This window comes from Halichoeres trimaculatus, unplaced genomic scaffold (assembly GCF_033239565.1).
Source record: "Halichoeres trimaculatus isolate MK-OKI-2021-1 unplaced genomic scaffold, fHalTri1.1 fHalTri1_scaffold_4, whole genome shotgun sequence".
NCBI lineage: Eukaryota > Metazoa > Chordata > Actinopteri > Labriformes > Labridae > Halichoeres > Halichoeres trimaculatus.
In genome coordinates, this window is record NW_027437182.1 from 28987636 (window position 1) to 29116406 (window position 128771).

A 128771-nucleotide genomic window follows, 5' to 3' on the forward strand; every position below is an offset into this window, starting at 1 on the left:
GCTGCAGATCAATCTGTTGGGACGATGTACGGAGGCTTGAGGCCGTTGTAACAAATGTAATCACTTACTGCAGATGGAATCCATAAAAATCAGGAGGAAATACACTTATGCTGCAGAAACAGCAGAGGGATTATTCAAATCTCTGGTGTTGGACTTCTTTATGCGGTGTCTGAGGATTCTGCCTCAGTCAGGTTCATATTATTGGCCGGGTTAGATGTTAATAATGTTAGCCTGGAATGTGCAGCATGTGCTGATACATGCTGGCTCGTACATCATGTAAATGCAGTTTTAAAAAATGTGCCTCTCAGCCTGCACAAGTCACAGCTACGAGAAGCCCAATAAAGTCAGAGTCTGTAGTAACATGGAACTGAACGGCAGCTCGTCTGCTGAATTATTCACCGTGTTTCTGCTTTGTTATTACTGTTGATCCATACTGTAGAAGAAAAACAGCAGTCACTCTCTGCTGCGTGCACCATCCACTTATCAAAGGATTTAGCTGACTGCTTCTTGAATGAATAATGCTGACAGAAGTTCAATGTGCAGAGGCCCAAATAAATCAAAGTAATTAACTCAATAATTGATCTGATGAATTTCTCTGCAAAATGGAGACATTTTTGCTAAATGTGCAGAAATGTGCAGCTGGTGGGGCTCAGGGAAATCACAGATGGAGAAAGATCTTGCATAAACAACGGGCACATTTAGCTGCAGGGTGAAGCCTTTTTAATTAAAAAACACAGGAATCTGCAGCCATGATATTAGCCTTTAATCCGTGATTGAGAGGTGGATACGTGCCAGTCAGGTGTGAAAATGAAAAGTGAAGATAGAGAAACACTTCTTGTCAAGCAGATAATAATCATTCTCAGATGTAAGCTTTCTGAAACGTCTCTTATCCTCTAATTATTCCTGTTAGATGCACAAACAGCTCTGAGTTAATGATCATCAACTTCCCTTTAAGGAGAAAGTATGAAAACAACAGAGGCCGTTTGGAGGAAGGAGTTATTGTCCAATATTTATACCTAATGCAGGTTTTATGACTTATACTGTTCTTGTTTTTCATACTTCAAAAAAAAAAAAAAAAAAAAGTTTGCCTTTGACTCATTACTCCTCAATTTGAAATATTTTACAGTCATATTTGGCGTCATAGCTTTTCTTTTATTTGCCTCCTTTCTTGCTCTCTGGACCACATTTTGTTGTGTTGACAGCTCTTCTTTAGCTGTACAGCTAAAGATGGTACTTTGCAAACTGCTCCACATGTTACGCTGATTAATACTGCGTGAGGTTATTCTCCTTAAAAACACCAGCTTTCTCTTTGTATATGAATCAAGTGTAATTTTCCTTTAAATCCACAGAACTAATCACTCTTCTACTTTCATTAAACACACCCTGTGCCTGTCATCAACCTTTCATTTGGCTTTTGAAAATGACATCTTACTTGTTCTGAGTGACAAATGTTTTTTTTTCCTGCTTGGTTTCATACTAGGGACTGCCCCAGTCTAAATATATGAGACAATGAGGAAGTGCTAAAATCTGCATTTTTTTGAGTGTCCACTAGTGGCTGGCTCCAAAAGTACTGCAAACCAAACACACACCACGCCCCCCCAAAAAACTGTTTTCACAGCAGAAACAAACATATTTACAAAATTGGATATTTCTACCATAGTCCCTACAGCAGAACAGGCAATGAATGTGGCCAGATTTCACATTAGATTGATACCAAGTAGCACATCATATGAAAGGGTATAGGCTGCTCTTTTAGGCTCTAAATCCTCATGTGAGGACGAAGTTCATGCTGCCAGGCTACTTTCGCTCTCCGTCATTATTGTACACAGCAGGGAGCGTCAGACGTCACTGCGTCTCTGAACTGTAAATATCGCGAAATGACAAATTTATATCATCAAAAAAATTAAACCAGTATTGTCGTAGGCACACCCCTAATATGGACACTTTGTGTCTCACTGTTAGGAGCCATGACCTAAATCGAGGCTAAATATCATTGAATGGGTGTGTGTGTATCATTGTACATGTCCAGTTTGGAGTTGGGTGCTTCCTGCTTTTTTACCTGATGTCAGTGTCATGCCTGAGTCACACCTCCCAGCCACGCTCTCAGCTCTGAGCTCAGTACAAAAAGTTTCTATTGTGTTCACTTTCTTTGCTTTGTTTCCTGTCAGGGCGACATTTACAGAGGCCCTTAAGTACAACAACTAAGAAGAAAAAACGCATTCTTTTATTGTTTTGTTTTTAATTTTTTTGTCGTTTTGTCTATTTTGTTGTCTTTCTTTCTTTCTTTCTTTCTTTCTTTCTTTCTTTCTTTCTTTCTTATTTATTTATTTACTCTGCTCTTGTCTTTTGCACCTCAGGGCCACCGTAGACACCCTAAAAGGCCTGCACACAGGACAGCTAATGCTAGGAATATTTGTAGCTCCAAACCAGAGTGATGGAAAAGCACCAAAAATGGATAAGGGAAACTTTAAGAGGATAAAAATTTTGCGATTTTAAGTTGATTTGTAAATTAAAGAGAATTAAGTCATAAGAAAAAGAAGACATGAATTCATGATAATAAAGATATAAAGCAGCAAGTTTTCCACTAATATGAACCTCATAGTGGCACCGCAGGGGACAGTCAGAGCTTCTCTTCACACTTTGAATTCAACAACTGTTTACAAAAAACAAACTCATTAATTCAAATCTGCTCTACATCAAATTCATTCATTCCAAAGATTGGTGAAAAAGCTTTAAAAATCAATAAAAACAAAGCTCACAAACCTGTTCTGCTGCCTGAACAGAAAGAAAATAATTGTTAAATTAAAGAGTTACACTGATGAAAACACCTGTGTCAAATATAAGAGGTGTTTGTTTCATATTCCCACGACACGGCTGAATGTTTTAAATCAATATTTAATTCCAAAATTAACATCAGTTTGTTCTGGGCTGGTATCGATCCCGTAGACTCCAAGAAGAGTTACAGCACACTGATCATTTACATTATTTTGTGTTCTCTGTTCTGCTGACTCACTGAGTCTTTGAATATCTAAGTTTTAATTTTCAACTTGTTTTGTACCAAAGCTGAACAACTAACAACACAACATCGCCCAGCAGAATGAGACAACAGTGTACCTGACAAGGAGGTATCTAAGATTCATTTCAGACCCTACAAAATAATTATTCCTTTGACAAATCCTTTAATTACACAGACTTATAGTCTGTATAACTTTTAGAATCAGATCTTCTTAGAATAAATAAATAAAAATCTTGTAGTTAAATATTAACCATGCCTTTAATCCTCTGGTGCATAGTTGTGACTGCAGTGGGCAGCTTTCTAAAAGTAATTTTCTCCTAAACGCAGTGAGTTCTATGGTGGGACTGCATATCAGCCACTGTAATTTTTCTTGAGCATTTTTATATTTTTTCCCTCAGGGCATGAACAAAGCTTTTTTATTTTTTCATGTTTTTTGTTTCTTTCTTTTTTTTTTAATTGCAGACATAATTTAGAGAGTTGAAAAGCTTGTCAGCTATAAAACATAAAAGTTAAAATGTGTGAAAATATGTCAAAATGCATAAAAAAAACAAAACAAACAAACACACAATTTAATTGATTTCATTTGAATTGAGTTCAATCTATTTTATGTTAAATGCTCATGTGCATATAATCCACAGGAGTGGACATGTTTGTAAGTTGTAAAACTAATCAAATTTTCAATCAATACAAAAAATAAATAAATAAGTTAATAAATAAGAATTTAAATAATGAAAACTTTTTTTTTTCTTAAAAAAAAATCTTTAAAAATTGTTTTATTTTTCATGGCCTAAGAAGAATAAAGAACACATATGGAACAAACCTTGAAACAGGCCATGCATCAGAGGGTTAATGTGATGAGCCTATGCAGGCTGAAAAGTGCCGCCTGATGAATTCATATTTCTTGTCATCCATCTTTTTGGCCTTACTGCCACTCTTACTTAAAGACACTTAAGATGTCATTGTGGTTAATCTGACAGAAAATTGCAGAATCCCTGATTTGTCATGCCGATGATTGAAGCTTTTCATTTTGAATGTCAGTGTAATGGGTTTAAGACCTATACTTCTGCACAGGGCTACTGTATGGGAGGCTGTTCAGGCCATAATTCACCACCCTCATTCAAAGTTCTGCTTTGTTATTGTTGAAATTAAGGCTAAAGGATGTTTCAAATTCGAGTCTAATTTTCTATAAAAAACATTTTATATTACACCACAATGTCAACAAGCAGAGGTAGAAAGTGCTGAACTTCTATGTGTAGACTGATTCAATAAAACCTGTGTAATCAGGGTGTCCTAGCTATGGTTTTTGCTGACTTAAAGGGGCTGTGAGGAGTTTGAAAGTGATCTTGAAAAAATCTCCCTTCTAGATAAAGGCCTGATCCTAATCCACACTTTAAAATGAGATCATCTGCACCAATATGACTGGTCACAGTTTATTTCAAAATGCTACTTCTTAGCTTTAAGGTCGGGTCAAACAGGACTGGATTGATTCACAGCACGTCTAGGTCTATATGACAACACAACCGCTGACTAAAGCCGCGTTTCCACCAAGCAGACCGGTTCCGTTCGTCTCGGTACGGCCCACTTTTCGTGGCGTTTCCACTGACTCATCCCTGGACGGATGAGACGAGCCGACCTACTTTTTTGGGACCCTTTCGTATGGGTGCCAGACTGAACCAATCCACTCTCGGAAGGTGGAGCAACACACTGCAGACTGTTGATTGGTCTTAAAGAATTGTCACTTACCCCGACAGCAGCTGCATTTCTCCTGGCGGCACACAGACTTCTCTGAAACAAAGCTGGATTGCACTTTGTAACAGAGAGCTACATGCCAATCACAGAGAGGACAAAATGCTGCATGTCTTTCATCCGTGCTCTTTGTTTACTGTGTCGCTTTTTTTTTCTTTGTTGGATTTATTGGCGGGTACGCTGCTACGGCGTCACGCTATTGTTTAACAGCCACGGCTTTCGGCATCCGGCTTACACTCCGCCCACCACGAGAGGGCACAGTTTGCTGTGGAAACGCAAACGGGATCAGACTTAACTGTACCAAACCGTCCCAAACCGTACTGAACCGACCCATACTGCTTGGTGGAAACGCAGCTTTAGTTAAGTAGTGAGAAGAGAGATCTGTGTTTTTCTCAGCTGAAATAGGATTTCTGTGATTAATTTTGTAGTGATGGTGGACACAGGAGCCTAACTGTTGGACAGAAAAAGGACAGAAGAGCAGAAGAAAGATAAACAGGCGAGAGATAGAGCACGAGCTAAAGACTAACACTGGGGCTAATCTGTTTGTGCTAATGTTCACTCCAACCCACAGTCAGCAGTTATTCTGCAGTGGTCTGTTCAATCTGAGAGTCTATCAATAAAATGAAGAGTGAGGTTACGTTAGCTCTGCTTGGTAGATGACTGGCAGGTCATAGATATCCAGGATTCGCTACTGTTACATATTAGGGACATGTCTTAGAGCACAGAACTGCCAGTCGTGTTAAATATAAGCGGAAACTAAACTACTTACAAGCTGATAGTGTTTACTTGTTGTCACATTAGCCTACAGATACGTCGGCGCACTGGGCTGCCCACAGGGCTACATATAGTCAGCTGCTTTGTCTGTTTGTTGTCACGTTTCAAACTAAGCACTAAAAAGCACTACATAACTGTACTGATAAATACCTTACCTCGGGTCATTGTATCCAGTAAAAAGTTGTCTAAAAAAAAAAAGTGTTTCGATCCGGTCTTCATTTAATTCCAAAACAAACACACGCCTTTAAAAGAAATTTACCACAGTGTGCTGAGACTCCAGGCCAGAAGGTGGCGACTCACAGTCCAATTAAAACAGATCCTCCTCACAGCATCTTTAATCACTGTTGTTGGGTTTTGACTGTTGGACTCAAGTATTTATCACAGCTGAGTATTACTCGGTAGTTGGACACATAAAGATCTGAACTTAAGTTTAACGAAGTGCTTTACTCAGCGAGTTTTACTTTGTTCCTCCTCAGATCGCTGCAAAGTGAACACTTCAGTCGAATCCCTCTGCAGCAGGAGTGTGTGCTCACAGGCTCAGAGAATCCAGGTGAGCACAGCATACGTACAGTAATCTCATTAATTTAAAGGCTTTCTGGGCATCCTGCCAGCTGTAATGAAGTACGCAGAGGTAGTGGAGCATCACACACAGAGCTAATGTTATTTAGAGATGTAACAATAATCTACAGAACGCTTCATTTCATGCCAGGTTAGAGGTGAGTGTTGTACAGGGACGACTCTGCAGACCCTGCTGACTCTGAGCAGGTTGTTTGGTTTGTTGTGGAGATTTAATAACATCATATTATGTTACATCACATTATACCTTATACTTTTAGGATAAATCAGTGATGCTTCATGTGATGTGTGTGTCTGCATGCTCAAACCACAGGCTGATGTAATGAGGATGCTTCATCTTTAGCATGCTTTGGATTTAAAAACAAAAAAGAAAAATACTGATCAATACATCATCAGATCATAAAAACAGCAGCTGTGGAGCTACTTTTTGAAGTCCACTTGTTAAAAGTCAGAACCAGAGTCTGAGACCAGTTTTAGCTCTGACTGGAATAATGAGCGAATCATTAAGAGGAGAAAAAGATTCTGAGGAGGAGGAGGAAAGGATTCATTGAACAGCTGAGACATGGAGCTCAATGAAGACTGCTGACAGAACAAAGCCAAGTCCAAAAAGGTCCAAGGAAGAGAAATCTGATCAATGACTGGATAAAGCTTTCCAGATATGCTCCACCTCAAAGCAAACAACAGCAGAGCTTTTCCTCCCTCTGTCGTCTCTTCTATCACAAACTCATTTCCATCTGATTAAAGCTCAAGTTTCCTCATCACTGGATCGCTTCTGAAAAACATTATAAACACATGAAATCACGTTCCTCCTCTTGTCTTAGTCAATGACCTTGAACTGATGTTGAGTTTCTGAAGCGCCACGGATGCTTACCGAAGCATTTTACTCAAGTCAACTCATGAAATTCATCAGGACTTCAACAGTACGGGTATTTTAGTTTGTATGTGACATGAACACTAATCCTGCAAACAGGAACTCAGCCCTCTAGTGAAAGAACAAGGAGAAGTTTAGAGTGACAGGTGACTATAATGCTGGTGAGTCGAGGGGATGATATTAAAAAGTTTTTGAGTGGGCTGTGAGGGACCCACTGCGCAAAGAGATGTTCCACCAAGTGGTTCAGTTTGGTGCATCTTGGTACTGGGGTATTTTGTGGCGTTCATTGACTAATCCCATGACAGGTTCCCAAATAACCAAGACAAACAGTCCCACTTTTTGAGACCATTCCACTGGGGTACCAGACAAACCGATCTGACCCCAGAAGGTGGAGCTACACTGCAGTCTGTTGATTGGTCGAAAGAACCGTCACTTCCTCTGCAACAGCAGCTGCTGTATTTCTCCTTGCAGCACACAGGCTTTTCTGAAACAAAGCTTGATTGCACTTTGTATCAAAGAGCAACATGCCCATCAAAAAGAAGGTGAATTGCTGGATGTCTTTCATTGTTGCTCATTGTTTACTGTGGTGTAATTTTCTTCTTTGTTGGATTTATTACCTCCACCAAGGAGGTTATGTTTGTGCGAGAGTTTGTTTGTGACCAACATAACTCAAAAAGTAACAAATGGATCTTGATTAAATTTTCAGGAAACGTTCAAAATGGGATAAGGAAGAAGTGATTACATTTTGGAGGTGATCCAGATCACCGTCTGGATCCAGGATTTTTTTAAAGGATTCTTTATCTTTGTGAGATAGGACCGTTTCCACCATATGTGTATATAACTCCACCATAAATGGTCAGATTAATTTCCAAAACAATACAAGACAAGGTCACCATAATTTCTGACAGATGCAAAAGTACAATCCAGATCCTGACAATACTCTGGATACTAAGATCTGTAATATTAAATATGTACTGGGTCATCATAATTTTCAACACTGTCAGGAAACAAACTATTATACAAACCTGAAACTGATACCAAATTGTTGCAGACAGTCTGCTGAAAGGGAGTATAACATTAAAGTAGGACTGAAGTGTTGGTGACAATCACAATATGCTTGGTGGAAGTCTGCGCGCTCTGAGTGCTTTTCTAGAGTGGTAGGTGTCATGCTGTTATATCGTTACATAACTGACACAGCTATCAGCATCCACCTTACACCCCTCCCACCACAAGGGGGCAGGATTGGCTGTGGAAACACAAACAGGATCAGTCTTTACTGAATCAACCCTAACCAAAGTGTATTGATCCAAACCGCACTTGGTAGAAACAGGGTTCAAGTCTATGAAGTGAGCTACTGTCACTGCTGCTGCCAACATTGTAGCCATTCTTATTATATTTATATTACTTCTGGTTTCTGTGCACAACTGTAGTCCAGCTCCTGGAGTGGCGTACTCCTCTGGTGCATTTTCCTGTAGCTTCATTTGATTTTCTCATCTGCAGATGGTTACTGTGAATGCAAACAAGGGGGTTCTACATTTCCAGAATTGGTCTTGGACCGACAGACAAGATATAGACTTGATTTGCACATCCATCATCATCTGAAGTTTAGTGGGAAAACTAAACTACAAACTGAGTTTATAAAGTTTAATTGTAATCATGTTTGTTGTCAGTGTCCTCTGCCTTCCTCTGTTTGTACGGCCAGTCAAAGAAACTTGATTTAAAAGTTCCTTTAAAATTTTGTGGCAAAATAAAAATCTTCCTTTTGCCTCTCTGACAGTCTGCACCGCCACCATCGTACATCTCTGTGTTCACGCTCTGATAGTGATGGAGAGTTTTTGAGATGCACCTGGAGGTCTGATGTGTTTTTCTGTCCAGCTGCTCTCGAGGGATTACTCACACAGCAGCTGCTGTTGTTGCTCAGCTTTTCATCTCACTTATTCAGATGAATCATCCTGTGGGGATGTACGGATATTTAGACTGTCTGCCTCATCAGAAGCAGAGATATATCATTGTCTTAGTCTGATTATGTTACACGCACACACACACACACACACACACACACACACACACACACACACACCCATATACACATCAGGTTCATCAGGAGAGGATCTGAAGGTTTGGAGGTCAGACTCAAACAACAGCTCAGTTCGTCTTCAGTTTAAAGGTTTAAAAACCCTCATGTGGTTTATTTCAGCTGAATAGATCCACCATGAGGAGCTTCATTTTCTCCAAGCTGTGTTCCATCTGATCCCTGCTTTATCTGCCAACAACTGAGTGACTCTGTCTCACCGCCCATCTGACAGACTGCTCGTAGGAAAACGCCTTCCATACACAGTCAGTCTAATGCTGAAGTCTGTGTTTGACAGGAAGCTGTCAAACACATCCAGCATCCTTCAGAATTTGCTGAACTTTTGTAAAAAAAAAATGACTTTTTGATTCCTCTGCAGGTTTTTCAGACATGCCTTTCAGTGCCTGGGCTCTGGATCTTTCTCTGAATTCATTTAGGTTTTTTTTTTTGTTTTTGTTGGGGGGGGGGGGTTAAAGACAGCAAAGAAAAATCAGCTCCTCATCATTCTACAAGCCTTTTTGCTCCCCCAGCGTTCAGACTGATCACATTCAATGATTCACTGAGTCAGTGTGCAGAGGACCTGTGGGCTGCAGGATTCAGATTTCATAGAAAGTTATAATAATGATAAAAAAATTATTCATGTAGCATTTTTAAAAACATTAGTTTACACAAGGCTTTCCAACCGAGGACGTGGAACAAATAGTAAAAATACATATATATAAAAAACAACAACAACAACAACAACAAAAACATCTATGAGAAAAGTGCAAAGGTTAAACGAAGGAACAACACCCGGTTTGAAAAAAATAAGCCTATGTGGAAGTGCTACAAGTTGTTCATCAAGAATCCGCATGAGGCTGGCTGCAGAAAAACCAGAAGCTACGTACACACCAAGTCAGAAAACTTTTTGACTATGTTTCCAAGTCTGTGACTGTGTTAAAGTAGACTTTTACAGCATTAAAAAACCTATTTACAGTCTGGTTCAAAAAACATCTCAGGTCTGAAATGCTGATTTTGCCATTGGCACACACTGTATGGGAGGAGAATTGTTTTTTAAAAGGCACAGCTGAGCTCAGTATCCAGTATGGCTGCATTATGAAATAAAAAGGCCATTGTGGAAAAGGACATCATGAAATAAAAATTGACTTTGTAAAAAAACATTTTTTTTTTTATAAAAGCTTGGAAAATGAATAAAAAGTCATTATTTTAAAAAGTATGGAATTGTTAAAATAATCATAATGAAATATTCAATTATAAAAATTTGATATTTAAGAATAATAAAACATATTTCTTAATAATTATGCCATAGTACACAATTTAATGGCAATATTACATATTTTTCTGTTTTTTATCAAAATGGTATTTATTGCAAAATCTTTTTTTTTTGGTTTGTTTGATAATGAATTTTTCGGGGTTCCATACGCACAGACTACATCTATGTTTCATACAGTCAGTAGTTAATCCCCATCAAGGGGTAAAACCTCAAAATGTACAGCAAATACATAAAAACCCAATCCAAGAGAACCCAGGCCACACAAAAAGCCAGTCTCATAATCCACTGCTTGTGTGTCATATTACAGAACGTGAAGTGAGCAGCTTGTTAATTATTGATGGTAAAATTTAACTTAATTGATTTGGAAAAAATCCCCCCTCTGATCTGGAAGCTGAAATAGAATGGAGAGAATAACAGCACGTGTTGCTGTCCTCTCCCCGTGTTCCTGCAGGTCCTCCTCAGGTGAGCAGAGGGGTGAAGGACTAACAGGATGACAGAGTGCTCTTCACCTGTTTCTCTGACCTGAACCAATTGCTCCCTGCTCGCTTTCATTCCTTTTCTCCTGTGAATGTGTCCCTCTGACAAATGTTCATACAGTGTTAGTTTTCTTATTTTCATTTCATTTGAAGTTTTTGTCACTAATTTCAGATTAGTCTTAGTTAGTTATAAATGCTAGTTTTTAGTTGACTGTTGAAAACGTTTGTTCGGTTTTAATTTTGTTTATATTAGTTTTAGGTAAAGATGTCAGGAGTAAGCCACAAAGGGACCTGATCAAGACATTGTACAATAATGTAGAATAATCAGTACATCACTCCGACTATCTGCTCTGACAGGGAGAAGTTTTTGTGTGTGGTTGCTTCATAGACCGAATGTAGACTCTGTGATGTCATCCATATGTTTCTGATGCACAGTTTTGAAGCCCATTGTCAACAGATCCATATAAGTAATACCAAATTCAACCTACCTCTTAAGCCACCAAGCAGACAGCTACAAGTCGGCCATGCCCTAATATGGGCAAAACAGTCAGTAAATAACTTTAACAATAATACATGTAATATAGAAATTAAATTATGTACACCTGGTGTTAGAATCTTCAATAAAAATGAAAAAAAAGAAAGAAAGAAAAGGTACATAATTCATACACTCACACACACACACACACACACACACACACACACACACACACACACACACACACACACACACACACACACACACACAACATACCTTATAATTCTACAATCAACCAATCAGAGTCCAGTATTTCACACAGATGTATGATAAATCATCATTATGTGGTACAGGGTAAAATGCACAGCTGATTTTCATTCATCTGAAGTGTGTGGCTATAAATCAGGTTTAATGTTTGAACGTAATTATCATTCATCCATCCGTCCCACAACACAACTATCACAACACAGAGCGGGCTCAGGGAGCAGAATGAGATTAGGGAGAGTAACGTCTGAGTGAATGTAACCCAGCAGGATGAATGAGCCCGCCTGGATAAAAAATGAATAAGGCTTACACTTGGTTTTTTTTTTTTACAGGTTATAAAAAAAATACCAGCATTTCTCATTTGAAGCCCACTGCTCCGTGCTGTTGATAGATTTCTCTGTTGTGGTTGTTTAAATCCTGTTTCTGCTGACGAGGCCCAGCAAGAAAATTACCTCTTTAAACTGTCTTATGATATTCACGGCTGCAGAAGATATAACTCATACTTTTATTATCCTGCAACACTAACCCTGCTGAAAAACCACACTGCATTAAGTTACTGTGAAAAGCTGGTAAAGGTGGGTTTTCCAGTGTACACTGGTGCTGTTCATTCATTCATTCATTCATTCATTTTAGCTGATCAATGTGGTGATGAGCCTTTAGGCACTGTCAGAAAACTGGTTCATTCCTCTGCACAATTAATTTAAAAATAATGTAAAGTCAAAACTGAAGAAAGGGGAATCCTGAAAGAATGAACAAACAAACTTTACGTTAGGAGCAGCTTCAAAAGCCTCTAAAGGTTTCAGCTTATAGTTTTCCATCTTTCAGTGTCAAATTTCTGTAGGACTTTACTGCCAGCGTTTTTCAGTTTGCATTGTCTCTAAATTTTTTTTGCAGATTTTGAGAAATGGAAAGTGTTTGCGTCGGAGAACAGTTGTCAGTTTTGCTGTATTTGAGATGATCTCTTATGTCTAGTTTGCAGAGTGTGGCTAACATTACATATTCAACCCTCAGTTTCAAAAACCTCTCAGTTATCAACATGATACATCATTTTCTTAGAAACCTGCTCTAAAATGTGCTATACCTGAGAATTATCGTTTCACGATTGGCAGCTGAAGTTGTATTTTGGCCCTTTTCAAAAATAGCTGCTCTCATGTAATCATCCACACTCTTTTTTAAAGGCAAATCAATGCAAATTTTTTAAGCAGTTGTGGTAATTATTACATCCAGACTGTTACTCAGTTTTTAAAAATAAGTATTTTCTGCATTTAAAGAACACATATTTACTAAATTTACTAATTTCATTGAAATAGTTGCCAAAACCACACAATTTATCAAATATAATACAAAAAATGTATCATAAGCAAAACGATATACCAATTTTGTGGATTTTGTTAAAAGGGTTAATAAACATCTTAGTTCAAAAAAAAAAAAAAAAAAAAGATAAATAAATTAATTTTTTTGTCAGGCTATTTTTGATGGATCAGGCTTTACAGAGCTAACACTTTCAAAAGTGTAGTTTTAACCATACCAAGTGTCAACGAAAATAGACGCTTTTAAAGTGATAGGTTTGACTCTTCGGGTGTCACTAAGACCACTGATTTTGCTGTGTTATGGTGGAATACGTGTATGCTAGCTGAATTGAACACAGCCTACATACAACTTTATCCCTATATATAAGATCAAAATACTAACAAACCACTCCACACCATGAGAAGACATCTGTCGTCTGTGCTTGATTACATCCAGGTTGTAAAGCATTATAGCATTGTGGCTGTACCAATCAGTAGCCACCAAAGCTACAGCTAAAGCTAATGGTGTGTGACTGTTACAACTTAGACCCAACATATGACCAACATCCTACAGACATAAAAATGTGAATAATCTGTTGATGATTGTGCCTACTGACAAAGGTGATGATGTTTAACGGTTGGTCAAAATATTGTGCCTATTCTTAAGTGAGACACCTTCAAAACCTAAACGAAGCTTTTATCACTTACAGATGGTTTTTAGTACAGGATGCAGAAAATCAAAGAGCATTACCAGTTTGGAGGTGATTAATTGGTTGTGTGTTTTTTGATCTGTTACGGGATGTTGGGCTGTGTCAAGCGGCTGCACACGGGTGTCGCTGTGCTGAGCAGACTCTGACAGGTGGTGTCACTCCTACGCGTTAAGAGCCGCTCCGTCAAGCGCTGCAGATGGTGCGTTCAGAGCCCAGCGTGCCAACAGTTGCTGTTTTGGAGAAGCAACACACCCTCCAAATCCTTCTTCCCCCTGTAGTGTCTCACACGATGTTCTTACTTACTCTTTAAAGAACTGCCATATTCACGAGCTGTGTTAGTGTGTATTATATTTACGACACAAATAGGAAATTATAATGTTGTGCAGAGGCGAACAAAACAGAACAGAGAGGCCAGAAACACAGTTGACAACAAAGCCATGTAATTCATGTGAAGTGAAATAAAATGAGCAGGGTTAAACGGTATGTACATGAAAAGTCAGCGAGAAATATAAATGTAGAGGTTGGTAAATATGACAAAACTACACTCAGTCCACATGCAGTTTGACAGAAAGAAGGCCATGTGATTTATGAGTATGTGTTTCACAAAAGTATTAACATGTGACAGCAGTCCTGAAAGCACAATGACAAAGAGTAAAACAGTGTAAACTTGACATGTTTCCTGTAAAAACAACCTCTTTCTACATTATGTGGCTTTTAACTCTCGTTTTTTCACGAGGGGCATTTCTTTCCTTATATTGAAGTAACAGCAAACGCACATTTAAAGAAATGATTGGACGAAAAGATTGATACCACACACCTGCAAATGGAAGACAGATCAGAGTCTGAAAAGTGAAGCCAATATGAAGGTGTCACACAATTGCATTCTTTCTAATGACCAGCAGAGGGAGACTCTAGGTATATTTAAAATAGTCTTTGTTTTTACTTGTTTTTACTTATTTTATTACCCTTATAAAATGTTTCCAAAACAGCAATGTCCCTCTTTAATCCGACACTGACAGGTTGTAGCATAGACTGTATATAAACATAGACAGGGCAACAGCTCCCATTAAAGGAAACCAAAACTTAAAGAGGGGTGTTTTACTTTTTTAGTCTGTCTGTTCCCTGGTACCCCCTGTCAGAGCTCTACGTGGCTAAAAACAAACTACCAAAAAACAGTAACATAAAAATTTCTCACACTGGTGTTTTAGAAAACTCTTACTTCAGACTCTGTCTGGAACGCTTCAATTTGGCTGCTGTCTCTTTAAGGCTCCCTGCTTCACAAACCCAGTTCCCTCTGATTGGCCAGTCTTGGAGACAGACCTTGGTGTTTGAGGCCTGCCCCGCCAATGTGTCAGTGTGATCCAGTTAGGAGACCCTAATGCAATAACCTCATCAATTTAGCAACTCTTGTGAAGATCTTGTGTTATTCTTTGAAGGGACCGTTTTAATTATTTCATACACAGATTTTGGGACTTCCATGACAAATGTTTCAGTTTGAAACCTGCACACATATAGTTTAAACATCCAACACTGTTACTGTTAAATAAGGAAAAGCAGAATAACCCCCCTTTAAGAGCTCCCCCTGGTGACCGGCTGCAGTGTTTAGGGCCTGCCTTCTCCAGTATACCAGATTAAACATGGGTCAAACTAGAGAGGCTTAATACATATTAAACATCAGTTATTGAACAAGTGTTCACTTTTCAGAGAGGTTAAGTTTTAATCAGTTATTTGACACTTAAAAACGGGATGTGACATCACTAGTGACAGGTAGATACAGGTGTGAAGGAGGTTTGTTGTCTATGTTGTTATACAGTCTATGGTTTCATTTTTCTGACATCTTTTTTGAGATAAGCCCTTTGTATTCAGAGTTTGCATAACAATGCTAACTCTGCCTTGCACTGGATTGAGTATGTTAGCAAAGCTAGTAATGCTGTCAGCTGATAACTGAGCTCTCAGTCTTTGTGTCTTCAGTCACTTCTGACTCCAAAACATTTCAAAATCAAAGAGCCAAGACAAAAAAAAATTAAGGGTTCAATCTGTTTATAGTATATGCTCCTTCGGTTAATTATATAGCTAATGCTAACTGTTGGCTAGCCCAGCTTAAAAAAATGACCGGAAAATTGACCAAACATCAATTGTACAGCTCTTCTTTCTACTTATGCCTTTTTGTTTAAAACAATTACACACAAAGATGTGATGTGTGATGATGAGAGAGCGTTGTTTGTTTTAGTGACCCTACTGGGAGACTAACACTCACCGTTTCCAGTCATTATACTAAGCTAAGCTAAGCTAACTGACTTAGTAGCATTGGTCTTTTCTTTTAAATCCCAGCAAGAAAAAGCATAGCTATCAAACAATCAATGGCAGTGAATAAAAGAAGATGTATATAACCCTGGTATGGACAACATTAGCCCGCTCTACTTCATAAAACATGGGCTGTAAAATCTGAGAAACGTTTTGACATCAGCACACAGTGTTTTATCTCCTGTTAGTAGAGGTAGACCAATATATCTGCCGGCCGATATATCGGGCCGATATTTTGACATTTGTTTCTATCGGCCATCGGCCGTATTTTCTTTTAAAAAGCCGATTTTTGATCCGTTGTATAAAATGATGCAATTTTTGATCAGGCACAAAAAAGATGAGCACCTCAAACTTGTGGAACCACTTGGATACATTACCTACTTTTGTTCAAATTATATTAATAAGTTTAAATTTCTTTTTTGACATTTTAAGAAGAGTGTGAATGTTTACTACTGCTTGTTACATTGAGTGTTTACTCAGACAAAATATGCCATTTTTTTGAAAGCTGAATAAATGTTCAGAGGACTGGACACGACTTGTTGTAATAGATTTCTTTTAGTTGCTCAGAAATTGCTGCGTTTCACAAAAATGTGATAAATATATATTTATTTAACAATCGGCCTGAATATCAAATTGGAAAAATCGGCTATGCATATCTGCATCGGCTGCCCAAATTTGGAAAGCATCGGCATCGGCATCGGCCCCCAAAAAACCCATATCGGTCGACCTCTACCTGTTAGGTCACGGTGTCTACCTCAAAACAACCAGAGAACAGTCAGTGGCATTAACCAAGGCAAATTAAAGGAGTACTTCAAACTTTTAGGAAACACACTGAGCTCATTCCTTAAATCTCCAGTTTTATGCTACGCTTAGCTAACTGGCCCAAGCTAAATGGAATGCAATTAATAAAGCACGCATGTATTTCCTGAAATTTTGAACTAGCCCTTTAGGTCTGATTTCTAACTGAGTTCTTTCCGTGTTGTGCTATTCTACATCTGTTCAGAGGATTATTTAAACATTAGAGCTTGACCGATATATTCCTTGGCTGACATCATTGGGCTGTCCATATTTCTCCAGGTGGACATGTTTTATGGATGACATCATCAAAACATGCTTGAGTATTTTGGCAAATAAAGTGTTTTGCACTGTTGATCCAGAAGAGTTAGCAAGCTTTAAAAACTGAACCTATCTGTTTGTTCTGTGGTCAGTTATCAGAGTCACTATTCTGGACCCAAGTTCAACAAGATTCAGACAGAATCGTCATGGTTTCAGAGCAACTGGTGTTTTGGTGGCTGTCCCTGTCACTCCCTACTCTCCACATTTCCTGTCTCACTTCATCTGTCCTATCAAAGAAAACACCTTGTCCTTGAATGTATCCAAACTGTGAAAATAAACTCAGTGTAGGTTATAAGGCTAGCCCTCGAGCAGGTAGCCCGGGATTGACTCCAACATGTGGCCTCTTTCCCTGATGTCACTTCCCTCTGTCACCCTATTTTTTGCTCTACCCACTGACGTGTCCTCTCTGATTAAAGTTACAAACCTGTAAAAAATAACTAAAATAAATTATTAACTAGACACACAGTCCTTCAATGAAAAGGCATTTTGAAGAGACAGATTCTGCTGAAAGGTCACAGGTTGACAGGGTTGCACTTTACACCAAAACACCAGCAAATGCAACCAAGTGCTAAACCAGTGGAATCGAATTTGCTGCCAAATTTTGAACCTAGCTGCCGCCGAGTGTAGTAAACTAAAAGTCGGTTTCCCTCCTTGGTAGTATGTATTGTTGTGACTTAAAGTGAAACCAGGTATAAGTTAAAGCTGGAACTGCAGCCGTATCATCAGACAAAGAACTAAAATGCTAGCTGGGAAGCCACAACACAAAATGCTAACTACCCTGATATGAAGATGCAGTTTTCTGGCTTGTTTACCATAACCCAGGCTTGAGCTTGACTTTGGCCCATGATGATTTCTTATTCAAAGACACTTAACTCAGAGTCTTGACATTTAATGACCACAGATAACGTCACAGAAGCATCCTGGGACTTGTGTGCTTAATTTATCAAACAACTTATCAATTAATAGCTTTCCATTTGCTTCTTCCACTCATTCATAGACGCTTGGATCAGATGTTGTTTATGATTTTGTGCATGTTTATGAAGCAGTCAAGGTTTTTGGGGGTTCATCCCACCATGTGGCATGACAGAGTTTTGTGCTCCCTCCTTTGCCAGACTGTACACTCGTGTTTAGCTCCTGCAACAAACCGTGCTCAGGGTAATTTGTGAATCGTGCCATTAAGAATTAGTCCAGCAGGGGGCAATCTGCATTGATTTCAACACTTTCAGCATTGTTTGCAGTCACGTTTGGCGAGCAGCTTAGCTACGAGAACTAGTTTAGAATGCCTACAGGTGCTACATACGATATAATAATATTATTCATGTCATCTGTTTGAGGAAGAAGACGTTTGCATAGGCATACTGGTGCTGAAATGTTGCATAATCTATGAGGAAAGAGACTACTTTTATTCCAGCTCCAAAGTTCGCTTCATCAGCCACCCTGTGGGTAAAGAGTACACTTTTCCACTCTCAAAGTTGGTTTGTGTATCAATCCTGAAGAGCATATACCGGTCTTGCTCTAATGCCTACAAGATTCAATGCTAGAGGTGTAAAAATGCTATGATTGACATGAGCAGTGAGCAGAGAAATTGTGGTTCCAGTTAAAGTGAGTAAAACAGAGTCTGTGCCTCAGTATCTCAGGTCTTTGTAGCTGTCAGAATCATTAAAGTTCATCAAAGTCTTTGTAAAATAAGTCTGAGTAGATAGTTCCTTGTAACTGTGCATGTGCAGATGCACACAGGCTGAGTGACTCGTCTGTGATCAGTCTTCACTCACTACGATAAAAAAATGTTCATAAGGATGATCCTTAAAGAAAAAAGAAGTGTCCTGTCATTCAAAAACAAGAATGGGACAGAAATGGGTTTCACAAACATCATCGTGTGTGCATTAGTTGACGTAGTAAAGCCAGTAGATTACGTTGAAGAGGGAGAAGGAGAAAGGGAATATAATCCGTGACCACCTGTCGATGGCGTTCACATCAGTGAGGTCTGGGATTTTGATTTTGAGCTGTGAGGATCGTCTCCGCAGGCGTGGTTTCTTTGGAAATGTGTTCCTGTCCACGCTGGAGCGGCATGAGTCGCTCGCCTTGCTGGACCTCCTGTACTGGACCCCTGAGTTGTCGTGCACCAAGGAGGAGGAGTTGTGGGTCTCACTCAGGGTGGTGGTGATCTCGTTCTCCCCCACTTCGTTGTGGATCTCCAAGGTTGTCAGCAAAATGTTCCCTGGTGTGTCGACCTGGACGCAACAGACAGGAGCAGCGTTAAAAATGGGCTGAGGGCCGAGGCTGGAGTGACTGATGACACATGTACAGCACACATCAGGCCGCGGGGCCGCCGTCTTCCTACAGGCTGACGGATTACAGCTAGGGAAACAGAAGACGGCCTTCACAACCACGTTTCCTGTCCCAAAGTTAAATCACTGCTCACAAATCAGCTCAAGGTCGAACTGGGCGGCTCTTATTCTCATGACAGCTTTTCCTTCCCTCGTAAAAACAAATAAATCACTCAGACCTATTCAGCCGTAAAGCCACAGTATGGAATACAACACTGAGGTTACCAGGTAGAAGAGAAAGTGCATTAAGAATTTTTTCTCATTTAAAATGGAGAATAAAATCAACCATAGTAAATGAAAGAGTTAAAATATCATGCCAGTGTTTTTACTTACTGGAGAGAGTCCCTGAAGTCCTTGTTCTGTGTGCTTTTGTTTGGAAGAGGTCAGAAAGAAGGTGAAGTCAGTAAGTTTTCTGGTAACTACTAGTTTGGTGAAGATGAAACAAATAAAAACACAGATTGGCTTGTTTGCAGCTGCAGTACATGACGTGTCAGGGCCACATGCACTTTAGAACAACAGCACAGACAGAGGAAACATAAAGTGAAATATGACATGATGGTCACAACAGAAATGTCTGGGGTTAATCAGGCTCAGCGGCTACATGAGGAGGTCAAACTTTGCCTCACAGGAGCAAAGTTTACGCTGAGGTTTCACAGCAGTGACTCAGCAGGTGGTGACAGACTCACCCGGCGTGAGTGACGGCGCCCTTGTACCTGATTGGACATTTTAAGGGACGAAGTCTTGCAATTTCCTCCTTCCTGGACGGACTGGCCGGAAAGAACATAAACAGAAACCCCTCAGCTCTAAGCTTTGGTCATGAGCTAGCTTTCAGATTGTCTAAATATGCTGCATATGATTGACTACATGGTCTGAATCATGGACTTTGAATGAAGGGGACGTGGATTTAAATGTTAAAAAACAAACTGTATCCCGTCTGATGGCCAGTCAGTCAGTCATCATGTGCTGACCCAAGGCAACCTCCAGTATCAAAAAATGAAGCAGATCCAGATACTGCAATTCTTCAAAAAGCCACTAGAGGCTGGTTCAAGAAGCCAACAATGACAAATTCAAGCCCTTAGTTTAAACAGTGATTTTAAGGTGATAGTAAAAAATTAAGGAGACATCAGGCTAAAGGTGTTTGAATAATAGACATCTGATCCTGGCTGAATTTTCTGTTTTATATATTCCATGACATCACGTACTGGAACACTTTGTGGTTACAGGTTTTATTCTGTACTTGTGTTATTGGCTTTTCTTGTCTTCTTCTCTTTGGACTATGCTGCTGCCTAAATAAGCAAGGTCAGAGATTTTAAATATAAATGATTCTTTTCCTAATAATAAAATACAATTCAGAAAAAAAAATAATGTAAAAAAATATTTATATATTAATTGAAAATAATGAAAATAGTACAAAACATAATTTTATAATTTATCTATCTATCTATCTATCTATCTATCTATCTATCTATCTATCTATCTATCTATCTATCTATCTATATCTATATCTATATATATATATCTATATATATATATATATATATAAATATGTGTGTGTGTGTTTATGAGAAATGAAAGTCCAAAAAACAGAAATAGAATAAAACAAATAGTTTTTTATAAAACTAAAAACTGAGGGAATATATATATATATATATATATATATATATATATATATATATATATATATATATATATATATATATATATATGAAAATAAATGTTTTCCTGCTGCAGAAGAAGTATTTCATCATGATCAGTCAACTAAGAAGGAGCCTAAGATTTTTTTTTTTTTGTGCTCTCAGCCAGATATGGTAACTTTTAACAAGAAAATCTACAGTTGATGCTTAATCAAATTGCATTTTGTGATTTCACACACAACAGTAGCACTACAATTTGGATGTTCTTTTATGACGATGGTTAAATAATATTTTGGAGCTCTTACAGATCCAGTCAATAGCTCCAGAAAACACTTTTTGGTTTAATTTGTATTTTTCTCTGGTTCTCCTTTACATTTGGAAGAAGAGCTCAAGCTGAGCTGTAGGTGGTTGATGCCACCAAATCATCCACACTGCTCTTTTGAACACATGGTCCATTGTAGTGAACCTGTAAAATGATCATTTTAACTGTTTTTCTGATTGATTAAAGTAATTCTCACCTTGGGTTTGTCAAATTTCTCCCGGTCATTATTTGCTTTCAGAGCCTTCTCAGCCAGTTTCTTCTGCATCTGAGGTCCTCTACCGAAGAAGATGTAGTTGACGAAGGCGTACTCCAGCAGAGCCAGGAAGACGAACACGAAGCAGCCCATCAGGTACATGTCGATGGCTTTGACGTACGGGATCTTGGGCAGAGTCTCTCTTAAATGGGTGTTGATGGTGGTCATGGTCAGGACAGTGGTGATACCTGGAAGACAAGGGATGAAAATGAAGGCGCAGCTAACGTCATCATCATCACCATGCAAACTAACAAAGAGTAAAAACTCATTGGAGATTGTTAGCTTTTACTGTTGTATGAACTTGATTTCTGAACCTTAGACTTCCATTTCTTAAAAGATGTACATCTTCTGCTAGGCTCACAAAACATTTTGAATTCTCGCCTCACTACTCATGGCAAAGACATGAAAACATCACAGACTGCTGTGATGTTTCTGCGGTTTCCTGTCCTCGGGTGCAGGAACAAACATTTCCATTAACGGTACAACAACATTTAAGGTGAGGTCAAAAACAAGTAAAAGCCTTCTTCCATGCCTCCTCTTTCAGCTCCAATCTACTTGGCTAAGCAGAAAATGCTCCACTTTACGGTTTACAGCTCATGAAGCAAACAACGAGTAAACAGAGTCAGCAAATACACAACAAACAGCAGTGTAGTAATTCTCCTGATAATGTGCACCATCGACAATAAATGTGTCTGTGCTGTTTTCATCTCCTGTATGGCTCACCGACCTGGACCGTGTGTCTATTTCTGTCGACTCAGGCTTACATAATTAAACCAAAAACGACGCACTGTACGCTACTGTAGGTGTGTGGGTGTCAGGAGCACTGTGGGTGTGAGGCATTGATTCCTGCAGAACAAAGGCAGGAGCAGGAATCTCAAGTCTCCCTGAGCTCACAGGAGAGCGGTGCTCAACGAATCCCACTAACATCATCAGTTCAGATTATTTCTTATGTTAGAGCTGTGAAAAGTACAGGACAGACCGAGGAGTGAACGTCAGGTGACACCTCACTCCATCTGTCAGTTGACTCTTCCTTTTTCCACCTAGGTATTCCAAAATAATCTGATCAGATTAAAGCTGTAGGATCGAATCAAATTTAAGAGTCAGGCTGTTTTAAAGTAGGAAAGGATTATGGATTACATATTGGATCAGGCAGTATAACACTCAGTTTGTGTTTTTCCCAAACTTTCGAGGAGGGATTTGAAAACTGTTAGGATCGGGACGGTTCTGATCCCAGCAGAGGGCTGGATAACAGGAATAAATGAGATAAACTGGGTTAAAAAAGCAACATTTTTACAGAGCGGTTGGTGCTTGAAGCATTTTTATACCATTCTCCTCTTAAACACAGCAGCGCTTCAGGGATGGAAATGGATCCACTGTGATGAAGATGAAGTCGAGTTTAAAAATGAATCTGTCCATCAACTGATCCATATCACAGCTCTCACTATGACCATAAACTGTTACTTAAAGAATGAGACTGCAGGTACCAGCAGCTGGTATCAGTTTCCTCTCAAGGGTGTGTGGGCTCATCCTTAAAGCTAGGATCAGGATCTAAGACACCCACAGGGAGCTTGGAGTAGAGCCGCTGCTCCTTTGCATTGAAAAGAGTCAGGTGTGGTGGTTCACTTGATAAGGACGCTTCTCTAGAGGTGTTCAGGGCACATTCACCTGGAAGCAGACCTCAGGGTAGACCCAGAGTTAATCTGAGGGATTATACACCTGGCCTGGGAATGCCTTGGGATCCTCCAGGAGAAGCTGTGAGATGATGCTGGGCAGAGGGATGTCTGGGTTGACTTGTTCAGACTGTTTACTCTGTGGCCTGGTAATGGATAGTGGATGATAATCACTGATGCCGGTAACGCGCTACTAAGAAACATGTTACTCTGATTTGACTACTTTTTTCAGCAACGACTAATCTAACGTACAACTATTTCCAAACCAGTGATCAGATTAAATTTACTTATCCAAATCACTGTGCGTTACTTTTCTTTTGATTTTTCTTGTAAAAAAATCTATATGCTTTTTATTTGTGTCTCAGAGATTGACAGGAGTTGCGTGTTCATCACGTTTTCAGCATGTGAACAACTCACATGTAATAGAAGCATTTTCTAGCTGGAAACACACTCACTGTTTTGAGTTTGAGTCAGCTAAAGATGAGAATACTACGGTTCGTTGTTCACTCTGTGCTGGCAGTTTGTTTAAGATCTTTGACTGAAACATTTAGGAATCAACCAGAGAGAAATCAGTGCACTGCAGCCGTAAATTTCTAAGCTGTTTGACTTTTACCAGAGGGAAAGGTGAGTCCTGTCTTTCACTGTAACACTGTAACAATAAGGCACCCAGTGACAAGCAGGGGCGTGCCCAGACTTTTTAGACTGGGGTGCCCTGAGCAGGTACTGAGGATTATGTGAGCCCACACTCCAGCAACATTTATTTTTGCTTTTTGCATTACAAATACAGAATCAACAGACTACAGCTTTAACAAAAACTGAAACTGATAAAACCAAACTAGACTAAAACAAAGCATTTGAAAAAAAAAAAAATCTAAAATGTAACCCAACAGTGCTGTAGTGTAGTACTATAAAAGCTTTCTTTAGTTGTATTTTGAAATTCAAAATGTTTAATATAAATATTTTTGATATTAATTGTAAAGTACATGTTAACGACTACAAACGTCTACGTGTTTCTTTAAAACAAAGCATGTAGACTCATATTATTATTCATTTTAATCACAATCACACAATTTTGCAAAATTATGCAGCTGCAGGTGTTGTCTGCAGCTGCTGAATGTGACTAATAAAGTAACTTGTAATCTAACTTAGTTACTTTTAAAATCAAGTAGTCAGTAAAGTAACTAAGTTACATTTTAAAGGAGTAATCAGTAATCAGTTATCAGATTACTTTTTCAAAGTAACTGTGGCAACACTGATGATAATTGATGGATTTTTCCAATAATTCACTAAAAAATCTGTTTAAGTATGGACCTTTTCACTCATGCCCCTGGTATTCAATGGATGGTTTTAAGAAATTTGATCCTAAAACATCTTAAGCCAGTGGTGTCCAAACTTTTTTCACAGACACATTTATTCTGGGGAAAATGACAGAGGACCAGCATCTCACTGACATATTTATTAACTGTGAAAGTAACATATGAATGCTCCATTTTTTAATTATTTCTTTTATTCATTTTTGTTAAAATCAGTTTCTCAGTGTGCTCAAACATCCTTGTTCCATCATCACAGACTGATGAAACCAAACCTCACCTGTCCCTCAGGTGTCTCTTGATACCGGATGATCAGTGGCCAATCTTCTACTGTGTTAGGTGCGTAAACATCAGCAGACATCAGGAATTTTTTCAGGATAATTTTAAAGGTATTTTGAACTGCAAACATTTTTAAGCCCCAATTGTTTCTTATCCTTCATTTTAAACTATTTTATGCAGCATTTTTTTTCTTTTCTGCAACATTTCATAAATTTAATTTCATCAAATGTCCTCTAATGTGTTTTTTGAACTCTGGGTGTCCTCAATGGTCAGAGCGGTGTGAGAGAAGCTGAGTTTCTGCAGGATGTACGGAGCTTTTCCTTTTTACAAGTAACCTCTGAACAGTCAAAATGAATAAAAAATGGACTTTTGGTGGGCCAGGCTTGTTCCCTGACTTTGAACACACTAGTTGTAAAGGCACTGATTTAGTCCGTGGTGCATGGCTGCAGGTCTGGAAATCTCCTCCTCTGTGTTTGTTGTGATTAAATGTGCAGCAGAAAGAAGTGGACCTGACTTCTTTATGTGGAGCAGTTTAAACAGATGAAGTCTCGTGTCCCCTGAACTAGTCTGACTCCACAGAACTGTTTCTTAATGCAGCTGCTCAGCAGACCGCTCTCAGTGAACTACATCCATCTTTGAATCACAGCAAGGTGCTCGCTCTGACAGTCAGTGCTTTGTGTGCAGAGGTGCTGAGTGAGAGTTTCCTAAAGGTAAAGATGAATGCAAATTGTGATGCTGGGGTGTTTTCCGGTGTTAAACTGAGCCTCACTTTTAGTTTCAGTCTCAGAGATGAGTGGAGAGTGTGAGTCATCCCAGGCCAGTCTTCTGTTACACCACAGAGCAGCAGTGATCAACAGGCATAGAGGAACACACAGTTATAACCGTTCATTAAGAGGGTTGTACTTATCGTTTCATGTTGACGTACATGTGAGGACAAGAACTGATCTGTCTTTATACGGATGAAAGAAGCTTCAAACCTGAGTCAATTATGATTTTAGCATTTTTTTTAAAAGGTCAGAGCAAGGTCATATTTTCTTTAACCAAAGTCGTACCTATGAAGCAACACCTGAGTTAATTCAGGCAGTTTAGCTGCACTGATTTCACATTTGCATTGTGTTGTCTCAAAACCACCTGGTAACTTCAGCCAACCAAACTTGACGGTCTGCCAAAGCTATGAGATGTTCAGTATCTCCCTGTTTTCTGCCCTGCTACAGTCATACATCCACCTCACCACCTGCAGACTCTGACCGAGTGTTTAAGGTATTAGCTCATCACTCCTCCAGCTTCTGCATGTTAAATAAATTGAACTTAAATCAGAAGTTCAACCAGAAAACCTGGAAAGCTGGATGGCACTTTGGGAAGTTTTCTGATGATGTTGAAATAAACTCAAAAATCAGAACTGTGTCAGTCTGATGATGTTCACCATTTGTTGCTTGAACTTTTGTCAAACTGAGCTGATCTGATAGGAAAATTCACAGTATGTAAAAACTAAAGCTCAAATTAACTGGATAAGAAAAATAGATGGGCTTTCTGAGGGTAAAGAAAAGCTCAGAAGACGGTCTAACACTTACACTTACACTTTAATGTTTAACTTTCTTGGACCCCTTATTATTGTAGCAATTACTAGCATAATATTAAAACTATTTAGTGATATTCTATATAGTATTTTGCAACCATAGGGTTAGGCTACATTTGTTCCCTTAAAGTAATTCATTTTGTAAACTTTGAGAAAATGTTACCTCTGAGGCAGTGCTGTGCACACACGGGGGGCAGGAAAGGTGGTCGACCCCCTCATGGCCAAATTGTTGAAAAACACGTGCAGAAGTGCCCACCTTGAAGCCAAAACATGTACTGAAGTGCTCTCTTGGGAGCAAAAGCGCACGCTAGAGTGCCCTCTCAGGAGCCAAAGCATGTACCCTAATGCCCTTATGGTTGGCAAAACCAAACGGCAACCTCCGGCCTAAGACTATGAGACAATACTGAAGTGCTAAAATCTACTGTTTCTCGAGTGTTCACTTGAGGCTCCAGCAGGACCTGAAGTCACATACACACCAAGCCAAAAATAGCAATTTTCAAAGCAGAAATTAACGTATTTACAGCCTGGTTCAAAAAACGTCTCCTGTCTGAGTCGCTAATTTTACTATTGGCACACACTGTAAGGGGGTGAATTGTTTATAACTCTGCAGTTTAGAGGATATATTAAGATCGCAAGCTCGCCCAATCAGAAGCACAGCTCAGGGTCAAGTGACCGACAGGTGCCCAACTGTTGTACGCAAAGCCCTTGCCACTTCCAATATGGCCGCTATAGCCGATGTGCTTTATTTTCTGTTTTAGAAACAGACGGGTGACGTCGAGGAGACTATGTCCTTGTTTTATACAGTCAAGGGGCAAGACTCAATAAACTGCCCTCTAGGCATTTTTTTGTTTTGAGTTTTTTTTGTTTATAACTGTGCAGTATGAAGTGATAAAAATGTCACTGTCATATGAGAATTGATCCCGTGGAACAAAACTAACTTGGATGGCAGTATTGGAAAATAGCTGATATTTTTTGGTGCCAGAGATCCCAGTTTGTTTATAAGCTTTTTCAATGATAAAACACACTTTTTCAAGTATTTTTAAATTATTCCGTGGACCCTCAAGCTATGGTTCGTGGACCCCTGGGGGTCCTGGGACCCCACTTTGAGAAACACTGCTATAAATTATGTTGTCTCTAGCACCTGTTAATCCAGCTTCTGTCCTACTTTTATCACCTTTAACGCAAGCAAACTGCACAGCATATCTTCTCAGGCTGCATTTGTCCCTACGTATCATGAGCGCTGCTTCTTCTTGATGAAATGAAACCTGCAGTCAGAGCTGCTATCAACTGCAAACCAATTCTCTGACGACCATCAGGCGTCACTCTGAGAGTCGGTCACTGCTCAAAGCCTGCAGGCAGGAATCATGAGACTCCACAGATATGACCGACTGAAGGTGAACCTGCAGAGGTGAGGTCAATCTACAGCACAGAGGCATCATACCTAATGCAACCCTGGCAGCCGAGGCGTCATAATTTATCCAGAACGACACCCAGGAAAGGATGGTGATGAGGATGGAGGGCATGTACGTCTGCAGGATGAAGTATCCGATGTTTCTCTTTAGCTTGAAGCTCAGAGACAGACGAGGGTAGGCACCTGCAGGAAGAAGACATGAGAGGGGGTTTAAAAAAAAAAGATTTTTAGTTAATTCAGTTTTAACTGTGGATAACTACTGAGTTGTCCTAAAACATCAAATAAAAACCAAACTATTAATTAAATTTTCAAAATCTCAACTTTATAATTGTGTTTTATACAAAAAAAAAACATATTTCAGTAAATTTATGATACCATTTATTATATCACAATGTCATACTGAGTTATTTTCTGCCAGAAGACCAAAAAAAGATGTTAAAATATTTACAGACATTCTTTAAGTTCCTCAGCGTCATGGTTCGACCCTGACTGTACGGCGCACTGATGACCCTCTCTGCATCATCTTTCCAGAAATATTTAGATGACATCCATCAAACTTGCTGTTAACTCAGCTGTGGGAATAATCTCTGTTTGGATCCTCTGAGTTTTGGTATAATAAGAGAATAATTCATGCTATTGGAGCTCCGCCTCATGAATAAATGATATTTCTGTAAGTACAACCCCGTGTTTTTATCAGGAACTCTGTGAACCAGAGAGATAATTACCTCTGCATAGGATCACTGCCCCTGGTGTATCAGTCAGAGAGCACGATTCAAATCCAGGCATTTAGATCATAAAGTTTGTGTACTCAACACTGAATACAAGACAACAGAATGTAGATCCACTGATACAGAAACTGACAGCAACAAACAGACTTTTTAAAACAGTTACTGATTTAAACTTCTGTTTTGAGTCAGCAGGGCGATGCTGAGACAATCTGATGAGTTGAGGTTTTAAAACCTATGATAATTGATTTCCACAATCTTCAGGAGATCTTTGTGTTAAATCCTGTTTAAATTGATCCAAAATTAAAACCATGTAAGCTGGAGAGTTCCTCCTTTTTAACAGAGAGCGTCTAGAACGTTCTTCTTCCAGCTGCACAATTTGTTAATATTTCTTTGATACATTGAGGGGGGTGTTAAGGATAACTGGTTTGTTGGTGTTTTGTTTTTCTGTACATCACTTATTTTATTTCATTTTGAACTGCTTCATAGTGAATGCAAACTCAGTGTGTTAAAATTCAGTGTGGCTTTACTTGGTTAAATTAAGGGTTATATAAAGTTTTAATGTAGCATCTTTCAGAAATACTGTGATACAAATACCTTCATCCTTTAGCTGACAGTAAAATATTTGTAATTTGGGCTTTGTGCGGTTGTTCTTTTAACCCTTTAATGTTTAAATATGTTAAACTAAATGAAACCTCATTTACAGATTGGGTCAGAATTTTTTTCCTGATTTTTGTACTTTCTGATTTTAGTCCTCCAACATAATAACCACAAATCAGTCATGAAGTGGCTGATGGATGGAGTGAACATTTGAAGGTTAAAGGGTTAAAATTGCTAATTTTCCAATGAAGTCTTTTTGTGTAGGCCAGTTCCGATAACAACAATAAAAAGGTTAGTGTCTTTTCACAAACAGATCTAGTCAAAGTTAGATCAAAACAAGACCAGGTTTTTTTTTACTGAACACAATTTGTTTACATAATGTGAGCTAATCCTTTGAAGTTCAACCAAACAACTGAAAAGTTCCTGTTATTTTCATTCTGTTTTATATGGTATATCAAAACATCAAGTACTACACTACCCATGAGCCACCAGTGTTCCAAAGTGTCAATGTAGTGATTCAAAGTAGAGACAGAGTAATGAAGTTATTGAAATGGTAGATCAAAATACTCCTTGATTTTATTTTGTTTGAATTATTGAAGTGATAAAATTTACCAGAGGCTTTCTGTGGCATCAGATTGTCGCACGAGTCAGTAAGTACGTTAAGAGACCTGTTTAATGATGGTCATCCTTTCTAGAAGCTGCTGTACTGGTTGGCTCCTTTATAAACACACTGCTTTTGACTAATTAAAACCTAACCGTCAAACCAGGCATATGAGTCTGTTGTACATGGAACACCCAACAACATAACTAATGTAACTATTAATGTATGGAATTTAGAGGTGATGAGAGTCAACATATTATTTTGCACCTGATATGTTTTTGCTCCGCCCTCATGTGTTCTGATTAGGGAAAGGTATTGATAAGATTTTGTTGATACCAATGTCCTTATTGATTCTGCTTAACGATCCGATTCTTCATCAATTCCCTTAACAATTCCTCCAGTGGATTTTCTCTGTGCAAAAAAGTAGCTTTACAGGTTTTCTGTGTCAACAACTTTTGATTGAGTTTAATTAAACTAATTAATTAATTAATTAGTTTAAGTAAATATATGTGAAATTGGTCAGTGGATCCAGAGATCTCTGAGCATCAGTCAATAAAATTAAGTTAAAATCGCACGTCAAGTGACGTTGATGTATTATACTTTTGATAAATGTTACTGATTGAAGTACGCCATCTAGTGTCTTGAAGTGGGTATAGCAATTGATTGAGTTGTTTGGAACCTTGCCATAGTTATGATACCAATCATGAGCCTGTAAGTATTTTTACATTCGGGGCTCTCAGTGTCGTTCACAAAGAGTAATTGTGAAATGTCTGTGATGAGTACGGAAATTCTGTTGTAAAACCAAAGTTATACCGGTGTATGCTGACCGTTAGCATATTAATGCAATTTCTGGTATATGTTAGCGCTATTTCTTTTATCTTGTTTTTTTGTAAATAAGGAGATGTAAACCATGTTGAATGTACTGAATAGGAATCTGGCGTGAGGGAGTAATGTAGAGCTCTTTGTGTGTTCAGTTCTCTAGTGACATTTTAAGCTGAAAATCCTGAATCTGAGTTTTCTTGGGAAACTTTTTTTCATGTGCTACGGTAAGATAGCTGCAGCAGACTCGATGATCTAAGGTCCAGCAGCTCTGACATAATGTTAAGAATTCACGAGGGGATCATTAAGCATAAAAGATAATGATGTCAATAGATAGAAACTTTTCTTATTGATTTTCAACAGAAACTGGTTTTCGATACCTATCCCTGTTTCTGATGCTCCGATGCATGGAACTACATAAATACTTGGTCAGTGGTGTTGATTTTTTACAAAAGTGTGAAAAATTGAGAGAAATAGTTATTTTTTAGTCAGTAGTAAGCATTATGGAAAGCCCACCTGTGGAAAAGACCACATTTCTGGACACCAATTTGTAGTCCACTATAGAGAACTGTGGCAGCTCTATGCGTGTCACCCCCGTCACGGCGTTGTCTCCTCCTTTCCAATAGAACTCTATGTCGTCTGTCGTGTATCCATCTGCAAAGATATAAAAAAACAGCATAAGGTGAGAATATCTTTAAAGTTTGTTTGCTCGAAACATCTAGCCATCTCATCTTGTTGTAGAGCAGAAATTAATGATGTTTCTTATTTGCTTACATGAGATTTGTTGGCTGATTTAGAGATATGACTCCATGAGAGAGACCTGCTGATCCCACAGGACATAAATCTCTATATATGTGTGTGTATATGTGTGACATGCTTACACCATATGTATGGATATGTAAATGTTATTCGTTTTAGCCAAACACATCATGAAGACTTATGTAGGACTCCTCATAACTGTACTCAGACATGAAAATACTGCCTGGTTGAGGTATTTTTGCAGCTCTATCTGTAGAGGGTGCAGGAGGCAATCACACTGAGATACGACGGCTTAATAAATCAAAAGTAATTCAGCAGTCAGTGCACTTTCTGTCCACAGGAGATGAGGAGTGTGAGAACTTTTTTACGAGGCTAACAGTGTGGTTCATGGGGTTGAGAAAGTGCAGCTGTCTGTTGTATTTCTTTACTGCGTACAAGACGTCACGCTCAAACTTACAACTCTCGATTTCCAGAGTGCAGTTCTGTTCGTCCAGTGGGTATCTCCTCAGATCCATCATGCAGGCCGCGGTCGTTGTGATTCTGCAGCAAAACAAAAACAGAAGAGAGGCGCATTAATCAGGTGACTGTGTTTCAAATGGTGCGGATCATTTATGGAGGCAGACCGTCACAGCACTGCGTCATGAAGAGGAAGAAGCAAAAGCAGAGTTTTAGAGATGTAGAGATATGACAAACTTATTTCATTCGTAAGAAATTATTACAGCAGAGCAACTTGGCAATCCTCAGACAGCCATCATTATCTGTTTGGAAGCTGGAGTCGACGATTACTGCTAATGGCACTTACAGTCTTTTCAGAGCTGCAGTGTTAATGGAGGGAATCCATCCAGCCCAAATAAACACATGAGCTGTGTTGTGTGATTTGAGCTGATGTTAGCTGGGAGAACAGCAGCCCTAATGGCTTCATGAGAGCAAATAAAACATTGAAACCCTTCATACGCTTCACTGCATCCATGGTAGACTACATTTGATAGCATGAAAGCCTTGAGTGAATCAAATATCAGTCGCCACTGTGGTCATTGTGAGATTTTCAAACTTGCAAACACTGGGGACACAGGATATTTATATGTGCTCTTTGACAGCAGGAACTTTACCCAGGAACTAGGAACTGTTTGAGGAACAATGCGCTTTTTGTCCCAGGAACTAGAGTCTAGATTTAGTTTTGGGGAAGTACCACACCCTGATCTGTTCCTGCCCAGGAACTACGGGGGCTGAACTTTTCTGATAGGTTGAGCTATTCATCTGAGTTAAGTTTTATAAATGTATATATTTGTCAAAATATCCCATCAGACAAGTAATTAATGATAATCTAACGCCTTGTGAGAAGGAAGCATCCCACTGAAAATCAACAACGACCAAAAATTTTCAATTTGCAATCACATCATCTCTTTGTGTTCTCCTGTGTCTGAACACACACTCAGGGAAGGGTCATTCCATGGTCTAAACCAATAAGAGACAGAGTTTGGGCGGTTCTTTACTTCCTATTGGCTGTGGTCCTGTTCACTCGCTCCTCTAAGTTGTATGGGCATTAACAACTCCCAGCTCTGTATGGCCCATGGCCGAGTTCGCCCCGCTGTGCACACATAAGACACACAGTTACTGGAGAAAATCAATTCCACCCTTACTATGATCATTTATCAGTATTTCCGACGTGTTATTATCAAAATCTGGGTTTTATGTAATATGGTAATTGTTACGTTTCTGCGAGTCACGCAACATGAAGGACAGGGGTCACGGACAAGAAAACGAACAAAAAGAAAAATCTGCACCTTTATCAAACATCAATAAAGCCTTTGGGTTTTTAAAAGGTGGAGTGGAGGTATGACTCCCCACAACCACCCACTGATTCTACCAAAAGGTTAGACAAACTTAAATTAGGCTTTTAACAGATAGTGGAGTTTGCTTGGTGGGGGGTTAACATTAAATGAAAAAGTTGTCCTAAAAATTAAATAATCCCAACTCGTATATTGAACACACTGACCTCAAGCACTCCTAACGAGCCTCTCACTCAGCTCACCTGGTCTCACTGCACCCAGCTGGTGCTCAATCAGCGGAGGTAGGTTTTAAAAGGAGGCTCTTTCCCTCATTTTGGTGTGTGACACCAAAGAGCCAACACCTTCAGTTGGTTTTCTTTTCGTTTGTGTGAGTTGAGTGATTGTGAGAGGGTGCGTGGTTGTGCGTGTTTGAGGACAGTGTGTTTAATATACGAGTTGGGATTATTTAATTTTTATAATAAAGCCAGCTCCAGCAGAGGTATCCCTGTCACTCTGTGTGGTTTTTATTTACTCCAAACTTCACCCTGATCAGCTTGTGGAGACTGTAATGATGATCGTTGCAGTGCTTGTGCTTTGAATTAAATCACACGCATTATACTGATAACGCTGATTGTTAATCCTTCTCGCACTCATACAGGTGCCACCTTTCTGCTCTCTTTGGGACAGAAGTTTTAGTTTTCTATCTTTCCTCTCATTCTTTAAAAAACAACAAGAGTTCTCAAGCTTTTGTTAAACAAACCTGAAAGCCTGTTAGCTTCATACCACTGTCACTATGTTCCTCTGTGCAGGGGCGTGTCCAGACTTTCAGACTGGGGGGGGGGGGGGGGGGGGCTCGATGAGGGCAGTGAAATAGGTAGGGGTGGCCAGGGTGAGCACAGTACATGTTAGTTACCATTTCTCCTCTTTAACATCACTCTCTACTTTAATAACTATAAGTCAATATGATTTGTATAGATATTATATTCAACGGTGTTTTTAGTGTAAAATGTATTACATATTAATGTGCATCAGCCAGTCCAATACATTTAAACCAGTTTTAAAGCCCAGAACAAAAGATTAATCTTTAAATTACAACAAAAAAAGACTAGGCCTCAGGAAAACACTATGTTGGATACAACATTGCCAAAGAGAAGTTGCTGTTCATCAAATTTCTTCATATTTGGGTTTGAAACGTTTAATTTTAGTTCAGTGAAGCACTTTAACACTTTATAAATTTTCTTTTCCTGTACTATTGTTCTAGAAATGAAATGATTAACATTGTATAAATGTCATGGAAAGCAATACAAAGGTGACCCAATAGCATTTAAGCTCGTACAATTAAATATTTGAGTGCACTTAAATTCTATGTTGGTTAACCTAAAAAAAAGTTACACGCACCAGTGCAACCAATGCAAAAAGTTAGTCTGGAGCCCTGAATGGGCTAAATTTTTTTTTAGGTAGAAACTAGACATGCACCGATCAATCGGCCAATTTCCTTAATTTTGGGGGATTGGCGATCTGTGGTCAGAGATCAGAGATCGGTGATCGGCCCATCCTTACATATGAAACTGATCTTATACCTCTGAGAAGGTCTGACCACCTGTTATTGTTGCTTTTTGCTCTGAAACCTGAAACTCAGGACACTTTATTTTTAAAGTTAGAGTATAAAGATTTTATTGTTTCACAGGTATTGTTCAATGATTTTCAATTAAAATAAGATTGGAACATTGAAGGTATATGCTGTCAGTTATCAAAAATAAAAAATAAAAATCATCAGCAGGTCAGGCTTTTTAAAGATCGGTGATCGGCCAGAAAATTGTGACCGGTGCACCCCTAGTAGAAACATGGGTCCACTCAGCGGGCTTCATGCTTCAAAAGAAAGTGTTCCCAGTAAAAGCTATTTTGGACTTTTAAAATGGCTTTGACTGGCGGCACATTTTCCACTAGTGCTTGTCTCCTCTCAAGTGTCAACAAATTCATCTGCATCGCAATAAAGCACCATCGAAACGGGCTGAACATCCTCCATGCTAACGGGCTAACTGACACGGACACACAGTGGGTCCCAGGAACCATTGGGAACTTGAAAAGCACTTTTATATGCACCAAAAAGTTACCTAATGAGCACATACAAACCTTTTTTTCTGTGTCTATTTTAGCGCCGCCAAGTAGACAAATTGTTACCTCACATTGCTTCCCTGATGATTCCTTCAACATGTGTGGGGAGTGTTTTTTGCTTCCATACAACAGTCAAATGTATTAACTGTTTGAATATATACAATGGAAAAAGGAACAGAAGGACATTTCTTCATGACAGTTGTACAACAGACACCAATCCCCTTACAGTGATTACACAAAATAAAGATCACAAGATTAAAATTTCCAGTTAAGTTGTTGATTTTCTTGTTTTCTTTTCAAGGTCATATCTAATTTGTATTTTTTTTATTTTACAACCAGTTACAAATTCCTGACAGGGGCTTATCTGATCTGGCAAATTTACGAGGCTTGTGTATCTGCTGAGTCCTGACGGAGCAGGGACACAGCCAGGCCGCCATAGAGTGAATCCAGTGTGAGTTAACACATTGACTTGAATAGGAACCTTTCTGAGCCAGTGTAGTGATGGAGCAGAGCCGCTGTATATTGTCCGTCGACCCTGAGAACAGACAAACACTGGAGGGTTTTTTACAATCACACACTGGGTCAGAGTCTTTGCTCACCTGAGGCCGTAGAGAACAGTGCCGTCTGGGTGTAGACGGATCATTCGATTCTTCACGGTGACTCCATGAACAAAAGACTTCTTGTCGTTGAGGAAGTAGGTGTCTGGGACCCAGAGCTGGTCTGCCACTCTGTTGTCCAGGGTCAGGTTCAGGGGGATCCCTAAATATGCCAGCCTCTTGTCCCTCCAGTACTGCTGGAAGTACATGGTCAAGGTGTAGTCCTGTGGAGACAGAAACAGCACAATGAAGATTCTTGTTTAGATATTGTTCGTTTCAGGTTTGGTTGTGTGGTTTACTCCAAGGTGTTGCCTCCTGTTTCACGCCCTGTCTAGATTCACAGACAGGTTCATAGATAGACTCATAGATAGATGGATTTATAGATTAACTGAGAAACTTTATAGATTTTACTACCACCCGTCATTCATGCTTTGACATCCGCCTCTTTTAATAATTTATTTATATTTCATTCTCCGCGCTCTCCTTCAGTGGATCCATCGAACACAAAAGCTTTTCCGGTCTTTAATGGAGCTCTTTACCAGCTCACCCTACTCTGTTCTGCTGACTAATGCTCTCTTTAATAAATAAGCAGTTCTCAGGAAATAAACAAAAGCTTGGCCCTGTGCTGAAAAAATGGCAGCATTTCAATCCTCCAGAGCAAGAATATATTCACAGTCAAGTTTTTATAATGCCAAGGTTTTCTTTGTGCATCAAAATCAATCAGAGTATTTATTTTTACACTCTTAACTAATCATTTTTAAGGTCCTCACCTGAGAACTGCAGACCACATTTGTTTATAAAATAAGGAGCTGAGAATATTGGTGTTGGTTCTGTCATCAGAAACAACACAGCTTGGTGAAAAGTGCAGCTGAAGCATTCAGGGCTGAACGACTCCAGGGCTTGTATTGTGTTTGGTCTGTATAATACACTGTGTGGTTTGACTGACGGTATAATATGATATCGTATTGATTCCTGTGAATAATTTAGTGTGTGTGTACAAACAACCAGAGGATGTATTAATTCACCGACCCTGTAGAAGTTGACTGCCGTCAATAAAACAGGGTTGGTTTTCATCCATTTAATGGTCTTTTATTTATTCCTAAGGAAGGAAAATGTGATCCAAATCCCCCCAAAATGTTATTGTTGTATAAAAAACATGAACTCTTTTTGAACTTGGTGCTTGCAATGTGTTTTAGAATAGATGGGCTTGGGGCATGTCTCACACTGTGTTGAATCACCTCGTCTTTAAACTACACTGCAAATGTTTGAGAACAGAGGAGACCAGTGAAAGTGAAGTGTTATCCCCTACTCCATCATTTCATGACGTGGTTGTTGTTTTGATAGACGACAATCTGGGACTGCAGACCAGTTAAGCACCTGGACTCTTCTACTACAGAGCCATCCTGTTGTTATATGTGCAGAACTGTGTTTAGCATTGTCTGGCTGAAATAACAATGTAAAAAAAGATTGTCTAGGTGTCAGTTTGTTTAGCTACAAAACCTAGATACGTTGTTCTGCAATCATGGAGCCTTTCCGAATGTGCAAGCTACCCATGCTATCGAGACTTATGCATCACCATACCATCACAGATGCCTGCTACAGACCACAGGACACTTCTCCGTTTCTCCTCAGTAAATGTTCAATAGGCTTAGGTTCGGACGAGTCTGTTGTGTGTCTGGATTAATATATTCATATGGTTTATGCAGCAGTTTTGAGCAGAAATTGTGTATTTGACAAACTGTACTCACATACAATGTTTTTTGGAAGTGATCTGGAGCCCATGCAGTGATTTCCACTACAGAGCCATGTCTGCTTTGATGCAGTGCCACCTGAGGGCCCGAAGCTCATAATTAGAGGTGGACCGATATATCGGCCGGCCGATATATCGGGCCGATAGTTGGACATTTGTCTCTATTGGCCATCGGCCGTATTTTCTTTTAAAAAGCCGATTTTTGATCTGTTGCATAAAATGACGCAATTTTTGATCAGGCACAAAAAAGATGAGCACCTCAAACTTGTGGAACCACTTGGATACATTACATAATTTTGTTCAAATTATATTAATGAGTTTAAATTTCTTTTTTGACATTTTAAGAAGAATGTGAATGTTTACTACTGCTTGTTACATTGTGTGTTTACTCAGACAAAATATTTCATTGTTTTGAAAGCTGAATAAATGTTCAGAGGACTGGACACGACTTGTAATAGATTTCTTTTAGTTGCTCAGAAATTGCTGCGTTTCACAAAAATGTAATAAATATATATTTATTTAACAATCGGCCTGAATATCAAATTGGAAAAATCGGCTATGCATGTCGGCATCGGCTGCCCAAATTTGGAAAGCATCGGCATCGGCATCGGCCCCCAAAAAACCCATATCGGTCGACCTCTACTCATAATCACACAATGCTGGTTTGGTCTTTGTCTCATTTGTAAAGAGGTTCTCTGAATCCTTTAACCATATTTTGTACTGTAGATAATAAACTCCCTCATATTATTTGCTATATTATATCGAGGAACATTGTTCTACAACTGATTAAGTATACTTCTACTATCTCTTACATACGGATGAGTATTAGGGCCACCCGTGAGAAAAATAAAGAAAAGAGTCGAAAGTTGAAAAGTCGAAATGTTGAGAAAAAAGTTGAAATGTTGAGAAAAAAAGTCCACATTGTTGAGATTAAAGTTGAAATAGGATGTCGAGAAAAAAGTCGAAATATGATGTCGAGAAAAAAAAATCAACATACAATGTCTAGAAAAAAGTCGATGTCTCCTTTGTTCTGTCCCAGTTCTCGATGAATCCAGTGAGGAGAACGACAGAGATGCATGCTGTAACATGGAGTGTAAATTAAAAAGTAAGCTCCTGAAGTTTTGCAACTGTGTGAGGACTTTATCATTCATTATCACATCATTAATCTTGTTGTTCAGCCTAACATAATTCAAGTAGTCAACACTAAAGCATCTGAAGCTAATTTCGACTTTATTCTCGCCATTATATGCCGACTTTATTCTTGACATTTTGACTTTATTCTCGACATTCTATTTCAACTTTATTCTCGCAATTATATGACAACTTTATTCTTGACATTTTGACTTTATTCTCGACATTCTATTTCAACTTTATTCTCGCAATTATATGACAACTTTATTCTTGACATTTCAACTTTATTCTTGACATTTCGACTTTATTCTCGACATTCTATTTCAACTTTATTGTAGCTATTATATTCCGACTTTATTCTCAGCATGTCGACTTTTTTCTCAATATTTCAACTTTTTTCTCAACATTTAGACTTTTTTCTCGAAGTGCATGATGAAAAAACATTTCTGCCCCCTCTAATTTTATTTGTCTCATGGGTGGCCCTAATACTCTTCTGTACTTCCAGACTGGTGACCATCTCATCTTTAGATGGACTCATACTCTCTGAGGTGTTCATTTTACAATGAGAAAATCAACCTAACTAGTTGTGAAATGTCCCTCCAGATGCTTTTGTTTGTTTGTTTGTTTGTTTTTACATTAAACAAGTTTACATTGTCCTGTTGTTGATGTACCAACTATTTTGAAATCAGTTGCAGGCATTCAGTTTAGGATGGACATATATTTTCATAAAACAATCACAACTTTCAGTCTGAAATGACATCTCTGACCTATTTTGGATAAGACATAGGGTTCGATTTATTTGCAAATGATCAGAATCTATTTTCAGGTTGTAAACCAGTGATACTCCATCCTTCTCTGTTAAATCTTCGCATAGAGGAAAGGTCCACAGATGTGTTTTTTTTTTTTCTAAACTGTAGATGTAGCCCCTGTAGTAAACTGTATGATACAGTGTGCTTCTAGAAGAATCCAGGCTGTTTTACTTTCTGAATGTTTTCAGAGATGCTCATCCTCCCAGCTCTCCCTCAGCCCAGTGAGCAGAAGATGCCCTCATTACGCCCCCTCAGACCCAGCGCAGGTGTGGGCTGAGTGAATCAGCTTTACACAACAGCTCTTATGGAGCATATCCACCGAGCCTCTCACTCAACGTCTGGATCAAAATACTTTGCTCTGTTTTGGCTCTGTGGATCACACCTCGGTGCTTATCTGTGTTAAACCTCACTTTAGCGTCTCTGAAAGGAAACTCTGACACATCACTTTCACTTTTGCACTTCCAGCAAGTCCATCTGCTCCGAGTGTTACCTGAGAGCTTTTTAAGTGGTTTCCTAAAAACCTTTTGACAAGTAAACTGGAGGTGAAGAAAAAAGTTCGGCCTCAGGCGTGAAAACCTTTCTCTCACTTTTGTCCCTTATTTACTGTTTTTTTAGTCACTGCAGGATAGTTTACTTAAACAGTTTAAAACAGCCAACAAAGAACTGCTATGTTGAAAAGTCTTACAAGTAGCCTCTTTACCATCAAACGTCAAATGTTGACTTTTCTCTTGTTATTTATTATAGACCAAGCCCTGCGGCCACAAAAGTAACCAACCATAGTCAGGAATATCTGCAACAGACCGTATATAGATACGATTGTAAAGTTGTACACACTACAAATAACATTTCTCCACATTTAGCTTTAAAACATTACTTTTTCTGCAGATTTAGAGAAATATTTATGGAATATATTTGACCAATATTATTTATAAATGTTATAGACGAATGTCCTGATTCTAAATATTTGCTAAGATTTCTAAATATGAAGTCAAAATTTCAAAATCTTGAGGTACGATTTCTTAATATTTAGCTAACATACAAATTCACACTCCGTCCCGCCAACCAGAAGTACCAAAATAAGAGTTCGAGAAAGTGACCCAACCAAGTGGGATTTTGTCAAACACAGCCGTTAAAAAATAAACCTGCCAAGTGCTGTGATTATAGGGCGCCAATTGTAAAGTTGAAGACACTACAAATAGCAAAATTTCTCCACATTTACCTCTAAAACATCATTTTTTCTCAGATTTAGAGAAATATCTGTAAAAAATATTTGTCAAATATTATATATCAATGTTGAATATTTTCTCTAAATGTCAAATGTTATGTTTCTAAACATTTAGTTTGATTCTAAATATTTAGCTAAGACTAAATATTTATCAAAGATTTATAAATATTTCTAAATACTGACCAAGTTACTAAATATTGAGTCAAGATTTCTAAATCTCAAGCAAAGATTTCTAAACATTTGCAAAGATTTTTAAGTATCTAGTCAAGATTAACAAATCTTTTGTGACGATTTAAAGAAATTTTCCAAGATTTTTAAGTATAAAGTCAAGACTTCTAAATCTTGAGGTACGATTTCTAAATATACAGCTATAATTTCAAAACATTTAGCTATGATTTCTAAATATTAAGCAATGGTTGCTAAATATTCAGCTAATATGCAAATTCACATTCCCGCCCGCCAGGTAGTACCAAATTAAAACTTTGAGGAAGTGATTTTGAGAAAGTCAAGCTCTACTTCTTCGATGTTGGCCACAGGATCTTCAACAGATCCATCACAGCACTTGGTACGTTTATTTTCTAACAGCTGACTTAGCCGACTGTGTTTGGCTTTCTCAAAATCTACTTGGCTGGATCACTTCCTCAAACTTTTATTTTGGTACACCCGGCGGCTGGGAGTGTGAATTTGCATGTAAGCTAAAATTTTTGAAGACATACCTCAAGATTTAGAAATCTTGATCAAATATTGAGAAATCTTATCATATTTTCATATATAATCTTATAATCTTATCATATTTGATAAATATTTAGTCTTAGATAAATATTTAGAATGAAATATAGAAACGTAGCTAAATATTTAGAAACCTTAGTATTCATTTATAACATTTATAAATAACATTCAACATTTAAATAAGACATTTAACATATATAAATAATATTTAACAAATACTTTTAAATATTTTCTGCAGAATAAAAGTGATGTTTTAGAGCTAAATGTGGAAAATATTGTTATTTGCGGCGTGTGCAACTTAACAATCAGCACCCATATGTGATGGTACTATTGAAGATCCAATGAAGAAGTAGAGCTTGACATTCTCAATACAATATTGAGTTATCATACCTCAAGATTTAGAAACATTGACTTCATATTGAGAAATCTTTGCTTAAGGTTTAGAAATCTTAGATAATTATTAAGAAACAGAACATTCATTTATAAAATTTATAAATAACATTCAACATTTAGATCAAACTTTTAACATTCAAATGAAACATTAACATTCATAAACAATATTTGACAAATAAATTAAAATCAAATTAAAATTAAAAATTAAATTTAAATTGAAAATTAAATTAAAATTAAAAATTAAATTAAGTCAAAATTAATATTTTTTTAAATCTGCATAAAAATGTGTTGTTTTTGAGCTAATAGTGGAGAAATGTCGGGGTAATTTGTAGTTTGTGCAACTTTACAAACAGCGCCCCATAGATACGTACAGATAATGGTGTGCATGTCTTAAGCTGCACTTAATAGACTTAATAAATACAGCAGCAAATTGAAAGCAAGTTTTTCTCCATGCAGCACTTTTCTTTGTAGGTCAGACCAAAAAAAAGTGACGCTATAAATGGGTCTAATACCTGTAGATACCTCTGAATCCAGTTTGTGTTTTACTCCTTAAACAGGACGAGCTGTTTGTTGTCAGAAATTGAGCCCACTAGAGACATAAAGAGGTTTGTTCTTGGCTCCGGTGACTAAATGAGGCCCAGTGGGAGGAAGAGTCTGTCGTGTTGTCTTCAGCTTGCTGAGTGTACGCTCTCATACTCTGACATGGTTACTGTGTGCCAGTCAAACATCGTCTACGTCAACTTAACGCCACCTTATCTGCTGGGAATACAGGAATAGCTCTCAGAGACGCTTGTCCCGTGAAAGAGGAGGGCTATTCATCGCTCTGTGAGACAGCTTAGCTTTCCCCGGGGAGTTCACACTGTAAATGTTTCACAAACCGAGCATTTGCTAGTTTCATTCTCCGCGTCCTCCTCCCACACAACTTTTCATAAAGCCTTCATTAAACGATCCCATTTCCTTCATCACTTTCAAACAGGATACTTTTAAGTGTTGTGAGAGCAAAGTCTCGTGTGAGCTATTTTTGTGGAGAGGAGGGATTTGGGCTCAAAAGAAAAAAGGAGAGAAGTTCAGTTTTCTTTTCAGATCATTGAAATCATGAGTTATTTTCTCCAGAGCCCTCACAGCCTCAGTGACGCACATCAGCTCCCTGACAGCATGAAAGAAAACAAATCTTTTTGGTTTCAATATCCATTCTTATGGGGTTGAGGAAGGAACAAAAATAACACACGACCTTTGTACACAGAGGCATCATGCAGGAATATGGATTCCTGTCAAGAAAATACAAGACAAGACTGAAGCTGGAGAAAGAACACATAAGACGTCACCGGCACAATAAAAACAAGCTGTAAAGGTGTATTCCTACATAAATCTTATGTTTTACCATCATTGGATTTCTTACTGACATTCTAACAATGTCAGGAGAAAAAAACACCAGAACACCAGAAGTCCAGGAAAAAAAACAAATCCACCCAAAAAGGACTCATTTTTAGATTCCTTCTTCAGCTTGTTTGAAAGCCTCTCTGAGGTCATGAAATTCAGCCACATTTAACAAAACTTATTCAACTCATTAATGCAAGGCATGGTGATGGTCTAAATTCTACTAAGACAACTTTTCCCTCTGTACTTTTTGGGACATCTTTATACAACAGACCACAAACTCCTGAGGAAATCTCTGTCAGTTAGCATGAGCCGCGTGTTTAGCATTTTTAACAGAGCGGTTTACGGCTAATGCGTATTTCAAAGATGTGACTGGTGATCAAAATACTTCTCGCCACAAAGGCTACATAAAGTTTAGTGTTAATACAGCAGGGAAGAACTGAAGGCAAGAGTTGTCCTCTAGGGTGAAAGATGTCAAAAATCTGCAAAGAGCAAAACGTGTTAAAAGACAGCTCTCTTCAAGAGAATGGGAGCCAGGATAACGCTGCTAATCTTTAGCACGGCTAGCACTCTGGGATTTTGGAATATCTAAAAAAGCTAATATTTTCCTGGGATAAAGACTTTGTTTCCCATGAGCACTATCACCCACTGTCACAGAGACATGACCCTTACCAAGGCGTGTGTTTGATTTGCAGCAAATGACGAGTTCAGATCTTCTTTTTAACAATACTTTTGTATTTTGTATTTACTGTTTGAAATGTGACGTGCTTGTAGTTTAGTGTCTAGAAGGTGAGCAGACTATCTGTTTAGTGTTTCTCACAGCCCGATGCTCTGAGACGTGTCTGTAACGTTAGTGAATCCTGGTTATGTCCTACCCGAGCTCATCTACCAACTGCAACCTCACCAAGCAGAGCTAACGTAACCTCACTCTTCATTTTATTGATAGACTCTCAAGTTTGAACAGACCACTGCAGAATAACTGCTGACTGTGGGTTGGAATCAACATTATCACAAACAGATTAACCCGTGTTTTAACCCGTGCTCTCCTGTTCAGCTTTCTTCTGCTCTGACCTCTTTTTTGTTTTACACAGTCCAGCTCCAGTGTCCACCATTACTACAAAAGTACTGCAAAGCTCTAGAAGACCTGACACAGCTGTGAAATCTTCTTTTTCATTTTGGAACCCGGAAAACTATTTATCTATACTCTCTGATGGACAGCCAATCACACTTGTTAACATAATTAGCATGTGCAGGACTCTGGGCTGATCAGACCACTCAAGCTCATCTGGTATTAATGCCGCCTGCTGCCTCGCAGTGACTGTTATTATTAAGATGTTGGGGAGGTGAACCATCATTTTGAAGGTCCCATATTATGCAAAAATCACTTTTTTAAGTCTTTTAGTGAAATTTTTGGGTCTTAGCTTTTCCTCCCAGCCCACAAAATGTGATATTTAAAGACAAAACCTGTACTTAGTAGTGCTTGTGAATGTAAAATCCTGACCTAAAACGAGCTGTTTGGAATTTCTGGGGTTTGCCGACCTCAGCGAGTCTCTTTGTTTGACCAATCAGTAGCAAGTCTGACCTGATTGGTCCACCGGAGCAGATACCCCCAACCATCCGCCAACGAACCTCAGACCCTGGAAATGTGAGTATTTTAAATGCTGTGTGCTGTGGAGCAGATGTAAGAGCTTTTCCTCAGTGTCCCCCCTGTCTCTGTGTTAGCTTCAGGATGCTAACTTTAGCTGCAGTTAGCCTGTTGTTTTAGCCTGTAATGTTACGGTAAACGAGCTTCGCTGTTTTCTAAACATTGTGCACTCGGAGATCGTGGCGCCCTCTCAGTGACGCTGAGAAGCAGGACGGTATCAGCGGTGGCTCATTTACATATAAAGGTCACGCCCACTAAATCAGAGCGTTCTGAACAGAGGGGCTATGAGAGCCTGGAAACAATGCTGCTGTGCTTGATTTATTGGCTTTTTGGACCAAAACATGTTACTACCATTTCATGAAGACATGAATGATCCATTAAAACACTTTTTGGTTTTGACTGACATTTGATCAGTTTCCTCCTGGCGTTGCTTTTTGTTTTTGGAATGATTCACCACTGTCACCGAGTTTGCACCAATCAGAGTCAAGTATTTAACCCAGCTAATGCTTGATGAAGGTCACCACAGTTTAGTTCGGGCCCTCGACACTTTCTCACCCTAAAATAAGAGGAGTAGCATGAATGTAACAATCTTCAGCCATCATTAGTTTGATGTAAATCAGGTGTATCAACCTGGTAAGAGCACTCTGAGCTCTATTTTTACTTTAAGCACCCTCCTGTTTAAGTGTGTAGTGGAAGAAATCTGCTGCTCAGAGGGTTTCTCTCCCTGTAGAGTCACAAACCACTGCTTCATAACAGTAAATGCAGCATTGTTCCAGCACAGTACAGAACTCAGCATGTTGTTCAAAGAGGACTATTTCTAGCTGACTTCTCCTTACCTTGTGAGTATTTCTGCCCGGGGGCTGTTTGATGTGTTATACGGCTGACTTGTTAACTGAGCCCTTCGATATAAATCTGAGAGAACATCTGTAGTTTGAGGTTTTTAAGGTTACGCTCCCTGCAGGCAGAAGGTGGGTAATGTTTAAGTGTCAAAACGGGAGGCTGTTTTAGTGCTTGATGGATCTGTCTTCTGGCTGACTCCAACTGAAACTACCGAATAACTGCGTTACAGCACAGCTGGAACGATCTACTTTACAGTGTGACGTCTTTTTTCAGCCTTGACAAGAGAAGAAAAACTTTATGAGGTCATATCTAAAAAAGAGACTCCTATAGACAGCACACACACACACTCACACACACACACTGTATTTTGTTCCCTGTTTGTACTTGCAAAACATGAACGTGCGGTTAAGTTTTAAAAATAACAACACAGCAGAAAAGCACACGGAGCAGTCTTAATTTCTGAGCTATAAATAAAGCAGAAGAGCCAGTAAAGTCAGAAATATATAAATAATCCCATTTCCTAGACAACAAGCTCCACAGCTCGCCCACACAGGCTATAACAGGCCAACACAATGTGTGAATGTGGCTGTTTGAAAGCACAGCGCTCACAACACCAACGTGCTCTCACTTCACTGAACCACACAGTGAGCTCTGCCGTGGTCTGAACCAGGGGCTACAGGACAACTGAGCAGTCAGCACAGGCTCTCACCCCGATATCCAGACAGAAAGTCCTCTGAGTTCTGCGTTTTAGATATTTAATGTGAACAGCAGTCACAGTGACTGGAAATCTTACATGTTTTAAGTTTAACTAAAATGCAAATTTTGGAATCAAAATAACATTTGCAGTTTGAAAATGAAAATGTTTAACTGTTAACAAAACATAAGCCTTTTTTATTTTTACTCAATAGAGCTAAACCAAAAATCATAAATTCTAATGTTCTGGGCCTGTATGCATGACCCGCAAGAAAATCAAACCGTTTGTACTAATGGTGAAAAAAAAAGGGCAGTATGTACCGTATTTTCCGCACTACAAGGCGCTTCGGAGTATAGAGCGCACCTTCAATGACTGGCCTATTTGAAAACTGTTTTCATATATAGGGCGCACCGCATTATAAGGCGCATAGAGTAGAAGCTACTGTAGTAGCTGGGGTTGTGTTGTGCATCCACTAGATGGAGCTGCGCTAAAGGGAATGTCAACAAAACAGTCAGTAAGTCAGTAAAACTCAGGCTACGTCCACATGGAGCTGCACATTTTCCTATCCAACTATTTTCTGTGCCGTTTTCAAAAAAAGTGCGGTGTAAAGACGAAGCCGTTTCTGCCGTCCACAAAAACAGTTTCCAGAGATCAGTTCAAATGCCAGAACTTTGGGGGGCGCTGTATTGCTCTAACAAGTAACAAGAGAAGAAGCTCGGGCCAGCCTGTGAGCTAATGTTAGCACCTTGCAGAATCCCTCTTTACAGGTTCTTACTGTTTACCGCTGTTACTCTGACGACGCCCCCTAACTATGGTAGCCATGATTAATCAATATTGATCCATATATATGGCGCATTGGATTATGAGGCACACTGTGGGCTTTTGAGAAAACTGAAGGCTTTTAGGTGCGCCTTGCAGTGCGGAAAATACGGTATGAGCCAGGTCAAAGGCCCAAAGAAGCGTTTAATGTAATGGAGGTAGACCCCATCGTTACAGGCACTGACAACAGGTTAACCTCACCTGTTTGGCTGTTTAAAGCAGGGCATTGTAAAATGTGTTGCCATTTAAGACCAAATATGCGAAGACAGCAGATGTTCAGGGATTGAAATAATCCTTTGGAAAAGTATGATGTGGAGCCATACAGCATATTTAGATTCAGACAGACAAAACATTAATCAGTTAACAGATGAGACAAGGAGGGCAATCAAAGTCTCACACTGGCAAGGCTCAATCATGGTTATGGCTTAATGGTTTGTGTAATGACTGGACCAAGCGGCAGCCATCGGGCTAAGAATGTAAGACACTAGCCACTGTTACATGAGGAGTTAATCGTCTTTCCGAATAGAATCTTTCTGAATAACTTTCCCAAAAACAATAGTATACATGGAAAGGAATATTCCAATCTCTGGTCTACATGCGCCGCTATAATCAAACAGAATAGTCAATGGGGCATGCGCTGAAAAACTTAAACATCACCAGCAGTCCAGTGCTGACTGCTCGCTGCCATTTTTAAAATTGAGGAACGTCTCTAGTTGCGTCTTACGTCATATCTGAGCATGTGCTGAAAGAACACACCCTGACAACTTTCCATCCGAGTGGATACATGATACCTCAATTGGTTTGGGGGAAGGAATATTTCACCCTGTGAAACCGATTAAATGTCCATTCGGATTGGCACTTTTCTTTCAGAATGAGGTGTATACAAAGGTTAAATTCTTTCTGTTTGAGCAAATGAACTGAATGCAAGCTGAATATTTGGCTCCATGTATATGTGGCTAATGTGGAAGTGCTAAAATCTGCTGTTTCTTGAGTGCCAGCCAGAGGTTGCATACACACCAAGCCAGAAAAAGCTGTTCTAACTCGGCAGTTTAGAGGATATTAAGATGTGAGCTCTCCCAATCAGAGGCACAGCTCAGCTCACGTGACTGACAGGCGCCCTATAGCTGTTCTCGAAGCCCTTGTCACTTCCAATATGGCTGTGATAGCTGATTTGCTTCTGTTTCAGTAACAGATTGGTGAAATTGGGGAGACTACATCCATTAATTTTACAGTCTATGGACTGGACGTGCACACGGACCCTAGTTGTTCTGCAGTAGATAACACAAATCTGTGGTTACTGAGCAGGAATCACTGATGTCTCTAAATTTGCAACAAGTATCTCAAGATTGTTTAGCCGTGTCAGATACTGCACATAAATAAAATTTCTGGAAAAAAATAAAAAAGGCTCTGTGAAGACTTTATAAGTGATTGTCTTGCTATTTGCCTGTTCACAATCCATAATCCATCAGCACCAAAACTGGTTACTTCTAAATGATACTTTCCAATTTCTTTGGTCAGATGTGATTTCCCCGGGCGATAAGAATCTATTTACGACAGAAGTATCAACAGACCATTGACTGCAGGGTCCAGGTTGCTCCTTTTCTTTTAAAAGGCCCTGAGTTTTCCTCTTTGACTACTTTCAGGAGAGACACACTGCTCCCCGTGGCTGAAAATTCAGTCTGTTTCAGTGTAACGTATGTAAAACAGAGCTGTGAGGTTCCTGCCTTCTATAAGTAAGAGAGATAAACTTGATAATGAGCCAAGTTAGCATCTTTTGCTCTTGTTGCCACAGCTTCACAACCTGCCTGAGCCAGGAAGCAGACTGCAGCAGAGACAGAGAACGCAGGGCCGTTCTTCACTGAGGACTCGATTTTTTTGTAACACACCTTTAGGTTGAGATGTGAAGGATTTACTTGAACCTAAACTTATGAGAAGATCATATTGAAATGTACAGACACAGGAACAAGCAGGCATAATGTCATCACTGATAAAAGTTTAACTGCGTGCAGCTGATTCACAGAGAACAACTTTGCTAACTTCTTTATTGCATGTGAAGAAAGCAGCCACACTCCTAACAGGAGCGTGTTGAGGTACATGAACAGAGACAAGACATGCACTGCATTGCAGATCTAATCGGTCAGTTTCCCAGCAACAACAGCTGACACTGATTTACCAAAGGTAGACTGTGATCAGAGTTAGGGAGTGGAAGTGGCTGCAAACAGCACACAGCATTAACATGCAAACTTTACTCAGGCTATAGCTGTGAAGCTGAAATAGTAGCCTGGGGGATTCTCCATCTGGACACAGGTTTTTAAACAAAGCTGCTTTGCCATAACATACACAGAAAGTATGTGTGTATAAATGCATCTTCAGTTTACTAAAGTAGCTTCTGGCCCCCACTGTAATGTATCCTTTGGCTTCTCAGTGCAAATGAGGAAAAAGCAGTTTAGGTATTCTTCTCCGGCTGCCTGGAGCTTACAGCAGGAGAATGTGGTTTGAGTGAACTGGAACCTCCTGGAAAGATGCATCATGCCATCTCTGTTATAAGATCAAATATACATTCACCGGCCACTTTGACATGGCCAAGACGATCTGCTGCAGTTCAAACTGAGCATCAGAATGCGGAAGAAAGGTGATTTAAGAGACTTTGAATGTGGCATGGTTGTTGGAGCCAGACGGGCTGGTCTGAGTATTTCAGAAACTGCTGATCTACTGGGATTTTAACCCACAACCATCTCTAGGGTTTACAGAGAATGGTCCCAAAAAGAGAAAATATCCAGTGAGCGGCAGTTCTGTGGGACAAAATGTCTTGTTGATGCCAGAGGTCAGAGGAGAATGGACAGACTGGTTGGAGCTGATAGAAAGGCAACAGTAACTCAAATAACCACTGGTTACAACCGAGGTCTGCAGAAGAGCATCTCTGAACACACAACACGTCCAACCTTGAGGCAGATGGGCTACAGCAGCAGAAGACCACACCAGGTGACCCTCCTGTCAGATAAGAACAGGAAACTGAGGCTACAATTCACACAGCAACACCAAAACTGGACAATAGAAGATTGGAAAAACGTTGCCTGGTCTGATGAGTCTGGATTTCTGCTCCACATTCAGATGGTAGGGTCAGAATTTGGCGTCAACAACATGAAAGCATGGATCCATCCTGCCTTGTATCAACGGTTCAGGCTGCTGCTGGTGGTGTAATGGTGTGGGGGATATTTTCTTGGCTCACTTTGGGCCCCTTAGTGCCAACTGAGCATGGTTTAAAGTCCACAGCCTACCTGAGTATTGTTGCTGACCATGTCCATCCCTTTATGAGCACAGTGTACCCATCTTCTGATGGCTACTTCCAGCAGGATAACGCTCCATGTCATAAAGCTGGAATCATCTCAGACTGGTTTCTTCAACATGACAATCAGTTCCCTGTACTCAAATGTCCTCCACAGTCCCCAGATCTCAATCAAATAGAGCACCTTTGGGATGTGGTGGAACGGGAGATTCTCATCATGGATGTTCAGCCGACAAATCTGCAGCAACTGTGTGCTGCTATCAAGTCAATACGGACCAAACTCTCTGAGGAATGTTTCCAGTACCTTGTTGAATCTATGCCACCAAGGATTAAGACAGTTCTGAAGGCAAAAGGGGTCCAACCTGGTATGAGCAAGGTCTAGCTAATAAAGTGGCCGTTGAACGCTGCTGACATGTTGTAAACGATGTGTTGTAAGCGGTCCATCTTTGTTGGAATGTGCTACTGCTGGTGTTGGCAAGGACGGGCTTGTTGAAGAAGTTTTTAATCTCAGTGTGTTTTCCTTATCAAATAAAATAAAAAAAATTATAACCTTTAAGCCTGTATCAAGGGTGAACTAAAAATCAGTTTTAGGAAATACAACTCCTTATTGTCTTTCAAAGTAATCATTTGTGTCTTCTGAAGAAACAATTTAGTCATTTTTCAAATCTTTCCTTTCTAAAACCATGAGTTTTTGGACGATTAATGCAGTTTCAGGAGCGGCGCTGTCTATGCCCCGATGGATCCCATCATACGGACGTCCGCTGCACAATTTTGGATCTAAATATCTCCCCAAGCACTGCTTGGATCAGGAAAGCCTTCTGGGTGAGTATTTTGTTCTACTTCATTCTATAAACAATGTAAAAGCTGCATAAACCGTACTTATCCTTTAACACCAAAAAGAGGGGCACAACTTTCATAAGAGAACATCTCCTTATAGTCGAGCAGTTAGTGATCATCTATGACAACATGTTTGTCCTGTTTACCCACATACACAATAACATGAATAAATGATGTGCCTCATATTTAGAAAGACCACATGATCTGATTTGACTTCTTTTTTAGGTCAGGGCTTCTTTTGGGCAACAGATGTCTTTCTCATCAAGCTGCACAGCAGATGACTGACAGTTCTCCTCCTCACTCAGACATTCAGATGGAGCCTTCAATGGACTGACAGGACACCGGACACACCACTCAGTCAGATGCCATTAACGCCACAGATTTGAAACTAGATGTTAATGGCTGCTGATTGTTTAGTGTTATATTTCTACCATTAACAATTAGCTTTGCCAAAAACAGGCCATTTATCTGAGGTAATCTGTGATCAGGTTTTTTTTAAGAGTCATTCATCAACATGAAGAAAAAGTCAACAAAAGGCAGTGTCTGCAGCATGCTGTTAATCCCCTAAACAGGTGGCAGTGGTTTCAGGCACTTACACTAATAAAATATGATCAACTGTTTTGTTGATGGTCATGTTTGCTTTTATAGGTAATAAAGAGGAGTCTGTATTTATCTAGTCTGATCCATAACCAGCCAGAAACTCCTCACAGGGACCGTAACCTGATGACTCCTTTACAAAACATGAATCTCAGTTATCAGAGGATGTGTGTTTTGCTCCCCTGTGCAGCTACTGCTGAGCTTAGAAGCTTTAAAATGCACCACAGATCCATTTCATCTCACAGACGTGTCGGAGCAGCATGTCAGGGCTTTTTTTCTGTTGGTAACATGTGATCAGGCATCAAGCTCTGTCAGCACTTCAGAGCCATGATAGATGGCATACAGGCTTTAAACCGCAGAGCCCATGGTGTGCCAACCAGAGCACACACACACACACACACACACACACACACACACACACACACACACACACACACACAGTATACCCAGGATACACACTCTCCGGGAGATGTAGCGTGCATTTTTACATTTGAAAAGAGACAGCACAGCAGCAGAACTTGCTGACCTTATCTTCTGACCGGACCATTTGGGCATCTGCTGGAGTCACACAGCCAGTGAATCAGGACATAAAATCAAACGACGAGCTGTAATCTGACAGAGCAGATGACCAAACAGCACACGAAAGCAATGCATGCACTGCTTTCTGTTTCCAAATGACTGTTTATAATAACCTATCTGCACTGGGTTCACTGTTAAAAAGTCAGAAATGTAGCTCTGTGTATCATAGATGCTTAAATTTCCGGGATGTGAAAATTTATTAAAATACTTTTTAACAGGGTCAGAGGTACTTTGCTCAAACTTATGCTTTATATTTGGTTGCTTTTTTCCAGTGTTTTATTTACCAGTAAAGATCTATAGGAATAGCGTAGGGGTTGTCGTGTTAAACAACTTATTTATATTCCCAGCAGCAGATTGGAAGGACTACTGTGAAAACTCTCACATGCAAAGCTGGCAAATGAGGTGAGAAAAAAAAGTATCTTTAGATTACCTCAGCTACATTAACATTTTCACATACTGACAAAATGTGAAGTCACATAATAATATATATTAAAAAAAATCTCTAACCACATAAATTAATTGTTTTACAAACTGTAAAGCTTTCATAAATGATTATTTTAACCCCATATTTAATTAGAAACTTGCAAAGCAGATTGCTAGGACCCTGAATATATTGCGATAAGAAATGTGTTTTGACGGGTACAGAATCATAACGAAGTTCAGATGAGTTTTAAAAAGACTTGAGAACATTATCCCACAAAGTTTCTTGGTGAGTAATTTAAAACAGAAAGAAAAAAAAACTAAACTTAGGCCAAACTTACCATATTGACTTCAGACACCATGTCTATACTCGCCACGTCTATACTCATGCCAACAGCAACCGGTCGACCTGAAAAATGCACAAAATTTAAGTCCAAAGTCAGTCCAGATCCTTTATTCAACCATCTACCTCTTCTATATACTGTTGCTCATAAGGTTAGCATTGACTATTTCATACCTCTCTCCATGAAGTGACTGTGATTTGAAAAGATTGACAGTGGTTTAATTTTCACTGTGAAATGTTTTGGAGAACTTTATCAATAAAGTTTTGAGAAGACACATTTTATCAACAAAGATTAAATCTCCAGGTCACAACCATTTAATGAGAAGAGTCAAAGATATTTCATCCAACTTTATGGGGAAAGGGGTACATGACAATCTGATCTATAGCAATACATATAAATGTTTTCTGTTGTTATATCGTCTGCTGTCTCCTTTAGAAACTATCTTGTATTTTTTACAAAGTATATTAAAACTTCTTCCAAGTGCTTAACAGAGTTAAAACGTAACATTCATATCATAAGCAGAATAAATTTCAAAGGTCTGCTCCTGGTCTATGAATTACTTGATACTTTAGATCCAATAGGCATGAATGAAATGTTAATGGCATATTAACCCAGTGAGGCAATGAGAGCTACGGACTCAGGTCAGATAGTGGAGCTAAGAGTTCAAAGCAAACAGGGTGAAGCAGCATCGAGCTGTTATGCTGTTCACACAAATGGAACAAGCTACACAAAGAACTGAAGTCAGCCCCAAGTGCAAATTGTTTTCAAATCCAGGCTAAAAACATTTCTGTTTTCCTTGAAGCACTTTAAATCTCAAACTTTTGCATTGTATGTTCTGCTAATAACTTGAAAACTAACTGCCATGTCATACTTGTTGGCTCTATTTTAGAATATTTTTCATAGCGTGTTTTTTCTACTACACTTTATTTATTTATTTTCCATTATATAACATATTATTCAGAGTTAATTTATTTTTGTTAGAAATCAAGTTTTTTAATGCATCAAATGTTATCTTGTCTCACCTGAAGAACACCACAGAAATCTCACATTTAGCAAAGTATTAAAACCCAAAAATATATCAAATAAAAAATAAATAAAGAGTGGTTAAAACCAAAAAATGAAGAGAAATCTCTGGCTGTCCTTAAAAGAAACAGCATAAATACAAACCAAATGATTGCTATGATTAAAAATACGACATTAACGGGAAGCCGTGAGGGTCAATCGTACCTCCAAAATCCGGTCGAAGACGAATGTCGTATCCTTTCAACAGTTTATCCACTGTGTCTTTAACGTAAGACATGTTACCTGGCTCATTGGCGCTGAAACAGAGAAAAAATGATGTTAAGTCTTTGAAAAGTAGAAATACTGTCTCCTGTGTCCCGTTTGAACCCCTCACCTCTGAGCACAGCACATCACAACCATGACCAACGGCAAAGACACAAACTCAAAGACCCCTGCTGTCCAGGGTCCCCGCATCCCCGGTGAGAGGTCTGAGGTGGGTGTGACGACTTCAAGAAGAACCCTCGGTTCTCAAACCCAAACTCTGCTCTGATAAATGTGGAGAAACTCCCTCCTCTCCGCCTCCTTGGTGACTAACTTCTCCTTCATGAGGCAGAGGACCGTGAACCGGGATGTCAGATGTGTTCATAACTGCCTGTGATGCAGCAGCGAAGCCGGGAAGCCTCAGACAGGCTGCTCCGGACACCCCTCATCCGGTAAGTGTTCCTAAAAGATCCATTACTCCACTTTTAATCCACAGGTCCTCTGCTGATAAGCGTAAAATATGAAAAATAGGTTTTAATTAATCTCTCTCAGAGCCCTTTCGGTCCGGACTGAAGCTAACTCTGAGTTTTGAAATATGACTCGACATGACAGTGTGCGCGAGCCTGTCCTGGTCATTAAAGTCCACGTGACAGACTGTGGAGCATATTTAATAGGCTGTCCTGGATTGATAATGTCAGATAGAGCAGGAGTTCGATGATGTGAGGATGATAAATAGGCTACTGTCTGTATTGGAGGGGAGCAGACTAAATGGCATTGAGCTGGTAGTTTAACTTTATTTTGCTGAAGCTTGTAGGTGTTTTAACTTGATGCATATTAAATATAATCCATTAAATTAAATAGTTTATGCCTTTTGAGGTTAACTAACAAAACTACTCTTACTAATGTTTGGTCATAAATGAAGGAGAAATCTGTTTTATTTTGACTTTAACATTCCCTGCCAGGCAATTTATAATTTAAAGAAATGCATGAAAAAATGTGACCAACAAATGTTCAAAAAAGTCCAGACAAGAAGTTTATTGTGTGCCACTGACATGGGTGCTACTAATTTTTCCAGGGGAAGTAGAATATCTGAATTAATATATTTTTGTAAGACATATAAATGAATTTTATTTATTTATTTATGTTCACTGCTGTGAGACTCAACAGTATATTTGGTCATATTTTTCTCAAATAAGTACACACTGTGGTTCAGCTTGTTCCAGTGAGTAGCTAGTAAAGTAAAAAATGTTCTGAAAAGTATCCCCTTTACAGTATTTTTCAACCAAAGAGCCTCTGTGGTTATCCGAGGGAGCTAAAACATAATAGAACTTAATTTGTCATTGCAACAAGTACATCTAAACTGCAAACTAAAACACCTCATAACATGGTGAGTTGCAACATTTAAAGCTCCCGTGAGGAGGTCAAGCAGGTATTGATTTGACTGGAACTGGTATTGATGTTGACTGAAATAATAGAAAACAGGATTGATAGAACCAGATTGATTGTTTCTATGTGGTTATTTATAATAAACAAAACCACTGGCAGGGTGTTGGTGTCAGACAGTTGGTAAAACAGCCACTTTACTGCCAGGTTTTCAATGACTGATACATTTGGCTGTTTAAAAGAAGCGGGGGATTTTTTAATTTATTTATTTATTTAACTTTTTATTTATTTTAATTTTATTTTGATTTAATTTTTTAGTTGAAGAACAGCAAATAATGCTTTGTCCACAAGGGTGCGCCATAATTAAGATTAACCACAAGAAGTTACTCACAGGAGTTTTAAATTTCCCTCTAAGAATGTGAACCACACAAATATGAGTACGCACCTAATTTTCCATTCCTTTATTGTTATTGCTAGATAATTGTATTTTTTTGAAGGGTTACACAAAGAAACAGGACACTATGATAAATTAGTGTCCATTATAGTTTGATGATAATCACAATCATCAGTGAGTTTTAACTTCTGATATAAAGATAAAAAGTTGTTGTCCAGATAGCTAGTTAACATTTTAAAATCCAATCCTAGCAAATGTAAGAAGGAGACATGTGTACAAATTTGATACATAGCTAATATTCCTGAAAAAAAAGATAAAAACATGTGTAAGCGACTAGTGTTTGTCAAAATCATCCATAGCTGTAATTTCTGTTCATGAGACTGGCTATCTTCAGCAGAATGTGTTCGCTTCAAAATCACTAAAAAACACTTAAAAAGCATCTGATGCTTTTGTTAAATTTCATGTCTTGAAAAAGCATCAAGCTAAAGGTTTTAAGTTCCTGCATTCTTCTGTATGATGTAGGCTAGGAGATATGTATGAAGAAGATATAAAATAGAGTTTTAAAGGTATGTTAGTGTTTTGATTTACACATAGCAAAGGCAGCCACCCAGTGTGTTTAAACAGTAGACAGTGTTGAGTGATCATTTTATCAATCATATGTGCTCAATGGGAAAATGAGGGCCATTCAGATCAGCTGAAGTCGTCTGTTTCCTGTGGAGTTGTTTCAGTCGACCTGTGAGTAACTAGCACATTTATTTCAACCCTTCCTGTGATCTTTTCAGGAGATCTGCCTCCTGTATCCTTTGTTTCTCTCTCAGCTTTTTTATGCCCTGCTGTAATAATCACTGTGGTGGAAGGAGTTCTGTATCACCGCAGGGGTCCTAATGTGCTTGAGCTGGACTCTTCCCAACAAATCAGACCGTTTAGCTCCTCTGCTCACTAATACCAGTGTTTTACACAACTTTCAGGGAGTGCTTCTTACCTCGTATCGTAGATGGCGTACAGCTTTTTGTTCCCGTCAACAGCATTCCTGTAACACAAGAGGACAGAGAGAGAAAGTGTGAATACAGAGCTAAAAAGCTTTTCCCATTTCTGTGAAGGCTTTTACCCGTAAGTCCTCACTCATACAGGTACAGCAGCTTCACAAGCAGCTCATGCACTTGCTTTAGATGATATAAGTGAGAAAGAAATCCCCTCTGAATGACTGAGTGAGTTGTGGTTGACCTGCTCCAGGTGCAGATGAATGCATCATGATGAAACACAGCACAGAGGTGTATTTGTTCTGCAGGCAGACGTGTGTAATACACTGTCTCCGGCTGCATCCTGGGCTATTAAACAAAGAAATCAGGACTCTGTTTTTTTACTCGTGTGCCCTACTTCAGTCAGGCTCACAACAGACTGCATGAGCAAGTGCATACAAGACTAATGTTCAAAGTTTTAATGAAGTAGCTTTGAAAAAAAAAATGAGTTCTTAATGCAGAGATTGCACTTCAATCTTTAGATCCTTTAGCACACCTAAAAATTTGTTGTAATTAGTCAGTATTTTCTCCATGTATAACCAGCCACACTGCACAGTTCTCACCAAAATCACTCTATCTTTGGTGTAAAGGCCCATTTGGTAACTTTTTGTCAAATTTTACCTTCACAGATGTGTGTCTATGAGGGGGGCTGTGGGTGGCACGTGCCCCCTTAAAATCTGGTTGGCCACCTCATGTATCAGTAGTTTCATTTTGCGCACCTTTTTTTATTGAGCCATAAAGAAGCATTGTAAAATTCATTATATGAGAATTTATATGAGAAATTCATTATATGCACTTTCAATACTTTTTGGTTTTCGTAAGATTATGCCATGTCAAATAGATAAATCAGACCAATTTACTAGTGTGAAATGAAGATGACGCTCAAAGAAGCAAAAGGTGGCACCACTTCTTACGAAGGATGAGTAATGATTATCAAATAATTAATTAATCATGAAAAGAAATAGATAATTTTTTTTTTTTAAAATGAAGTCATGTGACCATTATCTCATATTTAAAATGTATTTTATCTAATAATTCAACATGCTTCTGGTGTTAATTTGATACAACCTCCAGGCAGTGGTTTCAGGGCATCAGACAGAAACAATACTACTAAAATTTTGTGATAAGATTCCAAATAAAACAGGAAAGTATGAGTGCCAACTGCCAGTAACCAGAAAAAAACATAAAATACAAAAAAAATTGGAAAAAAATGGGGGAAATAAATTAGGTTAAGCATAAACTTTATGATAAAAACAAGAATATCTAGATCAAAACCCATCTGTAAATCAGTCTCTCTTTATGTCTGCTATTCGAATAACACACAACAAAACACTTCTCAATCGATAGCAACAAATGACCACCAGAGGGGATCAACCTGAGCCTCAGCGAATCGGCAGTGGTTCTGCCCGCTCTTTACACAACAAGCAAAACCTCTCCTGAGCATAAATACTGTAAAGGTGGTTAGGAGGATGACGGGAACAGCTGGTATGAGAAAGAGCTTCACGCTTGCACATAAATTGCACATTGTGGACTTTTTTGAAGGCAACAGAAGGATCAGAACAGTTTCAACCTTTGGGCGTGTTCATGTGGATCTGAAGGATGTTCAAACACAGTTGTTTCTCTGACTTTTTGTGAGTAAGGATTATAAAATCTGTCAGATTCCTTAGTGTCTGTCACAGTATGATTGTTGGAGACAGAAAGGGTAAATATATGACCTTCATTCACAGATTGTCACACCTGCATCAGTTCATGCTTCTGTTGGAGGCTTTGTGCATTCTCACTCTGTTTCTTTGTTCATCGACTTCACTACGTCTCAGAGGCAGCCATTTGTCTCCTTCACTGTGGCATTAACACGAGGCACAGGAAGAAGTGAGCACATACTCTGAGCGTAGACCCAAAGAGCCAATTAAACAGGCAGAGGCTTAGAGGGGGTAATTTATCAACGCGCTTAAAATATCGTAATATATTGCCGTACATTGTATCATTACCCCTTTAAGTGTGAGATGTATCCTGACACCAGATTATGGACGTTTCATCATACTGCATATTAATGTTTACGCAGCCCTAATGAGGAGTGAAAGTCTTAGTGGAGGGAGGTTCTCACAGGACTGCTCTGCTACAAAAATAGTATCATCACCTACAGAAGAAGGAGAAGAATTAAACTAAACCTGGATTTAAACCCTAAAAATGTATGGAAGTATGAGTTTACACACACAACAATTCAACAAACATTGTACAAAATGATCCATGAAAGAAAACAGGCTGCAGCTCGTCCGTTCATTCTTCAAGTACTCAGGTGAGATTTTAAGTTTACAGAGAGTTCCAGGAGTTTTTCAGTGATGTGTTGATTCAGGGTTGATGGATATTGGGTTATTTATGGAGCCTACAGCAATATTGGTTATTAATTGTCTATGGGATGGATAATCAATATTTGGAACAGAATTTATACTACAAATGAAAAAAATTTAACAAACTCAATGACATTATTGAGAGTCTATCAATAAAATGAAGAGTGAGGTTACGTTAGCTCTGCTTGGTGAGGTTGGAGTTGGTAGATGAGCTCTGGTAGGACATAACCAGGGTTCACTAACGTTACACGTTGCAGACACGTCTCGAAGCACCTGGCTGTGAGGAACACTAAACAGAGAGTCTGCTCACCTTCTGAACACTGAACTACAAACTGAGTTCACAAAGTTTGATTGTTGTCACATTTCAAACTAGAAAAGCACTCAGAGCGCAGACCTCCACCAAGCATATTGTGATTGTCACCAACACTTTAGTCCGACTTTAATGTTATACTCCCTTTCAGCGGACTGTCTGCTACAATTTGGTGTTAGTTGCAGGTTTGTTTGATAATTTGTTACCTGACAGTGTTGAAAATTATGATGACCCAGTGTATATTTCACATTCTGTGTCTTAGTATCCAGAATATTGTCAGGACCTGGATTGTTCTTTTACATCTGTCAGAAATTATGGTGACCTTGTCTTGTATTGTTTTGCAAAAAAAATTCTGGATCCAGACGGTGATCCAGATCACCTCCAAAATTGAATCACTTCTTCCTTATCCCATTCTGAACATTTCCTGAAAATTTCATCAAGATCTGTTTCTTACTTTTTGAGTTATGTTGGTCACAGACAAACAAGCTCTCCCAAAAACATAACCTCCTTGGCGGATGTAACAATACCTCTACATAACTACAAATTAATTAATTAAACATTACGCCTTTACTTTGCATCCTGGGAAAAGTTGACGTGCAGAAGTGGTGCAACAGATGCACATTTAGTTAGGGGGAGTCAGCAGATTCAGCAGCACTCACATATAACATGGTAGTCGGCCAGTGTTACTGCTGTTGTTGTCAGGTTTGCACATGACAATTTAAGTTGCCAAAATGAAAGTGTAAGGTGCAAAGCGGAGCGTGATGTCAGTGTTACCACTGAAAACAGTGGCGGTCGTTTTCAAAAGGTTCTGTTTTAGGTAGGCTAATGAACGCAGTGTTTGTATAAACTAGAGGCCAAAATGCAACCATGTTTGTGTTTTGTGTTGCATTCTAAAACCATTAAAAAAAACCTTAAAAGGAGAATATGCTCGCCGTTCATTTGTTTTAGAACAAACATCTTGTTAAGGGTCCCGTTTTTATGACAGTGGGCGATAGTGCTCATGGGAACCAGTCTCCCGATTCCAGGTAGTCTAATAGTGAACCAGTCACACCAGTAAAGTACAGGTACATGACACAGCTCAAAGACGTTGAACCAGCAGTCGACAGTGTTGTGAACTGGTGAGTGGAAACAGACCCAGATGAAAACGCAGTGGAGCCAAAGTAGAGCTCGCTTTTTGAATTACCTCAGGATTTTCTTAAAAATAATTGGTCAAATACAGCCTTGCAGCCGACTCCAATTGATTCTTATTAAACTTTTTCCAAGCTAATCATCACTAATAGATTTCATTAATGGCTCTCAAGCACTGGGAACCAGCAGCAGCAGCAGAGCTCTGCTGCTTTTTCTTTTTTTTCTTTCTTTTTTTTTTTTTATTTATTGGAGACACATTGGATTTCCAAAGAAGTAGGATTCAGCATCTTGCTAAAGAGGAAGTAAACGCTAATCCTTGGGATTTCAGGGGAGGAAGTTGATCAGTGAAAGGGTCAATTTTAACCTGATTTCCTAAAACTTCTGGACAGAAAAAGCACGACATCTTTCACATTTGTTTACAACATTAGGAAGTATTTTAGATTATTTAGTTTTAGTTAGGTGGACTCTATGCAAGACTTTGAAATATATCGGCTGTAATCTAGCAGGTTATTAACCTTATGCAATGGATCTGCTGGTTTAATGCTGTAACACTGCAGTGTTCAACATTGATCGTAAAGCTTTTTGAAACATCACCCAAAACAAACACTGCGATTTTAAGAGCTCTATATTTCACTTATCGAGGATCAGTGGGTGGTTAATACAGATATTAAGAGGCTGCAGAGATCCCTCTTTTGGCTCTTATTGTTACTACTGATACCCCCCCCCCTCTCTGCCATGCCGCCCCCTCCTCTATCTGCCTCTTCATCTCTCTCACTCTCTCCTCTGTCTCTCTCCTCCACACATCCTCCTGCTCTCTCCTCCTCTCTCCTCTCTGCACCGCCCGCTCCGTCTCCTCACTTCGCAGTAAACTCTGCTCTCCTCGTACGTCGCCTTTGGATTCAGTGTTTGTAGGATTTTGTGCAGAGCTTGCTGTGTGCCCGCGCTCCTCGGAGACCTCGCTGAGAAGGATGGTCGGTCAGCAGAAGTGTTGGGACGCCTTTCTCCTCCCGCTGCCAACCTTTTAATCGCTCTGGGGCCAAAAAAAAAGCCCACCTCGCTGACAGTGAAATTAGTCCACCTCTGTCTTTCCCCCTCTCTCTGATATGCTCTCACCGTACGCGGATGGAGGTGACGTCCTGCAGAATTGATGCCAAATAGTAAACAAGTGCAATCTGCGCTTGAGGAATCTGCGGAGAAGTTTGACTGCGCATCGTCTTGTGTGGTAAGATTTGGCAGCTGCGGCTCAGCCTGTGCAGCGCAGCGGTGTTAAAATAGGCCAGAGTACAGAGGGAGATGTTGTGGCATGTGTGGGCATTGTGTGGAGAATATTCCACAGTGCTGTGTAACCGAGGCGGGCTGGAGGAGCTGCGCATCTCGGAGGCTGTAGACTCAGAGAACAGCGGACTGCGAGCATGTATGAGGAGAAAAAGGCTGCTCTCTACGTTTCCGGGGATTTAGGCGGCTTGTGCAAGGATGTGGTGCATGAGTGAGTCGTGAATGAGGGGGATGCGGTGCAGGGTGCGTACAGTCACAGCAGAAACACTATGGGGGGCTTTACAGATGGGGTCCTGCTGCGGTGCGGGAAGGATTGCAGGATTACAGGGCTCGGATGTGCAGATTAATTTTACAGGTAGAGGCATTTCACACCTTTGGCTCTGATGATATCCAGCACAGATCAGTCTGCTTGGGGTCACAACTCATCAACTTACAAATACTATACAAAAGAGGCTCAGTGGGTTGTGTATGTGTGTGTGCAGGAGTAGATCCAGGAAAGACAAGCTGAGCATTTGCGCTGTAAAAACATCAACTAACATGTTCAGGTTGCTGCACTGAGCATGATTTTTTTATCTGCGTATTTCATCTTTGGAGCAGTTTGTCTCATCTCACCTCTTCCACTATGAGGCTCAGGAGATAAATGGATGTTCGAAACTTTGCACTTTTCATGTATCTGTTAAAGTCCTAAATGTTACCATTTAGGGTGGAGAAAAGCAAAATGCAACCATTTGTATGTCGCTCAAGTGTGTGGAGGTTGCTGCATTGGGCAACATGAGCCTGAGTTTGCTCATGTGATGTCGTATTTGTGTGCATGAAAGATTAACTTATCACTTTATACCTTCAGAGTTCTTTAGACTCTGTTACAGCAAGAGTCCAACAAAGAAAGGACTCACTTTTTTCCAGTGTGGGGTCTAAGATCTTGGGATTACTCAGATGTGTTTAAATATGCAGGTGCTACACATGTTTGTGTCAGGAGGAAAAGTGGAGAAAAGTGGTGTGTGGACATGTCTCTGTGTCTCAAGATTTTGCTTCTGCGTTGTAAAAGGTGTAACAGAGAAGCTCTCGTGGCTTTAAGAGAGTGTCCATCATCCTGGAGACAGCTGTTTGAACATCTACATATCACAGTAACATCAGTATGTCTGCTAATATCTGCATGGAGGTTGCTGCGTTATTTGACTCTGTAGAGCCAGTGCGTGATGTCATCTGTGCTCTTGTTTAGGATTTACTGACCATTTTACACCTTCACGCTTACAAAGAAGAGACCCTGGCAGAAGGTTGAGTGGGTGTAGGAGGTGTTTCAGCAATGAAAAGACACATGTGTTTGCAAGTCCAGAGACCCAGGAAAAGAAAGCGTTGCAGTGTGTGGATACCAGAAAACCTGCACGTCTCTCACGTCTTTTGGTCATGACTAGACATTGATCGATCGGTGCTGATTTCTTAAATTTTGGGGGATCGGTGATTGACCCATCCTTACATATGAAACTGATCTTTTATACCTCTGTTCTGACAGCCAGCCACTGTTACTTTTTGCTCTGAGACCTAAAACTCAGGACACTTGAGTGTTTTTTTAAGTTAAAACATAAAGATTTTATTGTTTCACAGGTATTGTTCAATGATTTTCAATAAAATAAGATTGGAACATTGAAGGTTTATACTGTCAGTTATAAAAAAATAAAAATCGGTATCAGCCAAAATCGGTATCGGCAGGTCAGGCTTTTTAAAGATTGATGATGGGCCAGAAAATTGTGATCGATGCACCCCTAATTATGAGGAGGGTAGTTTGCATCTGTGAGTGGGTTAAGGTGTGTGTTGGTTACAGCAGCTCTGTGTAACCGACCGCTCACAGCTTCAAAGTTTTAGAAGAGGTTCCCACAGTGAGGTAGGCTGGCTTTGGGAGTAAGGGTGTTTGCGTTATTCAAAAATCTAGTAACACCTGCAGATCTGAACAGGATGCATCCATGGACAGATGTAAGGTGTGTAGACGTTGCAGCATTGGAAGTTTCCTTTCTGATGTAGCTTTAGTACACCTTAAAGATTCCCTCATGGCTTGACAGCTTTATAGTTCCACCATTGAGGCTTTTACAGTGAGCAGGGTGGGACAGAGGAAGCTCCAACAACAGAGAAGCAAAGAGGAAGTTTGCCAACATTTGCAGCCTGCTGACAGATTTTAGCCTCCAACACATGTGCAGGTCTACGACTCCAAGCCCTTTTGATACACCGTATCTTCTCATATCTGCTGGTTGAATGCTTCCTCGTAGTGTTAAGGAAAAGTGTGCCTGCAGAGACAATCTTGTGCATGGAAGTTGCTGCATTGTTCAGCTGTGTGGCCCTGGGTTTGCTTCTGTGATGTATTATTTGTGCACCTCAGAGATGAACTCATCAGTGTATGCGATGAAGTTCTACAGCTGAGGCTCCTGCAGTGAGATGGGAGGGTTTAGGAGAGGGTCCAGCAAAGAAATGACACAGATATGCAGGTTGAAGAGACTTCTGTAACATCTGTTACATCTGCAGCTGTGGACGTTGTGAGGCGTGCAGGTTGCTGCATTGATTAATGTGAATCTGGGTTTGCTGCAAGAACACAGGGTGTCTGATGAAGATTAATTGATCAGTTTAAATCTAAATGCATGCGACAGAGTAGAATCTGACAAGCTGATCGTTCATACCTGCAGAAAACTGGTTTCAGAACATTATCTCTATGCAAATAAACCTAAATGTGTGTTTTTATGTGAATCTGTCAGTTCCCTCGGTGGACAAACTTATTCACTGCTGGGCAGAAATCAAGGCTTTGTGAGAAGGACTGTAGTTCTAAAATTAGATCCCATTACTGCAGCCTTCATTTCAGCAGCCCGTCAACAAGCGGGTGAGTTATTGTTGATTTTTCCTTTTTTTTTTTGTAACGCCGAGGATGTGTCATTTCAGGAATGGGCGATGGAATGTGCTACAGCTTTGCAATGAGCCGTCTGTGGGTCTGTGTCCTGCTTGTGAGCATCACCTGCCGTCTGAGGTGAGGAACTGACTCCTGCAAGACTCATTCTGGATACTTCACCTTGTGATGTAACATAAACTGTTTGTAAAACCTGCTCCATATTCAAAATTAGCCTTTTTGTAGCTTTTTTTTTTAAATGATCTTTTTAGTATTTTGATAGTTTTGTGTCTTTCTTTCATGTTTCTCAAAGCAGTGATTTAAATAAAGCTCTTGTATGTCCAGCCTCTCGCAGGAGGTCACTGGAACTCCCAAAGAGGCTGAGTTAAATGACAACATCACCATCTTCACGCGCATCCTGGACGGACTGCTGGATGGCTACGACAACAGACTCCGCCCTGGGCTGGGAGGTAGAAACACAAACCTGAACACATCTCCTATTCTTATACAATAACACGTTTCCAGATGAGATCGCTGACGAGCTCTCTGTTTGGCTCTCTTTTTTCGGGTAACACAAACAGAGCAAGATGTGTACTTTTGGATAAGGATGAAAGGAAAGTGTGTGTATCGACAGCGCTGCGTGACAGATTACAGCCCTTTGGTCCTCACAGAGAACAATCCTTCGCTCTGCAACATCTGTCTTCTGCTCGTTCCAGACAGGACAAATGTGTCTCTGTTCAGCAGGTCTCTGACAAAGAGACATGATCAGCTGTTTACGGCCCCTCTAAGTGTGATTTAATGGCACCATGAACACACCCTGAGGCATGCAGTGTGCCAGTGTGACCTTGAGAAAGCCATTATTCCTGACATTAAACAGCCGGGTCCGTGGTTCTCAGCAGATACAGGACACAGTCAGCCAGATACCAAACTGATCAGGAGGGAGAAAAGAAAAGGAAACAGAGGTAAAGAGGCGACATCTGTTTAGCTCTGCAGGGTTGGATGAAACAGCGCAGGTTTAGACAGAGGACTATTTGTTGTGGACTCTGAAACACTGTGCTGTATCGCTCTGATTCGCAGATGTTCGTCCCTCTTGTAGCTTCAGGCGGTTGAGGACAAGCTGCAAGAATACAGGGTGTCCCAGTTAGACCTGAATAAACGGACAGTGTGAATAAGAGTCTTTCTAAACAGATACCAACTGCAGATGCACAATACTGTCCACAGCATCTGCATTTTCTGCTGAGATGCTTGTTTTTACTTCTGTTTTTCTTCTTAAAATTATTCTTAAATTTATCTCGTTTGTTTCTTGCTTCTATATCTTCATATGTTATTTTTATTTTTATCACACCCATCTTCTTTACTCAGTTTTATTTCTATTTTCAGCTTTGAGGCCTGTGCCCACTAACACTGGCAGTGTCAGAGACCCAAACAAAAACAGAGACAAAAAAAAACCGAAAATCGTGGGTGTCAGATGTTTTTGTCACTGCATTCACATCTCTCAGTTGAGAAAAAAAAAAGTTTAAAAAAAATCTTTTGCACTACTCAATGTGACTTCTACCTTACTAATCAATCAAAACCAAGATGAGGCAGGACTTCTGTTGTTAACTTCATCAAGGAAAAAAAGCAAAGGAGATTACAGTTATATTCACATTTATTTTTGCCCTGAAGCAAACATTTTAAACAGACCCTGTGGTCTGCATCAAAAAAAGCAGAAGCGCAACTTTAAACACCTGGTGAGAGTAAGAACTGGTAGAAAGGGCACAGGCCCTCAATTGTTTATCTTTATTTTCAAAGATTTTTTTTCAATATTTTTATGCCTTTATTTAGAGAGGACAGGATAGTGGATAGAGCAGGAAAGCAAAGTGTGAGGGACGTGTGAAAATTTATATCTAAATGTTGAATGTTATTTATAAATGTTAATAATGGATGTCCTGAATCTAAATATTTAGCTGCATTTCTAAAATTTAGTTTTCATTCCATATATTTAGCTAAGGCTAAAACTGAATCCAAACTAATCCAAACTTCTTGAATGTCACAAGGTTTTTACAGATGTGACCACTGGAGGTCACCAAAGTCAGAGTAGTTTTTTCTTTTGTGCAACTTTCCCTCAGTGAACGTGATTTTATGCTTCATTTATCTTTCACTGGATGTTTGAATCAGTGTAAGTTTGATCAGAAGAGAAACCATCATACCTGCAGCTACCTGACTGAAAGGCTGTCTTTATAACACTGGTTCTGCCCACTCAGACTCTGCAAGTATCAAAATGAGTTTGTGTGTTTTCAATATGTTTAACATGGCAAAGAGCATTTCTTAATGTATAAGAGTGATGCTACAATTAGAGGTACATTTCATGTCCAAGGGATATAGTTTTCAATTTAACTAAGTTTTAATTTCAAGCAATGGCCAATTTTACAGTGGGTCATTAAGGTGTTAATTCAATTTTATTTATTATAGAAAGTGAACCGGTTCCATGATTTATTTAGCTAAAAATGAAAATCATGTATTGGAATTTGCAGTGTTTGTGCTGTCTGATTTCTCAAATGTCAAGTTTGCTCTTCAAAATTAACACTAGAATACATGTTTGTGAAAATTATTTTAGTATTATTTGTTTAAGATAATCATTAAAATATGACAAAGGTGTTTTAAAAAATGTTTTAATAATTTATATGGATAAAATAATTCATTTTATGTGTGTCAAAGAAATCAGTGTCAACCGTGTTACCCATTGAAAAAAACCCTATAAATCAGCAATGGTTTGCTCCAAAGTCACATGACTTAAATCAATTGAAGTCACATCCTTTATGGTGGAAACCATGGAGAAAGTGTTGCATATTTTAACTCCTCCTCATCAATATTTTCATCAGAATGATTGTCTGTACATGGGGCGCATTAATTGTTTGTCAACTGTGTTACCAACATTTTCTGCTGTTCTTACTATAAATATTAAAAAAAACAAAATGTGAAGAAAATGCACAGAAATATGAGCTGATGGAGGTCAGGTGGTGCCATGCTCAAGGTCTGCAGTTAGCACAGGAGCCAAAATATTGAGAAAATGTCAACCGTGTTATCTGTCAACTGTGTTACCTGTCATAAAATTGAATGTAGTAGAGACAGGTTTGCCCTGTCAACCGTGTTACATGTGATTTTTGTGCCATAATTCTTTTAAACTAGTTAAACTGTGATTTAAATGATGAGGGACATTTCTAGGGAGCGTAGTCTTGCATAGAAATGTTGAATAGCTCTAAATTCTGTATTATATAGGTTTATCTTGGAAAAAATAGTCACAACTTTTGTCCTTAACACAGATGACAAAAGTATGCTCCATTTTTTCTGTAACTTAAATATTTGAGAATTTATCAGAGCTTAAGCTTGCCAACTAATGAATTAAGTACATTCCAGGTGTAGCATTTGAAAATAGAATATGAAACAAAAAAAAGCATTTTTTTCACTTTTTTGTATACCTGAAATGTTCCCCCAATTATAGAATCACTCAAAAAACAATGTGAGATCTAACGTCTGAGAGCCTGTCGTCACTTCAAATATAAATCTAATGGATCAAAGCAGGATTTTTTCTGTTCTATGTTTTTTGAAACTTTATTCATACAAGAAAGTTTGTATTTGATTCACATCATAGGAGATGCAGAAACAGTGGATACTACATTTACTGTCTGGGATTCTTATCCCTTGCACTAAACCCTGATGTGGACTCTAAAACCCAAGAACTGTTACTGAAGCTCACGGTAATTTCTTTCCATTCTTGCAGAAAAGGTGACGGAGATTAAAACGAACATCTTCGTCACCAGCTTTGGTCCAGTGTCTGACACTGAGATGGTAGGAGATTCTTCTTAACAGTCACATTTTTAACACGTACTGAGGAGGTCATGTCAAAGAAATGTTGTAAAAAGCATTTTAATCTCTGTGTGATTCCCTCTGTAGGAATACACCATAGACGTGTTCTTCCGCCAAAGCTGGAAGGATGAACGGCTTTGCTTCAAAGGCCCAATGGAGATGCTCCCCCTGAATAATCTGTTAGCCAGCAACATCTGGACCCCGGACACCTTCTTCCTCAACGGGAAGAAATCCATCGCACACAACATGACGACGCCAAACAAGCTGCTGCGACTGCAGGACGACGGGACTCTGCTGTACACCATGAGGTGAGCTCGCTGTTAGCCTGCTTCAAACTACAGGTAGATAAACCGCAGTCAGTCTCACATCCATAAATCAGCAGATCATAAGAGCTGATGAGAGTTCTTTAGAAATGTTGTGTAATCCAATTAGAGATGACTAAAGGCTCCATCACTCTGAAGTGCTTCTTTGGTGATGGTTTTTAAGACCCCTGCTGCTCTCACACAGCCCACACGCTCCTACTGCTCGTCTCAGTGCTGCATCGATGCGTCATCGTGTTGTCCTGGCTCTGTAAACTGGAGGTCAGAGGAACTTGAAATGTTTGCTTTGACCCGGCGCTCTGACCCTCCTCCCCCTCCTCCTGCCCTGCTCCTCCACCCATTCATACACCACCTCGTAACTGGAAACAATTTTTGGAAAGGGAAAATATCATTCTGCTGAGAGTGGAGACGAAACGTGCAACAGCGTGAGCTGCAGTGGAAACAGTTTGTTTAGATAGCAACAGGTATTAATATTGATTTATCAGCTTGCATGTTTTCAAAATGGCAACATACAAAGACTTTTTCCAAGAATTCAAGAAGACCTTTAAACATGGACTTAGGACTTTAAGGGGTCTAACTGGCATATGGTGTTTGAAACGGTACAAAGAAAATTCAGATTGCAGATGAGCCATTTATTCAACAGCAAAGGTAGCTGTAAAACAAAACCTTCACAACACCTCTCTGACATCATCTAACTGTCATCATTTCCCCACTCTGAGACCACTCTGAGACAGAGACAGCATTTTTACCACAGTGTCAACAGGCAGGGGGGAATGTCAGATGTTTTACTGTGACAGTGCAGAGTATAAGGGCCTGTGTCCCCTAATAGCATAATTTATGCAGGTGGCATGTATTTTCTATGTAAACCAGTGCAGCTCAGTATATAACTTTCTAAGATTAAAAACCTCCTGACATTACCTGTTTTTTTGTTGCTGCGCTCATAGCTTTTGTAGTTAGAGATGTTGCCTGTGCCAATATCAACTACTCCCTCAACAAACTATCATAAACAAAAAAAGGATGGACTTCTGATACAAACTTTAAGAGGAGCCAGCCTGAGCAGACCATAGACTGTATAAAACATTGACGTAGTCTCCCTGAAGTCACCGGTCTGTTTCTGAAACTGAAAATGAAGCACATTGGCTATCGCTGCCATATTGGCAGTGGCAACAGCTTAGCGTGCAGCTATAGGGCGCCTGTTGGTCACGTGACCTGAGCTGTGCCTCTGGTTGGGCAAGCTCATGATCTTAATATCCTCTGAACTGCTGAGTTTGAAAAAAAAATTCACCACCATACAGTGGGTGCCGATAGTAAAATTAGCGACTCAGACAGAAGACATTTTTTTTTAACCAGGCTGTAAATAGGTTAATTTCTGCTTTGAAAATGGCTTTTTTTTGGCGTGGTGTGTTTGTAACTTCAGGTACTTCTGGAGCAAGCCTCAAGACAACACTCGAGAAACAGCAGATTTTTGCACTGTCTCTCGGTGTTTTCTTAGACCGGAGGTTGCCGCTTGGATCAGACTCATATTTTATGAAGGTACAGTTTCCAGGTCTGAGCTGCTGCCAATGCACTGCAAAAACCTGAAATATTATCACGTTTTTTTGTTTTATTTTAAGTAGAAAATGTCTTGTTACACTTGATATGTGCAACATTCAACTTAACAGTCCATACAAATGTTGTTTTAAGTCATTCAAGACAAAAATGAGGTCTGATTCGCTTGTAACAAGTAAAAAAACTACCAATAGAATAAGCAAAAAATTGCTCAAAAATTTGATTAAAACTAGAATTATGTCTTAATCCAAGAAACGTGTCTCTTATACCATTGGCAGATAGTTTTAACTTGTTACAAACAAATCAGACCTCATTATTGTCTTTAAAATACGTGAAACAAGACATTTTTCTGGACTGGTCGGGTGGCTCATAGAAAGTCTAAAAAGACAATTTTTACTGAAAATAAGACAAACAGGTGATAAGATTTCAGTTTTTTCCAGTGTGGTCAGGGGTGCACAAGTACTGTGAAAAAACATTCATAATCCAGGTGTAAGTGAAAAAGGCTCTAAATTAAAGTCAGGGGCACTCCATCAGTGGACACAGGCCCTAACAAGCTATGGAGTTAACATGCCCTCTGCTGGAGATGACATGTGAATTTACAGTTCAGTAATCTAACTGATCAGTCAGCTCTTTTGCATTTCTTGTGACTTCAGAGTTCATTGATTGAAAACTTCTTAATCCATCAAGCAGTAACGACTGGATCAAAGCTGTTTTCTGAGTTCAGTCTATTACAGTCATTACACTTCTGACAAAGCAGCATCTCATGTAGATCCACTTTCATGCTTGTGTCTTCTTCTCATCAGGACATTAAACCCTCCAAATTAAATCATAATAATAACAGAAGTTGGAGGAAATGGACGTGAATGCATTTGAAAAAGAGATTATTGATCTGCTGAAACTGCTACAAATCTACAGCACATTTACTCTGCACGCTAGGAGCCATTAGGAACGGCTTCAGGATGGTCTGTTAATGCGATTGTGTTCTGGGAACAAGGTTATTAGAGAACATTTCATGCATGCATTACTCTCCTTCATTTTTCCCCCAGAAGGAGTGAACCATGGAAATAAAGTAGGTCTCAGAGGGAAGCAGAGTTTGGATCCTCATAGTTCATCATATTTACTCTCCATCTAAATCTGAAGACCTACCTGCGTGTGAAAAAGCAACGAGGGCAGCTGTTTGTCTCCGTTGTTTCGGTTGTTAATTTCTCTGCTACTCCCTGTTGTCCTCATTGTTCATAATGATTTATTAGGGAGCCAGCAGCTCATAAATTTAACTTCACTAATTAAAGACATTCAGAGCTGCAGTTTACTGTAAAATCCCCCTGTGAGTCTTGGCACGGTATTAGTCATGCTCAGAGCTAGACTGACCGGAAAACATGCACACATCTTCTAAACCTGCACCTTGAAAGTTTATTTCAGTCACTGATCTGGGACGAACACTTTTATATGAAGAGCACAGAAACGGCAAACACAGCTGAGAACGTCTGTTTGTTACAGAACGTTTGCACCCTCTTCAGGAGGAACCATGCACAGTCCTGAGCAAACTCTAAAAGTAAGAAGGAATTTCAAATGCTATTATATTCATATTTTAAGCAGTTTCTTGACTATTAAAGTGTCATTGTTTTCCTAATTTTGATTCTTTATTCATTTTTAAATGTAACTTTTTGATGTGGGAAAATCTTGGCTTGCAACAAATGAAGAAATGAATCAATAATAGCTTTGCATAACATTTTCAATTACAAGTTGTTTGTTTTGTTTGAAGATGATAAAAAATAAATCACTTGACTTTTGATTTTTAACAAGCCAAATTAAAATTACTCTAAGTCTTTTGACCAACCAGGACAGCAACACAGCTGAGAAGCTGCAGACAGACATGATTATCAATTTGTATTTGTTTATGAAGTTATAACTGCATCTGTGAGACAGTTCAGACCTAGTGAATGCAAGGAAGGATTATTTTTTGCCCCAAACAGCAGGGGGCACCATCTCCCTCTGACCTCTCTTGTTAACATAATGACTATGATTATACAGACCTGATCAAAATTGCTAAATTTGCTTTTGCACATTTGGATCTTATTCAGGTTTTAAGTAGAGCTACAATATGCAAAAGCAAGAAGGGGGACTGTGACAAAAAGCACTTTGAAAAAGTAATTTATTGAAAACAACAAGTTACCTGAAATAGGCTTTTTAGCTGATCAAAAGTTTTAGACCATCACTCAAAAAATAACAAAAAACTCTCCAAACCAGAACAAAAGTTTTTCTCAGTAGGACCCAGTAATGAGTAGCTCCACCATTCTTGTTAATCACTTCAAAAATTGTTTTTTGCTTGATGCGAGTGTTTCCAGGAAGCTTTTGGGAACATTTCTCCAAGTGGTGAAGATGGCTTCACGAAGAGCATCAACTGTCTGGAACTGACGGCCATTTTTATAAACTTCCCTCACCATCCATCCCCAAATGTTCTCTATTGGATTTAAATCAGAGGAACATGCGGGATGGTCCCAAAGAGTGATGTTATTCTCCCTGAAGAAGTCCTTCATCAAGCCAGCATTGTGACCTGTTGTCCTGTTGAAGAACCAGCTGTAATCACACAGACCAGGGCCCTCAGTCATGAAGGATGCCCGCTGCAACATCTGCACTTAACCAGCCACCGTTTGACCACCCTGCACCACCTGAAGCTCCAGTGTTCACTGACTGAAAAAGTCCCAGATCATGATGGACCCCCTCCACTGTGCCGGGTAGAAAACATCTCAGGTGGGATCTCCTCATCATGACAGTAACGTTGAAGCCATCTGAACCGTTAAGATTACATTTTTTTCTTATCAGAGAATCAAACTTTTTTCAAGAGGCCTTGATTATGCAGCTCGACGATCGACCACGTTTAAGAAGAGACAGCTTCTGAGCTTTAGCCATCAGGAGGGTATGACCGTGTGAATGCCTGACAGAAAATGAAAATTTTGAGCAGATTTTGGCTTTAATAGCCTATGGTCTTAAACTTTTGATCAGCTGATAAACAACCTATTTTAGTTTGTTTAGGGTTTTTTTATTACAAGTTCCAAATGTTTTTTGTCGCACTCCCCCTTCTTGCTTTTGCATATTGTAGCTCTACCTTATTGTAACTCCTCCAAGTTCCAAATGTGCGAAAGGTAAATTCTAGAAATTTTTCAACTGGTCTTAAGATTTTGATCAGGTCTGTCTAACAAAGTGCATCCCTTAAATACAGGAAAAAGATTATAAGATTAAAAAAAATAATAATAAAATCAGGTTTTGTTTGTTTTGTGTGTTTTTGAGGATGTTTAGTTAAACCTCGGTTTGTCATTTTATAGAACACAAACAGTGCAGTCTCACTTCCTTTGTTCAGCTCTGTATAACAAACCACCAGAGAGTGATACAGGACACAGCTGAGCCGGCCACTCAGCTGAGGCTGATAATAATACAGAATTATAATGTGCTCAGTAATATATCACCTCCAGTGAAAACCCAGACTCATCACTATTTCTTCTCTTCCTCACTCTCTTCACATCTGGAGGCGGATGTGTGTTGATGTGGGGATATTTCACTAAAACAGATGACACAGCAGATGACCTTTAATATAGTGAAGTCCCTCTTCCCTGCTCAATTTAAATCCTACTTCTATTTATGCATCCTATTAGCATAACACGGTGGAAGGCCTTCTCAGGGACACTGCTTATGCAAAATGCTCATTTTGAAGCGATATGGTTTATTTTTAAACCGTTTTATATTAATGTGACGCTGCGTCAGTGTAAAGCAGTGACTTTAAATAGAGATGGAGGACGTATCTCCACTCCTTGTTGAAAAAAAAAGTGATGCCAAAATCTTCTAGTAAGTGACACTGACAAATCCTCCTGGTGATGTTTCGAGAACCGTCTGGGGAACAGGGGTAACCACGTGGAGCGGCAGCAGTGACGTCCCTTCACTTTTACAAACCAAAACTCACTTTTATCTCATGTTCCAGTCGTACTCTGCTGATTGGATACACACATTTCAGTCTGTTTTATAGCAGGTCAGAAACATAAACATATCCATCTCTGCAGCACTCACATGTCAGCCGACTCCTGCTTCTTCCAGAAGCTTTGCAAACATTCCTGGGTAAGGTTAAAAAGGAAAATTTGCCATTTTTTTTCAGACACCCAGCTCACCTTGAAAAACTCCTTGACATCTTCAGGAGTTAAATGCTCTCACAAATACATCCTCATTTCTCTGCATGTCTTAACAGTGATGAAAAAGCACTGGTGCTCTTGTTGATTAATGCAAAATTTGGGCTTTTTGAAGGAATTCAAAACATCAGTTAACTTTTTGCCATGTTTCAATAGGTTGTGAAACTTTTACGTCAAGTAGTTGATCTTAGAAAAGCAACACTGTCAAATCACAACGACAGTCTGACTCCTGCCTCACAAAACAACACTCGGGCCCAGCCAGCCTCCTCAGCCTCGTGCACACCTCTTTGAGCTCTGTCTTTGTTTCTTTTTCTTTTTTCTATAAATTTCCTTGTTTTTAATCTTTTTTGTTTTCTTTTTTCTCTCAATGATTACTTTTTTCTATCTTTTTGTGTTTGTTCTTCATATATATATATATGTATATATATATATATATATATATATATATATATATATATATATATATATATATATATATACATATATATATATATACACACACATATATATATATATATATATATATATATATATATATATATATATATATATATATATATATATATATATATATATATATATATCAATATATAAGTTTATTTGCTTGCTTTTAAGTCTTTCTTTCTTTCTTTCTTTCTTTCTTTCCTTCTTGTCTCTTTTTTCCTTTCATTTGCAATGATTTTTCCCCTCTTTTTCTTTCATTATTTCTTTTAATCTTTCTTTAAGGCGTCCTATCTTTTCCTGTCCTTTTCTGTGTCTTAACCTTTCACTTCATTCCCTTTCTCTTTTTAACCTTTTTTCTGTCTTGTTCATGCTTTCTCATCTGCTCTATTTTCTTTTCCTTTCATTTTTATTTTTTTGCTTTTTCTTGTTCATTTCTTTTCCAAATAAACCCCAGTTAAGTTAGGTTTAGACTTTGTTGTAAATAACTTGAAGAAATCATCTTATTTCAAATGGGGGACTGGAGTGAGTTTGTTGAGCAAGCTATTCAGCTTAACTTTGGATTTATTGTCACTTCTCTTGCTGTACTTAAACGAAAAAAAAGAAAAGAAAAATTATAAACTTGAAGTAATCATTTTCTGACTGAACAAAAGCTGAACACGTAGAGTCTGTGAAAGAGACTCCATCAGCTGGTTGTTGCTGTGTTTATAATGTCTCACCTGCATTAATGCTTCATATTTTATGGGATGATTATTTGCTGAATCTTTATCCGTAAGTTCTTTCATACAGAAGCATCCAGACCTCTGGATGCAGCACAGTTCAATATTAAAGAGCACACGGTTTAAAGTCTCCCTGCCGGTGTCACAGAGTTTTAATCCGTCTGCTTGGATCAGTGTAGATGACAGCTGGTCCGATGTTATAAATCTGTCCAGCAGAGGGCAGCATTACATAAGACTCTGTGCCTGCTAGTACCCTCTACCTAAACCCACTTGTTTGGTATTTTGAGTTGAATAAAGCTTTTTGTGCTCAGCTTTGTTCCCACTCCACAGACAGGTGGCAGCCTCACTCCACAGACTAATCCTCAGCTGTTCTCCCAAATTATTCCTGAGCTCAGTTCTGCAGACACAGTTGCATCATTCTGACTAGATGGGCTTCCTGGCGGGTCCCTCTGCTGGCTCGTTGTCTTATTGCTCTGTGCTGTGAGGAAAATGACGTTCCTCTCTGCTGTGAACTATCTGAGACTCACTAATGAAGACAGAGCTGGATTCTCATTGGTTAATGGCTTCATACTAAATTAAACACGAACCGAATGAAGCAAATTATTCACAATAAGAAGAGGAGTTATTTTCTGTAAATGGTGACCATGATTGTAATGCTGATGATGTTGCACAGACGATTTACCTGTGCGTTATTATTTAACATACTCTGAGCATTCTTAATTATATTTTTCTTTATAAAGTGCGTTTTATTTCACACCCTTTTACCTTTATTTGTTTTATATTTAGGTTTTATCAGCTGGGTTGTACCTGCTGTTTTATAATTCATGTCATTTTGCTCCTGCTTTGTGTTCTTACTTGTATTTTCACTTACAGGTAAATATATTTTCTCCATTTTAAAATACTGCAGGCTGCATTTCTTGCATTTAAAGTGCTGTATAACCAAAGTCTGTTACTAAAATTCTTTATGTATGCTTTCTTTTCCAGACTGACTATATCAGCAGAATGCCCGATGCAGCTGGAGGATTTCCCGATGGACGCCCATGCTTGTCCCCTCAAATTTGGAAGCTGTGAGTAAAAATGCATATAGGCAAATGCATTCACTGAGCAGTGAAAAAGCATAGAATAAATGTTCCTGCAGCTTGTGCACGCTGACACATGAGATCTGGAGGTATTGCACAACATTTCTTCACATTGGTGAGAAAAGCAGCATGTGGTTTTTGGCGTGGAATCAGTTTTAGTCTCTCAGTTTACATCAAATCAAGGGATCCAGGATCAATGTACCATGTGTGTGTGTGTGTGTGTGTAGGTGTGTGTGTGTGTGTGTGTGTGTGTGTGTGTGTGTGTGTGTGTGTGTGTGTGTGTGTGTGTGTGTGTGTGTGTGTGTGTGACAGCTCGTGTCCCTCAGGTGCTGGAGCTATTGTTATGGTGGTACAGGAGATAGCCATGTAGACAGTGACACACTGCTCCTGATTAAGCCATTAATCAACATGTCTGGGCTGCTCTCCTGCTTCCTCCACTGTCTCGGCTTCACTTAATGGAAAGTATTTCCGACACACAGGGTGGAAACGGCTAAAGGCACACACACTAAACCCCCATTTACCGCTGAGGTAACCTCTATGTCCATCGTCTTGCACAAGCACAGCTAAACCAGCCTTTCACATGACTTCTAAGCTAGTTAGGCTGTGTCACACTGCTGCCCGCTGCACACAGATCCGGGGAGCTCCTGTCGTGTCAGCTTGAGATTAGGGTTTTAGGTCTTCCCTGCACTGACGTATGGAGGGTTATCCTCACTCAGTCTGCTGCTGCATGCATGACATTTAGCAGCGCCTACACCTGCTTTGTGCGCCCGAACTCCCAGCAGAGAGTGGGGGGTGGGGTTAATCAGAACCAGTAACTAGGACTGCCTTGGATTGCGCTCCTGAGGCCAAGCAATCAGACGTCAATTAGCTTCTCAGAGAGCCTCAAATGACAAAACCTGCTTGGATTAATTGGAGGAAGTTTAAACACAGAGCTCTTTACCCTGTGTCCTACAAAATCTGGGCTACTGACGTGACATGTTAATGAGATACTAGATTAAATCACTTCATCGATCCGTGCAACAGGAATAATATCAATAAACACGATCAAATAAATGTTCAATTTTCACTTAGCTGAGGTGAAGAATTACTGTACCAACACACATGTACAGAATGTCATTATTTGGTATCAATTTACTCAGGTTCCATTAAAAGTCAATGAAAAAACTTTGCTACTGTCAATCATAATTCTATCAAAATATCTTTTTGGTTTAATGTTTACACACAGAAACTTGTTTCTAATTGTAATAAAACAGATCAGTGTCTCAGTTGGAAGCGTCTTTGCCAAAAAGTTGCATTAAAAATTCCTTACTATTACCTTTTTTTCATCATAATGTAGTTTTATCACTATGTATTGGGGTAATTAAAAGTGCTTTTATTTTACATTTAAGTTTTTTTTTTTTTAATTGAAAAGGTTTTAGCACTGCAGATAAAAATAACACTGCAGCATAGATGCTAACAAAAGAAAAAGAAGACCTTTGTTGACCCTGAAATGGTTTTGAAAACCTAATACCGGTGTAAAACTCCAGCCCGTGCGAGGTTGTAAGCTGTAAAAGTTACTGTGGAGCAGCATATCCTGTTTTCTCCGACTCCATTAACCCCCACTAATCCTTTGACCTAATGGACAGCACTCAACCATGAGCTGCAGGCTTTCAGAGCCGCAGCAGACCTGTGCTGTGCCGTTGTGTTAATCACCTCTCATGGACTGAGCTCCCTGCCTCCTGACTCTCTGACTGCGGCTCAGCGCTCTGTGTCATAAAGCTCTGTGTTTATGACAATTAAGAGGAAGTGTTCTATGAATAGAAAACTCCTCAGTTATATAAATTCAAAGAAACAACACCAGATATGGTGTTTGGTGCTGGCAGCTGTGTTTGTGTTAGGCTTGCTGTAATACGCATATTTTACTCTTGTTGTGTGACTTTTGTTTAATTGGATATTCACAGTTAAAGCTCCTGTGATTAATTTTTAACTGGGGGTGAAACAGACTCAGACTAAAACTGATGTCCCTCATCAGTACCTACGGAAGCAAACATAACTAAATCGTTAATATACAAAGCAAAGACCAACTCATTTCCAGAAAACATCCAAAAAATATTCACTGGGAGGGATGGGGGATAAAACTACAGGGGGAAGTACATTTTCTTAATTTAAACAATAAGAACGAGAAGTTTTTGTGTGACTATATGTGGGCCTAAACTATAGAACAGTCTGAGTGTGGATTTAAAAGAGTGCCTGTGTGTGTGTGTGTGTGTGTGTGTGTGTGTGTGTGTGTGTGTGTGTGTGTGTGTGTGTGTGTGTGTGTGTGTGTGTGTGTGTGTGTGTGTGTGTGTGTGTGTGTGTGTGTGTGTGTGTGTGTGTGCATATTCTCCTTTTTGGATAAATGATTTATTCAATTACTTGATATGTTTTATTGCATTATCTTTCATGCATTTGGCTTCTGCAGAGTATTTTTGTTTGTTTGTTTGTTTTGTTTACTGTTATCATTATTATTGTCATTATTATAGCTACATTTTTCAGAATCAGAATCAGAACACTTCATTGATCCCCGTGGACAAATTTCCATTTCAGTTACATCCCTTTCAAGACATATAAGAAAACAAACATGGGGAAACAGAAATGGGAGAACTGGGAGAAGAGAGGGCAAGAAAAGGTCAATTCCAGACTACTCTCAACAGGGGGCGTAGTTTGAGATCTAGAAAAAAAACACCTCAGCATATAAGCACATGATAACAACAGACATAAACTCAAAGCCTTGCACAAATGTCATCGCACAGCCACCTACTACTATTATTGTTATTGTTACTATTTTGTCCGAAATAAACTTTACTACTACTACTACTACTACTACTACTACTACTACTGCTACTAACTGTCGGAAACCAAATGTAAAAGTTTCATGCTGTAACTTTTCAAACCTCTAACCACTGTGGGAGGGTAGGTTCAAATCAGATTACTGAAATTACTCTACAGAAGTAGCCTTGCATTACATTTTCAATAAAAAAAAAAAATCACAATCATTTGACATTTTGAATATACATGGCAAAACCAGCAAAGAATTAACATGAAAATCTTAGTCCGAAAGGGGGCGTTTTTCCTTATTTTCTTAGTGTCAGACAGGTGTTTTAGATGTCATTACTCTGACATGTTTCATGTGACACCTTATTTTCTTATCCTCTGTCAGGTGTCACTTGAGACATGTCAGGGTAATGACATCTAAAACACCTGTCTGCTCAAAACTGCCCGTCTAAAAAACAAAAACACAAGATCTCCATGAGAAGTGCTGAAATTGGATGGTTATTGCAAAAAAACCTCCTAACTGGTGCATGACATGTTAGGGGAACGGGCCTTAAACACCAAGGTCTACCAGTTACATAACAAGATGCAAATCTTCAGCCACAGGGGGCTCCAAAATCTACATATACTAAAGGTTTCTCACCTCAGCTCTAGACAACAGTTTGTCCCAACCACTGACTTTGTATTAAATAGACATCATCGTGTCATTTCCAGTTATTGTGAGCTGTGGAGCCCAAGCATCACCTTCATGCATGCTGAAATAAGCAGGTGCATCCAAGATGTGCTTAAAAGCAACCCAGCTAGCGTCACAGCCTTCCACAAACCTAAACTCTCATAACAATTTTTAAACAACAGAGATCTCTCAGTGAGTGGGTAAAATCCACGGCAGAACAGATATTTGTGTTAAATTTGGAGCATACACTTGTGTCTATGGAAAATTGTAATGACTCTGGTGTAAGTGCTTGCTCACCCTCCAGTGAACAAAACGCACAAGCTGGAGCCTCGTTTGTCAACAGAGCTTTCAATCGATCATCTTTTTAACATCAAGCAATTACAACAACAAGTAGCATGATAAGAAATAACTATCATGACAGAAAGTATGTTAATGAAACATTGATTTGACTTGTGTTTTGGTTTTATTGGTTTGAAGCACTGGGCAGTTTGGTATATTTAACACTTACCTACAGATATTCAGATTATTGTTGTTCAGCATTACATTTCAAAATCTTTGTTAACACTGAACATCTCCAAAATGCCACCAATTAAACTAATACAAGTCTTTCTGTAGAAGTGTTTCTGTTCAAGTGTTAATGATCATCTTGTAGCTTCAGTGACGCTGTGAAACTGGCTTGTGTTGGTGAAGACTTAACAAAAACTCTGTGGTGTGACGTCATGTTTCTGTCTGCCTGTCATTTTCCTGTCATGGCACCAGACCATAACCCTCACCCTTTCACATCTCAACCTCTATCCTCTTATTTATTCTTTTATTTTTAGTTTTTATTTTTATTCTACAATTTTCCCTTTCTAAATAGAGTCGGCTGGTCCGCACTATACATTGTCCTTTGAATAAAGCAACAACAACAACAACAAGCAGAAACCTGAAGTTCCTCACTGGAGCTTAAAATTCTCATTCTTTAAAAAATGCTGTGTTAAAGAGATGTTCACTTCTTACTAGTTTTAGAGTTAGTTGATGTTTTTTGTTATATATGACATCCTTATTAGGGGTGAAACTGTTAAGGTTCGAAACAGTGAAAAGCAAATTGCACTTAAAATCAAATGACAAACCGTGCAGTAGAAGTGTTTCTCAGTGTGATGAATGATGAACCAAGTAAATTGACAAAAAAAAAACAAAATTAGTATTTTCCCTGATTTATTTATTTATTTATCTAGTTATTTATGTTGTACTAATAAAGGGTCAGATATAATATTGAGAATATTCGGCATAGGTGATGCCATTTGATAAACTGTATTAGAATCAGCTTTAAGTGGAGTAATTATTCTTTTCCATATTTCAAGGATTCAAGGTTTTTATTTGCCATTTGTAGATGGACTGACAGTCCAGATACATTGGAAATCTGGTGCGGGGCGCTCTCAGAGTCATAGACAAAAGATATAAAGGATATAAAGATACCTATAAAAGGTTTAAATAGGAATATAAAAAGTTTAAAAAAAGAGAATATAAACACTTTAAAGAAAGAATATTCAAAAAACACTAGAGTACCCAAAAAACACTGTAAACAGAGTAGAAAGAGGATATAGAGAGTATTGCTCTTATTGGAGGGATATGTACTTCACAGTCAGATTTTTGCGCACAGTAATAAGTTTTCACCAACAGGGTATTGCACATTTCCAGTTAATATAAACTAGACGTGCGGAGATTTTCAGACCTCTTCTTATTCATATTTTGTAAAATCGCTGAACTCATCTCTAAACTGCTCCTTACGGTAAGCTCTAAAAGTAGCGTGAGATCTTCACAAGTGTTGCTGAAATAATGAGGTGATTGGATAAGACTTACCTAACTGGTTTATGAGATGTTTGACAGGTCTTAAACACAGAGGCCTGCCTACAGCTCTGCCTCAGAGGGAAGGGGAGTTTGTGTAATGAGGAGCCTTAACGAGAGAACAACAAGGCTCACACAGCTCTTCACATTAATATATTTAAAACTAGTTTCAGAGTGCTCAGGGTTTGATTTCCTCTCTGATGCAGGGGTCAGAAACAAACACAAGGAGCAGCAGAGAACAGACTCTGTTGGTGTGTTGGTCCTTTGTTGTTAATGTGCTGCTTCATGCATGTCTTACTTCATTGCTGTTCCTAATAGTCATATCTGGAAAATAAACAGAGGAGGGGTCTGCTCCCTTTGCATTTTAAATAGAAAACACAATGAGATAAAGAGCAGTCTCATTTTCAGGAAGTATTTGCCTCAATGTGCTCTGTAGTTTACTCCCTCATCTAGATAACACCCTGGTGCTTGTTAAAGTGCTTGTTTGTAAAGACACATACTCACATTTTTGTTTGCCCATGTGTCTTTTTGCCTTAATGATGGACAGAAAACATGAGCAGGGACGTAACTGGCATCAAAAACAGCTTCTCTTCTCACTTTGAGTCTTTGTCGTAACGACAGACAGGAAATCATCTCTGCAGGAGACTCACCTGAGACGAGTCGCTGAAGAAAGAGATCTCTCTAAAACCAGACTTCATCCTGTGTTTCCGTGTCATGCTTTTGAGTCCCTTCATTTCTCCCATGGATGACTTGTAACAGTCAGTATGCAAACTAAGCTCCTGAGCATTAGCAGTGTGTGAGTCATCTAAAGGTCACCTGTGACAGTCCACTCTTTGTATTCTAATTATTGTATTTAACCACAGCTGCTGAAGACTGAAGGGAGTCTTATCCAGTCCTCTCTGTAAATGTCACTGAATACAGATTAAAATATTTTTAGAGAACAACACACTTTTGTAAATATCATAATCATCAAAGTCTTTCATAGCTTTCATTGCAGTATCGAAGTGTTTGGCAGAGGAGGTGAAATAAGACGAAAAATTATTATTAATTAATTATTATTAATTATTATAAGGAACTTCTGTAGCCAGAGCGACAAAGGAGAGGAGACAAGTTTAAAAACGTTTAAGTTTTTGGGTGCAACAAACAGCTCATACCTCAGTGGCTGTACAGAACAGATCATAACCTTTATGTGAGGCACAGGACGCCTGCTTGATACCAACCTGCAACCATCTTCCTACACCTTACTCTCCTCTCCCCCAGTTTCCTGATCTGCCACTTAATAAAAGCGTAAAAGCTCCAAAATAAACTTTGAATACAGCAAAAGTCTTTCTGTTCGAGGTAGAGGTTGATCAATTGGTTTTAAAACAAACACGCTTGGTTTGTTGTAAAATCCTCATTTAAACACAGATGTTGGTTCTACAGTGGATGCATGGGATGGGAGATAAAAAGCCTGCCACCTTTATATTTTATTAGGGCTGGACAATTAATCAAAGAATAATTGAAACCAAATTAAAGCTTCTAACCAACATAAAATTGCTCTGTTGATTATTTTGATTAGTCCCCCTTGTTATTATCTCTGAATTAAAAAAAATTTATAACCACAAAACATTTCCATTTTAGCTTATAAATGTTTTCAATTCCATTGCTTCAATAAATAACCCTTAACTGTGCATCAGTAACTTGTTTAAAAAAATAAACAGTGTTAAGAGCTTAGAGTTAACAAGGAAGAAGGTAAAGTTAAATGTAGGGATGGGTACCTTTCACATTTGAAATGATACTGTACCAGTGCCCAGTACCTAGCAATCTCAATGGTAGTTTTCGGTACTTTTTTGTGTTTATGTGCTAAAAATATCAATTTGTTTAATAATAAAATGTAATTTTTTTTCAACTTAACATATTTATTTTACAATATATAATTTTGAATGCTGCGTTTGTGTCCAGCATGGAAATTCTGCCACTCTTCCACACCCTCACAGTAACAAGGATGCATTCAGGTACCTAAATATGGTACCTTTTGAGTTTACGTGTATCGGTACCCAGTACTTTTGACAGAATTCGGTCTGTACCTATAAAAGTACCTAATTCAGTACCCATCCGTAGTTAACTGTGATTTTTGCCATGATCACCCAGCCCTAGATTCTATATTTTTTTACAGTATCATAATTTGTGAGATAAAGTACAAAAATCTTACCAAAACTCTTGTTCAAAACAAAGGGTTATTTAAAAGGCCTGTGAGGAAATTTTGGAAGAGCTACTGTCAGCTCTAGTAATATATAGACTATGCTTCCCATGAGCGTTTGCTCCACGCTGCCGTGAGGGCGTGACTCATAATAATCAATATAAACAGAGATCACAGTGAGTGAGCAACACCACAACACCATGTGAGGCCGTTCACATCAGGGATGTTAGGCTTCTCTCTGTTACTTGGAAAGCAGGGAAATATTGCTGCACAATGTACTGTCATTATGGAAAGGCTATGTAATAGTGTCATATTGGATTGTACTTATGAAGCTAATTTATTCATGAGTGAGAAATACATTCATGAAGCACGTCACTAGTTGGTTTTCTGAAGCTAAATGATGGTGGTGGCCAATGCTGGCTTCACCTTGCTTTCAGATGACCAAGCAAGAGGCGAAGAAGTGGAGCTTAGACAGGCCTTTAGCTCTCTGGCTAATAGCTGCAACATTCCCACCGGTCAGCCAAATCAGACACGCCCTTGACAATGCCTGACTGTACATGTTGATAGTTTCAGTATCTTTCAGTCAGGGTGTTCACAGGGTGTTTTTGAGCCCACTCCAAGTAGACACTCAGAGAACTGCAGTTTTAGCCTTGGTCAGCAGTGATTAGCTCGACACTGTAGTAAGGTCGATCCTGCTAGGTGGCACGAGGTGGACTAAACCATTTTCTGCATTAAGTAAGAAGGTATCAGAAAAGACCTCACCTTTTCTTTGCAGGTGAAGAGTTAAGAATAATGATAACTCATTCATTCAACTCACTTTACATTAATACTGGCTGTGGACGTCTCACTCATCATTGTGACCTTTATGCTAAAGCTGAGTGGCCCTCCTTGAGCTCCCGGAGGTATACCCACTGGATGCTGCTGATTTATAAATCTCTTCTGGGAATATTACCATCCTATCTATGCTCATTGCTGCAGAAGTCGAGAAGCACCTATGCCTTACGCTCTTGTGCAGTCTATCACTTACACATGCCCAGAGTCCGAACTGACTTTGGAAAAAGAGCTTTTTCTTATGCTTCCCCAACAGCCTGGAACACGATACAGACTGAACTGAAAATGGCTGAACTGGTGTCACTTAAAGATTTTGTTCCATCCTGCTCAACAGACAGCGAGAATCCTATATGAACAATGCATGTGTTTTTAAATGTAGCTGTCCTGAAAAAAAATACTGCTCACCCATTACCAAGTAGTTGTTTCTGGATGTAATTTATTGCCTGAACGTATTTTACTTTATTTTTCATTTTTTATTGTTATCTGGCGTGTGCTGCTGACCTCTTGGCCAGGTCGCCCTTGTAAATGAGATCCTGATCTCAATGGGATTAATCTGGTTAAATAAAGGTTAATAATAATAATGAAAGTTATAGCAGAGGAAAAGATTAAAAACATTAAAAACATTGGAACAAAGTACTGTAAAATGTATCTGAGCCATGTTTGGGAATCAGATATGACACTATCAGGGTATGAATAAAAGATGTTTTCAAATAAAAACTGATGATCTGTTTCAAAGACCACCAACATCAGCTCAGTGTCTTGATGTGTCAATTACAGTTCTACAGTTTCATTTAGCAGACGCTTTGTCCAAAGTGACATACAACACAAGCAAGAATTTAAACAGAAGGAAAACCTAGTTAGTGCGACAACAGTGCTACAAGTTGTTCGGCTGCAAGTGTTGCCATTTAGTTCAGGTTTTTTTTTTAGATAATGTAGAATAATCTAGCCAACTAACCACATTTAAAAGAGAGAAGAGGAGAAGGGTCAGATTAAGTGCAAAAGTGTTCCCCGAACAGATGAGTTTTCAGACATCTCTTAAAAGTAGAAAGGGACTCAGCAGATTGTACAGGGTTAGCTAATTCATTCTACCATTTGGGCACAACAGAGGAGAAGAGTCTGGCTAGTGATTTGGAGCCGCGCTGGGCTGGAAGCACCAGGCGTCTTTCACAAGCAGAGCGTAGTGGGTGAGAAGGAGTGTAGACCTGGATGAGGGACCCCAGGTGGGCAGGAAGCGTCCTTGTCAATATTTTGTAAGCCAGAAGAAGAGCTTTGAATTTGATTTGGTTTGCTACTGGAAGCCAGTGAAGCAAGATTAACAGCAGGGTGACGTGTGTTGTTTTGGGCTGGTTAAAGACCAGACGTGCTGCTGCATTCTGGATCATCTGCAGAGGTTTAAATGTACCTAGGCCTGCTAGGAGGGAATTGCAGTAGTTGATGCGTGAAATCAACAGGGCCTGTACCAGAAGCTGTGTGGCCTGTTGTGTCAGGTAGGGTCTGATCCTCCTGATGTCAGACCTTTTTGATGTGTTGAATTTGAAATATCTGAACTCGCTGTATATGAGAGTGTTCTGTTTGGTAATTTTCCTGTTCAGTTCTTTTCAGAGAGGACTAAAGTTAATCTGTAGTGAAAATCAAATGGGGGTCTAAATCAAATGAAAATCTTCAAACATTTGCCACATGATCTCTGCACCACAAGTCATCAGTCATGAGAACATGTGTCATGCGCCATGACTCATGTATGCGCTGAAATAAGGAAATTAAGGGTCAAACCTTGTCTCATGATTAATTTGAGTTGTGATAGGTGTCTTCATCAATTATATGTGCTGATGTGTTAATAATGGCAGCGATTAATGATTGCGGTGTGATTAAGCTCCCAGACTAGCCTTTCATTTATACATATTTTGGGCTAATTTGTCCCTTTTAGCATACTGTAGTTAAGCTGCTGCTCATTCCAGGTTAAAAAAGAAATCCAAGTATGAGCGTAGCATACAGGTGTCAGCAGACGACCCTGCAAAGATTAGTTTGGAGTGTGTGAATCTCCTCAGACCTGTAGATGAATCTAAACAAGAGTTAACCCGGTATTTAATTCATTGACATCTGCTGCACATTTTAGACAAACACTCCTCATATTTCTCAGTGTTACAGCCTTGTCCTCAGATCTGTAAGTCTTGGTTTCTGACTTTGCTGATGATGCTGTGCAGCAAAATGAAATCTAAACAGCATACATATGAACATTTAATCCCCAAAGACACTGATAAAAATTGTGTAACATTGATAATACGGACATCAAAACTATGTCAAAGTGGGAGAATACGATTTTGAACATGCAATGAAAACTGATTCATTTTGATAATAAAAATGCGGCAGCCATAGAATCCACTTAAAGAGAAAATCACTGACGTCTTCATACATCTCCCACTGAGCACAGTAAAAGTCAGAAAATACTCAAATCTCTTTTGCAGCCTGACCAGAGGGCAGCAGAAACAAATTCAACCAAACTGTCACCCTCAATCTTTTATTACACTGGATTAAAGTTCATTTTTCCATGTTACTTTTAGAGCAATGAATGGCTTAGCCATTACATAACGTGTCTTTTATCTTCCCGGGTACAAAGTGTAGCATCATCCACTGACAAAAAATAAAGCTCTCTGGACCGCTCTGCCATGGACTCCATCATTAGGAGGTTAATAGTCACTGATTTAATTTCATTTTCCATGTTTTGCTGATGAAGTGTGAAAAAATACGTGCTTCTTGAAAGATATAAAACATTTAACAGCTCATGTAACACAGTTATACGACGACTGAGACAATGCAGGCTCTGATAATCCACAGACTGGTGGACTGGGCTCAATCTAAATTGCTGTGAAGTCTTCTAACACCACAGTTGCTGGATTAGTGCAATACTATCGGATTGGACACACCGCACGGCAGACGATTGAGAGAATGACACACACCCACACATTAAACACACACACACACACACACACACACACACACACACACACACACACACACACACACACACACACACACACACACACACACAGAGCAGAGTGCAGCTATATCCTGTGTGGTTTAAAGTAAGCAGGAGGGAGAGTGGTTGCGTTTCTTAGGATTCGTTCATGTTTAAAACCATCATGCACCAATGAAGAGTTTCTGAAACACATCAGAGACAAAGTGACCGTGAGGCTTATGGTCAGAGACAGAAACCAGCCACAGAAACACTAAATCCACAGCTGAAGGGTCAAACCCAGTGAGCGAATCTGGAATCATTTGAGGCCATCCCTCTGACCGTGCCAACGTTTGCACAGAACCCGCTCGGCTCGGTAACATCTGCGTATTGTGATTCCCCACAGCTGATTACATCAGATGCAAACAGCAGCTCTTAACAGTGACACCAAGTTAATCTCAGTTTAATGAAGCAAAGTGGGTGAAAGGTCAAGTGTTGTGTCACAGCAACACCACGTCCAACGCAGAGCAACACAGTCACACAAACATCCAAACAACAAATTGAGATCCAGACTCAAATACAAACTCAGCAGGAGGATATGTGACCGGAAGTTTCTGCAAATCCCCTGAAATACTCATTTATGTTGGAACGACCGAGAACAACCCTGAGGAGAGAGGCGGTGGTTAGTTCACCTCTTAGATGGCTTAATTTGTTATTCAGGTTTTCATTTGGGACATGAGTCAGAATTTGGTCCTCGCTTTGGGCTTGATGTTGTCTCTGTCTAAGCTGTCACCCACTGGTTCCTGAAGAATTGCCATGGAGCTTATCACCATATTAGAAATGCTGCCTCTGACCAACTTTAGGTTGAAACTGGTAAGGAGCTGGAAAAGTTAAGTTCAGAGCGGCCTGGAAAATATTCAGCTGATTTTAAAACCAACACACCCAGAAAAACATGTTATTTTACATTTCTCTTTGCTGAAACTGATAAAACTTATACAGCTGTTACAGATAAAAAAATGTTTCTGAGACCAAACTTTTTCTGATCACATGAGCTTAGATGGGGATTTATGGTGTTTGGAGTCTTCCTCAGGTGGACACTTGATGAACTGCAGAGTCCCTTTCTACTTTAAGAGATGTCTGAAGACTCATCTGTTCAGGAAACACTTAAGCACATAATCTGACCCTTCTCCACTTTGTCCTCTGGGGTAGAATGAGTCAGAAGGTCTCAGACCTTAGCTCTTGGTCAATGTTTAGCACTGATGGTTGAATGTTGTTGAAGGTTGAACTATCTTGTTGCGGCAATTAATTGTGGTCAGGTATGGCATTATTCTTCTTGCGAAAAAAACAAACAGACAAAAATCTTCTTGCACTTAATGGCAGCACTTACTAAGTTTTTCCCTTCCATCTAAATTCTTGCTTGTGTTGTACGTCACTTTGGACAAAAGCATCTTCTTAATGAATGAAACTGTAGAACTGTAGATGTTTCAACACCAGAGGAGGGAGCTTTATCAGGGTCAACAGTTATGTACAGTGTACAGTGTAAAATTACTTTCAAAAAGTAATTAGTCTTTTTACTTTAACATAAAAGTAATTGAATTGGTAACTAAATGACTCCTTCATTAATGTAACTAGTTACCTGGGAAAGTAATTATTGCATTCCTTTTTTGAAAATCCTTCAAATATGTAAACAGAATTGTGGTTTTTGAGCAGGTTTCACTCAGGGTAAAATGTTAATTTTACATCAGTGACAGTGAAGTTTTGCCTATACCTCCATCCTGGAAATAGCCCTTACCATGTGTGGCTGTTTGCAGTGCACTGAGTTTTGTATCAACACCCACCTGAACTCTGGCTCTGATTGGCCTACTATAAAATTGTACTCTACTTTCAGCCAATCATTATTATCAATGTGTCCATCACCCCTTCCTTCACCGAAGAAGAACAATCAGGGAAAAAAAAAAAAAACACGTTTTATTTACAGAGCGAGCTAGGTTGAATAACAGCTGTTAGGTATCAGTGCATGGTAACATGCCACATATTTCCCTGTTGCTAGTGGTAACATTATTATAACATTTAAAATAGATATCAGTTAGATTACCGGAAAACAAAACTGGTGATAGTGACGCTGTTATTTATAACGCCATTATTCCCAACACAGGTTACAGTAGTATCCCAACACTGAATTTGTATTTGGATTCCTTATATTATCATTTATACACTTTGTTGTGCAAACAAATTGTTTCTAGTAATTGGGGAGTTATGTTCTACTGCATATTCGAAATAAATTAATTATAAAAAAAAAATTAAAAAACATATGTGAAAGTGATAATGTGTGGTTAGCAGGTTAGCAAGTTATGGGACATGAAATCCCCACAGGGTTTGATAAGACCCCAACACAGTAAATTGTATCTTCAGTTAGTAGCTGGATAGACTTAATACCCGTCTATTAACTTGGGCTACTCACATGTTTACAAAAAAAAAAATCAAACTTATTTAGACAAGCAGTTTGAATAAAAAAAATTAACAGTGATTCTTTTTCTTCTTATTATTCCCTGTTGTTGAGTTAACATTAAACTGTTCTCATTCTGCTCTCCTTCTCTGAGCTCAGCCAGACAAATAAGTCAAATGTCACAACTTTGGACGCTGTAATAGTTTCTCTTGTTTGCGCCTTTGCCAAAATTGTCAGGATCTAGTGTGAAAAATATGTCTGTGTTGTTTAATGAATGCATGCTAACCAAAGCAGAAGCCAAAGCCTCTGAAGTCTTAAGTCAGTATGAAGTGTGATCTGTCTGCCTCGTTGCCCGAGAGTGAAGGTTCATAACCATCATCATCATCATCAGAGTTTTGAACAAATAGAATCAAGCATCTCACACATGCAGAGGATCAGTCAGAAAGGTTATACGGTTACGAGGTTATAACCCAAGATAACTGTTAGCTTGATCTTTTCGAAAAAAATATTTTGATCTGATAGCATTATGTGTTTATTGAATCACTTATTTACTAACTTTCCTGGACTTTTTGCATTTATTTGATCAAATAGAAGAATGAAATTCATTCGAAAGGACTTAAGAGAGACAAGAAGTTTGTGAAGAAGGGATCAGATCAGATGTCAATATGCAGCAAGGGTTCAAGGCTGAAGTCAAACCAGAAACCACTATCGTTCTTTTCTGATAACTGGTGTTGCGCTGTAAAATGTTTATCACAGCTGCAGAACACTGTAGGTTTAGCATCCGACCTCATCCCTCATCACAGTTTAAAGAGCAGCTTGTGGAGCCTGCAGGTGGATACTGTGGAGCTGAAAGTTAACGTGTGTAAGGCTGCGAGGCAATGACACAGCAGAGAGAGTGACTATCAGGTGATTGTGAGAATGATGCATGACAAAAATATGAAACCGCAGAGCCTGACACGACAGACTCACCTCAGCGCTTTGTTTGCAAACAGCAGAAAAGTGAGTGAACTGTGCGAGTTTATCTGCTTAACGCTGAGTCCATATTAGGATTTTATTTTCATGTCAGAGCTCACAGGAGGAAAAATCTATGACCTGAAAAAACTACAAAGAAACCTCTTATGTAATGTTATTAATGTAACATGTCACTCATCAAACTCATCTTTGTTTGAGTGGAGGTAACAACAAAAGCTCTCAAAAACACAGAGGTAATACTGCAAACATGAATGCTCCCGTGCTGACAGGAAATTTACTGCTTACAGCCAATGTTTGAAAACAGAAAAGAGGTTTCGTGATACAGTTTTGATCACAGCATTTCATCAAATTCAGCTGATAGATGGCTCATTCTGAATTGATTTATGGTTTAATCCTTCACCTCAGGAGAGGTGCAGGTATGACTGAGAGATTCTTCAGTTTACAGAGAGAAGCTCAGGAGCATTAGCTGCCAAACTTCTGCTGCACGTTTCCCTGTTCACTTTTTTCAGTCTCATCAATTTTTCACAATATTAACAAGAAAGTAAACCAAAACATCTGCTTCTTTTAATCCTAAATTGAAATGATAAACAATTTTCACGTTGCCCCTCTTAAAGGTTTAGTCAGAGGGTTGAAAGTTCCAGAGGTGACACACTGACTCCTTCCTGCTGTTGATTGAATGTTTCTCTCAATCAAGAAAAAATCCTGTTTGGAAAAGAGCTTAAAAAACTATCAAGTATTCCTAGATTAACTTATTGCACAGCTGACTGAAACAGTTATGGATGTGCACAAAGTTGCCTCTGTAAATCTTGGCTGTAAGATTTACATCTACAGTCAAACATGACAAGTTTCTATAGCTCAGTCTTAAAGAATAGAGATTTCATATGAACCGCTCTGCCTCATTTGGCCTGATGAAACCCCAGATCAGAAAAAGTACTACCCCCTCATAAAGATCTGTACCCATGAAGACCACAGGGTTAATGTGATGGCACACACACACACCATCGGTGTCCTTATCAGAGAGTCGCCACAGGTGTTCCAGTTACCTTTTAACAGCAACAGCTATTCAAGCTACATCAATTGGAAACTCTGAACTGCCCAAAGGTGTGAGATTGACTTTGAACAACAGTTATGTAGTTATCAATGTGTATATGTGTGTTTCCTGTGATGCTGATGTATCCCACATGATTGGATATATACTTAATCAAAGAAGAAATCATCTCAAAAATGTACGCATTTAACAAAAATCCATGGACTTAGTATTAAAAAAGGAGACACAAGTGTTCACAGATCATGTAGCCAAAAGAGTTAGGGCTCCCCCCGCTGACTTGCTGCAGTAAAGAGGGATTATCAGTCTACGTCGTCATAAAGATGTGCACACATCTTAGCATTTTTTAAACTTTAAATTCAACCTGTTATCAGCATAAAAATGTACGATTGTTCTGTGGTCCATTTTTTAGAGCCAATACTACACAACAGAGGCAACATCTATCAAGTTTGGACTGTCATAGAGCAACCCATGTTTTGGAGTTAATAGCAACCATGCTAACTGGTGACTCTTAGCCGACAGTATCAGTGATTAACGGCTGAGAGTCACCAGTTAACAGGGTCACACGTAACACTGAAACACCAGTGACGTCTGCGGGTAAATAATTAACTCTGGACATAGTTTTCTGGTTCTTTTATTATGAACCAGGTCTCGGACTCAGCAGTCTGTGTGCCTTTTTTTGGTTTGGGAGGGTTTCTGATTTAGTGACCCATGTTTACTTCCTGGTCTGTCACAGTCTGGTAAGTGTCCACGGATAATGCAGTCATGAGCATCGAGTGACAGTAGTGTGTTTAAATTGCTCTCTGGGTACATACTGGATTTCTCCGCTAAAAATGTCTGTCCACCTAATATCTGTCCACTTGCTGATCTCTTCTATCCACTCACTGCTATTTCACAAACCTGGGAGCTGTTCACCATTTGTATAATTAATGATATCTGGTTTAAAATCTGTTTTTTGGTGGTTAACTCCTCCACGTTGGTTGACAAACCATTATACTCCGCAGTGTTTCTGCACCCAAGTTGCGCCTACATCCAGCGTTGTTGATAAACAAATAATCCCTCTATAGGTCACAAACCTTGCTTCCTAAATGGTAACAGATAGAACATACGTCAAACCACAAAATTATAACTCATCAATTATGTTTTTAGTTAGCACCTTGTGTTGCTGATTCTGAAATGATTTTTTCTGAGGAGTTAAATTTCAGTTTTTTCATTTTAGATAGCAAGAATGTGACATCATGGTTTTCTCCTGAAGCATTCAGTGAAAGTTCAGCAACTTAGGAGTCAAATTACTGAAAGATTCAGTCCTGCTGCAAAGTCTTAACTCCTCTGGGATTATTTATCTTTAAGTTAAACTCGTGCATTGTGTCAGTCCTGCAGCACTTCTGTGTATGCTTTGGCTGTACCAGCACAATATGTCAGCATCTATTGAGGTGATCCCTTTGGCTTTAAACCTTACAGTGGTCAGAAAGGAAGACACGTTGTCCATTCTGTGTGCATTGGAACCCAGGACTGCTTTTCATTGTGGTTTAGAAAAAAAAGGCCAAAGTAGTATTGTTTCATTTTTACATACCAATGTATGCGTTGAATACTCAACTCTAATTGGTCGAAAGCCCATAACAATGGTGATTTATTATCAACTGCAAAAGGGATACTGGGGACAACCTAATCACACACTTTAAATTCATCTAAGGAATTAAGTCCAGGATGTTGCACTTCAGTCTGTTGACACTGTAGCAAAAGCATGAGCTATCCAAACTAGCTGTTTGAACACCACAGAAAAGCTTTGTTTGGTGTCACTGTATCCTGTCCTGCAATCCGGGCAACAGTAGTAGAACTGGTGAAAGGATCACTGAGCTGTTCCCTTCAAAGTCACTTTAACAGAATGAATGACAACAAGGTTCAAAGTTGTGAAAGCTCTGGGAAAGAATGAGAATGAGGAATGTTTCCTGCAGAAGCTCCTCCCCCATGTCACCTACTGACTGTACTCTATCCTTTACCTGGCACACTGGTGCTGCAGACTGTGTTTACGGTGTTATTAACTGTGGAGTCTGGGTGCTCTGTGTTGAATGTCCTACTTTCACATATGTGAAACTACTTAATGCACAAACTCAAAATTTGCCTGTCTTCTCCTCACAGATGCGTATCCAGTCTCAGAGGTGGTCTACACCTGGACCCAGGGAGCAGCTAAGTCAGTGGTGGTGGCGGAGGAAGGCTCTCGACTGAACCAGTACCATCTGATTGGGCAGACTGCAGGAACAGAGGACATCTACACCAGCCGAGGTAAACTCTAGCCACAGTGACCTGACCCAGGAGCACCTGGCCTCAGATTAAAGATTACCTCCTTCATCAAACACCTACGGCTTAGCGGGGGACCCATGTGGTGCGCTGCCTTTTTCAACCTGTATCACTGTGATTTCCCTCCTGATACAACAAATACAACAAAACTGATACACAAGCAGTCTGAGGGGGAGGAGTCAGAGGAGCTGGTCTCCTTTGGTGTGAGAGGAAACAGGGAACAGGACAGAGCAGGATAGAGATCAGAGAGAGATCATCTTAATTTCAGCCTCATTTATAACTTCACTAAACATTTAGAAATTAAATTATGGTCTCAGTTTGAAGTTTTGGATCTTCTCCCAATCGCCTTGGTTTTCTTCTCAAAAACTATGATCACTAAGACTGTAGAGCCTGTGGTTGACATGCTGCTTCTGACACTACCTGAGAAGTCAGTGTTTTGGTCCTTCTTGACAGTAAAAAACACTAAGAAGTTTTTTTTTGTCCTCGAAAACTTCTATCACCAGCAAACAATACCCCAATAAACATCACGGTTAAACTGGACAACTTACAGTCAAATTATTTGTTGCATTACCACAAAGAATCTGCAGACTATGTGGATACAGTCTGCAGAGAGTTTCTGAGGTGATGCTGGGGCTGTAAGAAAGAGCCGATACCAGCGTAGGGCAATTATGACACTGAAACAGCAGATAGAGAGAAAGAGAGATGGGAAATTCTTGCAGCTTCGAGTCTCTGTGAGGAGTGTTAAACTGATTTTACAACAGCCTTATCCCAAAGAGAAGAATAAGATCATCAATAATAAGAATGATTATTTCTTTGTCAGGACCTTACAGCCTGTTTTCAGGTTGTGTATTAAGTAAAACAAAAAAAGCTGAGTCAAGATTCACCCCTCATCTTGAAGTGTCTCTGTTTGAAGCTCTGCTGGTAAAGTTTGGCTGTTATTTCCTCAGATAGCTTTCTTAGACACAAAATTTTCTGTTGAAGTTTTCTTTCAGATGGAAAAACTCTACAACTAGCCAGAGCTTTGCTAGCTTAAAGAGCTAATAGACTTTTAATTTAATGTTTATGTCAATGTGTGAGCGATTCACTGCTCCTTTTCAGGACTGAAGAGTCAAAATGTGTGCATATTTACGTCTTTTGACGTTTATTAGGACAACAAGTGTCCCTATAATATTCAATGGGGTACCGTTAAACCAGTAGGTCTACTTACCTTTTGTAAGCTAACTGACGGTAATCAGAGTTTAACAAAGTTTAGTTGTTATGGCCATGTCCACACATAGCCAGGTATATTCATAAACAGATATCCCCCCCATCGTTTGTTCTTGAAAATCTTTTCGTCCGCACGCAGCGGGTAAGTCTGCCAGTGAGTGCGGCTTAAAGCATGCCAAACCCATAATGGGCAGTGTTTTCTAAACATAAACCTGTGACAGCCAATCAGAATGGGCTCCCGTCGTCCAGCTGTGATGTTTAGGAATTGAAAACTCGATTTACCTGCGTCCACACAAAACCATGAAACCGGAGTTTTCCAAAATCTTCACTTTGGCTTGAGTTTTCAGAAAACATCCTTTTTAGTGACGTAAAACTGTAGTTCCGTGTGGACGACAGGCATAAATGTATAAAAATATATCTGGTTTCCCAAATACCCAGCTACACACTCAATAATTCAATGCAGCTACAAATCAATACCAAATCCCACTACATCTTGCATAAAGTTTTCTTAAACCAAAATAATAGGATCTGTGTTCATGTTTGCTCCAAGGACAAATGTAAGAGACACATCCTAACCACTAAGGTGATGGTGCTCATGGGAAATGAAGTCTCATACAAAACTGTTTTTTTTTTCTGAATGGGTCCTCTGTATCAAAACAGTAAAGTTCCTCATGGTGCTTTAAGATATTCTAGAAAGTTATGAGGATTTATTTATTTTGACAAATGTGAAGGGTGACTCTGGTGCCTGATCTAGTTTGCAGCTGCCTCTTTACCTCCATTTACCTTGAAACAACAAACAAACAACAAAACACTTTTCAGGCTCCAAAATACAAAAAGTGTGATGGTCAAAAATCAAGGCTTCTGAATAGTTGGCCTAAAAAAATAATGTGCATGTGTGTTTTTCCCTTTTGAATAGAGTCCACCATCATACAGTAGCTACAGCAGGAGGTTAAGCCCCTGTTTCCACCCTTTTATTCCACCCTGTTATTAAAGTGTGTGCAAAGCAGCGATGCTGTGAGAATAACTTTTTTTATTTTAAATCAGGCTGGACAGAGACGATGAATGAATCACAAGGATTTGAGAACGCCTCCCACTCACAGCCAGCTGTCTCTGGGGCAGATAGTGAAGAGTAGAGGAGGAGGAGGGGGGCAAAAAAAAAAAAATCACTTATCCGGGGTCTGAGCCATCGGGTCTGTAGGGTTAATCCGTGTGCAGGCCCATCAGTTGTGCTTTTACTAAGTGACGTCACAGCGCAGGGATTGGCTGTTTGGTGGAGAGGGGAGCTACAGCTGCTTAATTCTGTTATGTAAAGAAGTACGATAATACATTTCTGCTGCTTGTTGCTGGAGAGTTTATCACACAAGGGGAGTTCCTATAGCAGTATTTATACAGAACTGGTCCTTTATCCGGCCTGTTCACGCTGGATCATGCATGACAATGAATCATATTCTGTTACTCATGTCATGGAGCTTATAAAGCAGCAGGAGGAAATCCTGTCGTGCTGCCGGAATCACCACCGCTAAAAAGTGGAGATTAACACTCGAGTTGCTATATATTTCTGTGTGAGTTCTTCTTAGCCCACCCTGCACTGCTCAGACACACCGAGCTAACGCGGCTTTAACAAGGGGTGCTAATCTGAGGTTCAAACCCTCCTTAACAATCCAAGAATAGCTCAGCCTAGAGCTCATACTGGGCTGTGGTGACCTTTGACCCCACAGGTTAAGCCTCTGCGGATGAATATAGACAGAGGCATTGAACTGATGATATACAAACCTTGTGAATTCATCACATTACACACATCAGAGCTCGCAGGCGGTTGTAGGACATGCAAAGCTCAACAGATGGTTCTGATGCGTACTCACCAGTTCACCAGCATGGCCGCGTTGTTCTCCGCTATGAACGGCAGTTCTCCACAGACGCTCCAAAAACACAACAGTAAAATCCACCACAACCGCATTTTCACGCCTCACAGATTTCCATCCACTTCCAAGCCCAGCAGGCGGTCAGATCAGCGCAGAGTTGGCCCAGTCGTGCCACCACAGAGCAGGGCTTCCTGCACGGAGTCCTCGGAGCAAAGGCGACACAGGTGCCCCTTTCATTAATGACATGATGCAGGTCGCTGCATAGCATGGAAACCTCCAAACTTTGCTCCGTCCCTCTCAGCCGTCCTCTGCCGCCGCGCTCATCCGTGCACCTGCACTTAATCACCGCTGACCCGGGGTGTGTCACAGCTCCAGCTCAGGCAGGAAGCAATGTATGTCCCCAATCAAGACTGGTCGGCCCTGACAGTACGGGTGGACTGTCTGTTGTACACACACACACACACCCACACACACGCTCACTCACACATTCACACACATAGCGAAGAGAGGGAGGCAGAGCCAGAGGGAGAGAGATACAGGATGCAGATTGTGACAAGGGATTAGTGAGACAGAAAAATCCGATTTTGCCAGGAGAAAGCAGCAGTCATCTGTGGATTTTCTATAGTTTATCAGACTCCACGGCTCGACAGGATTTTTGAGAATAAAAAAATCCTTCAAATGCAATCTTCAGTTGATTAACAGGATATGATGAGTTCTCAACTCAACTGGTTTTTAATAATTCTGCTCACAGTTTTGACCTGGAGGTTGTCCAGCAGAGCTGACTTTTGTAGCCTTCAATCTCAATCCCAGAACAGCAACAACAACAACAACAACAACAACAGATTACAGAAGGAAAATAAAAACAGAACGTCCCAAACTTAGTCTTTTTTTAAATGACTCAAAGTCCAAATGACGTGATGTGGAAAACAGCAGCTCTGGTAACTCATCTGAAAATTAAACTGTGCATCAGTTTATCTTTGAGTCAGATGTTTAAAGTCCTTTTTGAGAGGGACAAACTGTTCAGGGGATTCTGCTGAAAAGCCAAACACACTTAGATTAAGTTGAAGGCTGACTCCCACCTACAGTTTGAAGACGATGCAAAAGAAAACCACAACAGGACTGTGTTTAACAACATTTAAAAGATTTAAAAGCTTAGTTCTAGAACTCATCAAATTTTAAAGGTCCCATATTATGTAAAAATCATTGCATTAAGTCTTTTAGTGAAATTTGTGGGTCTTTGGCTTTCCTCCCAGCCCAGAAAATGTGATATGTAATGACAAAACCAGTACTTAGTAGTGCTTGTGAATGTAAAATCCTGACCTAAGACGAGCTGTTTGGAATTTCCCGGCTTTGCTGACGTCAGCAATTCCCTTTTTTGACCAATCAGGAGCAAGTCTGACCTGATTGGTCCACCGGAACAGATACCCCCGAACCCCCTCCCCGCTGCTCCAGCAGCCATTACTGCCATCACTGCTTTGTTTTTGGCTGTAATCAGCCACATAGTTCCATGCACAAGCTCCCCATCTTGGAAGAAGACAAGACTAAGTGGCTAGAGTTCATTTATCAAGGAAATGTTCCAGCTACACTCAGTAAAACTGTGCATGTGTGTGCTAGTCACTTCACGGCCAACTGCTTTTCCAACTTTGGACAGTACAACAGAGGGCTAGTGAATAGACTGGTCCTGAATTCAGGTGCATTACCAACCATCCGCCAACAAACCTCAGACCCTGGAAATGTGAGTATTTTAAATGCTGTGTGCTGTGGAGCAGATGTAAGAGCTTTTCCTCAGTGTCCCCCCTGTCTCTGTGTTAGCTTCAGAATGCTAACTTAAGCTGCGGTTAGCCTGTTGTTTTAGCCTGTAATGTTACAGTAAACGAGCTTCGCTGTTTTCTAAACATTGTGCACTCGGAGCTCGTGGCGCCGCTCTCTGTGACGTGGAAGAGCGGGGCGGTATCAGCGGTGGCTCATTTACATATGAAGGTCACGCCCACTAAATCAGAGCGTTCTGAACAGAGGGGCTATGAGAGCCTGGAAACGATGCTGCTGTGCTTGAATTATTGGCTTTTTGGACCAAAACATGTTACTACCATTTAATGAAGACATCAATCATCCATATTAAATCGCAGAAAAGGAGCATAATATGGGTCCTTAAAGGCTTTCAAATAAGAAAAAAACTTTTTTAAACATTTTATTATTAGTAGTAGTAGTAGTAGTGGTAATACTTAATAATAACAATAATTTAATGATGCCATGAGGCAAACAAAATACAATAGATATGCTCAATAAATACATCTTAAATTAATAAATAAACAAAACAAACAAGCCCAAACTGAATGACACTTCCTTCAGTTGCAGAGGAAGGAGTTCAAACTTTTTTTGATAAACTTCTCAAAATAAAAAGTGCCCCGTGTAAAAACTGTCTCTATTCCCTTCTGCTTGCTTTCTTTTATATACCACGTTCTAGTCTTAAGATGGAAGTACGGTTGTGAATCATCAAGTAGTTGTCCAACAAAAGCTTTTCTATCCTCCTCCTCTTCATACTCAAGAGGAGCTGTTGGTTGAATAGGAGAAGCAAAACAACAGTTTGTATCCGCTGAACAGATGGCAGATATCCATCTGTAGGACAGGGAGATGTACAAGGGAAAAAGTCTATTTGCAATTGAATAACGCCTCTTTGGGGCACGTCATACAGCTGTCCTGTCGCTGCATGTAAACACCACCTGAATAAACAATATGACACATATCCACTTCGACTGGTACCTTCATTTGGAATGATTTCAGTCAGAATGAAGAAATATTGCCTCTTATTTAGTCTGATTGATTGGTCGGTGCTAATCACTATATAGTTAATGCAGCTTTAAGGAGAAAGGGCAGGCATAAATCAATGTATTTGGCTTTAAACTGGTGGATTTTTTGCTCTTGAACAAACCAAAACCTTTTACGTGAGAGTAAATGATTGATCCCGGGGAGATGTTGGTGGCTTTGTTCACAGGTGTTGTTCACCACCGTGAATTTTTACCAAAAAATCACTATCACCAGTTAAATGGCATAACACAAAAGTAAAATAAAGTTTAACAATAAAAAAATAAATAATTAATATTCTATTTTTGTGGGCCTGACCTACTCTTTTATGTTGTGTGTCATGTCCAGATTGTAGTGCTGCCTCTGATTGAAGCTACAGCCCCAGCTAGTGGCTACTAGCGCCAATTAGCAGCTTCTGCTTTAAAGCTGTAATGCCATGCTACTCTGCTGTAACCAAACACAGGTGATGGCATCTCACAGCATAATTTGGAAGTATTTTGAAGTCGTATGTAGGCTTTGTGTGGATAAAATGACATGCACTGAAATTGTAAGCGGCAGAGGTATGAGGACAATAACCTCCAAAATGAACCAGTGCCTGATTAATCCGTGTTTTCAGTGGTTGCACTCTTGACCAGTCAGTCAGGATTTAAATTTCTGTTTTAAGACAACAAAGTTTGTCGCTGCTGAACATCCACAACCATCATTTATCACTTATTAAAAAGCCCAAAATGAACAGTGCTGGTCCGTCCCTTAGTTATTTACTAACACATCGACCCAACGCGTCTGTGTAATTTCCAGAAACAGCTGCACACCGCAGATTCACAAACATTTATCCACCAGGCTCAAACAGTCCCTGAGAACTATTTAAAAGCATAAATTACTCAGAAATGTGCTCCAGTGTTTACAGCAGCAGGACTGTGTTTGTGGGAGTGACTCAAAATAAATACCACCTGTGTTCATATTAGTGAGGGTGAATGAATGATGAATATTGGTTCAGTCTATTAATAGCTCTCAGCCCATTCATTCTCAGCACCATCAGGTCACATTTGTTGTGACGGGTTTTAGCTATTCAGCAGGGGATTATAATTTCAGAATAAGGCTGCAACTGATGATTATTTTCAACACTGATGGATCTGTCTGTTATTATGTTAGCTGTTTTTGTTAGTGTAAGAAAATGTTGAAAATATCAGTCAGTGCTGTTTAAAGAGGGATTGTTCTGCTCTGCCATATTTCAAACATGGATATAATAGAATAGAATAGAATAGAATAGAAAATACTTTATTTATCCCCGAGGGGAAATTCAGGAGTCACAGCAGCATTTAAGAAAACAAAAGTAAGAAAGCGTATAGAAAGTGCAAAAATGTCCATAAGAAATTAGATGACGACATCCTGTCCACCACTCTCCAGCCCAGCCAGTCTCCACCTCCACAGGGTCCAGGACTGAGCCTCTGCAGCAGTCTGTTCAGTCTCTGTCTCCTGGATCCTGTCTGCTCACAGCAGGCGAAGCTCCTCCGATGTGTCGCGGCGTCCGATGTCAGCTCCGTCAGCCATGTCCGTGAACAGCATGATGCCGCTGGGATTAGCACAGCTAGCTCATCCATCCCCCGGAGCGAGATCCCATGTTCCCAACAACGATGGATGGAAGGACAGGTCCACGTCGTCACCTCCCAGCTCACATCCGAGAACCAGCACATTGTCCTCACCTCCTCCTCCTCAGCTCGAGGGAAATCATCAAGCCCTACACTAGTTAGCATTGACATGCTACAGGCTGCTAACAGCTAATTTTGCATGTAAACAATGCAGCCATGGTTACATGTAGGATCTCCAGACAAACACAGGAGAAAAGTAGTAAAAAATACCGCCGAAGCCACAAAAAGTTTGGTGTCCATGACCGACAATGAACCATACAAAGTGATGATCCACTCCAAATACAGAGATGACAAAAAAGAGACGAAGAAATTACAAGAAACGGACAAAGACGAGAGAGCTGCTGCAACAGGCAGCTACTTGGGTAGCGCCTAGCAACAACGTTGGATGGTTAAACTAAATGTGTGCAGGTTTTCAAACCTCTACATGTCTATATGTTGTAGAAAAGCCTGGATCTATCTGTAAGCTGATTAAAACGGTTTGTTTAAAAAATAGCATGAGGTCTTTACTGGATTCTCACAAAATTTGCTAAAAAGATGAGGCCATCGAATTAAGATTCCCTGACTGAGTCATGACATCTTGAGGGGTGGACCTCAAACACCAAGGTCTGCCTAAAGCTCTGCCCCCCGAGGGCTGGCCAATAGGAAGAAAGGGGGTCTGTGGAACTGGGGGCCTTAAAGAGACAGTAGCTAAAACATTGTTTCAAACAAAGGCTGAAATAAAGGTTTTCTAAAACACCAGTGTGAGACAAAATAGGCTTTTTTTAGAGCTGTTCATTGTGTAAAGCTACTACAGTGGTACCAGAAACCAGAAACCAAAAACAAAGAGCACTGTACCCCCTCTTTAATGTTAGAAAGAATTCTTTTATTTTTCCTTTGTCTTTCAAAAGTACAAAGACTATAATCGAGACATTTTTTTAAGAAAAATCTTGTGATTTAGGTCTGTAAGATAAAGATTGACTGATAGATTGACAACCCAAAGCTCTGATTTGGTATCATTGAGAAAAGAAAAATCACTTTTAAAAAGCTGAAGTAATATTTTTTTTTTCTGCTGGCTCATAAAAAAGGAAAAAAGAAAAGAAAAAAAGAGCTGTTGGCATCGTTTTTGAACCCTGTTACAGAAAACTGAAATGTAAACACTTCGAGTTATGCTCCTTTGTTTGTTGTGCTGTTTTTCATAGGTCAGTACACGGTGATGATGGCTCACTTTTACCTAAAGAGGAAGATCGGTTACTTTGTCATCCAGACCTACATGCCCTGCTTCATGACAGTGATCCTGTCCCAGGTGTCCTTTTGGCTCAACCGTGAGTCTGTGCCAGCACGGACTGTCTTTGGTGAGTTCAGAATAACAATAGGGCTAGTGCGTTATGACCTGTAAATTAATTTTCCACCTGAGGTGTTTAATATTTGCTTGACATGAGCTGAACACTTGAATGAAACCATACCCAGGTGTTGCTCTGGCATGATTTGTCTGTAATACTCTGTAACGTGTCCCCGTTTTCAAAGGCTTAATCCGATGGAGTAAAAACAGAATCATGATCCAGTTTGTAAAAGTGACCCAGCTTTCCCCTCCACCAGGTGTGACCACAGTGCTCACCATGACCACTCTCAGCATCAGTGCTCGAAACTCGCTGCCTAAAGTTGCTTACGCTACAGCCATGGACTGGTTCATCGCAGTGTGCTACGCCTTCGTCTTCTCCGCCCTCATTGAGTTCGCCACAGTGAACTACTTCACCAAGAGGAGCTGGGCCTGGGATGGGAAAAAGGCAATGGAGGCGCAACAGCCTAAGGTAGATACTGCGTTGGTGTGTGTGTGATTGTGTCCTTGTAAAACACACATTGTGGGGACACGTCACTGATGGACAAATGGGGACAAATGGATAATGGGGACACAAAACTACTGAGAGGTTACACAGTTAATTTGAAGGCTAAAACTTGTTTTGAATCTTTGAGTAAATGATAATTTGTTAACAGCAGCATCCAAAAAAAAAAACTACCATGAATGGCTAAGACATTTGGAGCTCCCCCTACTGACTGGCTGCAGTAACAGTAGTTGCTGGGTTTGATATGATTTACAAATCAAACAAGACCTGACAAGTAACAAGTTATACAATTTCTGTGTTTTAATTTTAATGTAAGAAAAGTAGACAAGATGGAGTAAGTAGCAGCATGCTGAGAAAAAATAGCAAAGCAAATATTTACTGTGAGTGATTTGACTGTTAAAAGATCACTTGATGGGGTTTTTTGCTCTGAAATACAATCTTGGTGTGTACAGAATGGGATCAGCAAAGAGATATTAATGTTTTCCCACAGGGGGCACTTCATTAGCACAAACAGAAAGTTCTGCACAGAAACTTTAAAAACTGACACATTGAGCTCAAACTATGAAAAGCAATTTAATAGATTCTTTTACAGCTGATAAATTGATGTTTTTAAAAGATGTATGAGGTGTCACTTCACTCTCAGTAAACACAAATCTCTGCTCTAAACCTACTGTTTTTGAAAATGTCTGACTCCAGCATGTTGTGTCTCAGTTGGTTCTGAAGTTGTTTCCATCCATCAGCCTGAGAAGAGAAATCTTAATATTTGTGTCAACACGCTTGGCTATTAAGAAAAAGGACACAGTTTACTTACAGGTGTTGGAATAAGCATATTTCTACTCATTGATTTAACTCAGTAAACAGTTTTCTAATCCCTTTTTGGTCTGACCTGCCAAAGTCAAATCTTCAAAACAGCATGATGTCTCATTTTTGAACTGTGGTCAGGGATGTTGTTTTACTTGCTAGAGAGTAGAGGTGGCTGAATCAATCTGAACTATCAATGTATCAATGCCAGTGCTAGTATTAGTATTAATCAATAATAAGTGATGAGATCTTGACTTAAGTTTCAAATACTTTTTTTCCTCTCACTCACTTCGCTTATGCACTATCACTCCCTCCCACTCCTCCCCTGCTCGACTGTGTTGCCACTCAGTCAGAGAGGAGCTTTGTTTGGTGTTAGTTTATTACCACAGACCAAAATACAGCAAGCTGTGATGTTTTCAGAAAGAAGGTCACATCACTAGAAACTTATACAAATGACTAGTAACACAAAAAAGAACTCTGAGCTACAAAGTAAACAGGGGGAGGAGGAGAATCCCTAGACTACAACCAGACCTCAGGCTCAGAGACAGAAGCCATTGTCAGAGTCCTTTTAGCATGGCCAACAATCTCCAGGTAGCAGAGTTATGGAAATGACAGTAAGATTCAGTCTTCTCCAACTTAACTTCAATCATAGTTTGTAGTTTTAGAAAACTGAAAAAACTGAAAAAAAATTGTTGTTATCCACAGTAATTCAAATATACTACTTTACAACCATAGTCTGTGTAAAACATGGACGTAGTCCCCCCGACGTCACCCGTCTGTTTCTGAAACAGAAAATGAAGCACATCAGCTATAGCGGCCATATTGGTAGTGGCAAGGGCACAGCTATAGGGGGCCTGTCGGTCACGTGACCCTGAGCTGGGCTTCTGATTGGGGAGCTCTCAATCTGCCTATGAACAGAGTTATAAAAGAATTCACCCCCCGTACAGTGTGTGCCAATAGTAAAATTAGCAACTCAGACAGGAGACTTTTGAGAACCAGGCTGTAAATATGTTGATTTCTGCTTTGAAAACGTCTTTTTTTGGCTTGGTGTGTATGTGACTTCTGGTATGTCCAGAGCCAGCCTCAAGCGGACACTCCAGAAACAGCAGGTTTTAACACTTCCACATTGTGTCATATTCTTAGACCAGAGGTTGCTGCTTGTTTACAACAAAGAAGAATAAAATTAAAGCACATTATTATACTCTTGTTTACAAATCAGTTATTTACTTTCATTCATAATTAAAAACATTAGTTTAAGTGGTGGTTATTCTTGATTTATTTCAGCAAGCGGCTTTTCTGTGTAAAAAAAACAGATATTGGAGATACTGGCCCTGTATTTACTCTCTATCGTATCAATACCAAATTTTGCAGTATTGCACAAAATTACTGGACAGACATCAGCAAGTGATTTATCTTTTTTTTTTTTTAGTTCTTTTTGAAAACATAAGCACTGCATGAAAACATGAAACTTTGCCACGTCACTTTCACCTCACTCTCACCAACTCTACCTACTTCACCCCAAACAATAAAGCAGACATACCTGATACGTTTTTATGACTCCATCACCAGAAACGTGTTTGCCAAAGGCTGCTCATTACCCTATGAAGCAGATCTGGGTCTTCCTAACAGAACATAGTTTCAACTGATTTTTAATATTATTTGGTTGCTATGTGTAAAGTATGAATTCAAAAAAAAGAAGCACATCAAGATCATTATTAGCATTAGCAATGGAGTTAACTTGAACCGAGGGGTATTTTTCCAAGGAATGATCATCTCTGTTTGAATTCAACCCACTCGCTGTCCTTCCTGGTAGTTGCTTCTCTTTTGGGAGCTAAACTAGGGGAGTTGTAGGGTGCGAAAGGAGTGAGAAATCCATGCCGCACATGATTATAGAGAAAGAGATAAATTAGCCAAGATGGAGAAGTCCAGAATTAGTGGATCAGTAACTTCACAGTTCAGTCTGGATCTGTTGTGGCTCAGTGCCAGATCATTATTACCCAAGAACATCAATCCCAATTCTCGACTTTTACTGACCATCTTGTGTTTTTTTCTCTGTGTGTGTGTGTGTGTGTGTGTGTGTGTGTGTGTGTGTGTGTGTGTGTGTGTGTGTGTGTGTGTGTGTGTGTGTGTGTTTGTGTGTGTGTGTGTGTGTGTGTGTGTGTGTGTGTGTGTGTGTGTGTGTGTGCCTGTGTGATAATTGCCTGTTTTTTATGTTCCATAAATGAGAACCACTTGCCTTTTTTTTGCCAAGAATTCTGAGCACCCTTGATCAATGCTTTTCTTTGTCCCTGCAGAAAAAAGACCCTTTGGCTCTGTCTAAAAAGCCAAACAACACCTGTTCAGCCGGAGTGAATTACACAGCCAACCTCACCAAGGACGCCTCCATCTCCACCATTTCAAACAGCACGTCCGTCCAGCTCAAACCCTCTGAAACCAAAGCCCCGGACCCTAAAAAGACTTACAACAGCGTGAGCAAGATCGACAAGATGGCCAGGATAGTGTTCCCGGTGCTGTTTGGGACCTTTAACCTGGTCTACTGGGCCACATATCTCAACAGGGAACCAGTGATCAAAGGAGCGGTGTAAGCTCTGAGACCATTCATCTTCCTGACAACCATCTAAGGATTTGAAAACTGGAACGCAATCAAATTCCAAGCCAAGCACTTAGTTCTTGTATCATAGATGTGTTTTTTTATGCTGCTGGATCAGAGACACCTGATACCAGTTTCTCCATACCCGTTCCAGTACCTGAATTTGCAAACTGGATGATGCCAAGCACCAATCTGATACAAGAGGGAGCTGTACACCAATCACCTTAACATTATGACCACCTGTGTATGCTAATGCTACCTAATACAAAAGCTCTAAACTTAAAACCAAGCTTTTCCATTTCAGTTTTGTTGAAATGTTAGGAGAGTATTGATTGTATTTTACTATTGCAGGCCCAGCAGGTGGTGGTGGAATACAGGAGTGGATTAAAGTTAAAGGTGATTCTACTTTCATTCACTTCATTAACGAACACGAGGGGGACAGAATATTTTGGAAACAACTTTCAACATAATGCACATCATCAAATCTTCTACTACCACCTCTAAATACAGTGTATCAACATATTTTTGAAGAGTGGAATCTACAGCAACGTGTCACATGTTAGACTTTGATACGATTATGATCTTTTCTGTTGTAGCTCTACAGCTGAAATACACCAGATGCATCTCTGGTCCATCACCACTCTGTCACAGCACTGGATGAGCTAGGTTTCCATCCATCCAAGTCAGTCCGACAGCTCACACTGGATCCACTCTGTTGTGGTCCAGCTGTGAGGATGCGACAAATAAATTTGATTTGGGGTGTAGGGAAGATTGAGTGGGACAGGAAGTTGTGCATGAAAACTACCTAAAAACGCCCAGTGACTTTCAAAATAAAACAGACTGTGTCAAACTAGATGGTATTTAGCTTGACTACGACAACAAATTGACATAATTAGCAAACAGGTATGAGGTTTTAGGGGTTTGGGGGTCATCACACAGCCTAACATGAATGAAGAGAGACTTATTAATGGAGTAGGAAGCGCGGAAACTCCTTGGTCTTGCGACTCCGGCAGTCTGTCAGCTTGTCATGCAGTTCACACACAACGGAGCGGGGCCAGACTGCAGGCGTATTTGGTGTATTTGAAGCGTTAGAGTCTGTATCATTTCTCCACGATTGGCTTTGTGAATTGTCACGCACTTTGGTGACATTTTGCCTCTTGCTGGTAGTGGGTTAGCACATTTAATGTGCCCAAGAGCGCTGGGATCTTTTGAAAGTAATTTGCGCAAACTTGCCAACCTCGGTTTTCATCAGAGAGTCGATTGAAGACAACAAGATGTTTGCAGACCTGCTCTCTGCAGACACAATAAAGATAACATGTATGGTTCTACCAAATTGGGCCAGTGCTGCTCAGCCCTAATCGTATGGTCAGTAAATCTAACAAATCAAAAGCACTGCATTTTGATTGTTGGGGATATGGCACAAACTGCTGCACTGACACTAAGCAACAGCATCAAGTGTGGGTAATGGGACATCCCTCTGAGGTTTTTAGAGATTTAACTCCAAATAGGACAAACCGTGATGAGCAGATATGAATGGGTTTATTCATGAACAGATGTCACGTAATTCCTCAATCCTAAACTGCAGTTTAAGCATGTCAAAAGTAGTAAACATGGTTCTGTACAAAGATGAAGTCTTTCACTCCTCTCTGTTCAGTTAGATATTATTCAGAACACTTGTTCCTGCTCATCTGTCAGGTTACTGATTCACACAACCATCTGTTCATGATGCGTTACCCCTTCATGTATCAGCTTGGTGCTCAGGTTGCTGTACTTGATGGTTTGCTCAGACCAGAGGCATGTTCAGGTACTGAAGGAACTGGACACTGAGTAACATTGCATGTCTGTCGCTTCAGGAAGATGTTGCCATGTTTGCCTTGAGTTTGTACAGTTTGTATGATATGACTTCTCCTCAAAGACAGTTTGATTTTGGGACTACAGTCACTCTTTCCTTTTTTTCAGGCCCCCTCTCTGATATTTAAACATTTCAGCATTTGGCATTTTAAGTTTTTTTTCTTTTTCAGTCTACAGACGACGATGGTACAGCAAGGCCAAATGCTATGCAAAACCACAGATTTATTGTGTTCCCAGAGAGCAGCTTTTAACTTTTGAACTTATACTTTGTACAAATGAGCTGGATGTCCAGGGATGTGATTCTGGGCCCAGGCACATGGGACTTTGCTTCCTTGTTAAAAGCAGATGAATAGCCATGCTTAATGTGTTGCCTTCAGAGTGTGAGGACTTGTCATGAATGCACTGATATCGCCTGCAGTTGCTTCTTCAGATTTTCCTTGAGTGCGTCTCTTTGTTCATTTTTTGCAGCTTAATCTGAATGTCTACGGCCAGTTTGACATGAATGTTTTCTGCTTCTTATGTCGACTTTAAACGGTGATGGACTGAAAGTGGCAGCTTCTGTTTCCAGGTCACCACGTGGAGAATCTTGTATGTACTGAACATAATTTAACGAACGTGTAAATAAGCCCTGCTTTTAGCCATGCACCTCTAAGCCAGTAAGGTTAGCTTCTATGTTATGCATTTACAGCAACACAGTGTTAACTCTAGTCTCGTGCTTCATTGACTGGATGTGGAGAATTGAGCTTGAGCTTTAACAGTTTTGACAGAATATGCTATGCTTTTTTTTAACACATTTCAAACATTTCAGTTATTTTGGATCAGTTTGTTCTTTCTATAAGCTTTTATGAAAACTTGCAAATGTTATTGATAAATGTTTCAGTGCTTTGAGCAGGATCACATGTTGTCATACTTCAGAGTATTTCAGAAGAGACTAAGCTGAGTTTGTCATATGTACAACTTGTGTACAGAAAGCCACAACTAAAAGATAAATACAGTTTGAAAACTGATAAGACTAAAGGTTCCCAATAAAATTGCAAGAGCAGGTTTTATAAACACATCATCCTAAAGAGCACAGAGGTAGCTCACCTGCTGGAGCTCATACCTGAAGAGTGGTTATCAGGTCAAAGCCTGTTTCTCATTTACAGAAGGAAAAGATTCCTGAAAATGTCAAACAGCTGTCATCAAAGACTGGATGCTGCCTTTAAGGACAGTCTGATTATTCATAAAATACTGACTTTCGCTATTTTAACAAAGCTTCAACAACAAGCCTTGACCCACTCTATGACTGGACCATACGTCTGTCTTTGCGACATGAAGCAGAGTCTCTGACTGTGGCTGCTACCAGGGATGTGGGACTCGAGTCCAGAGCTTGGACTTCAGTCTGACTCGAGTCCTGATTTTCAAAACTCAAGACTTAACTAGGACATTAGCACTAATGGTTTGGACTTGGACTTGTACTGAAACATGAACTGCTTCAGGACTTGAATTATGGAGAGGAGGACTCAGACAGTTTTTTTTTATTTTATTTTTTTAATTCCTTGTTTAAAGGCGCTGTGAGGACCATCAGTTTGGTGTTGATTGGAGAGACAACTCTGGCCGGAAGTAGCAGTGTTTTTTTAGACAAAGCCTCTGTTTCCCATGAAAACCATCACCCGCTGTCATCAAGTCCTACCAGAGCTCATCTACCAACTCCAACCTCACCAAGCAGAGCTAACATAACCTCACTCTTCATTTTATTGATAGACTCTCAAGTTTGAACAGACCACTGCAGAATAACTGCTGACTGTGGGTTGGAATGAACATTAGCACAAACAGCTTAACCCGTGTTTTAGCCCGTGCTCTATCACTTGTCTGCTCTGACCTCCTTTTTCTTTTTGACAGTCCAGTTCCAGTGTCCACCTATACTACAAAATAAATTCAAGAAATCCTTTTCTTTAGGAAAAGAGGACAAGTCTTACTCCTCACTGCTAAACTTTGCCCTCCAGAGGGTTTAGTGTCATCATCGAGAATTTCAGTTTACGTTAGTGTTCAACCCGACCACAGTAACTGATTATTCAGAAATTTAGAAACAAACAATTTTGGTGCCTATAATCTCATTTTAAATTGTGGATAATGAACAGGTAAATATATAGAAGTGAGGCTATTTCAAGATCACTTATAAAGTCCTCACAGGGCCTTCTAAAATAAGTCCCTAATGTTTGATACAGTTACTAAAAAGACTGACATGTGTTAAACTTCTTGCATGGTTGCATACAATCCATGCAGCAACCTCTGTCTCAATATATGAGGCAGTGCTGAAGTGCTAAAATCTTAAGTTTGCCAACTGTCCATCTGAGCCTGGCCTTGGAAGTACAGATAACCACACACACACCAAGACAAAAAAAAGCTGTTTTCACAGCAGAAGTAAACATGTTTACTTTTTGGTACAAAAATGACAACAGTCAAAAAAGCTTATTTCTTTAAGGGCACACACTGTTTGGAAGAGCTAAAGGTCAAGAGTTCACCCAGTCAGAGGCACAGCTCAGCTGATTGGCAGGCCAGTGCATTGCAGTTACTTTGTTTGTTACTGTTAGCCAGTTACCAGCAGATGTTTAAAGGATGGATTTTTTTTATTTGGTGAGGTTTTGTTTTGAGGCTTTTATGCCTTTAATGTGGTATGTGACAGTGGATAAAACTAAGAGACAGCAAAAAGCTGGAATCCAGAGCTGGCCCACCTGCAAGAAGGATTTGCTCCTCTGTACATGGTGAGCACAATTTTAACCTCCGGGCCAAACTTCTTCTCCTGCCTGCAAGTGTACAGGCACCCTGACAGGATCAGTCAGACTCCAGAGTTAATAAATGAAACATGTTTTCTTGGTGACTCAGACTCCACGTGAACTTTAACTGTGACGACAGGAGACTTGACTTTGACGAGAGGTTTAGTAACTGGACTACAACACAGGCTAGTTTTAAGCCGACAGGAAAACACTCTGAGCTCCATTTTTTGTGTAAAACAGATTCTTTAGTCATAGAGAGCGTTGGAGCCTTCGAAAGTCAAACATAACTTTTTGAACTAAATTTGTAATGTGTAATCATTTAACTCTTAAATAAGATCAAACCTTTGCTCTGCTTGTTCATCTGGTCACCTAAAACTCCTGAACGCCCCAAGAAGCCCCATCAAACGATTGTGTGAGAGGTTGTTTCAGGAACTTTAGAAATACCGCAAAGAGATTTTTCACCTTCAGATGGCTCCAGGACAAAAAATGTCCTCTTTTGTACATTTTAAGTGATGCTGTGCTGAGCTAAGCTAAGCTAAGCTAAAGATGACCTGACTTATTTATATCTTTACCACCAATGTGATGACTGTGGAGCCCCTAAAGTCCCAACAGACGATCATTTATGTGATAGTTTATATATATATATATATATATATATATATATATATATATATATATATATATATATATATATATAAATATATATATATATATATATATATATATATATATATATATATATATATATATATACACATACATATATATATATATACACATACATATATATATATATACTTTGAATAATCTTTATCAGGTAGTATGTTTAATAGAGCCGCTGACTTTCTCATCAGGCAAATCGAACCCACAGTCAGCAATGTTATTTCTCTCCATGTTTAAGCATTTTCATTACCGTATTACTGTTACAAAAGTGTCTGTGAGAGACTGTCATGCTGCTATTTTCCCCAGAACAAACAGCGTGTGTGAGCTAAAAGTGGATGTCTGGTTAAGGTCATCACACCTGGCAATTATCTTGTGCGCACAAGATAATAACATGTGTGCATGAGATAATTATCTCCTTTGCGTGGCTTCAGGGGCTCCGAACACAGCCGTCTCATTTCACTTTAAACGAGTAAACAAACGAGAGTCTGAATGAAAAAAAAGAAAAAGAAACAGCAGGTTGAGATGAAGTTATCTTCAGATGTTTTTGACAGTTTTCACATCAGGTCCCTGATAAACCAACAATAACACCATCTGTGCTTGTCATCTCTGTGGGTGGAGGGTTGGATTTAACATGAATGTGATCTTATGCCTTCGGTGTGGCCTGACTCTGTTTAATAAGTTCATGTAAGTTTATGGAGCGCACCAGTTGTATTGTATTATTACACTTAAGCTAATTTTAGGTACAGAATGTTCTTTAAATGCAAATATCTGAAGCAATAAACAATGCTCATATGTAAACTGACTTCTGTTCTGGTTCAAATGTGATCATCTGACTTTGGTTTTGTCTTTTTATGCAGATTTGATCCTTTTGGCAATAGTCTTTTTCTAAATATGACTCCTCTGGTTGATTTCAGCTCTGCTCCTCTCTCTTTGGAAGCACAGTGCTCTCTTTGATTTTGGTAAAAGACCTGTGCAGGTGACTAATGTAAGGGTCTGATTCAAACCTGAACTTTTTCTCTGAATTGTTATGCATACATGATTCCAAATAAAGCTTCACTGACTCCGTCTGCCTGCTGTGGTTGGTCAGAGAGCTCGGTGATAATGAAACACCTTTATCTTGTTAAATCTGACACGCAGTGACATGTTTGAAATGTCGGGTCGACACCAGTTACAGATTTCCTTCCTGTGGGATTCACACACACACACACACACACACACACACACACAGAAAGATGCAGCACACTCAGTAGATAAAGTATTAATCTACATATTTGGAGACATTTATGCCGTGGATGTGATAAACGCTGCTTTAATCTTGCTTGATGGAACAACGGCCTGCACGTGCTGCTTCTCCTTTGATTACACACATGCACATCCTGCAGCTCTACAGTCGGCCGGCCAGTAAATCCATCTTGGGGGTCTCTGTGATGGTAACATCTGGCACACATCTGTTTGTCAAGGATTTAGCTCCATTTAAGTTGCTTTTTCCATTCAGCAGGCCTGTACCCGCAGCAAATTAAGCTTTCACTGATGGCACTGAATGACATCAGTCATAGCACAGAGCGGTAAACCAGAGACAGGCTGCCGTGCACGTTGGAGGAGAGGGCGGTCCTCACCCATAGACCGCTGCAGTCATAAAAAAAAAAAACACTGCACTATCAGGAAGTGCTGCTGCTCACTAACCCTCGTACTGTTTGTATGAAAACAGATTCAGAGGAGAGAAAGACCATCCTCAGATCTATTTGAGGCCGGCTTATGCTGGAAGATTCAATCCAACAGCAATAACATGACCTGTTGATCCTCTAAATCTGTACACACTGTATGTTTTAAAACAAGTTTTATGTTTTTCTGATGAATCCGATGAGTGTTTTCACTCTTACAAACACAACCAGTGTGTTTACATGCGGTCCTACTAAGGTCATAGCTCAATCGTACATGTAGAAAAGAGAATCAGACTTCTAGCTGAGAACATCTCACTCTGCTATGATAGGTGGCGCTGTTTCCTCTTTTGATAAGCAAAGCTGTGTGGCTATAAAACTATTTTCAGTTCACCAGAAGAGGAAGCAACATCTTAAAAATTGCTCACGCTGAACACCAAGGTGTACCTAGTCCTGCCCGTCCAACTACAGTCTGATAGCAATCACATTATAGATCTGTGTTAATCAAGCTATGCTCAGTCCGTTCTCAGTCTGTGTAAGGGACCAAGCAATCGGGCACAGGACAAAGATGTTGGAAAAGATCTTAACCCTTTAATGAAACTCAAAAAAAAAATGAAAAAAAATCCTACTAATTGTGGTTGAAAATAAACAATCTCACAGCAAAAGAGGTCAACTCAGCAAAAAGGAACTTAAGTAGTGATGTTACGAGATATGCTGAGGCTTCGAAGCGTGTACAGAGTAATGGAGGGGGCATTTCTGCGAAGCGTGTATCGAGGCCTGCTTTATTAGGGGGAGGAGCCAAAACTGATGACGTCCGGAGCCTCGCTGCCTGACTGAACCACGTGACTGCTCCACAAAGTGGTTCAAAGCCTAAATGTAGACCTTTAAATGAGAGTTGTGGTCACTAATAGTCTTGATACCAGAGTTTGGATAGCGTTTTTAATTTGAAACAGTTGAGAAACTGTTAGTTCTGAATGAAATGAGTCCACAAATTTTTTTTTTAAAAAGGGTTCCTGCACAGTGTATCACTCTCAATTATGTTTTATTTATGTAATGTTTCGGTCAGTTAGTATGAACTTCATCAGACATATCTCAGTATCATTATCAATATAATAATAATAATAATATTGATTTTGTGGACACTCTTTTGGTTATGCCCTCCTTCTAGGCACCTGTGCCTTCAGATGTGGTGAGATTCTCTATTCATTTTTGAATTGAGTAAAATAATTGAGTAAACTAATTGAGTAAAATCTCCCCTGTACTATATGTTACCCATGTAAACATATTCAGTGCCCCTGAGTTCCACAAACACTCAAAAATATTGTATTTTATAAATTTGTGATCATTTAAGTCTGGAAATTTTTGGTTGTACTTTTTGTTATTAACAGTCGTTCCCAAGAGCTAAAACAGACACAAAAGTTCAATGAATCACACATTTTGTGGTTAAGATGCCTGTATGGTGTCAGAGGAGTAGCACACACCTGGTTACAAAGTTACGTCAGTAATAGGAAGCAGTTTGTCCAACTAGGTAACAATAAATCAGTGCACTTGAATATTACCTGTGGGGTCCCACAGGGGTCCATCTTGGGACCTAAACTATTTATCTTATATATTAATGATATCTGGAAAGTGTCTAACGTTTAAAAAATGGTGGTTTTTGAAGACGACACCAATATTTTCTGCTCTGGGGGTGATTTGCAGCAGCTATTATTAATAGTCAAAAAGGAATTGCTAAAACTAAAGCACTGGTTTGATGAAACCAAATTATCATTAAACTTGAACAAAACCAAGTTCATGATATTTGGAAATTCTAAAATTAAGCAAGGGGTTTGTTTGGAAATTGGAAATGTGGAAATTGAAAGAGTTTACGAAAGTAAGTTTCTGGGTGTCATAATTGGTCATAAGTTATCCTGGAAGCCTCATACTAAATATTTGTGCACCAAAGTTTCAAAAAGTATTGGAGTTTTGGGTAAAATTAAACATGTGTTGGATCAGAAGTCACTTCAGATGTTGTACTATGCACTTATTGATCCGTATCTGTCCTATTGTGTTGAGGTATGGGGAAATACATATAAAAGCACTTTACAAAAGATTTATATTTTACAAAAGCGAGCCATAAGGATGGTTCACCATGCTGAGTACCTTGCTCATACAAATCCTTTGTTTTTAAAATCGAGGATTTTAAAATTCTGGGACTTAATAAAATTTAAAACAGGTCAGATTTTGTTTAAAGCCTGGAATAAATTGTTACCAAACAACATCCAAATGATGTTCATGGTCAGAGAGGCAACATACATTTTAAGAGGGAATTTTAAATTTAAACAACCAACCATCCATTCAACACTGAAAAGTATGTGCATCTCTTTTAGTGGTGTAAAATTGTGGAATGAACTAGAAGAGGACTTAAGAATGTGCACTAACATAAAACAATTTAAAAGTAACTACAAAAAAACACTCTTGTTCTGCTATAAAGAACTGGAAAGCTAATTTTATTAACTTTTTTATTTTGTCAAATGATAGTGTCAGTCAACATGCTTTTAACTAAGGTTCTATTTATATTAAAGTTGTTTGTTTTATTATACTAAGATTGTGTGAATTATGAAATTATACTAGATATTAGACATAAATTATATTATATATTAGACAGTGTAAGGGGGGAGCTGAACTTGATAAGCTTTGCTTCCTTCAGCCCCTTCTTGAACTCGCACTTTATCATTATATGCTTTTTTTTGTTTTTCTATTACAAATATTGTTTGTTTTTATGTGCTTGTTTGAGACAAATAAAAATCAAATCAAATATAACTGCCTGTGATTATTTACCTGACCAGCAGGTGGTTTCGTGTGCAAATGTAGCTTTAAGACATGAACCCTTTCCTGAACCACTTGGTTCAAGTGGTTCGATGCCTCATGAGGCTTCATCTCACCATCACTAAACTAAAGTTACAACCTAACAAACATAATTAAACAGACCTTAACTAAATGAGACACAAAGAGGGGTTTAAATAGACTAAGGACTAGTCCAACATAAACAGAAGGGGAAGAACTTGGGTTACAAAAAACTTAACATCCAACAAACTCAGCAAAACACCATAAAATTGTCCAAACAAACTATTGACAAAAACTCAAGTGTCGTCAAAAACTAATAAAATTACAAACAAAGGTTGTGCTGATGAATCAAAAAGTCCAAGCTTCTCCTGACTTCCCCCCTTGATGGTCTCTCCCACTTCATGTGGGCAGGGCTTAAGAGGCCATCTTGAAGCCTTGGCCAGCCCTTTGCCAGAAAAGCTTGGACAAAGAAACAAACAAGAAGGTAAGTATCACTTTGAAGGAAACCGTAACTGCACACTGAATTATTAATTTAATTAATTTGTGTTTAGTGATTTTTTCTAAACAAACTGCTGTGTTGACCCCTCAAACACAAAAATATACTAACATGAGGCTACCACAGCCTGACTAAGCTGTCCACATGCATCTTTATAGTCCCATCTTGTGCTGAGTAAACTCATAGTCTAATTTCTAAAGCTACTTGTGAATGTGCTGTGTGTCATTAGCCAACCTCCTGGTGAGTTAGGCCGTTACCTTTTTAAACAGCACATCATTGTTGCCATGTGATAATTCAAAAGCTTAAATCTAATGTAATTTATCATGGTATAAACCAGCGTTTCTCAAACTGTTTCAGGCCAAGGACCACTTATCCCTCCCTGAGTGAAAAAGTTTTTGAAAGGCTCCAAACCCGTTCAATAAAACTGCTTAAGAAGAAAACCACCACCAGAAAATTGTCAGTGTAGTTTCATTCCACCCATCCATCCATCTCTCAAAATATTGCTTTTTCTTTTTGGTGTCACGAGGGGCCGAAGCCTATCCCAGCTGTCATTGGATGCAAGACGGGGCTGAGCAGCTCTGCATCTTCTTCAGCTTGTACAGACAGTAACCAGTTCCCACTTAGAGCTCTAAAATCTGTTTATGAGACCATCAAATGTTCACTAATAAACATGCATATCTCATTTGTTTAAACTGTACAAAAATAAAAACAACTCTGTAATGTTGCCCCTTGGTTTTAGCCTGTTCTCTATCTCCCTCCCATTTAGCTTTCTTCTGCTCTGACCTCCTTTTTCCTTTGTGTCCAGTATTACTACAAAATAAATAAAACGAAAAATTCAGCAGAGAAAAACACAGATCTTACTTCTCACTGCTCAACTTACTTGTAGGCCTAATGTTATTAAGGGGGCTTTCAGTCTGTGTGCTGTAAATGGATTTGTGTTATAAAGGGAAAATCCGACCTGACCATGGGTTCTGAGAAATATTATTTAGAAATAACCAGTTTTGGTGCTGATTATCTCATTTTAAGTCATGGATGGTGAACAGGTAGAAGTGAGACTGTTTCAAGACAATTGATGAAATCCTCACAGAGCTCTCCAATGGCTACCAGCTGGTTCCAAACAGGAGCCTATCTCCAGAGGCCTTTGGTAAAATGTTGAATTAATCAATGTGGAACTGAAAAGTTTTGTACCAAAAAAAGAAAAAAGGAAATGCTTTCCGCTGCTAACTTGTCCAGGGTTGAATTTTATCATCAGGATGATGTTACCCAGGCAACATACACATTTTTGTTATCCAACTTGACTTAATCCTTATAGGTGTGAGCATAGACTGTACATAGAGTGGACAACAGGGCTCTGCCATTTACCATTGTACAGTTTTGAAGCCAAAATACCCCTGTCACAGGCTCAGCCATTGGCAGCAGTTGTGCAGCCAGAGTCTGCGCAGTGAAGACTGTGAAGGATTCTGGGAGAATCTGAGTGGAGCTGGTGACAAAAATAATATTTTTTTTCTTTTGAGAGTCTAATAACTTCTTGACTCTACCTCCCAACATGTTTTAAAATCCCTGAAAAAAATATACGAGGACGGCAGCTGTCAACCATTGTTAAACGTGATGTAAAACCTAATTTTAACCTCTCATAACTACTGGAAACAAAACTTTTTAGAAAAAAAGGGGACTTGAAAACAAGGCAGCCAAATATCTTCAAATCACCACAACAATCGGACATGAGAAACATTTCAACGAGGTGTATTAATTTTCAAAGTTTGACCACAGCCCATCTGGAATGACTGGAGAGACAGATTTTTTTGACCACCAGGCGGAGCAGTTTTTGTGGCGACATAACATTTTTTTGTACAGTCTATTGGTGTTAGTTGGCAACTCTTTTTCTGCCAAAGCTAGACTCGTTCTTCCAATTCTAATCAGACCTGCCAAGTCTGGCTTAAAACATCCCTCTGTGCCATTTGAACCCAAAGCACCCTTGTGTGTGGATCTTTGAGTTAGTTTCATTGTCACTTTAATTGTTATAAAACCTCAGGCAGATGTTTTGCACAACAAACAGGAATAAACAGAGTCCATGCGGGCTGAGCTCAGGGCCGGCAGAGAAAGTGTTGAGAGTAAAAACTTGTGGAGGATGTATGGCCATTCAAATATAGGGCACTATTCATTATGGGTGCTATCTGTGACACGCCTGCAGAAGTGCTGAGTCAGGAGGGATGAGAGGACACCGCTGTACTTTATGTTCAGACACACGCTGCAGCTACTTTATCAGAACATGAAATATCTGAAGCTCCCGCATGAAGCCGCCTGGCGCCGTTTGATTCTTGCACTGCTGACTGAGCACTTTGTGCAGCGTCTGCAGAGTCAAGAGGGAACTTAACTTTACTCTGCAGAGGTGCAAAGGTCTTTTAGACAAAGCATCCCAAACAACTCTAAACTTTCACTCTCAAAGAATCAGACTGTTCTTCTCTGGGGTTTCACATTTCTCTGCAGCTCATATACTTTTTGTTTTCATCTGTTATTCTACAGTCTTTTTATCAACTCAGTCTAAGTGCGGGTGTTCCTGCTCTTTCTTTGTCCTTTCTTGTTTTTTTTTTTACACCAAAACACAGAGAAAGATCTGTAAGATGTGCAAGCCAGCCTGCTCATTAATCTGCTTCTGAGTCTTTGCTCAAAGTATTTTTGGTTTTATCAAATTTCAAGGCATTTGGAAACATTTTGCACCACACAACAGCAACAAGAAGAAGCTAAAAGTAGGGGAGACCGGGGACAGTGGTTACACAGGTCAGTTGTAACTCTTGCATTTGCTCCAATCAGGAACAAGTTAGGAAACACCTGATTTACTCTGAACATGCATGGTTTAGTCCTTGGCCCACATGTGAAGAAGTAGTGCTCTGAAGCAGACACAGATACATTTGTGAGGGAAAACATCATTTTGAGTTACAAAGGTAATTTGTGGCTCAAATTATTTTTCTAATTACCCAGCCTGCTTTGCAGTTGAACTCACCAACATATATCATGTTGATTATGTGTCTTTTTGGCTTTTTTCAGACTTTTTGTGGTAATGTTTTAGCTGGTAGCTGTTAGCCAAGCTAGCTCATCGCTAATGCACTCAGGAACAGTTGTATCATGGGTTAAGTGCCTGACATGTCATCTGTGGCCCATGAAGCGTGTAGTCCATGAGAGCCATACCCCTCTAGTGCACAATTTCACCTTTTGTATAGTTTTATTATAAATGCTCAGATATTAATGTACTCTATCCCTGTAAATCCCAGCCCATCAAATAACAGCCAGCCTGAGATGTTGAGAAGTCTTTTTAAAAAATCCACAACAATATTTGGCAGCATCAATTTGTTTATGATACTTTTTTTGTGACATTTGATAAATTGTGCAGTTTGGCAACCTTCATACTAGTGTTGTTAGTAAATGTGCATTTGTTCAATACAGAAAAACTTCACTTGCCTGATGTGGAATGAAATCCTAAAGGTGGTATGATACATTTAAAAAATTTCAACAGGTTTTCAAGGAAACTGTTTCTCCTGTTGATGAGGTCGAGGTCTTTGAAACTAATGTATCAAATTAGATATGTTTGCCATTATATAGTTAGATCCTTTGCTCTTCAGAAGCACAGCACGTATGTTTTAAAAGATAAAAAGAAAGAAAGAAAGCTTTCAATATCTTGAGTCATGGTCCTCATTTCATCATGTTACATTTCACCCCAATGTGTGTTACAACCATAGACTGTAAAAAAATGGACGTCATCTTGCTCGGCTTGAAGTGAGGGCACCACAAAAACTGCTCCCCCTGGTGGCTGGCTGCAGTAAAGGTCAAAAAATCCAGCTCTCCAGTCATTCCAGATGGGCTGTGGTCAAACTTTAAAAAATTAATATACCTCATAGAAATGGTTCTTACGTCCGAATGTTGTGGTGATTTAAAGATATCATTTGGCTGCTTTGTGTTCAAGTCCTCTTTTTTCTGAAAAGTTTTGTTTTCATTAGTTATACGAGGTTATAAACAAGGTTTTATGTCAAGTTTAATGATGATTGACAGCTGCCGTTCTCATGTATTTTTTTCAGGGATTGTAAAATATGTTGGGAGGTAGAGTCAGGAAGTGATTAGACTCTCGAAATAATTTTTTTTTTTTTTTTTTTTTTGTCACCCGGCCCCACTCAGATTCTCCCAGAATCCCTCACAGTTGCTACTACACAGACTCTGGCTGCACAACTGCTACCAATGGCTGCGCCTCAGACAGGGGTCTTCTGGCTTCAAAACTGTACAATGATAAATGGTGGAGCCACGCCGTCCACTTTAAATACAGTCTGTGGTTACAACTGACCAGGACTGTGGGGTCAATTGTAACATTTCACTCCTTGTTTTTGAGATGAGGCCGTGCATCTTCTGTTTGGGTTGCACAGGAATTTTCTTGGCCATTTTTTAGCAGTCATTTGAAGCTAGTTTGTACAGCAGTTTGAAGTCACTGGGTTCAAAGAGCTCAAAGTTAGAGGCAGAAATGTCAAAAATGTTTCAACTGTCCCCTGTCTCCCCTGCTTAGAATAACTTGCTGGTCTGTTTTGTTATGGCCTGATATGAGGTTTTGTTAGACCGGGGGCAGGAAACGGTTTGCAGAATCTCCGAGTGGTGGAATCTGAGAGAACAGTGTAGTAAAATGCTCACAGCTCCTTTTCAAAGAGATTAAAAAGGATTTGTGTTTGTGCACGGATGGACAGGCTGTTATGGGACTGTCCTCCGTCCCTCTCTGCATTAAATAAAGCATCACGCTTTTTTCATGGTCGGAAGTCATTCACCCCATCTGGAATCTGCTCACTGATTGGATCAGAGTTTCTCAAAACAAGGCGGTCCATTTAAAAATAACTCCCTCGTTATTTATCTCTGCTGCACGGATGAGAGGCTGCACACACACACACACACACACACACACACACATACACACACATACACACACACCTGCAGCAGCTGCTGGGAAAGCTTTGTGTTGATGTGATTTGTACTTTTTAGCTAGCAAAACACAAACTCACATCCAAACTGAAAGTCAGGAAACAGAGGAGCAGAGGATCCCTTGAGTTAAAATGTGAGAGTCCAGGAACATTTTCAGCTTTTAACCTGTGATCAGTGCAGACTCTGTGTTTCTGTGTTTCTGTGTGGAGGAGTTTTCAGCTGTGCAGAGCACTGAAATCTAAAGTGCTGCCTCTCAAAGAGAACAAGACTGATGATTCTGCTATAGTCATTTTTAATGCCTGAAACGACCGTGGAGGGGTAGGTGTGAGAGGACTGAGAGCAGACTTTTACCTTTTTTTCCCACAGCAGATTAAGTGAAGGGAAAATGTGAGATACGGGGAACACTAACAGAAAGTTGCTCAGACTATTCAGAAACCCTCTTTTAAAGCTAGCTTAGCACAATTTTACAGTTAGTAGTTATTTAAAAAGATCTGCAGCATGTTGAGACAAATCACAGAGTCTGCTACATGTACTTATAACTGCTGTGCCCACAAACTGTTAATTAAGAGGAACAACTGGTGTCTGCACTGACCATGAAGTTCAAGGATTTACAGCTCCCCCTGCTGACTGGCTGTAGTACAGGTGAGGAATCCAACTTTGTCATGTTAGCAGATGGAACATGAGTCAAGCTATGATTTTTTTAAACATATGTACAATTGAGACATGACATGATTTTTAAAATTCCAGTCTGCTCCTATCATGTGGATTTATGTCCAAGAATTGGATTAATCTGAAAAGTTTGGTTAAAATAGTTATTTATGGTTAAAAAGATAATGGACTGTTAGGTAGAGACAATGTCACAAACACAAGAGTCAGTGAACTTTTCAGAGCACAGGGTGCCTGCTTCAAACTTACACACAAGAGCAAAATATATCAGAGATCTCTTTGGGTATGAATAGGGATTGGTACATTTCACATTTGAAATGGTACTGATGCCTGGTACCTGGCAATGCATGTCAGAGGTCAACGGTACCAATTTTCGGTACCTTTGCATTTTTATGTGGTAAAAAATATGAATTTGTTTAATAATAAAATGCCAAAGGTTTCGTTTTGATTTACTGATTTCTCAGTATTTATTTATAGTACTTGCAGTGCTGTGTTCTTATCCAGCTTGGAAAATCGCCTACTCTTCCACTCCCTTACGATTACAAGGATGTGTTAACGCACCTAAACATGGTACCATTTGATTTTACGCCAATCAGTACTCGGTACTACAGACCTACTCCGGTTGGTTCCTAAGTACCTGATTCTGTACCCAACCCAACCCTCGGTATGAACCATCCAGGTGGTGCAGACTTAGCTCATCTGGAACAGATGCCTTTAAACCTTGACTCAGAACCAAATATGGAGAAGCAGCACTCAGTTTTTATGCTCCAAACACATGAAACAAACTCTCAGCTCCTTTAAATGCAGACTGGAGACTCATGTTTTTTTTTTAATTAAGTACTGTCTTTACTGAAAGAATTTTAATCTACCACAAACTTTACTATAAGTTGTCAAAACTGCCTAATTTATCATATGTGTCACAAAAATACCATAAAAATGTTATTGCATTTTTCTGTAGATTTTGTTAAAATGGTTAATAAACATTTAAGTAAAAAAAAAAAAAAAAAAGAATTTTTTGGCCATTTTTTGATGGGTCAGGCTTTACTGAGTCAAATATACTGTAAATAATATGGAAATCAAACAAATCCAGTCCTTCAGAATGGAGAGAGATGAGCTCACAGACAAGTCTGAAAGTTCTGTAAAAATGGGTTTGAATTACTCAAAGTAATTTGTATTTAAATATTTATTTATTTATTTATTTAAATTTAATCTTTTAAGGTTCTGGGGTGTGCAAGTCATGGTTGTTTTAAGCTTGATCCAATTAAGGAAACTAGACTTGGTAGAGATCTTGAGGCTGGTAGGTGTCAGACAATTTGGAATTTAAAAACACTTTGCACAAAAAAAAAAAAAAAAAAAAAAAAAAAACAGAAAAAAACACCACCAACTATGAAAAACATGAAGGCAAACCTTGCAACACAATAGAGGTACAGCCACAAATAATAACAGATGGTTATTCCAACGGATGGACACAGTAAAGTTGTGTAAGTAAGTAACACATTTTCTGTGTTTGTTGTGATAACCTTCTTTTATAAACCCGCTGAAGCTGACATATTCAATGTCCATTGTGGCTGTGCTTTGCCGTTGTGCTTTGGCTTTTGCCTTCATGTTTTTCATTAGTGTGTTTTTTTCCCTCTTACACCAACTGGCCACCATACATTTTACAGTTCATCATTTCAGTCATCTTCCTGAGAAAGCCTTTCAGAGGTGAACTCCCACTCGTCTGGTTTCCCTTAATGGATCAAGCTTTTATGTTCCATGTTTTCCTTTTCAAACGGTGTCTAATATTTGTCATGTTTGTTCTCACATTCAGAGTTTCGGTAAAATCTTGAATTTACAAACCGGATACATCATAATGAAAACCATATTAAAAGAGGTATGAAGATTTAAACAAGCTTGTTCAATCAGATATTCTGTGAATCAGCTTCACAGTTTCTTTTTTAAAGTCTGAGGTAATTTTTCTTGTGTTAACTTGAGTCCTGTGTGTGTGTGTGCAGCTCAGGATTCACTTTGTCACAGTGAAATGAGGTCCCGGCGTAAGCATGTGGATGATGTATGACCGTATCATGTCCATATGAGCTCCTCCTCCTCCTCCTCCTCCTCCTCCTCCTCCTCCTGCTGCTGCTTTGGCTCTGTGTAAATCCTCTCCTGTTAATCACCACAGCTCCAACTCCTTGCGTGTATTTCTCCTTTTGACCAGCAGAGGGCGACAGCAGGCAGCTCCAGCAGCAGCAGCAGGAGCAGGCAGCTCCAGCAGCAGCAGCAGGAGCATGCAGCTGCAGACAGTATCTGTGTCAGAGGATCATCTCAGTCTGTTAGAGAGCAAACTGAACTCCTGCCAGAGGAGGAGAACGTCTGATGCTGCTGTGGTTTATTATTCTGTCAGAGGGAAGGAGAATCTGCCGTAAAGACAGGATCCACATCGTTTGCTCCCATCAAAACCAGATGAAACTATAGTTACTAGCTGTCAGCTGAGGACTGTTTATCTCAGCACTTAATTTTTACCCTTTAGGAGTCTTGAGTTGGAAAAGAAGCAGAAACTGTTTTATTCTTGGATCTGACTCCAGCTCAGCCTCAGATGTTTGTTTCCTTACATACAGAGTGTACTCACTGGTCTTATTTATTTATTTTTAACAGACTTTCTGCATTTTGGTTCCTCCCCCCTTTCTCTCTGGAGCATGTCTCTAAAGACACAACAACCTTTATTTAAAGGGCAACTCCGCAGATTTTAAACAGAGCTCAGTAAAGTGGTTCAGGAGAGAGTTACCTATGGAGGCAGATGAGGGCAAACAACATGACTCCACTGGAAGAAAAGAGTTTGTTTGTAAACAAAACAATGTTAAAAAGATTGAAAGAGGCCAGCCCTTTGCCATTGGTATCTCTTTGGACAAACATCTGAGCCCTTCGCTGCACCTGTTGAGTTTCTGTTTGAAGTAAAAAAAAACAAATTATATATATATATATATATATATATATATATATATGTGTGTGTGTGTGTGTGTGTGTGTGTGTGTGTGTGTGTGTATATATATATATATATATATGATACTTAAATAAAAGTTAGAAAAGAAGACAGAGAGGGGTAAATGGTCTTAATTTGTGTGCGTGTGTGTCACCACAAAGTCCGAACACACTCCTAAACAAAACCTCATAAAACCTTTCCGTTGTGTTTATTTTCTATTTGTCTGTTTAAAAGCTCCTATAACAAGTTTTTAGCTGTTCCCAAAACAAACAGAAGTACTGACTATAGTTTCATCTTCATGATCAAAAAGGCAAATATATATATATATATATATGTATATATATATATATATATATATATATATATATATATATATATAACATCATATAAAGATGATGTTTTGTTTTGTGTTTTTTTTGTTATTTTGTTTTTTCTGTTAAGTAACTTTTCAAAAAATGAAAATCTAAATGAAGATTTACAAGTGATTTGCAAACTACAGGCTGTGCTAACATCCTTTGTTGACATTTACACAGAAATTAACAGCAGACATTTTTCTTAAAAACTTTCATTCATTCATAATCTTAAAAAATGCAGAGTTGATGTCAGAGATTTTTCAACAAGAGGCGCTAAAACTGATAAAAATCTAAAGTTACCCATAAAAGCTTAATGAGGTCTTCGCCAGCTTCGCCATGCTTTGAACTGCAAACAAGGTGAAATGTTTCACAAACCATCCTTAAAGTGTGTGTGTTTGTTTTTCAGATCTACATTTTCAGCATAAAGCCTGTTTTTGCTATAGAGTTAAACCACCAGTTGACATCACAGTGAAGCCTGGCAAACCGTCATGGGTGAGATGAAAGTGTCAGAAGAGTGTGGCTGCAGACCTCTACAGGTCCCACTTTTGATTAAGCGTTTTAGTCACTTGATAATGTTCATAGGTTGTAAGCAACATATTTAAAAAATCACACTTTTTTTTTTTTTTTTTCCTTTTTTCCCATCAAAATACGATCACTTCTAGGTGCAAAGGCTGTAGTCCACTTAGCACAGGGGTCTGCAACCTTTACTATCAAAGGAGCAATTTAGCTTCCTCTCATCTGGTTCAATGTCATTCCAGAGCCAGAAAATCTACTTTACCTTCACAACAGAGATGATACAGTGTTAAAAGTTACATAAACAGCTAAAATATATACTGAATAATTATCTCAAGAAATCGTTTTTTCAAATTATAAAATTGCACAACGGCAAAAAGTAAAAGTTGCATATGATAATCTCATTTCTTGACACAGATCAAGCAGGTATATGAAGCCAGCCCTTTGGCAGTTAAATGAATCAATCTACGCAGAATTAAAATCACTATTTCCGCAGGTTTGTCTCTTTGTTGATTTAGTTATCTTACCAGGTGTGTAAAACCTGAGGTTAGCCACAGGTGAGAGGAAAGTTGGTGGGCTGTTGATGTTGTGGGAGGTGAAGCATAGAGGGGACAGGCTTTATTCTGAGATGTGATGCATATTTGTTTTAACAAAATTTTAAATCATGATTTTATTTAGTAACAGCCCTGAATCATCAATACAGCCTGTAATGACAATAAGAATTCTTTATTTCAATAACATATTTTTTTAAGCTTTAAGGAGCCACTGGAAATGAGTCAAAGAGCCACAGGTTGTAGATGCTTTCTACTCTCTGTAAACAAAATCTCCAGTTGTTCTTTAGAATGAAGATGTGAATGCCCCTCAAAAGCTAAAACCTTAAAAATGGATCACACCTGAGAGTTAAAGTCAGTTGCATACATTACATAAAAAAACTAAAAGTTAAGGTTCAGGTGGCCCCTGTATGTTTACTTTTTATTGACTGTCTGTGATCCTGACACATCAAAGTTTCAGACTCTGAATATCTCA

General features: G+C 39.3%; 2 protein-coding genes across 3 annotated transcripts; one reads left to right on the forward strand and one right to left on the reverse strand.

Moving 5' to 3' along the window:
• Window positions 1-14013: 14013 nt before the first annotated feature.
• Window positions 14014-98630, reverse strand: gabrb3 (gamma-aminobutyric acid type A receptor subunit beta3). Its single transcript, XM_074669110.1, has 12 exons — window positions 98393-98630; window positions 57225-57272; window positions 54430-54521; window positions 53200-53267; window positions 35731-35951; window positions 31705-31787; window positions 31005-31142; window positions 27774-27926; window positions 21441-21685; window positions 19975-20055; window positions 19622-19654; window positions 14014-19192 (listed from the first exon to the last, which is right to left on the reverse strand). The coding sequence occupies exons 1-12, from the start codon at window positions 98485-98487 to the stop codon at window positions 18845-18847; spliced, it is 1605 nt and encodes a 534-aa protein (XP_074525211.1). The 5' UTR covers window positions 98488-98630; the 3' UTR covers window positions 14014-18844.
• Window positions 61825-113376, forward strand: gabra5 (gamma-aminobutyric acid type A receptor subunit alpha5). Of its 2 annotated transcripts, none has more exons than XM_074669111.1 (10): window positions 61825-62269; window positions 65242-65326; window positions 65531-65655; window positions 68946-69013; window positions 69119-69339; window positions 77219-77301; window positions 95166-95309; window positions 104022-104174; window positions 104419-104630; window positions 107759-113376. In XM_074669111.1, exons 2-10 carry the CDS (start codon window positions 65244-65246, stop codon window positions 108047-108049), a joined length of 1380 nt encoding a protein of 459 aa, XP_074525212.1. In that variant the 5' UTR covers window positions 61825-62269; window positions 65242-65243; the 3' UTR covers window positions 108050-113376. The 2 variants fall into 2 exon arrangements, with proteins under 2 accessions (XP_074525212.1, XP_074525213.1); XM_074669112.1 differs by lacking the exon at window positions 61825-62269 and adding an exon at window positions 62385-62565.
• The last annotated feature ends 15395 nt before the right edge of the window (window positions 113377-128771 follow it).

What these genes read in the sequence shown, in the direction of transcription:
- gabra5 (XM_074669111.1), top strand. Translation starts at nt 65,244, where the DNA reads ATGGGCGATGGAATGTGCTACAGCTTTGCAATGAGCCGTCTGTGGGTC. An exon ending in TCCCCTCAAATTTGGAAGCT is followed by an intron (nt 77,302 to 95,165) that starts GTGAGTAAAAAT and finishes TTCTCCTCACAG; the next exon opens with ATGCGTATCCAGTCTCAGAG. An exon ending in GCCAGCACGGACTGTCTTTG is followed by an intron (nt 104,175 to 104,418) that starts GTGAGTTCAGAA and finishes CCCCTCCACCAG; the next exon opens with GTGTGACCACAGTGCTCACC.
- gabrb3 (XM_074669110.1), bottom strand. Translation starts at nt 98,487, where the DNA reads ATGCGGTTGTGGTGGATTTTACTGTTGTGTTTTTGGAGCGTCTGTGGA. An exon ending in GCGGCCATGCTGGTGAACTG is followed by an intron (nt 57,273 to 98,392) that starts GTGAGTACGCAT and finishes CTTGTGTTACAG; the next exon opens with GAATGCTGTTGACGGGAACA. An exon ending in TGGTGTCTGAAGTCAATATG is followed by an intron (nt 35,952 to 53,199) that starts GTAAGTTTGGCC and finishes CTGTCTCCACAG; the next exon opens with GACTACACCTTGACCATGTA.